Source organism: Aethalodelphis obliquidens, unplaced genomic scaffold (genome assembly GCF_003676395.1).
Source record: "Aethalodelphis obliquidens isolate GAN/ISIS:26980383/991018 unplaced genomic scaffold, ASM367639v1 scaffold5, whole genome shotgun sequence".
In the NCBI taxonomy this organism is placed as follows: Eukaryota; Metazoa; Chordata; class Mammalia; order Artiodactyla; family Delphinidae; genus Aethalodelphis; species Aethalodelphis obliquidens.
Window position 1 is genome coordinate 11,669,227 of NW_020837949.1, and position 131,964 is coordinate 11,801,190.

At 46.4% G+C, this 131,964-nt stretch overlaps 4 protein-coding genes across 5 annotated transcripts in view; 3 read left to right on the top strand and 1 right to left on the bottom strand.

Moving 5' to 3' along the window:
• Window positions 1–57,249: 57,249 nt before the first annotated feature.
• On the top strand, window positions 57,250–78,059 carry KEL (Kell metallo-endopeptidase (Kell blood group)). Of its 2 annotated transcripts, none has more exons than XR_003431772.1 (18): window positions 57,250–57,771; window positions 57,992–58,136; window positions 58,430–58,606; window positions 60,434–60,558; window positions 60,859–61,005; window positions 63,881–63,940; window positions 64,034–64,222; window positions 64,455–64,603; window positions 66,227–66,356; window positions 73,534–73,644; window positions 74,744–74,842; window positions 75,086–75,163; window positions 75,604–75,704; window positions 75,866–75,976; window positions 76,110–76,177; window positions 76,403–76,572; window positions 76,703–77,021; window positions 77,745–77,772. XR_003431772.1 is itself a non-coding variant. In XM_027101291.1 (18 exons), exons 1-18 carry the CDS (start codon window positions 57,724–57,726, stop codon window positions 77,904–77,906), a joined length of 2,166 nt encoding a protein of 721 aa, XP_026957092.1. In that variant the 5' UTR covers window positions 57,250–57,723; the 3' UTR covers window positions 77,907–78,059. The 2 variants fall into 2 exon arrangements, 1 of the variants encoding a protein (XP_026957092.1); XM_027101291.1 differs by having other exon boundaries at window positions 76,926–77,021; window positions 77,745–78,059.
• Window positions 78,060–78,580: 521 nt separating this feature from the next.
• On the bottom strand, window positions 78,581–79,441 carry SOFU1 (sperm-oocyte fusion factor 1). Its single transcript, XM_027102757.1, has 2 exons — window positions 79,300–79,441; window positions 78,581–78,759 (listed from the first exon to the last, which is right to left on the bottom strand). The coding sequence occupies exons 1-2, from the start codon at window positions 79,439–79,441 to the stop codon at window positions 78,581–78,583; spliced, it is 321 nt and encodes a 106-aa protein (XP_026958558.1).
• A 4,117-nt stretch (window positions 79,442–83,558) lies between these two features.
• On the top strand, window positions 83,559–110,616 carry TRPV5 (transient receptor potential cation channel subfamily V member 5). Its single transcript, XM_027101676.1, has 15 exons — window positions 83,559–83,709; window positions 85,696–85,793; window positions 85,934–86,056; window positions 86,527–86,664; window positions 86,953–87,051; window positions 87,202–87,377; window positions 87,762–87,908; window positions 89,804–90,016; window positions 101,519–101,605; window positions 101,712–101,788; window positions 102,037–102,202; window positions 102,406–102,472; window positions 104,203–104,471; window positions 108,903–109,009; window positions 109,783–110,616. The coding sequence occupies exons 1-15, from the start codon at window positions 83,582–83,584 to the stop codon at window positions 110,081–110,083; spliced, it is 2,196 nt and encodes a 731-aa protein (XP_026957477.1). The 5' UTR covers window positions 83,559–83,581; the 3' UTR covers window positions 110,084–110,616.
• A 13,912-nt stretch (window positions 110,617–124,528) lies between these two features.
• LOC113617998 (transient receptor potential cation channel subfamily V member 6-like) overlaps window positions 124,529–131,964 on the top strand; it is a 14,332-nt gene continuing 6,896 nt past the window's right edge. The window contains exon 1 of the mRNA XM_027101682.1: window positions 124,529–124,791. Within this exon, the coding sequence (XP_026957483.1) occupies window positions 124,664–124,791 (128 nt within the window). The 5' untranslated portion in view covers window positions 124,529–124,663. The remainder of the gene's footprint in view (window positions 124,792–131,964) is intronic.

Below are 131,964 nucleotides of genomic sequence, written 5' to 3' on the forward strand. Positions count from 1 at the left end.
GGCTAGCACTCCGCTTCTCCCACAGAACCTTAGATGCGTGGCCCAGAGGGAGGGCCCTCTGAGGTTGGGTTTCCGGGAAGCCGCCTGGTCAGGAGGTTGCCAGCAGCCCTGCGGGGTAAGGCAGAGGCGATAGAAGGCTGGTGAGGAGGAAGTGGAACAGGATGGGTACTGTGGGTAATGGGCTGTGGGCGGATGAGCGGAGGCATTCCTTGGAAATCTGGGAATGGTTTAGGAAGTCATGGAAGGAGGGTATGAGTGGGAATAGCTCTGGTGGCTGATTTCTTATACCAGATTGAATGTGGACTGGGCTGGGATTAGCAAAATAGGACAAAGAATACGTGCAAACTTCCTCTGACTTCGGGAGCTAGCTCCGCCTACAGGGTGTCTAGAGAGGCCCTGGTCCTCGTTTGCAGTGGGGACAGTGACAGTGTGGGGACCACCCCAGACCCAAGCCTGTGAAGAAAGGAGGTGGTGGGAGGGGCAAGCATCCCCCTACAGGGTGTGTGGCCTGGAGGCCCGAGTCTCCTCTTATTGCCTGGAAGCTTGGTCTTCAAGTAAGCTTTTTTTTTTTTTAAAAAAAATAACTACCACGGGACACATTCCCATTTGTGGGCCTCTCCAAAAAGGTGGGCAGATACGTTGGATCCTGCAGTAAAGGCCAGCTGGGAAAACATTTTTTTCATCCTGAGAACTTTCTTTCCTCTAAGTCTCTAGGGACTAATTACGTACCCTCCTTGCAAATTTTGTGAAAAACTGAAAAACGAAATGAGAGGCAATTATCTCCTCCTGATATGCAAACACTTTCCTTCAGCTTTTTCCTTCTCAATCAGCACATAAATCCACTCAGATTTTCCTCCTGAGAGACTCTCTTCTGTAACTCTCATCTCTGCACGTTTCCGCCTAAAAATTTAAAAATAACCAACAGCCTACAGCAGTCTCTTGCCTGTTTTTCACAGTGTTCCTGTAGGAGTGGGGTCTCTGGCCGGATTTGGAGAAGGTATCACATCAGTGACTGCCCTGTCATAGGCAGCATCTCACAGGCGTGGCATTCTTTAAAAACTTGCCTGTGGTCCCTTGCTACTCAAAGTGTGATCTCTGGAACCACATTGGCATCTCCTGGGAGCTTTTTGGAAATGCAGAATCTGGGCCTCCATCCCAGACCTGCTGAATCCGAATCTGCATTTTTAATAGGACCCCAGGGTGATTCACAATGCGCCGTAATATTTGAGAAGTGCTGATCTAGACAGTTAGCTGGTGGGATTTCCAGTCAGGGAATTGTATAAAAAGCCCTTGTCCCAATCTCAACAATGTGAAGGGCACTGGAAGAGGGGATTTGAGGGTGTACCTGCTATTATCGGAGCCATCCTTTCTTAATGACTTTTATCCCAGGTGCTATTTCTGGAGACCGTAACCAGGACTTAGATCCCCAAGATTTTCATCCCAGTTTGACTTTAGACTTCTTGAGTGACTTTAGCCTAATGGTCCAGCTTCCTACTTGCTGTTAGAATCCTGCGTGGACGTGACCTGGAGGTACTTTGGTTCCACACACTTGTCTGGATGTGACAGGGACCCTCGGTGTACACAGTGTCAAGTGAAGCAACTGCATAGACGTAACCTGGAGAGTCATTTGAACTTACTTTTCCAGCTTGCTGGAAGGAATATGGGGATCCCAGTTCTAAGAGTGTCTGTACGAAAGTCTCCCTAGGTTTAGAGTCATGATGTAAGTAAACCACTGCCTCATGGAATTGCAGGGGAGTGCGTAGGTCATCCAGGCCCACCTCCTCTGAGCTCAGGCATCCCCACGGCAGCACACGCAGAGGCCCTGCTGGAACCCAGTCTAGAGATGGAGCCCTCGCAGCTGTGAGGCGGTCCCTCTCTTTGCTGCTGTGTGCTGATGTTAAGGATGAAGCCCTTATATCCAGCCTCACTGTGACTCCCTCTTAACATTCACCCACTGTGCAATTTTGGTTCACACAGTCAGACCAGCAGATAAGTGAAGGCAGCTAGATATTCCCCTATAAAATATTTAGATTTACTAGTGAAATGTCGCCACTGAACACTTTCTAGACCTCTCACTATCCACATTGCTTCCTCTTGTGCCTGCTGTTATGTGGGTCTTAACAACTAGTGCTGGTTTAGACAACTAACCGGGATAGAGGGGCAGTGGGGTAACTTCTTCCTGCGCTTTGGTTACTATACATCTATTACTGTCAACTAAGATGGCCTTCGTGTTTCCGTTTACAGCACCCACTCATATTCCAGATTCATCTACAAACCTCGTTGCTAAAAACAGCATTTACTGAACATCTCTGCTGTTGGTACAGGAGATGCAAAGGTAGAGAAGGCATGATGCCTAACTTGAAGAGCTGAGAATTTAGTGTGGGAAGACTAAACTCTGTGTTAGTTACTAGGATATGCAAAGCACTCTGGGAATACAGGGAGGGAGCTGGTTACACTGAGTCTTCTCAAACGTGGTGTCATTTGATTCAAGCTTTGAAGTATAGAGCAACTTCACAGGCCGAGAATGGGAAAGGTGAATTCCAGAGAGAGACAACGTAATATATAAAGTAACGTAGAAATAAAAGTGGCACATTGTGTAGGCAGTGCAAGCCCTGGGAGGTGGAATTAATGAATGCTCTCTGGAGAGTGGTCATGGGTATCTTCACTAATCAAATCCAGGTCCCTTGGGGGCTTGCAAGTGTCCTCTGAAAGATGCTCCACTCACTGGAATCACAAGATGACAGATTTTATAGTGGGTACAGAGGGTATTGATGTGGAAACCTTTGCATGGTGGGCAACTCTGCTGTATTCACAAAGGTATTATTTACGGTCAGTGCTGGAATTTCATTGCCTTAAATTTTGAAAATGACCTAAATAAGTTCATAGAGAGCTTAAGAATAGTTCTTTTAAAGGGCAATTCCGTGAGGTTTCCTTCCATAGCATTTGATGCTTGTCTAACTCAAGGGAAGGAGAATGACAAAGATGCTGGGTTGAATGCAGAACAGGATCTAAGGGAAAAACCCGAGGCGGAATACTACACTGATGGCCTGCAGCCCTGCTGAAAATTGATTGTTAAATTTTCAGGAATTAAACATAGTCATTATCAAAAATTAAATAATAGGCACTTACAATCAAATAGATTGTTAAAAACAAAGGTAATCAAAACGCAAACTCCTAATTATTTTACTGCATTTTACTTTGGTCTATTCCACTGAAGTTGTGTCACTTGTGTCAGTATGGTAGAAATACTGTATATAGTAGAGTGGGAAGCTGCCACGTAGCACAGGGAGATCAGCTCGATGCTTTGTGACTACCTAGAGGGGTGGGATAGAGAGGGTGGGAGGGAGGCTCAAGAAACAGGAGATATGGGGATATATGTATACATATAGCTGATTCACTTTGTCGTACAGCAGAAACTAACACAACATTGTAAAGCTATTATACTCCAATAAATAATTTTTTTAAAAATCAAAAAGAAAGAAAGAAAGAAATATATAATGGTGAGAATATATATAATGGTGAGAATCTCTTCCCATCTCCAAGCTCAGTGATGTGATGTTGGTAGCTTGAAACTAGACATGATGAGAGTGAAACTGACACCATGGAAACTGGTGAATGCTGCAAGTCAGCAAATGCTACAACTGGGGAGCCAGTGATTAAATATTTATCGGCAGACTACTGGGTCACTATCACTTTTCTTCTGTATTCATCAGGCATGGTTGCAAGGACCCTATTTACATCAGGAAATTTAAAGCTGAAAGATTTGGTGAAACTAGATTGATATGGACATGGTTCTCCATAGGCAACACTCAAATTTTCCAACTTGGGCTTAGAAAGTTTTGCACTTCACCTAACTCCTAAAATCCCATATATGCAGGACGTTCATGGTACCACTGGTCATTCTAGGACCCAGGCCTGACTTTTCTATGAAAATGATTTGATTCCTTTATCTTCCTTCATCAGAACTTCCATACCCTTGATTTCTTGCTCCCTAGTCCTCTCAGCTGATAGGAATAAACCTACTCTTATTTCCCGCTGGGATTTCCACGTGTGACAATGGGCTCTTGTGCTAGCTATTCAGAACCTTGTATTTCTAATGGTTGCTTACTGGGAGGACAGTATCTCTGGGGTTGGAATGTCAGACAAATTAAGGGAAGATGGGGGAGGTGTCAGGAAATCCTGCCACTGATTCTACCTATATTTAAATTAGCTCTGGGTGGGGAGGGATAGATTGGGAGTTTGGAATTGACATGTACACACTGCTATATTTAACATAGATAACCAACAAGGACCTACAGTATAGCACAGGGAACTCTGCTCCACGTTCTGTAATAACCTCAATGGGAAAAGAATTTGAAAAAGAATAGATATATGTATAACTGAGTCACTATGCGCTACACCTGAAACTAATACAACATTGTTAATCAACTGTACTCCGATATAAAATTTAAAAAAAAATCATTGTCATATGAAGAGACAGAAAAGAATCTAGACATTGAGCTTACACTTTCACAAGGTTCAAAATGGCTCATAGACCTAAATATAAAATGCAAAAATAAAGATTCCTAGAATGAATATATATATATATATATATATATATAAAACTAGCTCTGCATGTTATAAACAGTGTCATCCTACCTGCTGGTAATTATGTTCCAGTGTAAGCTACTTCTTTGGAGTGAGAAGGGTGTTGCCTTCAGTTAAATGACCTTACATCAAGTGACTTTATGTAGACTAACTGACTTTATATAGACTAAGGATCAGATCAATTGTTCCCATTTCCTTGCATTAACATTGCAAGTAGACTGAATAAAAATGTTTCTTGCATATGTAAGTGTTACTTGCTGTCTTTCAAGTGTTTGTGAATACTATTGTGATAACTGAAATGTAAATTTTTAAAAGTGACACTGAATCGGTAGTTACTTTCTAACAGTATGTGTTCCTTTCAAGGGAGGAATGTAAACGTACAGTGACTGTTATGAAGGAGTTACTAGAATTATTGCCATTACAAGCCTATAAATTTGATGGGAACTTGATGGGTACACATTTAATAAGGGGCTGGAGGAGTCTATATTGAGTGACTTCAGATCCTGGAGATTCCAACTTTTAATTTATCCAACTTTGATCTGGACAGGAGAATTTCCGAGGATGGAGAGGTGGAAAAGAAGTTTGAAAAACCAGATTCTGTTGTCAGTTCTGCCATTGGTTTGACCAACTAGTTTTTTTCTCTCAATTTTGTCTCCTTTATCCATTACTGGGTCAGAAAACACTGCTCAGCTGCAGCCCAAGAATCAGTATTTCTCTTCTGGGCTCTTGGGACACTGTGTTAGAATCAATTGTACTTTTCCTTTCTCTCACAGATGGAGAACTCTTTGAGGTTAGAATCCACATTTCTTTGATTTTTAATGGCTAGTTAAAAATAGGGCAAGGGTGGTTGATGAAGAGGGCATTCTTATTATCAGTTCAACAGACATTAGACAGTCATTTGTTAAAATTCAAAGCCCCTGTCCATTTTAATTTTATTTATTTTTAATTATTTTATTTATTTATTTGGCTGCATTGGGTGTTTGTTGCTGTGCGTGGGCTTTCTCTAGTTGTGGTGAGCGGGGGCTACTGTTCGTTGTGGTGTGCGGGCTTCTCATTGTGCCGGCTTCTCGTTGCGGAGCACGGGCTCTAGGCGCGCAGGCTCAGTAGTTGTGGCACGTGGGTTCAGTAGTTGTGGCTCACGGACTCTAGAGCGCAGGCTCAGTAGTTGTGGCGCACGGGCTTAGTTGCTCCGCGGCATGTGGGATCTTCCCGAAACCAGGGCTCGAACCCGTGTCCCCTGCATTGGCAGGCGGATTCTTAACCACTGCGCCTCTAGGGAAGTCCTTCATAAGTTTTTAAATTAAATTCTGTACATTGTATATAGGACAGTTGAGACTGAGGTTAATGGTATTTATTCCTCAGTATGGACAAACCTTTTTTGCGGGGGAGGTCCACTGTAAGTTTGAGGGGTTCAGTCAATCTGATGAGGAAGCTGATTTGGATTGGGGGTATTTTGTTGCCTTTAGTGAACCCCATGCTTCAGGTTTCTTTAGTGGTGGGCCGCTGTCTTGACCTTAGGATTTCTAGACTGGGTATATGCATTATTTGGATTTAACACAAGACAGTAGTTGCCTTAATACTTTGTGAAGTATTTAAAAATCCTCAAGTGTTATCACAACTCTTCCTGACTCTGTTGACCAGATAGCTGTGTTTGTGTGGGGAATAGTTTCCCTGTCCCCTGGTCATTGTTCTCAGACAGTTGTTGCTGAGACAGTCTTGTCTTGGTGAAACAATATTTTTACTACCCTTTCTCCCAAATTTATTTTCTGTTGTTCCCAAGGCCACAGATGTGCTAAGGCTGCTAACAGAAAAGAGATAACATCCATCAAAGCTGCCGCAGGAACTGCCTAACACACGCTGGCAGGCACTGGGAGAGCCTGCTTGGGAGTGGATCTAGAGGGAGGTGAATCAGAGGGTGGTTGGAATGCAAAGCTAAATCAGGGAGAGTCTGTTGATGTGGAGACAGTCTGCCATCATGCAGGATTAACACCTTGGCAAGGGTCCTGGGAAGTGGGTCTCCTGTAAGCTATTTGCTGACTCGTGGAATTTTGAAAAAAGTACCAGCCTTCATTAAATTAAGTAGAGATGCCAAAAATTGCCTTGCGAGACTCTGAAGGAAGGGATCAGAGGTTTAGAAAAGTGGAAATGCTATTACGGGGCTGTTATATAAGACTGAAAAATCCACAGTTGACCATGTTCTTTGGGAGGGAGGCCTGGAGGACCCTTTGCTTATTAGCAAGATGATAAAAATGCATGGCTAAGGAGGACATCAGCTGAGGCTGTTGTTAGGAGATGCTGTTACAGAACTGGGCATCCTAGTGGCCAAGGTATACAGGTAACCAGAGTAGCAGAGGCCATGTGGCAGCACTTAACTGTCAGATGCAGAGTGTGCATACTTGCCCTGTTAGTCAGCAAGGTCGAAATGGCACACAGGTGGAGCCTGAAACGCATGGACCTTTGCGTATAGCAGATAGAACATGGTGTTCATGGGGCAAGAGATAAGGGTAACAAGAGTACTGCTTAGCGTACGTAATTGAAAGAAATCAAGAATGAATGAGAAGAAGGCTCAGACCAGCAACCCCAGAGAAGTCACGATCCCTTTGCCCAGTCTTCAGATTGGAACCGGCTCTCAGACCCAGCGTCATCAGATGTAAGAACCTGAGGCACCAGAAGTAGGGCCCTGTGATGCCACGACAAGTATTTGGACTGGCCAGAAAGTTCGTTCGGGGTTTTCTGAGCTGTCTTCTGGAAAAACCCGAACAAACTTTTTGGCCAGCCCAGTATATCCAGTGGGATTTCCCAGACTTGCTCCAAAAGCCTGCAACCATTTACTTGAGTAACCATCACTGGAGAAAGGGGGATACTCGTATATTTTAAGAGCTATGGGATGTAGTATGTGGGTTGAAGCTTGTACTCAGGATCTAAAACACCATCCATGCCCCCCTTATTAGGGGAACTTGTGGGATCCAGGTAACTAATGTGGTGTGGAACCAGATCCATCTCACGGCGGTTCCGCTGGATCCACGTATTTTTAACTTTCTCTCTGCTTTTTCTCCTCTCTTTTCTTCTGCATTTCCCCTCTTTCCCTCTCCTCCTTTCCTCTCCTCTTCCACTTTTCCAGGTTCCTCTCACCACCCCTGCCCCCTGTCTCTTACACACACACATACACACACAGTACGCATGAACACTCATTCTGCATCCGGCACTGTGCTAGACACCGAGACCTCAGAGATGAAATCCAGTCTCTTCCGTCAGATCGCTCGCAGTGCAGAAAGGGAGAGAGGTGGGCTGGTGGGCAGCACATTGTAATAGGGTCCCCCAGAGAGTTGTGCGCAGGGGCTGTGGCGGTACAGAGGGGGAACCTCCGACTCAGCCAGGAGGGGACGAATAAAGGGATGCTTCTCAGAGCAATCATGTCTGACTTCATTCTTTTTTTTTTTTTTTGCGGTACGCGGGCCTCTCACTGTTGTGGCCTCTCCCGTTGCGGAGCACAGGCTCCGGACGCGCAGGCACAGCGGCCATGGCTCACGGGCCCAGCCGCTCCGCGGCATGTGGGATCCTCCCGGACCGGGGCACGAACCCGCGCCCCCTGCATCGGCAGGCGGACTCTCAACCACTGCGCCACCAGGGAAGCCCTGACTTCATTCTTGAAAGAAAAGTGAGCGTTTTCAGGCAGAAAATGAGGAATCCTCTGTGTACTTATGCTCATGTTCCAATGGCACCTGACTTATTTCAAGTTTAATCTCTTGGCATGTATTTCTAGTTCTGTAAATAGACATTTCATGGAAGATGCTGTTGGTTTTCAACCAGCCATGAGAACACTGAGAAAGGCATCTTTAAGCAGGGACTTCCCCCTCAGGAGTTTGGATTCTAGAAAAGAACTGGCTTCTACCAGATTATTTTATTTCACTCTCACAGATGACCTACCTTCTTGAAGCCTCGAGAATATTCCATGATTTGAGCAGAAAACTACTGTGGTTAGAGAAGCTAGAAATGTGGAAGAGTAGCTTCCCAGTAGCTCGGATTCTTTCTCCTGAATTCAATCTTGCCTTTGGAAGATGATTAATGGAAAAACATGGAATTTATAACCAAACGTAGGCTCAAGTCTTTGCTCTACCAGCTCTGAGTTGCATGATTCTAGGGCAGTTATCCAACCTCTCTATTATGGGGTCAGGCTCTTAGAGAAAATTAAAAATACAATATATGAAGGAAGAGGTCCATACCAGATCCTCAATGTCAGAGGTGGAACGGCTGTCTGAGATCAGCTCCACTTTCCTTTTACATAAGTCATTGTCCAAATTTACATGGCTGGTCAGCGTCCACGATAGAAATTAAACCTGGGTCTTCTGAGCTGCAAGACACAAGGTAGACTGGGAGCAAACGTTGCAGGGGAGAGATAGTCCCTACTTAGTAGGCAAGTTCATGGTAACAAACATTGTAAATTGATGAGGTTGCTAAGGCAACCAGTAGAAAACAGCCAAGATTCATGTTCAAATCCTGAAAAGAATTTTCCAGAGAACAGATGTGTAGCTACAGTATGAAAGAAAGAAAAACAAATGGATGAATGGCGATAGGTGAAGGGATCTACTGATGAATCTGTAGACAGGAGTACAGACTCAAAGCAAGATGGCTCCTCTCTCAGATCACGGGCCAGACGTGATGGGAGCAGGAGGTTGGGGTCCATGGTGCAGAGATGATGTCTGCTTGACAAGCCTGGGGACAGCTGTTCTGTCCCTAAGTGTGGCAAAATCTGTTTCTTTTAGATAAGCAGGAGGCTCAAGGGCCAAGCCATGTTAAAAGAAAAGGGAACCAGGCCAAAAACTTTGCTGCAGTGATTTGGGGGCCTCTGAAGGAAGGGAGATGGTGGTGATGGTGAGCAGTGCTTCTAGAATGTTGTGTGTGTGTGTGTGAGAGAGAGAGAGAGAGAGACAGAGTGTAAGCTCTCTGGATAGACTTCATTGAATTATGGAATGAATTATCCAAATAAGCATTTTGAAAGAAGTTGGGGTATAGGAGTAATGGGTTAGAAGTTTAGAGACATTAAAAAAAAATTAGAAAAAGGTTGACTCTGTTTAATGGCATGATAAATTGACCAATCTCATTTATATGTAGATTACAATTACAGTTCTTTGTCTTGAATCAAAATTATGAGTGGGTGTAAATTTGAATAGGAAATTACAGGGTCAAGGAAGACCTGATAGTGACTAGATATCAACGTCACTTAAGACCATGAAATGTGTAGAGGGAAAGAGACAGTAGGGGACTTGATGACCCAGTAAAGAGGGAAGTACTTAATATTAGAAAGGATGATTCCATTTAGAACAGAATGAGACTAGACTCGAGGGAGCAAAAGCGGGGCTTGGAGTGAGAAGCCGAGGCTGGGGCTGGTGCAGCTGGGAAGAATTTATGCAGACAATATTCAGCTCAGACAACTAGCTCAGTCGGCTGACAAAAGAAGAGAAAATCCAGGGATCCCATAGGAAAGGTTGAAGAATGTCTCTAAATACCACAGATAGAGCAAAACTGCTTAAGAGTGAAAGTTTTAACAATAAATACCACCGTTACTGAGAACTACCTCCAGACCCCATGCTGGTGATATTGCATACGTTATTTCTTTTTTTTTTTTTTTTTTTTTTTTTTGTGGTACGCAGGCCGCTCACTGTTGTGGCCTCTCCCGTTGCGGAGCACAGGCTCCGGACGCGCAGGCTCAGCGGCCATGGCTCACGGGCCCAGCCGCTCTGCGGCACGTGGGATCCTCCCGGACCGGGGCACGAACCCGCGCCCCCTGCATCGGCAGGCGGACTCTCAACCACTGCGCCACCAGGGAAGCCCGCATACGTTATTTCTAATCCTCACAACAACCTTGCTAAAAAAAAAAGTTATTATTACCATTTTACAAATAAAGAGTATGAAACCCACAGAGGTTAAGAAACACAGCTTGTGACAGAAGTTGTGTTTGAACTCAGGTCCAATGCCAAGGCACCGCCACAGTGCTTCCCACCCATCATTATTGCGAGGTGCTCGCAAATGTGTGTGTGCACCAAGCATTGCCAACACGCCGAACAAATAATATGGCTGTTTAATAACTGGAGTGGATGCTCTGATAAATGCCCACCCGCTGAAAAACATTGCTGATTTTGCCTTTTTGTATTGTACGACTTTTCTCGACTAGGGACATTAAAATGATTCACTTTATAACTTTTAGTGTCAAGTAGGGGATTTTCATGATTTTTTTTTTTTTTTTTACCATTTCAAAGGGAGTCCTTTTGCATAAGGACTGCATCTGCCTTTCCCAAGCCTGTCATGTCCTGCTTCACGTTAACCCAGGTTGTATGTAATTTGCATGCCAATAACATACACAGAGCAAGCACCCTTGTCAGTGTGCAAAAAGGCGTTGTATTCTTAATACAGATGTGTGACTATGAGGTACATGAGAAACACATTATGGAATGAATGAGAAAGAAAGGCAAATGAGCTCAGTCTGGGATTCTTAACTAGAATCTGATAGTGACCGGAGGTGATATGAGATGTCTTTGGCTTGAGATAGTGTCTGCTTGACTCTGGGTATCTTCATTACATTTATCTCATTTTTCCCAAGTTAATTAACGTTAACAACTTACTGTTGTTACTTCCTACCCTCCAAAGAACGAACCAGAAACTTCAGAGATCAAGATACTAAGAATCGCAGGTGTGTACCTTCTCAGAAATGTGTATACACCCCCACCTAGTGGCATCTCTGAATAATGCATCGGCGGTACTGATCTCTCAGATCTCCCAGGCGATGATCTGCAAAGTGGGTTGGTTCCAGGGATGATGTCATAGGGAAAAGCGAGAACCCGTTTCTGGAGTGGGGAAGGGAGGAAAAAAAAAAAAAAAAGGAAAATTTTAGGAACAATGTTTTGAAAACTTGAAAATAAAATACTAGATATTTCTGACATAAATTGGATTTTCAGAAATTGAGGGAGACTCATGAGCAGAGAGACTCACTACCTGAGAAGAACGGTTTATTTCCATGAACAGGAAAACACAATGTAACGAGTGTTCTTTCTTTCTTTTTTTTTTTTTTTGCGGTACGCGGGCCTCTCACTGTTGTGGCCTCTCCCATTGCGGAGCACAGGCTCCGGACGCGCAGGCTCAGCGGCCATGGCTCACGGGCCCAGCCGCTTCGCGGCACGCGGGATCCTCCCGGACCGGGGCACGAACCCGCGCCCCCCTGCATCGGCAGGCGGACCCCCAACCACCGCGCCAACAGGGAGGCCCCTGTAATGAGTTTTTAAGAGCTGGATTGAACTATGGTCTTAACAAAGTAGAGTAACTGAAGGAGGTCCAATACTGTATTGATTCCCTCCAGATGAGCCGAGGAACTGGGGACACATGTTGGTGAAATGGTTACAACTGTAAAACCCAGGGGGCTGTGTCTGGGAAAACCAGATTCTCATATACATATTTAACTGGGTCGATTGGAAACATGTGGGGATTGTGGGGAGTAGACATTAGACGGTTTTTACTGAATATGTTGCCCCATGCTAAGGATGAGGAAAACGGAGTTACAGGGATTCTGAATTACTTGCCCACCCTCTCCTAAGTACTCAAAGGCCAAGGTGGAATTCAAATCCAGGTCTATAATTCCAGATCCTGTTCTCTCCACCACATCGGTCTTGCGTTTCTTTGAACCATATGCGTTTAAAATATAATTTTAATGTTTACTTTAAATTGTACTTCTTTGTTGAATTATTGATAAGCTCAAATGGTACAAAGTTCAAAAAGTCTAGAAGTGTAAGAGCAAGTGAAAATCAAATGAAAACAAAAAGGGCAAGTGAAAGCAATCTCTCTCCTACCCCAGCCTTCATTTCTCCCTCCTAAGGCATTCCTCTCTTGCCAGAATCTTGTATATCTTTCCAGAGTATTTTATCCATATGTATAATTAAGAAATGGTAACATCGAAATGACGGAGTCTTCAACATTATAACAAATTTTATGATTAATGCAGAAAGTCACAAGAGGTTAATTAACTTAAGCCTCAAAATTAAAATTCCCTTGCCTGCTCCAATAGACTTTAAAATTCAATCAAAATTAAGTATAGAGAATTTTAAAAAGAAAATGTTAATTCACCATTCATTCGCTTGAATAGTTTTGAGTGACGACTAACGTAAGTCCTTAAAATGATGGTTTAATTTCTCTCTAAAGCTTATATGCATTCCCAAAACGCTCTTGCAGATCTTCCAAATACCCAGAGTCTGTCTCCCTTCCCTTTCTTTTATTAAAAATATTCTTCTTATTCCCAAATCCTTTTCTTGGTTATTAGATTGACCTTTAGCCAATCAAGTTGATTTTGGCGAGTGACACTCTCATCAAAGAGTCTGAAAATGCCAGTTTGGACTTTATTTCTGGATATGTTATGAGTAAGCTAGTTGGTCATTTCTCTAACCAGATGTCTTAATGTTTTCAAAATGCTTTAAAACTCTTTTCCCACATGTTGTTTTGTCAGGATGGGTCCAGTTTTCACATGCAGAGTGAATCAGATCAACTGCACTCCGTTTTACAGTACATTTTTGCAGGCTCTCCCATTTTTAGCCAAGTCACAGCTGAGCTTCCCTTGCAGCTAATTAGTACTTGTTCTCAAATTGGGCAGTTCTAACCCAAGCTAGGAGATGAGATGCAATTTACTTCCCCTCTCCTCTCCTAAAATTAACTAAATGTGAGCATTGCTTTGCTTTTCCCTTTGCACCAGAGTTTGGTTCCATCATAAAGAATCTGGCAGAACTCACAGTGTTCCAACCAATCTTGCTGTTCTGATTTGAACAAGAGTGGAATACTTCCTTTCTAAATCTCAGCTCTTTGGTTGCCAAGCAACCATTAATTTATGGTAACCAGCTAATATTTAAAATGATACATGATGATTAAATAGAACAGTATGCTTTTTCATATTCCTGAACGGAGGCAGCACTGGCCGGATGGGAATGAGTATGGTTGGTCTTGCAGAATCAAAACCAAACCATAAGGAATGCTGCTTGAGATTAAAAGGTAATCCTCCTGTCGCTTGCCTCAGCCCTGTAGGTGCGGTCCTAGAGAACACAGCGTATGTGGGGATTATGCAATCCGATGTAACAAAATTGGAGGAGCCCCTGGTACTGGAAGACCCTTGTCCCTCAAGAGGAATGACATGAACTGTGACTAAAATATAGGGCTCCTCCATATATATAGGTGAATAAAATAACACCTCACAGGATCAGAAGTCCAAGACATCTCTTAGGGTAAATGCCTATGGGAGAGAAAGAGGAGGAATCCTGGGATTGGAAAGGCCCTGCCAGCACTTCCACTAACTTGGTTAGGCTGAGTCTTTTAATCCATGCTTTTTAATGTAAGGACGTTTCACAGTGTGTGTAGCTGATGTATTAAATAAGCTAAATTTAATGGAATAGGAAAAGGGAATGGCTTTCTTTTTTTCCAACCTTTGCTTCCAGCAAGTTCCGTCAGATTTCCCCTCCCTTCTTCCGTGTGACATTTAGCGTAGGTCCTGCAATTTTCCAGTCACTTCACTTCTAAAAAGAGCTTCATATTGTTCATAAAGACCCATTATCCAGTGTTAAACCGTGCATCCCAGTCTATGTTAGAACCTCAGTGTTTCATCTGATGTAAACAGTTTCTTCTCCCCTGGTTGTGTCTGACCTGTGCCTTGGAGCCCTGCAGGTGGAAAGCAGGAATGGTTTGCTCTTTCTCTCCTCCTTGCTGGTCTACTTCAATTCTCCATCTCTGCTCTGAGCCTTCTGGTGTCGAGACAGGAAAGAGGAAGTTAGGGGGAAAGGAACTGAAGTCTTTTTACTTGTCTGGAGCTGTTTATTCTTTGCTGAGTTACTATTGCCCTTTGTGGGGCAGGGGTCCAAATGGTATCTTTCTCACTGGGCACGTGTGTGGATTCTTTAGGTATCCTGAAAGGACATCTGCATTTCACATTACTTAATGATCCTCTCTGCTTCCTGCACTGCTTGTTCAACTTACAGCTTCTCTGTGCCAGAGTCTCCTCATGCAAGGAGGTAGCCCTCTTAGACCAGGCACCTTGAAGATATCTCCCACCTTCCATAGGATCTACTTGGCCCCTTTTGCCATATCGATGATAGGAGTGAAGGCTTGCTATCATTGTCATATTTGATGAGGCAAGAGTTCTCCCTGATCTCTCAGACTCTGAGGATAGTTGTTCGTTTCTTTTGAAAAACTGTCACCATGCTGCTCTTTGGTGGCACCAGGGCGGGCCCATGGGGTTTTGCATCCAACCAGGCAGTGGGATACATAACAGATCATGCCTGCATCTCTAATCTCTGTGGGGTTTTGTCCTGGAGACTGCCTTTACTTGCCTAGGGCATGTGGGACAGGGTGACTATAGAACTCTACCCTTATGAATTTCTTCCCTCTAGTAACTTCAGTCTTGTCTTTATAGCTTGGATGGATGGTGAAATGAAAGTCAATGGACTGTCATTCCATTTTTCTTTTTGGTCATTCCATTTTTAATAAGTCTTGCCGAATGATATTTGGCATTTCTCCTTTAGATTTTGTGATACTTAACATCTATTTCCAGAGCTTTGGCCTTTGAAACTCTGTGATAATGAAATGTCCATTCAATATGTTATTATGAGGACGATCAGAAAATGAGCAACCTTTCCACAAAAGAAACAAAACTGCAGGACAGTATGATAGCTGCCCACCTTGGAGTCCACTGATTTCGCTCAGATGCCTTTGGTTTACATAGGTTGAAAGGCAGATGGGAAGTTTAGAGTTGGGACAAGGTCTGGGATCAGGAGAATGAAGATATTGAGAGGAAAGCTATGGTAAGGCAGCAGGACGTGTGGCTGGTAGACAGACAGAGGCTACAAAGTTTGGGAAATACTTTATTCCCCATCTCCTGTATTCCCCAGATGCAGGAGAGAAGATGGGGAATAAAGTATTCTTCTACCCTTGCTCTTATCCTTCAAACATGCTCAAGGCTATACACTCTGTGTTAGACTGGGTCCTCCAAGAAGTAGACACCTCACAGGATCAGAAGTCCAAGACATCTCTTAGGGTAAATGCCTATGGGAGAGAAAGAGGAGGAATCCTGGGATTGGAAAGCCAAGAAGAGCCATGAGATTGTCATGCAGGTATGAGTATGTAAAGGAGAGAGAGGGCGGGTGAGAAGATCGGGTGAAAGAGTCTAACACTGCAGCACATTCCCAGCAAAGTTCACCAAGGACTTGAGTTGTTCTAGAGCCTAAGTGGCCATCTGAGCTGTCCTGAATATCCCAGGAACAGACCTGCCTTGGTGTCCCTATCATCCACAGTCATCAGCTGGGAGCAGCAGCCCATGGGAAGCGTGGCCCCAGTGAAGACAAGGGAAGGGTTTCAGAGCACGGTGGCCCATCAGTTACACTCTCGCACTTTGAGACGTGAGAGGTGCATTTGCACGGTCACCTCACACCCTGAACAAAGAATGAATGAGCACCCCAATATTCATTGCAGCACTATTTACAATAACCAGGACATGAAAACAACCTAAATGTCCATCAACGGAGGAATGGATAAAGAAGATGTGGTGCATATATACAATGGAATATTACTCAGCCATAAAAAGGAATGAAATTGGGTCAGTTGTAGAGACATGGATGGACCTAGAGACTCATTCAGAATGAAGTAAGTCAGAAAGAGAATAATATCGTATATTAACGCGTATATGTGGAATCTGAAAAAATTGGTGTAGACGACCTTATTTACAAAGCAGAAATAGAGACACAGATGTAGGGAACAAACGTATGGATACATGGGGGAAGGGGGGGTGACGGTGGGATGAATTGGGAGATTGGGATTGACATACATACACTATTGATACTACGTATAAAATAGATAACTAATGAGAACTTACTGTATAGCACAGGGAACTCTACTCAGTGCTCTGTGGTGACCTAAATGGGAAGGAAATCCAAAAAAGAGGGGATATATGTATACATATAGCTGATTCACTTCGCTGTACAGTAGAAACTAATACAACATTGTAAAGCAACTATACTCCAATAAAGGTTAAAAAAAAAAAGAATGAATGAGTAAATGAATATACTTTCCTTTTTCTGGCTTAACCAGTAAGTTACTATTCAATCTATTCTTTCCTTCTTGGCCAAGTTTCCTGAAATAGAAGTACACACCCACTGTTATTCCTCTCATACTTTTCATTCATTTCTTCACCCACAGCAAGATGGATCCTGCACTCCACTGCACTGAAACTGCTCCAGCCAAGGCAGTCATTGACTTCCAAACTGCCCTGTTTCAAGAGTTGTGTGAGTTTGGAGCTCAGAAATAAATTCAGTCAGGGATGATAGCTGTGGATACAGGAATGTGGGAACAACCAAAAATCTAAGGGAGGAAAGGAGGAGATAAAAATATGAAAGTTTTACAAAAGCAAGGGAAGAAAAGAAGGAGGCAGAGAAGTTAAGGAAAAGGGGGGAATTTTAAAATAACTTTCAGGATATTGAAAAATCTTTTCAGATAGGCAGCCCAGGAAAATGTAGGAACTTCTTGGGGAAAACATTCAAATCTGCCATCTTCTGACTGATTTCAGATTTGTCAGAAGAGGTCAACAAAGACGGTAATATCAGTCTTCACCCTCCTTAGAGGCAAAGTGGTTGGCTAGGAAAGGATGTTTGCCTCTTCACTTAGAGCTTATACAGGTCTTGCATTTAACAGACTACTGTCTTTCTCTGGCCCTCTTCCCAGAGTTTCACAGACGCCTGTGCTCCTGGTGAAAGGATGGATCAGAGGTTACATGTCTCATGAAATGACAGGCCTTCAATTTAAATGTATATACTTCCCCTGTAAGTCAGAGTAAATTAATTAAAGCTTCTGGCATGTTAGCCAATGCAATTAGACAAGAGAAAAAATGCAGGTATAAAATATTAAGGAGAAGACAGAGTTAACCTTAATTTCAAATAATTTGATTGGCTATCTGGAAAACTCAAGAAACTAAAAAACAGTAAGATGACTCAGTGATGTGGCTGGGTACACAATTGATATTCAGAAACAAAATCCTTCACATCCACCAAAAAAAAAAAAAAATCCAATTAGAAGACAAGATAAAGGAAAAGGAACTCATTTACAAAAGCAACAATAACAAAGAAATATAACTATTATATAAATTTTATAATTTTTCAAGGTCTACATAAAGAAACTTCAAAATGCTCCTGAGAGACATAAGAAGACTTGAACAAATGGAAAGGTGAACTTAACAATGCAAAAATATCAATTCTCCCCTAAGTTCATCTGTAAGAATTATAAAATTCCAATTAAAAATGACAGCAGTTTTTTAGGGCGTCCCTCATGGCACAGTGGTTAAGAATCCGCCTGCCAATACAGGGGACACGGGTTTGAGCCCTGGTCTGGGAAGATCCCACATGCCATGGAGCAGCTAAGCCTGTGCGCCACAACTACTGAGCCTGCGCTCTAGAGCCCACGTGCCGCAACTGCTGAAGTCTGCGCACCTAGAGCCCATGCTCTGCAACGAGAGAAGCCACCGCAACGAGAAGCCCGCACACTGCAATGAAGAGTAGCCCCCGCTCGCCATAACTAGAGAGAGCCTGCATGCAGCAATGAAGACCCAACGCAGCCAAAAATAAATAAATTTTTAAAAAATGACAGCAGTTTTTAAGCTGGACAGCTGATTAAAATTTTTATGCGGTTATATAAGCAAGGAAAAAATAGCCAAAAATATTCAGAAAGAGGAGAATAATGAGGAGGAACTCCACCTGTAAAGCAGAGTATGTAATTATAATTAAAACACTCAACTACCATCATTTGAAAAAGGTGGATTATTCAATATATGGTGACACAACTAGGTGGCCATCTAGGAAAAAAAAAATTAGTGAAATCCATTCCTGCATATGTTACACCAGGTTGAATTTCAAATGGGTCAAAGGTTTAAATGCAAAAAAATAAACCATAAACTGAGCATAAGAAATAAAAGAATGTTTATAGGAATGGACAAGACTTTTCTAAGTGTGACATAAAATGAAGTAAAAAAACAAAAGATTGACAAATCTGACTTATTAAGAATTTTAAAAAATATGGTTAGTACCACTCAAAGTAAATAGACAATGACAAACCAAGAAGTATATCTGCAACTCATATCATAGAAGGTTAATTTGCCTAATATATAAAGAACTCCTACGAATCAATAAGAAAAAAACAGTAATCTAGTAGAAAAAATAGGCACAAGATAAGAACATGCAAGAAAAACCTCATCTTTACTCATAAAGGTGCAATGCAAATTAAAACTACATTGAGGTACCGTTTCCACGTATTAAATGGGCAAATATCAAAGTTTTATAACACACTGTGGGAATATAGGTAATGTAGAATGAAATAACCTGCATACAGGACAATTTTGTAATATCTGTCAAAGTTAAAAATCTATGCTTGACCTAGCAATTCCTCTTCTAGGAATCGTCATTCACATATTCTGGCATGAGGACATGACGTCTGTATTTGATTATTAAATGCCTCATTCGTTGTAAAAGCAATGATTGAAAACAAATATTGACCAGTAGGGAAACAGTAAAATAAACAACGGCACATCCATATGGTGGAATAATCCGGAGCCACTGAAAAAGGAAAAGAGGGATTCCTCATGTATGGATATGTAATAATCTGCAAGATATGTAGCCAGGCACAGGGCATGTGTTTAATATACTGCCATTTGCACAAAAAAGAAAAATGTGTTTGTATGTATTTGCATATATGTGCTTAAAATACTTCTATACATGTGCACTAGAACATTGATAACATTGGCTGCCTGTGAGGGAGAGGGAGTCAAGGGGTTGGGGACAGATGGGGAGAAAAATGTTTCAAAATATTTTTTGAATTTTGAACCATGTGAATATATTCTACTTTGATGCTTTAATATTTAAATATGGTTATATCTTCCTTTGATATTCTGGCACTTAAAAAATGCTGTGTTTGGGATATTCTAGAGTCCTAGTTCTCTATATGCTAATTTATATGTATAGTAAGATCTTATTCATCCAAAATTTAACTGTAGCATCACTTCTGGCTGCGATCAGGAAATAGCAAAAATAAGCCATCGAGCAGGCAAAATAGTTGTCCAAGTCCACGTACAAAATAAAGTTTAGGCACGTCCCTCACCAGAAATCTGTTAGGATTCCTTCATTCTATTTATTTAACTTATTTCTTGGAGACAGTTCTATCAAGCTTGATCACATGATTTACTCATGCAAAGTAGATAGGAAGGGGCAGGGTCTACTGAACACACCAAGAGTGTGTCAGCTCACATTCTGAGACGCATGTTGGGAGGAAAAAACTCTACAAAGCCAATCCCAGGATTTAAGACAGCAACATATGGGTTCATTCTGTACAGGAGCAAACCTCAGAGATCCTATCTGTATGACTGTGACCTTCTAATGGTGGTCATGAGGGACCGAATCACATTCAGGTATGCTCAGTAGGATGTGTTGAGACTGGTTTTCATACCTGATGTTTAAATGAAATAGAAAAGCTTTCAATGATAAAGAGTTTAAAACTTAGGCTCTCTGGAAAATAAAATGATAATTTTCAGACCGGTGGTGTTTTGGAGTATATTGTTTAAAATGCCTAACTGAAGATGTCATCAGAATGGCAGAATAACCGGTCAGAGATTCCTTTTTCTAATGAACACAAGAGAATTCCAACACAAAGTCTCAACAAATGAAAACATGGATATCTAAAATTCACAGTGGATAGGCAAAAATGAGTCAAGAACAGTATTCCAGCACAATAAAACAGTTGCATAATGCATGAGAGCCCAGAAGAAATTCTAACTTCTCTGTAATGGAATGACTTCAAAAATCATGAACAAAATGTAAAGAATGGAAATTTGTTAGCAAAGAAATGAGAGGAGTTGTAGCAGTTGTGAAACCAGGGCAGGTTAGAATAAAAGAAGCAGTAACATAATGATTAACTATCATAGGATAATTAAGAATGTTACTTTGACCCAGCTATCCATTTTTAGGAATTGTTCTTCTAGATATACTTAGACATGGGTGCAGAGATATATACACAAGGATTTGTGTACCCTTGTTGGAAACATATGTTTCCTTTGCTTTGAACTAATGAAACTAGAAGGAACTTAACCACTAACTGAAAAGGGACAGGTTAAATAAATTATGTTTTATCTACACAATAAAATTCTGTGTAGTCATTAAACAGGGAATACTGTATGTACTGATGTATAAAATTGAGCACTTTAAAATGAAAAGGCAAGTTGCAGAATATTATGTAAAGCATTATTATGTTAAAAATATTTTCTCTGTGTGTGTGTGTGTATCCTTGTACTTGTGTGTTAGGATATGAATGGGAAAAAGGCTTAGAAAGATACGTACCACACTGTTATAGCAGTTGATTGGAGATTTGGGAGGGATGGGAACAGGCCAGAAACTTACATTTTATGTTGCACATGGCAATCTTATTTGATTTTTTAAAATTATTTTTTAAGTGTTTAGAAAGAAGAATGTTGTTAACTCTTAAAAGTCCGACTGATGGAATAGATGAAGAAATTAAACCCAAACTGTAATTGGATTAAGATGAAGTAACACACAGTGACTGAGCTTGAGAATGGTATATAATGATTTCTCTTGCGTTTAAAAGGAATTCCTGAATAGGTGGTTTTAAATCAGTAAAAGTTGTTATCATGAATAGGGATTGTTTTGTCTGCCTACAACTCCTCCCTCGTTTTTCTGAGGCAGCACCTCTTTCTCGTGGGAAATACTCCTTTCCCCTTTGCAAACATTTGGCTTAAAGAATATTCAATTTTCTTTCCAACTCCATGCTCCCCACCACAAAATATAGGCCAGAAGGCAGATATCAAACCCCAACTGAACCAATCATATAACCACCACCTCACCCCAATTATAATTGATCATGCAGGTATCTACCTGACTCAGGAAAACCAATCACAGCTCTTTCTCATCATTTTTCAAACTGGACTTGGAGGAGAAGAGTCATTCCTGCTTTGACGGTGGGAATTAAGGGACATGCATCCTTGGAACAGTAACTACCCCTGTGGAGGAGGCCAGGCTGCAGTAGATCATGGAGCCAATATTAGAAAGAAGCTATGAAGAGAGATGGAGAGGAAAGTAATCCAGCTATAACAACTGCCCTGCATTCCTTCTTGCCGTCATGTGGGGAAAAAATTCTCCTTTTTGACTAAGTTGGTTCAAGTTGGGTTTCTGTCTTTCACAACCAAAAACATACTGGCTAATAGAAAAAAAAAAGATGAACAAACTAATACATTTATTTGCTTCCACCTTCATTTCAATGACAGTGTAAACATACGTGAATCTAAAAAGGAGCTGATTGGGCTTCCCTGGTGGCGCAGTGGTTGAGAGTCCGCCTGCCGATGCGGGGGACACGGGTTCGTGCCCCGGTCCGGGAAGATCCCACATGCCGCGGAGCGGCTGGGGCCGTGAGCATGGCCGCTGAGCCTGCGCGTCTGGAGCCTGTGCTCTGCAACGGGAGAGGCCACAACAGTGCGAGGCCCGCGTACAGCAAAAAAAAAAAATAATAAATAAAATAAATAAAAAGGAGCTGATTAATATTCAAAAGATTACAGATTAGGATAAGTATAACTTTTAGAATCTAAATCATAAAATCCTGGCATAGGGCAGTATTTATAAATTCTTAAAGAATATCTATTCCTCCAAGGCCATTTTTCTAGTTGAGTGATCAATCATTTGAGGAAAAAAAGGTAGAATGAATATTCACAGGTTCAAAGACTAGAGAGAGATTTTCTGTCCACGTCTCATCTCTAAATAAATTTAGAAGTTATTTTCAGCAGCTTACTGTGTGAGAAAACCGTGTTGAAAGATTTAATTGAAAACTCTGACAACTGCTAGGTGAATATTATGATCAGGATAATGCTGGACTCAAAAGAATATATGAGATCAAAAAACGGAATGAACGAAACACACGTTTAGACACGGCGAAATTAGTGCAAAGCTTCATGTCAGAGAACAGAGTCCAAAGTTCCTGTTTCCGGTGTTTAATATGAATAGAGATAAGAATGTTTTTGTTACTTAACCTTGTAGAATTGAGTTAAATAAAACTATCTTCAACCCATTTTAGAAAATAGTACATATAAATGCCGTCTATGTATAAAAAGGCATAATTGTTAAAGCAAAACAGAATAACAAGTAGGGAACGGAGAAGAACAATTCGGTAGAGTGGATTTCAAACTTAACTGCTATTTCTCGAAAAGATAAAATTCACTTCTCAAGAAAAATCTCATTCTATATTTAAAAACAAAGCCAATTTATAAAGTTTAAAAATAGAAGATGAACTAAGACATCACTACTAACTTGTGGGGAGAGTATAAATGGCATTTCGATATACTAGAAGACAATGGATACATTATTAATCATAATAGTCACTGTATAACATAATGAAAATGCACAACAAAAAAAGAACACTTAATTTTACATTCAGTCAAGGTAGCATTAAAACATATGAATGAAAACTTGTTTCTTTTTTAATTTAATTGATTAATTAATTTTTGGCTTCATTGGGTCTTTATTGCTGCACACAGGCTTTCTTTAGTTGTGGCGAGCGGAGTCTACTGTTCGTTGTGGTGCGCGGGCTTCTAGTTGTGGCGAGCGGGGTCTACTGTTCGTTGTGGTGTGCGGGCTTCTCATTGCGGTGGCTTCTCTTGTTGCGGAGCACGGGCTCTAGGCATGCAGGCTTCAGTAGTTGTGGCATGTGGCCTCAGTAGTTGTGGCACATGGGCTTAGTTACTCCGCGGCATATGGGATCTTCTGGGACCAGGAGATCCTGGACCAGGGATCAAACCTGTGCCCCTGCCTTGGCAGGCAGATTCTTAACCACTGCGCCACCAGGAAAGTCCCTGAAAACTTGTTTAAAATGGAGGAAAGTATGGCAGCCGTCAGAACTCTCCTTGCAGCCCTACAAGTCCATGGACTAATTGAGGAGAGCTCCAGCTGCTGGGCTGTGAAATCCATCCCTGTGGGAGGCTATGCCACCCACAGGCTGCTCCCATGGGATCTAAGGCATACCCATCCCTGGAGACAAGGGATTTCTCTGACTGACACTTCAGCTTGAGGACTCCCCAGTGATTTCCCAAGCCTCCTTAGTCTCTGTGGCACCCACCCTATCTCCTTCTTCCCTTCACTCCAGGTCAGACTTGCATTGTGCTCGATGACTCTCCCAGCCTTCTCTGGCTCCCTCCCCATATTCTCTCCCAGGCATTTCCCTAATAAACATTTGCCTAGTTAATCTGCTTCTCTGCTAACCCAGACTAACCCAGAGAGGGTGACAAAATAATGCATTTGTGGTGAGAGTGTACAGTATCAGGACGAGAGTGACCTCAGCAAGTTCAGGTAGCAGGCATGCTAGAACCTTCACATGTTAGTTGTGGCAAGAGAAGGAAGCGAGGATTAGATTTAACAGTCTAGTGGCTTTCCAAGGTGGGTAGATCCCAGGGGCAAACATGGATTTTGGGGAGGCAGAGTTCAGTACTTTGAGAAGGTCCCAAATAGGGCCTCAAATGCAGGACGTGTCAGCACCAGGCAGTAACCAGGGACACATAAGTGTGGTTGGCTCGTCTGTTCATGGAGAGCTGAGGGTTCAGGGAACAGAATCAAGCTTCCCAGGGAACAGCAATGGTTGAGGTGGAGCTGAGATCCAGTCCTAGTGGAGATTACAACCAGAAATGGATACAGAAGTTCTTTGGCACCAGTCATTGTAGAGGTCACAGTAGGAAAGTGTTGACCCAGGAGGCTCCTCCAGCCGCCACAGATCAGCTGTTAAGGAGCACTCATCACACTCATCAAACTCTCGTACTCATAGTACAAAGACCTGTATGTGGTTCTTGTTGGTTAGTATCACCTCAAAGAGTGGTGATTCTTAGGGGTGGGAAAGGCAGGGATGGACAACACCAACATGATAAAATAATAAATGAAAATATTGAAGACTTGGATGATCCAATTATTCAGGCAACTTAAATGCTTATGAAATTAGGTGAGAAAAATGCAAACTATACTTGTATATACTGTCACCCCCCAAAATCATAAACAAGTCATAGAGGTGTTTTTATTTTTTTATTATTTATTTATTTATTTTTAAACATCTGTATCGGAGTATAATTGCTTTACAATGTTGTGTTAGTTTCTGCTTTATAACAAAGTGAATCAGCTATACATATATATATGTTCCCATATCTCTTCCCTCTTACGTCTCCCTCCCACCCTCCCGATGCCACCCCTCTAGGTGGTCACAAAGCACTGAGCTGATCTCCCTGTGCTATGCGGCTGCTTCCCACTAGCTATCTATTTTACATTTGGTAGTGTATATATGTCCATGCCACTCTCTCACTTCGTCCCAGCCCACCCCTCCCCTTCCCACTGTCCTCAAGTCCATTCTCTACGTCTGCATCTTTATTCCTGTCCTGCCCCTATGTTCTTCAGAACTTTTTTTTTTTAGGTTCCATATATATGTGTTAGCATACGGTATTTGTTTTTCTCTTTCTGACTTACTTCACTCTGTATGACAGACTCTATATAGAGGTGTTTTTAAAATACCAGCCACCAACCTTCTAACAGCAGGAATTCTGCTAACACATTCTGTAACTATAACCCATTTGAAGAAGAAATGAATAATAAAAATATTAACAAGTTGTTTAATTTCTTGGTATATGAAAAATACTTTTTAAAAAATTGGCTTAGGAAAGAAATTAAGAATGCGATAAAAAACTATTTTAAAGTAATAATAAACATAGTTCTGCATATCAAAATGTTTTGGGATGTGGCCAGAACAGTGTTTAGAAGAAAATGTACTCATTTAAATGTCTTTAATAAGAAATTAAAAAAAAAAGATATTAATGAAAAAACTGCTACATTGCAAAATTCTAGAATAGAACAAAGTATTCATTTAAAGCAAAATAGGAAAATAATGTAAAAGTGTAAATGAATAATATGAAAAATAACTGGTATAAATCATTCATAAAATTAAGAGCTGGTTGTTTGAAGAGGAGAAGAAAATTAATAGACCTCCGATAAATGTAATTAAAAAGACATAGAATAATTCTGGTGCATAAAGGGATCTGGATAGATATCCATATATCTCCCGTTGCATCTCTTGGATTATCCGCAACATCTGCCAATTAAAAACATCAAAGTACACACACATACACACGCACACACAGATGCAAAATCCCGACGTTCCCCCAGTTGATCTTCTTTGCTGGCTTCTTCTCTTTCTGGCCATCAAATATTAGAGAGGCCCGTGCTCTGACCTCTTAGATTGATGCCTAGGTGATGTCCTCTGGTCTCTTGGCTTTAAAGATAGCCTTTTTTTTTTTTTTTAGAGTCTACAATGAACATTTTACTTGTTTTATAACATATCCAACTATCCATCCTTCTACCTATGCAACAATCCATTTTCTTTTTGGATGCGTTTCAGAGCAAATTGTAGACATTTGCATAGTTACCCCCTATATTCTTCAGCAAACTTATCATTATAAAGATAGTCTTTTTAAATTCAAACTTGCAGTTTGTTATCTCTATCCTTGAACTTTCCGTTGATCTCTAGATGTTTATATTTAGTTTCCTACTCAACATCTCGACTTCAATGCCTAATAAGATTTCTACATGCACCCACTCACAGCTTGTTTCTCCCTCAGTGTTCTTTCCCTTAGGAAATGACACCATGATTCATCAAGCTATTCAGGTATCAAACTTAGGCATTATGCTTGATACGTCTCTCTCTCTCATCTCATCACACATGGAATCCGTCAACTCGTCTTGTTGGCACTATCTTAGAATACATCTAGATTTCAGCTGCTTCTTACCACCTTCATTGCTATCACTTTAACCCGTATCTTCATCATCTCTTAATCTGGATTTTGCAATGATTCTAACAGCCTCCTGCTTCTTCTGTTCAACACCACCTCCCCCAGGAGACTGGGTGATTCTTTAAAAACTTTCTAGCGTCTTCCCATCACACATAAAGGAAAGTTCAAAGTCTTCCCTCCAGTTGTACAGCTGACTCCTTGACTCCTCTGCTCGAATGCCAGATCACATTATCAAAAATGGAACTTCATCACCACCACTCTCCATCTCTCTCCGCCCCCGTTCCTGTTTTATTTTTCCTCACAGTTACAGCTACCTAAAACAGCTATAGCAGTTATAACTACCTAACACTGCAGCATTTATTTGTGTATCGTTCATGGTCTGCCAGTCTCTCCCTCTGGGTACCAGAACACTGCACATACCCTTGCCCTGCCCCACCTTTATTACTTTTTTTTTTTTTAATCTAGAAACAGCAATTTCCCAAAACAGGCAGAAAGGTGGAGTGGAAATCCAGAAGGCAGTGCATGTTCTGAGGCTGTGAGAAGCCCATGTGTCATGGTCAGAGGCAGGTGCAATGAGCACAGTAGTTTCATCGTGCGCTAATGATTAGCGTTTTAATGCAAAATTGAGAAGCTATGACCTCAGTTGAAAACAGGTGTCCTAATGAATACCTGCTAGAAATATAGACAAGGCCTGGAAGTGCTACATGCGATCCATAAATATGAGAATTGGAGTTGAAGGTCCCTGGACTTGGATTTTCTTTCTAGTTGCTGGGTGGTGCTGAGAATGGATACTTTATTCCTCCAAGTGCATCTTAAGGTATCAGCAAAGCATGCTAGCTTTAATCCACCTTTCAGGGAAGAAGCTTATATCAAAGAAAGAATTAAAGAGTTATGACTTCAAACTACTCCAGGGACAGTGTATGGAAGTGCTGGGAGAGAAGTTCGGGGATCATCTTGACAGTCTGTGAGCCCTCAAGGAGATTGGCTGCACTTTTAAGTGGATGTCAGGAAGCACGGGAGCAGTAGCCTGGACAGAGGTCACCCACAGACATCCACAGTCAAGTAGGCTCTGGATCATCTCTTTTCAGGAGAACCACAAAGTGTGGTTCTGACCTTATCAAGAATGGTTGGCCATTCCAGGCTCAGTTAACTCACTAGTCTTTTAAATATAGATTGTAAAAATCCAGTAACACTCTTACATTTCAAACATAGCATTGGCACCAAAAGCTAAACTGCTGTACTAAAATCAAGTTACATCCGCCAGTTCTATATTTATGGACCACAGGCTTTAGAAAATGTAGAGGACAATCTGGAAAGCAAAGTAAGAAAATTTCATTTCAGAATAGCATTTGGTTGGGAGACTCCGGTCCCCAAGAAAGAATTGTCCTGGAGACCCCTTACCAAGATAGTCACGCAAGTAGATCTAGAGCATGGTTGGAGGCAAAATACACATTTTATTATTGTCATATGATAAATCTGAAAACCTTTTTTGGTCAGTTAAGAAGGAAAAACCACCTGGGACTAGACTTACAAGAATCTGGTGTTAGGAATGCAAATGATGGGATGAAGATATTTTTCTCTCTCCACTTTTAACTCCATCTCCTGAATATAAGCTCTATTTCCACATAGGCTTCCTGCAGCTCTACAGCTAAATACCTTCTCCTTTACACTAGGCGGACCTGGATGGTAGTAGAAGGAAGAGAACTTCTAACAAACATGAGTCTTGGGTTTCTTAAAACTGGACCAAAATAGGTGCTATGCCCACTCTTGGACCAATCTGTGGCCAGAAGGATGCCTGGCACTGTTTGATTATGACTGAACTAATTACCTTGATGGGGCATTGGAGAGAGAGAGAGAGAGAGAGAGAGAGAGAGAGAGAGAGAGAGAGAGTGTGTGTGTGTGTGTGTGTGTGTGTGTGTGTGTGTGTGTGAGTGAAATCATTCTGATTGCCTTAGGTCAAACAGTATGGTGGTGGAGTCAATTTCACCTAAACTGCATTTACCCTGGGATACGAGTAGAATAGGTATTGGGGAGTTCATTGGGGTTATTACTGGATCCTAGATTTCAAAAGAGTTTTGTCTTTTTTGTGCTTTTTTGGTTTTCAAATTGGCTGTAATGAACATGTATTTTGTAATAAAAAAGAAATAAAAAATAAAATTAGAAATAAAGAGAATCTATAGCAATGGAGAAAATGTTGAAAGTTTAGTCACAGTGAATACAATTGAAAAGGTCAGTGAAATGAATGACTTGTTAATAAAAATACAATATATCAATATTGAATCAAGAAATAAGGAATAAGAAGAACTGAAGGGGACAATGAGAAAGTTATCAAAGAGGCACCCTTCCTTCCTTCACCTCCCCTGTTCACCAGAATTTGAAAATTTTCAAAAAGTAAATAATCCCTTTTGGCAAAACATGGTATTAAAACTGTGGTGGACATTTGCCATGTTTGTGCCTGACAAGTATGTTTTGAACACCTTCCTATCTTGGGGGAGTTTCCCATAGTATAAATCCCTCTTTTCCAGGGTAGAACTTGGACCATGCTCTCTCAGACTCTCCTGCAGTCAGGCACAGGCTATGATCTTGACTTTGCCAATCAGAGACACCTGCACCAGATATCGGTTGTAAAGTGAATAATAGGAGAAAGTACGGAGTGAGGATCAACTTTGGGCAAATGTAGTGTCAGAGCTTCTGCTGTCTGTTCCCCAGAATCACTCATGGGGGCCACAGGGTCTGGGCAGCAGGAGGGGTACTTTGGCCAGAGCATGATGTGATTCTAGTGTTTTTGCTGCATAGACTCTGATTCTATCTCTCTGCCTATCTCAGATATCCAAATATCTTTGAATCGATTCCCTTTCTGACTACACTGTCTAAAACAGATTCTGTTGCTTGTAATAAAGAAGCAAACTGTTTATTCTATGGGACAATTTTGGACCTATCTTACAACTTGACAATCATTTTAATGTTAAATTTTATATTTTAAGATACCCGAAGATTCACAATCAGTTGTGTGAAATAATATTGAGAAATCCATGTACCCTTTACTCAGTTTCCCCCAGTGGTAATGTCTTGCAAAACTATAGTACAATTTCACAGTCAAGATATTGACATTGGTATGACATTGATACAGTCAACATACAGAACACATCCATCACCACAAGCATCCTTCATGTTCCCCTTTTATAGCTATGCCCACTTCCATTCTACCCCTACCCTCCTTAACCCCTGGCAACCACTAATTTTTTCTTTTCTATAATTTTGGCATGTAAAGTATGTTACATAACTGGAATAATATAGTATATAATCTTTTGGGATTGACTCTTTTTCACTCAGCATAATCCTTTGGAGATCTATCCAGAATGCTGTATGTATTGATAGTTTGTTACTTTTTATTGCTGAGTAGCATTCCATGGTATAGATTACTATAGTTTGTTTCATTATCCACCAATTGAAGGACATCGGAGTTGTTTCCAGTTTGTCTGTTATGAATAAAGCAGCTACAAATATTTGTGTACAGGTTTTGTGTGAGCGTAAGCTTTTATTTCTTTGGAATACATGCCCAGGAGTGCAAGTGGTGTGTCATATAGTAGTTGCATATTTAGTTTTTTAAGAAATTGCCAATTGTTATCTAGAATAGCTATACTATTTTACATTCCCACGAGCAATGTATGAATGATTCAATTTCTCTGCATACTCACTAGATTTAGATTGTCACTCTATGTTTTAGCCATTCTGATATGTAGTAGTGATAGCTCATTTAAGTTTTAATTTGCATTTCTCAAATGACTGATGATGTTGAACATTTTTCAGTGTGTTTATTTGTCATATTTGTATCCTCTTTGGAGAAATACCCCTCCATGTCTACTGCCCATTTTCTAATTGGCTTGTTTATTTTTATAATGTTGAGTTTTGAGAGGTTTTTAAATACGTATGTGTATATATATATATACACACACATATGTATTTTTTTAGATGCTAGTCTTTTGCTAGATATGTGGTTTGCAAATATTTTTTCCCAGTCTGTAGGCTGTCTTTTTTTAAATGTTTTTTTAATATAAATTTATTTATTTATGGCTGCATTGGGTCTTCGTTGCTTTGCGTGGGCTTTCTCTAGTTGTGGCAAGTGGGAGCTACTCTTCGTTGAGGTGCCTGGGCTTCTCACTGCAATGGCTTCTCTTGTTTTGGAGCACGGGCTCTAGGCGTGCGGGCTTCAGTAGTTGCAGCGCGTGGGCTCAGTAGTTGTGGCTCGTGGGCTCTAGAGCGCAGGCTCAGTAGTTGTGGCGCACGGGCTTAGTTGCTCCGCGGCATGTGGGATCTTCCCGGGCCAGGGCTCGAACCCATGTCCTCTGAATTGGCAGGCGGATTCTTAACCACTGCACCACCAGGGAAGTCCCTGTAAGCTGTCTTTCCATCGACTTAACAAGGTTTGTTGAACAGCAAAAATTTTAAATTTTGATGAAGTCAAATTCATTAATTCTTCCTTTTATGGACTGTGCTTTTGATCCGAAGGGCTGAGAACCAGGAGTGCCAGTATCTAAGGGCAGGAGAAGATCGATGTCCCAGCTCGAGCAAAGACAGCAAATTGGCCCTTCCTCCACCTTTGTGTTCTATTTGGGCGTACAGCAGATTAGATGATACCCGCACACTTTGGTGAGGGTAATCTTTATTTCCCTCCAGCTTCATTAAAATATAATTAACATATAACATTGTGTAAGTTTAAGGTGTACAATGTGATGATTTGATATACATATAAAAAAGTGAAATGAGTACCACATAAGGTTAATCAACACAACCCTCACCTCTTGTAACTATTTTGTTTTGTAGTAAGAACGTTTAAATCTGCTCTCAGCAACCTTCAAGTATGTAATATCACATTGTTGGCTATAGTCACTGTGCTGTATATTAGATGCCCCACATTTATTCCTATTATAACTGGAAATGTTTACCCTTTGACCAACATCTCCCCATTTCTCCCACCCCTCGTCACTGGCAACCGCCATTCTGATCTCTGTTTCTATTAGTTCAGCTTTTTGTTTAGAATCCACATATAAGTGAAATCATACAGTATTTGTATTTCTTTGACTTACTGCACTTAGCATAATACCATCAAGGTCTGTCCATATTCTCACGAATGGCAGGATTTCCCTATTTTTCATAGCAGTATAGTATTCCATATACATTATACCACATTAATATATATTATATATATAACATATAATTTTATATGTGTGTATATACATATACGTGTGTGTGTATGTACATATATATATATATATATCACAGTTTCTTTATCCATTCATCCATTGATGGACATTTATGTTGTTTCCATATCTCGGCTATTGTGAATAGCGCTGCAAAAGGACATTGGGGTGCAGGTATCTCTTTGAGATCCTGATTAACATTTCCTTTGGGTATACACCCAGAAATGGGATTGATAGTTCTATTTTTAATTTTTTGAGGAACCTCCATACTGTTTTCCATAGTAGCTGTACCAATTTGCATTCCCACTAACAGTGTACAAGGGGTCCCTTTTCTTTACATCCTTGCCTCTTGTCCTTTTGGTAACAGCCATTCTAATGGGTGTGAGGTGATATCTCACTGTGGTTTTCATTTTCATTTCCCCAATGCTTACTGATGTAGAGCATCTTCTCATGTACCTGTTGTCCTTTTGTATGAATTCTTTGGGAAAATGTCTATTCCATTCCTCTGCCCATTTTTTAATCAAATTATATATTTCCTTGGTATTAAGCCATATGAGTTCCTTATATATTTGGCATATTAACCCCTATCTGATATATGGCTTGAAAACATTTCACCCATTCTGTAGGTTGTCTTTCCTTTTTTTAAAATAATTAATTAATTAATTAATTTGTTTTTGGCTGCATTGGGTTTTCATTACTGTGCGTGGGCTTTCTCTAGTTGCGACGAGTGGGGACTACTCTTCGTTGTGGTGCACGAGCTTCTCATTGCAGTGGCTTCTTTTGTTGCAGAGCACGGGCTCTAGGCGCCTGGGCTTCAGTAGCTATAGCACGCGGGCTCAGTAGTTGTGGCTCGTGGGCTCTAGAGCACAGGCTCAGTAGCTGTGGCGCATGGGCTTAGTTGCTCCGGGGCATGTGGGATCTTCCCGGACCAGGGCTCGAACCTGTGTCCCCTCATTGGCAGGTGGATTCTTAACCACTGCGCTACCAGGGAAGTCCCTGTTTTTCCATTTTATTGTTTCTGTTGCTGTGCAGAAGCATTTTTGGTTGATATAGTCCCACTTGTTTATTTTTTATTTTGTTGCCTGTGTTTTTGGTGAAATACCCACAAAATCATTGCCGAGACCAATGTTAAGAAGCTTCTAACCTATATTTTCTTCTGGGAGTTTCACTGTTTCAGGTCATACATTTAAATTTTTAATCCATTTTGAGTTGATTTTTGTGTGTGGTGTGAGATAAGGGTCTAAGTTCATTCTTTTGCATGTGGATATCCCATTTGTTGAAGAGACTATCCTTTCCCCATTATGAATTCTAGGCTCCGTTGTCAACGACCAGTTGACTATATATGCGTGGGTTTATTTCTGTGTTCTCTGTTCTGGCCCATTGGTCTTTATGTCTGTCTCTATGCCAGTATCATACTGGGTTTTTTTTGTTTTTTTTTTAAGATTTTATTTTGTGAGAGCAGTTTTAGTTTTAGGTTCACAGCAAAATGGAAAGGAAAGTACAGAGATTTCCCATTTGTTCCCTGCCCACCACTAGCATAGCCTCCTCCATCCTCAACATCCCCCAGCAGAGGGATATGTTACCACTGATGAGTCTACATTGACATATAATCACCCAAAGTCTGTAGTTTCCAAGGGTTCACTCGTTGTACATTATATGTGTTTGGACAAATGTATAATGACATATATTCGCCAGGGTAGTTTCCCTGTCCCCAAATTCCTCTTTGCTCCACCTCTTAATCCCACCCTCCTCTCCTGAAATCCCTGGCGACCACTGATCTTTTTACCATCTCCATAGTTTTGCCTTTTCCAGAATGTCATATACCTGGAATCATACAGAATGTAGCCTTTTCAGATAGACTTCTCTCACTTAGTAGTATGCATTTAAGGTTTCTCTGTCTTTTTGTGACTTGATAGCTCATTTCTTTTCAGCAGTGAATAATGGTCCATTGACTGGATGTGCCACAGTTTATCTGTTCTCCTGCTGAAGAACATCTTGGTTGCTTCAATGCTTTGGCAATTATGAATAAAGCTGTTATAAATATATGTGTGCAGGTTTTTGTGTGGACATAAGTTTTCAACTCCTTTGAGTAAATACCAAAGAGCACAATTGCTGGATCATGTAGTAAGAGTACGTTTAGTTTTATAAGAAACTGACAAACTGTCTCCCAGAGGGGCTGCACCATTTTGCATTCCCACCAGCAATGAGTGAGAGTTCCTGCTGCTTCACATCCTCACGAGCATTTGGTGTGGTCAGTGTTCTGGGTTTTGGCAATTCTAATAGGTGTGTATTGGTATCTCAGTGTTGTTTTAATTTGCATTTCCCTAATGACATATGATGTGAAGTATCTTTTCAAATGCTTCTTTCCCATTTGTCTATCTTCTATGGGGAAGTATCTTTTAAGATCTTTGAAACATATTTTAATCAGGTTGTTTGTTTTCTTACTGTTGAGTTGTAAGAGTTCCTTGTGTATTTTGGATAACAGTTCTTTGTTGGATGTGTCTTGCAAATATTTGCTCTCAGTGTTTAGCCTGTCTTTTCATCCCATTGACATCATCTTGTACAGAAAAGAAGTTTTAAATTTTAATGAAGTCAAGTTTATCAATTGTTTCTCTCATGTATCATGCCTTTGATGTTTTACCTAAAAAGTCATTGTAAGGTCATAGCCTAGGTCATCTAGGTTTTCTCCTATGTTATCTTCTAGGAGTTTGCTAGTTTTTATTTGATTTTATTTCATTTTAATTTATTTTATTTTATATTATTATTTTTTAATAGATCTTTATTGGAGTATAATTGCTTCACAATACTGTGTTAGTTTCTGTTGCACAACAAAGCGAATCAGCCATATGCATACACACGTCCCCATATCCCCTCCCTCTTGAGCCTCGCTCCCACCCTCCCCATCGCACCCCTCTAGGTCATCGCAAAGCACCAAACCGATCTCCCTGTGCTATGCTGCTGCTTCCCACCAGCCAACTATTTTACATTCGGTGGTGTATATATGTTGATGCTACTCTCACTTCGCCCTAGCTTTGCCCTCCCACCCCATATCGTCAAGTCCATTCTCTATGCCTACCTCTTTATTCCTGCCCAGCAACTAGGTTCATCAGTACCATTTTTTTTTTTTTTTAGATTCCATATATATGTGTTAGCATACGGTATTTGTTTTTCTCTTTCTGACTTACTTCACTCTGTATGACAGACTCTAGGTCCATCCACCTCACTACAAATAATTCAATTTCATTTCTTTCTATGGCTGAGTAATATTCCATTGTATATATGTGCCACATCTTTATTCATTCATCTGTCGATGGACATTTAGGTTGCTTCCATGTCCTGGCTATTGTAAATAGAGCTGCAATGAACATTGTGGTACATGCCTCTTTTTGAATTATGGTTTACTCAGGGTACGTGCCCAGTAGTGGGATTGCTGGGTCATAAGGTAGTTCTATTTTTATTTTTTTAAGGAACCTCCATACTGTTTTCCATAGTGGTTGTATCAATTTACATTCCCACCAACAGTGTAGGAGGATTCCCTTTTCACCACACCCTTTCCAGAAATTATTGTTTCTACCTTTTTTGATAATGGCCATTCTGACTGGTGTGAGGTGATACCTCATTGCAGTTTTGATTTGCATTTCTCTAATAATTAGTGATGTTGAGCATCTTTTCATGTGCCTCTTGGCCATCTGTATGTCTTCCTTGGTGAAATGTCTATTTAGGTCTTTCACCCATGTTTTACCTGGATTGTTTGTTTTTTTGATATTGAGCTCCATGAGCCGTTTGTAAATTTTGGAGATTAATCCTTTGTCAGTTGCTTCATTTGCAAATATGTTCTCCCATTCTGAGGGTTGTCTTTTCATCTTGTTTATGGTTTCCTTTGCTATGCAAGAGCTTTTAAGTTTCATTAGGTCCCATTTGTTTATTTTTGTTTTTATTTCCATTTCTCTGGGAGCTGGGTCAGAAAGGATCTTGCTGTGATTTATGTCGAAGAGTGTTCTTCCTATGTTTTCCTCTAAGAGTTTGATAGTGTCTGGCCTTACATTTAGGTCTCTAATCCATTTTGAGTTTATTTTTGTGTATGGTGATAGGGAGTGTTCTAATTTCATTCTTTTACATGTAGCTGTCCAGTTTTTCCAGCATCACTTATTGAAGAGGCTGTCTTTTCTCTATTGTATGTTCTTGCCTCCTTTGTTGTAAATTAGGTGCCCATATGTATGTGGGTTTATCTCTGGGCATTCTATCCTGTACCATTGATCTATATTTCTTGTTTTGTGCCAGTACTATACTGTCTTGATTACTGTAGCTTTGTGGTATAGTTTGAAGTCAGGGAGCCTGATTCCTCCAACTCCATTTTTCTTTCTCAAGATTGCTTTGGCTATTTGGGGTCGTTTGTGTTTTCATACAAATTGTAAGATTTTTTGTTCTAATTCTGTGAAGAATGCCATTGGTAGTTTGATAGGGATTGCATTGAATTTGTAGATTGCTTTGGGTAGTATAGTCATTTTCACAATATTCATTCTTCCAATCCAAGAACATGGTATATTTCTCCTTTTTATGTCATCTTTGATTTCTTTCATCAGTGTTTTATAGTTTTCTGAGTACAAGTCTTTCACCTCCTTAGGCAGGTTTATTCCTAGGTATTTTATTCTTTTTGTTGCAATGGTAAATGTGAGTGTTTCCTTAATCTCTCTTTCTGATTTTTCATTGTTGGTGTTTAGGAATGCCAGAGATTTCTGTGCATTAATGTTGTATCCTGCAGCCTTACCAAATTCATTGATTAGTTCTAGTAGTTTACTGGTGGCATCTTTAGGATTTTCTATGTATAGTATTATGTTATTGGAAAATAGTGACAGTTTTACTTCTTCTTTTCCAATTTGTATTCCTTTTTATTTCTTTTTCTTCTCTGCTGTGGCTAGGACTTCCAAAACTTTGTTGAATAAGAGTGGCAAGAGTGGACATCCTTGTCTTGTTCCTGATTCTAGTGGAAATGCTTTCAGTTTTTCACCACTGAGTATGATGCTTGCTGTGTGTTTGTCATATGTGGCCTTTATTATGTTCAGGTAGGTTCCCTGTATTCCTGTTTTCTGGAGAGTTTTTATCATAAATCGGTGTTGAATTTTGTCAAAAACTTTTTCTGCATCTATTGAGATGATCATATGGTTTTTATTCCCTAATTTGTTAATGTGGTATATCACATTGATTGATTTGCATATATTGAAGAATTCTTGCATCTCTGGGATAAATCCCATTTGATCATGGTGTATGATCCTTTTAATGTGCTGTTGGATTCTGTTTGCTAGTATTTTGTTGAGGATTTTTGCATCTATGTTATTGGTCTATAATTGGTCTATAATTTTCTTTTTTTGTGATATCTTTTTCTGGTTTTGATATCAGGGTCATGGTGGCTTTGTAGAATGAATTTGGGAGTTTTTCTCCCTCTGCAATTTTTTGGAAGAGTTTGAGAAGTATCGGTGTTAGCTCTTCTCTAAATGTTTGGTAGAATTCACCTGTGAAGCCATCTGGTCCTGGACTTTTGTTTGTTGGAAGATTTTTCATTACGGTTTCAATTTCATTACTTGTGATAGATCTGTTTATCTTTTCTAATTCTTCCTGGTTCAGTCTTGGAAAATTGTACCTTTCCAAGAATTTGTCAATTTCTTCGTGGTTGTTAATTTTATTGGCATATAGTTGTTTGTAGTAGTCTCTTATAAGCCTTGTAATTCTGCAGTGTCCATTGTGATTTCTCCTCTTTCATTTCTAATTTTATTGATTTGCATCCTCTCCCTTTTTTCTTCATGAGTCTGGCTATGGGTTTGTCAATTTTGTTTATCTTCTCAAAGAACCAGCTTTTAGTTTTATTGATCTTTGCTATTGTTTTCTTTGTTTCTATTTCATTTATTTCTGCTCTGATCTTTATGATTTCTTTCTTTCTACTGACTTTAGGTTTTCTTTGTTCTTTTTTCTCTAGTTGTTTTAAGTGTAGGGTTAGATTGTTTATTTGAAATTGTTCTTGTTTCTTGAGGTGAGACTGAATTGCTATAAACTTCCCTCTTAGAACTGCTTTTGCTGCATCCCGTAGGTTTTGGGTCATTGTGTTTTCGTTGTCATTTGTTTCTATGTATTTTCTTATTTCTTCTTTGGTTTCTTCAGTGATCTCTTGGTTATTTAGTAGCACAATGTTTAGCCTCCATGTATTTGTGTTGTTTACAGTTTTTTTCCTGTAATTGATTTCCAGTCTCATAGCATTGTGGTCAGAAAAGATGCTTGATACGATTTCAATTTTCTTAAATTTTCTGAGGCTTGATTTGTCACCCAAGATGTGATCTATCCAGGAGAATGTTCCATGTGCACTTGAGAAGAAAGTGTATTCTTCCACTTTTGGGTGGAATGTTCTATAAATATCAATTAGATCTATCTGGTCTATTGTGTCATTTAAAGCTTGTGTTTCCTTATTTATTTTCTGTTTGGATGATCTGTCCATTGGTGTAAGTGGGGTGCTAAAGTCCCCTACTATTATTGTGTTACTCTTGATTTCTCCTTTCATGGTTGTTAGCGTTTGCCTTATGTATTGAGGTATTCCTATGTTGGGTGCGTGAACATTTATAATTGTTATATCTTCTTCTTGGATCGATCCCTTGATAATTATGTAGTGTCCTTCTTTGTCTCTTGTAATTGTCTTTATTTTTAAGTCTATTTTGTCTGGTAATAGAATGCTACTCCAGTTTTCTTTTGGCTTCCACTGGCATGGAATATCTTTTTCCATCCCCTCACTTTCAGTCTGTATGTGTCCCTAGGTCTGAAGTTGGTCTCTTGACAGCATATATATGGGTCTTGTTTTTGTATCCATTCAGCCAGTCTATGTCTTTTGTTTGGGGCATTTAATCCATTTACATTCAAGGTTATTATTGATCTGTATGTTCCTGTTACCATTTTCTTAATTGTTTTGGGTTTGTGTTTGTGTGTCTTTTTCTTCTCTTGTGTTTCCCCCTTAGAGAAGTTTCTTTAGCCTTTGTTGTAAAGCTGGTTTGGTGCTGCTGAATTCTCTTAGCTTTTGTTTGTCTGAAAAGCTTTTGACTTCTCCATCAAATCTGAATGAGATCCTTGCTGGGTAGAGTAATCTTGGTTGTAGGTTTTTCTCTTTTATCACTTTAAGCATATCCTGACACTTCCTTCTGGCCTGCAGAGTTTCCACTGAAAAGTCAGCTGATAACCTTATGGGGATTCCTTTGTATGTTATTTTTTGTTTTTCCCTTGCTGCTCTTAATATTTTTTCTTTGAATTTAATTTTTGTTAGTTTGATTAATATGTGTCTTGGTGTGTTTTTCCTAGGGTTTATCCTGTATGGGACTCTCTGTGCTTCCTGGACTTGAGTGACTATTTGCTTTCCCACATTAGGGAAGTTTTCCACTATAATCTCTTCAGATATTTTCTCAGACCCTTTCTTTTTCTCTTCTTCTTCTGGGACCCCTATAATTCAAATATTGGTGTGTATACTGTTGCCCCAGAGGTCTCTGAGATTGTCTTCAATTCTTTTCATTCTTTTTTCTTTATTCTGTTTCTCGGCAGTTATTTCCACCATTTTGTCTTCCAGCTCACTTATTCATTCTTCTGCCTCAGTTATTCTGTTATTGATTCCTTCTAGTGTATTTTTCATTTCAGTTATTGTGTTGTTCATCTCTGTTTGTTTGTTCTTCTAGATCTTTGTTAAACATTTCTTGTATTTTCTCAGTCCATGTTTTTCCATTCTATTTCTGAGATTCTGGATCATCTTTACTATCATTACTCTGAATTTTTTTTCAGGTAGATTGCCTATTTCCTCTTCATATATTTAGTCTTGTAGGTTTTACCTTGCTCCTTCATCTGTAACATATTTTTTTGCAGTCTCATTTTTTTTTTTTTTTTTTACGAGTGGTATTGTTTTCCTGTTTTACTGGTTGTTTGGCATGACGCTTCCAACACTGGAGTTTATAGGCTATTGGGTAGAGCTGGGTCTTGGTGCTGAGATGAGGAATTCTGTGAGACCTCACTCCGATGAATATTCCCTGGGGTCTGAGGTTCTCTGTTAGTCCAGTAGTTCAGATTTGGAGCTCCCACCTCAGGAGTGAACCCTAGGCTCACAACTCAAGATCCCGCAAGCCGCGTGGGGTGGCAGAAAAAGAAAAAGGTAAAAAATAAAATTAGACTACGAAACTAACAGATATGTTAGAAAGAATGTAAAAATAAAAATATAGATGAATCAACAACTGGAAGGTACATCAGTACCACAGTAGTAAAAAAGAGGAGGGAAAAGGAAAAAAAATAAAAATAGTGGCAGGGGGAAGGCCTTGGCTGTGGAGAGTTGGGCCTAAGCAAGGGCAAGGTTTGGGTGGTGGGCGGGGCCAATGCTCAGGACCCAGTAGGATGGAAAAGGCCCTGGGGGCTGTGGAGGGTGGGGCTTAGGCTCAAGGAACAGAAGGGGCCCAGGCATGCCCCCCACCCCGGGTCTCAGAGGGCAGGGGCCCTCACCTCGGAGCCTAGCAGGCTTCCTGGGCTCAAAGGGGTGGGGCAAAGCCCTCTCCTCCTCTCCTGCTCCTCCAGTCTTGGGTCTGGGAGGCCCCCTCTCTGCCTCTCCTGATCTCCCCGGCCTCCCTACTATGCCTCCAAGACCAGTGCAGCCAGAGCCGGGTGGGGAAGGGGAGGCATTGGAGGGCAGGGAACTGGCGTGGGAGTTCAGCAGGCTCCCGTGCCCGAGTGGGAGGGGCAATCACCCTCTCTGTTCCTCTCCCACTCCTCCCAGAGGGCCCCTCCCGCCTGCCTCTCCTGATCTCCCCGGCCTCAGGGGCCCCGATCTTGTCTGGCCTCCTCTTCTCCTCCCGCCTCGGTCCCCCTGCATCCTACTGGTTCACTCTGGGGTTCCTCCCATTTCCTTGGGGGTCAGAGTCTCCCACCAGCGGCCGGCAGGCGCCCTAGTTGTGGGGAGATACTAACTCCACATCTTCCCACACTGCCATCTTAGTTTTATAGTTTTAAGTTCTATATTTGGGTCTGTGATCAATTTGGGGTTAGCTTTTGTGAAGAGTATAAGGTCTACATCTAGTTTTTTTTTTTTTTGCCTCTGGATATACACTAGTTCCAACACGATTTGTTGAAAAGACTCTCTACTATACAGCACAGGGAACTCTGCTTAATATTCTATAATAACCTAAATGGGAAAAGAATTTGAAAAAGAACAGATACTTGTATACGTATAACTGAATCACTTTGCTGTACACCTGAAACTAACACAACACTGTTAATCAACTATATTCCAATATAAAATAAAAATTAAAAAAAAGAAAAGAGTCTCTTGCTACATTCTGTTGCCTTTGCTCCTTTGTCAAACATCAATTGACTATATTTATGTGAGTCTATTTCTGGGCTGTTTTCTATTCCATTGATTTGTCTATTCTTTCCCCAATATCACATAGTCTTAATTATTGTATCAGTATAGTAAATCTTGAAATTGAATTGTGTCAATCCTCTAACTTTGTTCTTTTCCTTCAATATCGTGTTGGTGAGTCTTTTGCTTCTCCATATAAATTTAAAATCAGTTTGTCAATCCACAAAATAACTTGCTGGAATTTCAATTGAAATTGCACTGAATCTATGGATCAGTTGGAAAGAAATGACATCTTGACAATATTGAGATTTCCTATCCATGAACAATAAATATTTTTCCATTTATTTAGTTTGATTTTGTTCACAAATTTTTGTAGTTTCCCTCATATAGATCTTATACATATTTTGTTCTATTTATACCTAGGTATTTATTGGGGGGGTACTGATGTAAGTGTTATTGTGTTTTTAATTCCAAATTCCACTTGTCCATTGATAGAGTTTGATGCTGGTTTGATTACTGTAGCTTTGTAATATATTTTGAAATCAGGAAGTATGATGCCTCTAGCTTAGTTGTTCTTTCTCAAGATTACTATGGTATTCTGGGTCTTTTGTAGTTCCATATGAAATTTAGGATTGTTTGTTCTATTTCTGTAAAAAATGTCATTGGAATTTTGATAGAGATTGTATCTAATCTGTAGGTTGCAGACTATCATGAGAATAGCCATGTTCATTCCAGGGATGCTGTTTCTAGATGAAGAAAAACATCTAATTCTCAAGGTGCTCTTGAGATTTGTATAAGAGAAGATAGAGTTTTCTTCCCAGCTTTGAGTCACCATTGATTATCTGGACCTTGAAGCAGCAGTGCATGTGCCCAGAGTCTTACAAAGACAAATACTCTTAAAATCACTTGTTTGTTTGCAGATCAGTTACCTGACCTCTTCTGCCATGCTCTGTATCATAAGAATCTAAGTTTCCCAAGGCCCCCTCCTCTGTGAATTCTAGGAAAATTCAGCCAAGAGGAAGAGGGTGGAAGTGGAGATAAAGCCAGGGTATTTATCCTTCTCTGTCTGCTTCAGCTGGCCCTTCAGTGCCACCTGTATCTCCTCTGTGGCTACAGCTCCCCCTGGACAGCTCTGTCTCCTATGGTCCAAGCTTGCTGAGCAGATCCAATATGGCTCCATCTTTGCTGGGTGGCCCCAACTCCAGGTCTCTGGTAACATTCTATCCTTTGTTCCCCCCAGCCTTCAGGATTGTAGTAGCTTCTTGATGGTAATTTTGGGGTGGTCTCATTGTCCCCCCACCCGTTCTTCCATCATCTGTGTATCCAATTACATGTATCATATTTCCTCTGTCTGAAATATCTACAGTGGTTTCTGTTTTCCTGGGAGGACTCCAACTCTTAAAGGCTCTCATAAAAATAATGCCACGTTGAACAGTTTGAACAAGGACACCTAGGTCTCTGGGTGAAACAGAAAGCAGTATAGAAATAACATAAGAGATATAAAATCTACTTCCTCTTTTCACATTATGTTAGTTGTTAAGTATAGGGTTGCCCTGTGACACAACCATATGGAAAACCATTCACATTCTAGTCCATGTAATTGGCAGTCCTTAGAGTTGTGCAGTTCACAACATGGTCATCTGTACCTAACAAACTTCGGTGGGTAGATATTGCCCAAAGCTCATTTTTATTGGTTAGTGACATCTAGTTATTTGTAGGACTGGAGTCAACTCTAAGACATAGAAAGAAAGAAAAACAACAACCCACAGTAGCCTAAATAAAACAGTAATTTTCTCACATATAAAAGTCTGTAGGGATGTAGTTCAGGGCTGGTGTAGATGCTCATCTCCACAAAGTCCCTAGCCACCTAGACACTGGATTCCTTCTAGCTCACCAATCTGCCATCTCTCAAGTGTGAACCTCATTCTTATTATCCGTGAGACATATGCCTTCCAGACAGCAGAATGGAAGAAAGGGCCAAAAAAAGTAGGGGGAGGGGGCACAGGTAGGCAATGGGAAAATGCCAGATATCCCCTAAGGGAGATTTCAAATAGGTACCACATGGCACTCCTACTTAGATACCTTTGGCCAGAACTTTCAGAAGTGAGGGTTGGGTGGACCTAGGTTTTTCCTTCTCTGGTCTCTGCTTATCTTTATGGGGGAAACAGAGAAACAGTTCCCATAAGTTGATGCTGATGCTCTGGCCTTAAGTCTAGAGCGACTTCTAAGGCCCCCAGAGAAGGAGGAAATAGAGACTAAATCAGAAACCTAGACTCACAGGCTTTGAGTACTAGATTTTACAGATATGGGACATTAGGTAAAAATCACATAACTAGTTAATGAGAAATGTTGGACTGAAAGCTGGGTCTTCTGATTCCTAGTTCAGTGATCTTTTCATGATATGTCATCTCTTGGGGAAGACTGTTCTTTCTTTTCCCTGTGGCATATTACATAGCTGCAAATTCTTGGCAGTTCCTCTCCTCAGGTGGTGGAGTTTATTTTTCTATTCCTTGAGTCTGGTCTGGCTTTGAGACTTGCATTGATCAAGAGAATATGGCAGAAGTGATGTTGTATGAATTTCAAGCCTAGGCCTCCAGAGATTTTCAGCTTCCACTCTTGCTTTCTTGGAATCCAGTTGCCATTGGAATGAGCCTGAGCTAGCCTCTGGAGGGGCCCCATGAATGAGATGCCCTGGCTAACAATCCCAGCCAACCACCAAACAGGGAGGGAGGCCATCCTGGACTAGGCAGCCCTGAGCTGCCATTTGAAACCAAACATATATAAACGAGTGCAGCTGACTCTCCAACTACCTAATTTGCCAAGCCATAGAATGGAGAGCCAATCCGTTTTTTTTTAAGGCACCAGATTTGGGGGTGGTTTATTATAGAGCAATACTGGTATACTTCCTAACAGGTCAGTCATATTTTTTGTGTTTTTTAAGGGTTTCACAAAGGGAGACCACACAATGTGTTCCATTCTCTTTTTTTCTGTTCTTCCAAATGGGGAAATTACTGTTCACCAATCCTTTATGCAAAACAGAATACTTACTGAACGTTAAACAGGACCAATCCATGCTAAATGTTTTATAACATTAGTATTTTTAAGATAGACTTATTTGAAATAATGCAAAGTATAATTCTCTCAATTTTCACATGATGAGAAAAGTCAAGTTCCTTATCCTTGGTCATGCAGTTAATGCAGTTGGTTTAATAACGGAACTAGACTCAGCAAGGCACGAGCAAAATTGTCTTTATTCTTTCTTACAACTATTCCCACAAAACCTGCTCCAGCAGCTTATTCATCACCACTGGGTGAAATCTTGGGGAAGTCCAGTAGCTTTCCAGTTACTTTAGGTAATAACAGAATCTCCAATCATTTCTAGGTAATAACGAGGGCGGTCTGATCTACCACCAAAACTCTGAATTTTTGTTGCTTTCAAAATTTTTTCCCTTCCCCAGTTTGCACTTGTCTCAGGCTTGACGGCTGCAATAGGAAATGCAGGTCATGGTCAGCATCTCTCCTTCTCCACCGATCTCCTTTCTAACTTGCAACTGCAGTTTTGGTTCCTTCCAGGTTGATGCTTGGGAACGGAGGAGAAGTAAGAGATGGAAAAGGATTCACTTTTAATCTGATTCGGAGCCCTCTAGATGAGGCTGATATCCAAAGTTGTCTGTCTTATGGATTCTGTTATGGGCTCTTCAGAGTTATTCTCACTAGAAACATCTGCCTCAGGACCTCCAAATGGAATTACGCTTCTCCTGGCTTGCCCTTCATAAATTTGCCTTCATTTTTTCTTCCATAGGCATGTGTCCAGCCCCTTCCTTCTGGGTGGCCTCTCTTCCGGTAGGAAGCCCTGCAGCATGAACATTTCACGTCAGCTCCTGGCCAGCTCCTTTCCATGGGATCCACAGAGCACAGATGGTGTACTGAACGCGCGCATCTGTAGCGGTGCATCTTGTGTCTACGGCAGCGTGCTTTGCTGTGCAGGTACCCAGCCACACTCTCTTATCTTTATAATTTTCAGGCATAAGTCATTTGCTACTTCCTGGTATCTCAAGTTCGCCAAATCATTCTCTTGAACCTCCTTATTAGGCTCAAAGTGAGTGGTAAACACGATTCATGGTTAGGTGAGGGAAAGGAAAACCCACACTCTCCCCAAACTCTTTTTAAAGAAGACATTCTCCAGTGCCCTCAACCTCTCAGCAAATTCTTAGCCTTGTCTGATATTCCATCGAGATCTGAGACAAACTAAAAGTAGAAAAACCAGGTTCAGAATCATTTATTCTTTACTGCACAGATGAACTGATACTATTGTATTGCTTTTGGAAACTCTGAAACAATATAAACAAACACATGCAAGTGATGATAGCTATCATTTGTTCTTGGCCTACAATTTGCAAGGCAGTGTACAAAACACGGCTTCCTTTACTAAGTCCTTATGCTAGTCTGTCATAGAAGGTATAATGATTTTGTTTTATAGAAATTAGCGGTACGGGTTCATTAAGAGATTTTCCCCAACATCACATGACTGTATTTGGTAGAACCCAGATTCAAATTAACTCCAGCCTGTCTAGAGCTAAAATGTCTGCTTTATGCTAGATCACATCATTTCTATTGGAAAATATACTGAATATATTTACTGAGGCTATCAGATGAAGAATGGTAGAACCAAGACTGAAAAAGGTGGGTGGAGGAGGTTGGACCACAGGAAAGATGTGGCCCATTGAGATGTCAACCCCACTGATTGCCCTGCTGCTGGGAAGGAAAAAGGGAGAGAAGACCAAAACACTCTGTCTTAATAGTTCCAGGAAAAGGTAGACCTTTGAAAATAAAGGATACAGAAAATTACAATCCAGGAAACGATATTTCTGAGATGATGCTCTATGTGTGTGTATGTGCATGTGTTTAAATAGAAGTAAGCGAATGAATTGAATTTTAGGGGGAAAAAAGGAAAAGAAAGAGTAAATGGAATAGCATCCCAGGTGGAGATATGACTGTGATTCTCAATTCCAATGCAGAGTAAACTTCCCCTGTTGGGTAACAATACAATTAATCAACAGCTAATGAATGATATGGGTAGCAGATGCTCGAACTTAAGAATCAGGGCATCAGGAAAAAAGGTGTGGTATATATGTACACAATTGGGTATTGCTCAGCCATAAAAAAAGAATGAAATCTTGCCATTTGTGACAATATGGGTGGACCTACAGCGTATTATGCTGAGTGAAATAAATTCGATAGAGAAAGACAAATACTGTATGATGTCACCTATATGTGGGATCTAAAAAAAAAACGAATGAACAAACATTATGAAACTGAAACAGAGTTATAGATACAGAGAATAAACAGGTGGTTGCCTGAGGGGAGGGGGATGGGAGGAGGAAAAAGATAGGTGAGGGAGATTAAAACGTACAAACTTCCAGTTGCAAAATAAATGAGTCATGCATATGAAATGTACAGTGTGGGGATATAGTCAATAACTATGTAATGTCTTTGCACAGTGACAGATGGGAACTACACTTATCGTGGTGATCATTTTGAAATGTATAGAAATATTGAATCACTATGTTGTAGAACAGGAACTAACATAGTGTTGTAGGTCAATTATGCTTCAAAAACAAAGTCATTTAAAAAGAGATTGCAGGAGGAGCTTCAAGATGGCAGAAGAGTAAGACACGGAGATCACCTTCCTCCCCACAGATACATCAGAAATACATCTACATGTGGAACAGCTCCTACAGAACACTTACTGAACGCTGGCAGAAGACCTCAGACCTCCCAAAGGGCAAGAAACTCCCCACATACCTGGGTAGGGCAAAAGAAAAAAGAATAAACAGAGACAAAAGAATAGAGACGGGACCTGCACCAGTGGGAGGGAGCTGTGAAGGAGGAAAGGTTTCCACACACTAGAAGCCCCTTCATGGGCAGAGATGGGGGGTGGCGGAGGGGGAAGCTTTGGAGCCACGGAGGAGAGCACAGCCACAGGGGTGTGGAGGGCAAAGTGGAGACATTCCCGCACAGAGGATCGGTGCTGACCAGCACTCACCAGCCTGAGAGGCTTGTCTGCTCACCCGCCGGGGCAGGCAGTTGCTGGGAGCTGAGACTTGGGCTTCGGTCTTAATCTTAAATGTAAATGGATTAAATGCTCCAACCAAAAGACATAGACTGGCTGAATAGATACAAAAACAAGACCCATATATATGCTATCTACAAGAGATCTACTTCAGACCTAGGGACACATACAGACTGAAAGTGAGGGGAAGGAAAAAGAAATTGCATGCAAATGGAAACCAAAAGAAAGCTGGAGTAGCAATTCTCATCAGACAAAAAAGACTTCAAAATAAAAACTATTACAAGAGACAAAGAAGGACACTACATAATGATCAAGGGATCAATACAAGAAGAATGTATAACAATTTAGATAATTATGCACCCAACATAGGAGCACCTCAGTATAAAAGGCAAATGCTAACAACCATAAAACGGGAGATTAACAGGAACATGATAACAGTGGGGGACTTTAACACCCCACTTTCACAAATGGATAGATTATCCAAAATGAAAATAAATAAGGAAACACAAGCTTTAAATGATACATTAAACAAGATGGACTTAATTGATATTTATAGGACATTCCATCCACAAACAACAGAATACACTTTCTTCTCAAGTGCTCATGGAACATATCTTGGGTAACAAATCAAGCCTTGGTAAATTTGAGAAAATTGAAATCATATCAAGTATCTTTTCTGACTACAACGCTATGACACTAGATATCAATTACAGGAAAATATCTGTAAAAAATACAAACACATGGAAGGTAAACAATACATTACTTAATAACCACGAGATCACTGAAGAAATCCAAGAAGGAATTAAAAAATACATAGAAACAAATGACAGTGAAAACACGACAACCGAAAACCTATGGGATGTGGCAAAAGCAGTTCTAAGCAGGAAGTTTAAAGCAATACAATCCTACCTTAAGAAGCAAGAAACATCTCAAATAAACAAGCTAACCTTACAGCTAAAACAATTAGAGAAGGAAGAACAAAAAACCCCCAAAGTTAGCAGAAGGAAAGAAATCATAAAGATCAGATCAGAAGTAAATGAAAATGAAATGAAGGAAACGATAGCAAAGGTCAATAAAACTAAGAGCTTGTTCTTTGAGATGATAAACAAAATTGATAAACCATTAGCCAGACTCATCAAGAAAAAAAGGGAGAAAACTCAAATCAATAGAATTAGAAATGAAAAAAGGAGAAGTAACAACTGGCACTGCAGAAATACAGAGAATCATGAGAGATTACTACAAGCAACTCTGTGCCAATAAAATGGACAACCTGGAAGAAATGGACAAATTCTTAGGAAAGCACAACCTTCCAAGACTAAACCAGGAAGAAATAGAAAATATGAACAGACCAATCACAAGCACTGAACTTAAAACTGTGATTAAAAATCTTCCAACAAACAAAATCCCAGGACCAGCTGGCTTCACAGGTGAATTCTACCAAACATTTAGAGAAGAGATAACACCTATCCTTCTCAAACTCTTCCAGAATATAGCAGAGGGAGGAACACTCCCAAACTCATTCTACAAGGCCACCATCTCCCTCATACCAAAACCAGACAAAGATGTCACAAAAAAACAAAACTACAGACCAATATCTGTGATGAATTTAGATGCAAAAATCCTCAACATAATACTAGCAAACAAAATCCAACAGCAAATTAAAAGAATCATACACCATGATCAAGTGGGGTTTATCCCAGGAATGCAAGGTTTCTTCAGTATATGCAAATCAATCAATGTGATGCACCATATTAACAAATTGAAGGAGAAAAACCATATGATCCTCTCAATAGATGCAGAGAAAGCTTTTGACAAAATTCAGCACCAGTTTATGATAAAAAACCCTCCAGAAAGTAGGCATAGAGGGAACTTACCTCAACATAATAAAGGCCATATATGACAAACCCACAGCCAACATCATCCTCAATGGTGAAAAACTGAAACCATTTCCACTAAGATCAGGAAGAAGACAAGGTTGCCCACTCTCACCACTCTTATTCAACATAGTTTTGGAAGTTTTAGCCACAGCAATCAGAGAAGAAAAAGAAATAAAAGGAATCCAAATCGGAAAAGCAGAAGTAAAGCTGTCACTGTTTGCAGATGACATGATACTATACATAGAGAATCCTAAAGATGCTACCAGAAAACTACTAGAGCTAATCAATGAATTTGGTAAAGTAGCAGGATACAAAATTAATGCACAGAAATCTCTTGCATTCCTATACACAAATAATGAAAAATCTGGAAGTGAAATTAAGAAAACACTCCCATTTACCATTGCAGCAAAAAGAATAAAATACCTAGGAATAAACCTACCTAAGGAGACAAAAGACCTGTATGCAGAAAATTATAAGACACTGATGAAAGAAATCAAAGATGATACAAATAGATGGAGAGATATACCATGTTCTTGGATTGGAAGAATCAACATTGTGAAAATGACTCTACTACCCAAAGCAATCTACAGATTCAATGCAATCCCTATCAAACTACCAATGGCATTTTTCACAGAACTAGAACAAAAAATTTCACAATTTGTATGAAAACACAAAAGACCCCTAATAGCCAAAGCAATCTTGAGAAAGAAAAACAGAGCTGGAGGAATCAGGCTCCTGTACTTCAGACTATACTACAAAGCTACAGTAATGAAGACAGTATGGTACTGGCACGAAACCAGAAATATAAATCAATGGAACAGGATAGAAAGCCCAGAGATAAACCCATGCACATATGGTCACCTTATCTTTGATAAAGGAGGCAAGAATATATACAGTGGAGAAAACACAGCCTCTTCAATAAGTGGTGCTGGGAATACTGGACAGCTACATGTAAAAGAAAGAAATTAGAACACTCCCTAACACCATACACAAAAATAAACTCAAAATGGATTAAAGACCTAAATGTAAGGCCAGACACTATCAAACTCTTAGAGAAAGACATAGGCAAAATACTGTATGACATAAATCACAGCAAGATCCTTTTTGACCCACTTCCTAGAGAAATGGAAATAAAAAAAAAAAAACAAATGGGACCTAATGAAACTTAAAAGCTTTTGCACAGCAAAGGAAACCATAAACAAGACCAAAAGACAACCCTCAGAATGGGAGAAAATATTTGCAAATAAAGCAACTGACAAGGGATTAATCTTCAAAATGTACAAGCAGCTCAGGCAGCTCAATAACAAAAAACAAACAACCCAATCCAAAAATGGGCAGAAGACCTAAATAGACATTTCTCCAAAGGAGATATACAGACTGCCAACAAACACATGAAAGGATGCTCAACATCACTAATCATTAGAGAAATGCAAATCAATACTACACGATATCATCTCACAGCGGTCAGAATGGCCATCATCAAAAAATCTACAAACAGTAAATGCTGGAGAGGGTGTGGAGAAAAGGGAACCCTCGTACACTGTTGGTGGGAATGTAAATTGATACAGCCACTATGGAGAACAGTATGGAGGTTCCTTAAAAAACTAAAAATAGAACTACATACGACCCAGCAATCCCACTACTGGGCATATACCCTGAGAAAACCATAATTGAAAAAAGTCATGTACCACAATGTTCATTGCAGCTCTACTTACAATAGCCAGGATATGGAAGCAAGCTAATTGTCTATCAACAGATGAATGGATAAGGAAGATGTGGCACATATGTACAATGGAATATTACTCAGCCATAAAAAGAAACGAAATTGAGTTGTTTGCAGTGAGGTGGATAGACCTAGAGTCTGTCATACAGTGTGAAGTAAGTCAGAGGAAAACAAATACCGTATGCTAACACATATATATGGAATCTAAAAAATAAAAGGTCATGAAGAACCTATGGGCAAGACGGGAATAAAGACGCAGACCTACTAGACAATGGACTTGAGGACATGGGGAGGGGGAAGGGTAAGCTGGGACAAAGTGAGAGAGTGGCATAGACATATATTCACTACCAAATGTAAAATAGATAGCTAGTAGGAGGCAGTCGCTTAGCACAGGGAGATGAGCTTTGTGCTTTGTGACCACCTAGAGGGGTGGGATAGGGAGGGTGGGAGGGAGACGCAAGAGGGAAGAGATATGAGAATATATGTATATGTATAGCTAATTCACTTTGTTATAAAGCAGAAACTAACACACCATTGTAAAGCAATTATACTCCAATAAAGATGTTAAGAAAAAAAAAAGAGATTGGGTTTGTGGTTACCGGAGGCGGGGGGTGGGGGCGTGGGGGAGGGAAAATTGGAGGAAGGCAGTCAAAAGGTGCAAACTTCCAGTTATAAGATAACTAGGGATGTGATGTACAACACGATAAATGTGATTAACACGGTTGTATATTACATAAAATGCAGTATTTGAAAGTTGTTGGGAGAATCAATCCTAACAGTTCTCATCACGAGGAAAAATTTTGTTTCCTTATTTCTTTAATTTTGTATCTATATGAGATACAAAATTAAAGAAATAAGATACTGAACTTACTGTGATAATCGTTTCATGATGTATTTCAGTCAAATCATTACGCCGTACACCCTAAACTTGTATAGTGTTGTATGTCAGTTATATCTCAATAAAACTGGAAGAAAAACGAAAACAAAACTGAATCCGGGCATCAGGCCAGGCAAAGGTGATTCTTTGGACATCAAAGAGAACACACACAGCTAGCTGATCGCTATCTATGCAGATTTCCCCAGGCTCTGAAGTTAGATATTCTTTTGTGTTGTCCCAGCCTATCAATAAGTAATGTTGTGGTTGGACCAGCTCTTGTGGTTCTTATTATGATGTAATAATGTTTAGCATCTTTATTGCTAAAGATGGCCTTTAACAATAGCCATCAGGAAGCTCTGAAAAACATAACGTTTTATTACTTACAAGACCTGGAAATTGCACGCACACCCAGGGCCACACAGCAAGGTCGAGGCTAGAGAGAGAGAACGCAAGGCCCTGGGGTTCTGCTTTTATTGGGGTTGAGGGTGAGGACCTAGGGTTTTGTGGCTCGCTCTTTGTTGGTGAATTTAAAACATAAGAGCAGGAATTTAAAGCACGGGAAGAGGAAAAAAACAAGTAGCCCAAATGGTGGGTTACTGAAATCAACCAGGATCTCTAATACAAAGCAGCCTCAGTGGGGGAGGCAGCCTGGCCCTTTATCTATGGCTGGCGATATTTGGCTTTGAAGTGGACGCCTCTTTGAAATGGACACCTAGGCAATCTAAGCTTAAGTCAGGCACCTGCATTACAAAAAAAGAAAAAAAACGAAAAACCACCTGTCAGGGCTTACCTACGGATACTCTTTTCTGGAGCCTAGTTTCCTTGCCAACCCCTGGCGGCTTCATTCTATCTCTGGTTCTTGAACTCAACACATCTTAACAACGACTTAGCCTTGATTTTGGAGTTTTTCTATTCATGGTTTCCAAAAGACTTCCACCACCTGTAATCCCCATGTATGGTCCACCTGGGGTATTATCCAGCCAGTGTTGGAGATTGAGAATAAACTCTGTGGGGTGGAGCTGGATTACAGGACCTTTCCTGATTCTGCAGGGAATTGAAGTTCCAAGGCATGAGTGTAAGCCAGAATCCTCACAGTGTGTACAAGCTTAAATCTGCGTGAAGCAGCTCAGGCGTCAGCTGTGAAGGATGTGTGCTAGGCCTAAAAGAGGGGCCAGAGCCGAGAGTCAGCAGGAGAACCAGGAAGAAATTAAGTGGTCAAGTTCAATATTAAATTGGTAAGAGTTTTGGAAAAAATTTTTTCTGCAAAACTAGGGTGGTGTTATGACATTTGCATGAGTGGACAGGCTGGTGTAAGGGTTCATAGATGAGGGGATGCCACATTGCCACATGTCCTGAGATGCCCTGCGGCGCCTGAGGGCAGATGAAACAAAGGCCACCATTTGTGTGACGTAAAGATCTGTGGGATTTCCTCACATAGAAGGCTGAACCATTGGGGTTCCTGCCATTTCTTTTCTGTATAGATTTTTGCTGATGTCACCTAGGGTGCTAATATTTCTGCTACTACACAGGTGAACCAAACCCCTCACACTAGCTGGAGAGTATGTAAGGTTTTCAGTGACATAGGTGCGATGGTTTGGATTCATTATTTAGCAAATAATCACTACTCTTCCCCTCCTATGAGGAAAGTATTCTTCTCCTGGTCCATTGATGTTGGCTTCGGCCGTGTGATTAACTTTGACCGATGGAACACTGGTAAACATGGTTAAAAACTGAGTCTTAATTACTTGCATGGTTTGGCTTCAGTCTTGCGCTCTGGTGATTCTTTATGGGAAAACATGACTTGCTTAGCTTCTGCCCCTTCAGCCTGGGCCCTGGAAGAAACACACATGCGACAGACCTGCAGGAACCTAATGCCTAGATCCAGGCCCACCCAGATGCAGCCCAAAGCACAAACGAACACAGCTTACATCAGTGGAACAGCTGGCGACACACAGATCTTTGATCGTGAGAATAAATGCTTGTTTTTGCAACCACTGAGTTTTGAGTGATACGTTACGAGGCGTTATTATGTCATTATTTGACGAAGACAGTAGACTTGGCAAGAGTTTATGCAAATTCTTTTTGAGGACACATACATTGAATTGATACCTGTGTCCATTAGAGTCTCTTGCTTCCAGAGTATTGCCCTGGACACCTGTTGGATTGGGAAGAAGAGAGTGGTGGCTTGAAAAAAAATACTAAGAAAAGTAAAGGACAAGTATCCTCCTTTGGAGACGTGTTGATGTACACATTTGAAACTTCAGTCTTTGGGGCATTACTTTCAAGTTTTTGCCGTATTCAATACCAACCGAACTATTGCTGTTAAATATATTTTTGGTTGATTTACTAATTTATTTGAACAGGGATTGTGTATTTTAGTCTTATATCTATAAAAGAAAAAGTATATATGCAAATTAAAATATTAAGAGCATTCCATCACTTGCAGCTGAAACTGTTTCCAAAGTCATAAATTATTCTTTCTCAAGCGTGATCCCCACCTGTCAATAGGGCTTCTTTTGAAAGAGCAGTTAGAATGCCCCCAGACTGACCCAGGAATCTCTTTCTTCCTCATCTTGTCAATCCCCAGCATTGCCTGTGACACCAAGGCCTCCTCTGGCTCATTCCGAACCAGGTTTATTGCCCTTAGGAGGTAGCTTCTTAGTTGTTCCCACCAAAATCAAGTGATCTTAGATGTATACACCTGAGAGTACCACCATATGTAGATAAATGGCCCGTTCTTGAGTTTGATACCTTAACCAGCTGTAGATGGTAGCTGATTGTGGACAGACAACAAAGGCCACATCTTCAAAAGGGGAAATTAGATGTTTGAGTGTTTGGAGAATAACAGCCCCCAAGGCAGTCACAGAACAAGGTCAAGCCATGAAAGATAGTTTAAAGAGTTTAGACAAAGGAAGACTAACTAGGAAGAGACTTCCAGAAACTGAATCTTAATGACCAAGAGGTCCAATCGGTAAGGCTGCGGTTCCATTCCAGCTCTGATCGATACTGACTTTATAACTTTGGGTAGGTTTACTGCACTTCCATGTAGCTCAGTTTTCTCCTCTGTAAACTGGGGAAAATAGATCTTATCTCCTTCATAGAATTACTGTGAAGACTGAATGGAAAAATATAGGTAAACGAAGCGTTTATTGTAGTCCCTGCACCACAGGAAGTAGTCAGTAAACATGTTGTTGTAAATATTGCTCTTATTATTTGGACATCATTATGGTATCAGACAGAAGGTCCTGGGATTAGAATGGACTGGACAGAACAGTGAGAGCAACCAGGAGGCAGTGTCTGCGAAGATAAGTGTGTGTCTGCTCCCTGAGCCTGGGGTTGATTGTGAGCTGAGGCTGCCTCGGGGCTGCATGGAGGTGCTTGGTGGGACTGGGAATGGCTGCGGTGGTGGAGATGACGCTGCAGACCAGGACGGGGGAGATAAGGGGCCTCCTACTCCAGAGGCAGCAGCCGGAACAGAGGTTACTCTGCCTTTAGGTGGCAGCAGGGTAGGGAGGCGTGGCCTGGCGGCTGTACCTCCACGGTTGGCTCAGAGCCTAAGCCCAGGCCGGGGGGCTGTTTACAGCTAATGTCCCACAGTGCACTTGTGCCTCAACCTGCCCGTATCCAATCTGAATTGGCCCTGTTATCATTTTCCTAGAGAAACTTCAGCCCAGAGGACTTAGTTGGTGGAAAAGGAGTGGGGAAGGGGAGTGGGTGTGAAGGAAGCTAGAAGTCCATGGGGAGAGGGCTGGACTTTTGGAGAAGGGAATAGAGAAGGTACGATGGATTTGTATCCAAACAGACCGGAAACCTCTAAAATCCTGAATCATCATTTTGCTCTCAGCCCTTAACCAACTGGCATCACTCTTCTCCTGGACATCCAGAAATAAACTCGGAAGCTCATTTGTGGCGGATATACACTGTTACACACCACCCCCCTTCCATCGGTTTCCATGATTTTATTTTCCTCTATAAGTGTTTTCTTTCCATATATTCCCCTCCCTCTGCCCTCACCCTGGGCCAGGCAGCACTTCACCACTCCTGTACCACCGAACCAGCACCGTTTCTCTTGTCTTTTATCTAATCAATCCAGAACCCCAGGACCACACCAGCCTTTTGCAGATATTATTTTCATTATGTCACACTCTTCCTCACATCCTTCAGTCCCTTTTTATTCTAACGTGTGAAGTTGCGCCGTTTCTTCACCGACTGTCGTGATGCTTTACTATATGCCGCCCGTCAGCATAGGAACTTTATTCCTCTTCTCCAGCCGCAGAGCCGTCCTTACCCCATCCTGGCAAGTGCACCATAGCACAGTGCTGATGGGGAAATACTGTCGAGGTATCGTTAGTGTGACTATCCTAGTAAGCTCCATTTTGCCTGAGATGGGGAAACAAGGGACAGAGGTGAAATACTTTCTTTCAGAAATGTGCTAAGACCCCAGGTGAGGACTCAGTATGATGTGGGAAAGAGAATTTCTGGCTTAGAATGCAATTCATTCCTACAAGTGTTTATGAAACATCTTAGGTAGGTGTGAAGGAAAAAGGGACATTGTCCCTGCTACCAGAGAGTTTGCAGTCAACAGGGAGATGAAGATACAAGCCATCTGAGTAATAGAACTAGAGGATCAGTCATGCCTCTGTCGACTGAAAAAAAATGCATAACCTACAAGTTGAGAATTATGTTTTATTTAATGGACTTAGTGAGGACTTAAGCCCGGGTTACAGCCTCTCAGCTCTCAGGGACTGTTCCAAAGAGGTAAGGGAGGAGCCAGGATATATAGGAGTTTTACTGCTAATTAAAGAAAACCCAGACATCTCAAGTTAATGAGTTTAGTGCCTTTCTATGTACGGAAGATGCAAGAGTCTGGACTTATAGAAATTATTCCTTTCATATGCACTTTACTATCTAGGGCCAGGATCCTGGTTTTCCCCATCCTGAGTCCTCTCAGCGTGCACCATTGGGGCGGCTACAGTAGCTAATGGCTTTATGGCTGTAACATCCTTTGTTTACTAAGATGACAGGCAACGTTCTTTGTCCACACTTTATTCTTTGTAGAAGGTATGAGACCGTGTGAGATATTCAAAGGCAAATTCCATCCTCATTTTCCAAACGACAAAACTTACCTGCCTGAGAGTTTAAGTGGCTTGTTCATTGTCACAGGGCTAGTCATTAGCAGATCTCCTGGTTTGTTGGGCTTTTTCATGGACTGCTCTGCCTGCAACCAGCAGGGCTCTGACACACCAGGGAAGACATCAGGCATGCCTGGGAGCAGGGGGAATGGGCGTGGAGCAGGGAGACCTCCCAGGGAAGGTGGCATTTGACCTGAGAATTGAAGGACTCAAGAGGGTTCAATCATAGAAGAAAGGAGAGAAGAAAGAATATTTCAGAAATAAAGCAGCTCTGTGAGCAGAGGCACAGAGCAGGGCCAGAAGACTGCCTGGGGAGTGAAGTCTCCCTCCCTCCGTCTCCTCTGAGAGGCTGAGATAAAGGAGGAGGAGAGGCTGAGGTGTCTCCTGACTGATAAACAGGCTCCACCCAGAGGCCAATAGCTTGTGAGTGGGCACAGGGGCGCCAGGTGGCAGAAGCGCCCTTTCTCCAGGAAAAAGGAACTGGGGTGGGGTAGGAGGGAGGCCGTTTCCTGAATCCCCGTCCTCAGACTCAGCACCTAGAGCAGGACCAGGAAGGATTCTGGGAGCCAGAGAAAAGGCCAGACCGACGGCAAGTCCCCTGGAGAAAGCCATTCCCTTTTGCAGTCAGATGCCTCGGGTGGGAGGTGCGGCTGGATGGTGTGTGAGTGCCCGGCCTGCCCCTGGAGAGGAGGGATGTGAGGCTTGGAGGACAGGACCGGTGAAGGAGAGGGAGGTGACGGGCAAGGGAGGGAGGGAGGTTAGGGATACCTTTAGGGGAGAGGTTCCTTCTGAAGCACTTCTGGGAGCACTGCCCTGGCATGCAGATACACAAGTGTGTGTGTGTGTGTGTGTGTGTGTGTGCGTGCGTGCGCGTGCGTGCGTGTATGGGGGAGTAGGTGGGCAGGGGGAGGTGTCAAAATGGCCTGATATAACTCTCTTTAATGTCCCCCCTTCCTGAACCAGCTTCTCTGTCCTCCCTCCTCCTCATTCAGTTCAGGAGGGTGGAGACGAGTTGGGGAGAGCCATGGGGTCTGAGCCAGCGAGCGGAGCGGGGACCCGCAGGAGACGGGAGGTAAGTGACCTCTGTGACCTGTGTGGGGCAGATTTATGACAACCCTGCCGGCTCCCAGGGGTCCAAAGAGGGCTGGGTTTGGGATAATGAGGGGTGTTATCTCCATACAAAGGGGCCCTAGCACTAACTGTCCCTTCTTTCTCCTCTCCCCTCCCTTTCCCCACCCCTCCCAATATCCTCTCTCCATCTTGTGGTTTTCACCTCCTGGCTTTCTGCGCAGAGATCTCCAGAAGAGGGGCTGCCCGCTGTACACGGCAGACAGTGGGCGATGGCCAGGCGAGCGCTAATGACAGTCCTCCTTTTCAGTCTAATCCTCGCTGGTTCTCTGCTGCTTTGGGGCTACATTTTCCAGGGCTGCGGTCCTGGTAAGCGAGATCCTAGGTCTCCCACGACCCACTCAGCCCTCCCTCATTCTTGGACCCCATCCATCCATCCATCATCCTGAGGCTCCGTGTCCATTAACTGACACTCATCCCGACCCTCTGGGGCCCCGGGTTCCCGACCTCTTCCCCCTTGAATCACGCTCCTGGCCGCCAGTCAGACCATTTCCTCCTCACCAGGGCCTCTGTCCCTTTCCCTCACCAGACATTCCTTTGCTTAGCCCCTTGGGGGAGCCCTCATCGCTTTCTCTTTCCCAGCTCTGAGCTTTTCCCCACAGCCCACTGTGAGACGCCTGTGTGTCGGGACCTCCTGAGTCTTTACCTGGCCTCTGGAAACACCAGTGTGGCCCCCTGCACTGATTTCTTTAGCTTTGCCTGTGGAAACACCAACAGGACCACTAGTTCTTTTCAGGCTCTTGCAAAGGAGAACAAGCGCCGACTTCAGAGAATACTGGGTAAGGAAATCAGGGTGGAAGATTCTCTTGCCATGGGTGCCACTGAGCCTAGAATGATCACAACTGTTCCAAGCCTGTGTGCCTGTGGAACACCTGGCTTGCGCCATCCATTGGCTCCTCCATTGGCTCTCAGGGAACTGCTAGGTTTGCTTCTCCATCACCGTACATTTCACCGCAGGTACCACCTCTCTTCCATCTCTTCTTGTCCCTCCTTTCATTTTTTCTTTACCTAATCCCTATCCTCTCTCCTTTCCCATTTATCCACGATTGCTCCATTCTCTCCAAGTTCTCCCTTTCACCAAGTTCCATCTTCTGTGTTACCTCCCTTAAATTTTCAATTTCTACCCGATGCTAGGTGTCTTCCCGCACTGGCATCTCCTCAACGCCTGTTGCACTTTAATCTTTCTCTCCATCACTCTCATTGTCCAGCCCTCAGACCCTTCTTGTCTCCTAACGCGCCCTTGTCAGTGTTATCCTCTCCCTCCCATCGCTTCCCAGACCCCCCTCTTTTCACCATTATCTCCTGTTCTCCCTGAAACCTTGGACCATGGTGTGCAAGTTGAACTGGAAGAAGCTGAACTGGGATGATGGAGATGACTGATTGGAGATGATGGTGGGAGGAAAGAAGTGGCGTAGTGGGTGAGAAGTGATGGAGGGGTCCTTATTGGGTTGTGTGTAAGGGAATGAATATAGGTGGGCACAAAAGAGATGCTGGAGGGAGAGGAGGACCAAGTTAAAAAGGCTGGAGGTAAGAAGATTCCTGTAGATGGTGGCTGTGTTGAAAAGAACTGAGAGGAAAACTGAGGGAGGAACCAAGGCCACATAGGAAGTAGGAAGTTGGTCCCAGGAAGTTGGTGGATGGTGGCGAGGATTTGGGAGTAAGCATGTAACAAAAGGAATGCATTTCCTGCATATGGGAACCCAGAGAACCTGTTGACGGTATCAATTGGAATCTGGAAGAAATAAATGTATCCCTTTGCCCTCCTTCTTTTGATGGGAAAAAAAGTGGAGGTGGGTATTCCCTGCATGGTAGAGGGGCACGCTTTCACTTACGGTATGGAGATGAAAAGAAAAAATACACTTCGGACAAATTCTGCTGCCCATAATAGAATGAAAGGATGCCAGGGGGACTGAGGGAGAGGTGTTAGATGTTAGAAGGTGGAGGATTCAAATGGGTTTGTGTTTGGGTTATTGTCCTGTGTGTGTTTGTTTGTTTCCTGGGATCAAAGAGAGGGGAGAGTCCAGACTAGGGGAGCCTGCCCCTATTTTTTCTCTTTGCTAAACATTTCCTCATGCACTTTCCTCTCTCCGATCCCTTAGAAGTCCTCTGATTTCCCCAATATTTCTAATTCGTTCATTCATCTCCCTCCTGCCTCTCATTTCTACTTTCTCCTTTTTCCATACTCTACTTATTCCATTTCTTTTTTTCCTCCCGTCTTTTCGTCTTTATTTCCTTTCTCACCTTTCTTCCTTTTTTTTTTTTTTGGCCGCGCTGCTCAGCTTGTGGGAGGTGGGATCTTAGTTCCCCAACCAGGGATGGAACCCGGGCCCTCGGCAGTGAGAGTGTGGAATCCTAACCACTGGCCCGCCAGGGAATTCCCTCACCTCTCCTTTATCCTCCTCGTTGTCTTGTCCGTGCTCCCGTTCCCAGCTCTTTTTCTTCCATCAAGTTGATCCAGCTCATCCCATCTTCCCAGTTTTCCTCATCCCTCTCTTTCTCCCCTTCCCTCCTTATCCCTGGAAGTCTTCCCTTTCCTATAACCTTTCTGTCTCCCACCTTCCTGGCTGGTGCCCCACTCCTTTAATTCTCCCACACTTCCTTTCTAGAAGCCCCAGGTTCCTGGCGCCTGGACTCTGGGGAGGAGAAAGCCTTCCAGTTCTACAGCTCCTGCATGGACACAGGTGCCATTGAGGGTGCAGGGGCTGGTCCCCTCAGACAAGTTATTGAGGAGGTGAGACCCGGGGCATCAACGTTTCTGGATGCATAACACGCAAGACCAACATATGCTCAAGGCTGCCGTTTTTTCCCCCCTAGAGGATGGGTCTCTTTCCTAGGGATTTGGGAGGGAGATGGAAATGGCAATGGCCTGTGGATGTATTAGGACCTTGGGTGAGGGTAGGGAAAGAGGGATAGAGGTGGAGCCCTAAAGGGGTTAAGGGACTCAGAGTAGAGGTCAGGAAGTAGCAATGGTGGTGGTGGGGTTGGTCTCGGAGACTGTCCCTGTGCTGAGCCCTCTCTCTCTCCTTCCCAGCTTGGAGGCTGGCCAATCTCCGGTGATTGGACTCCCTTAGACTTTAACCGAACTCTGAGCCTTCTGATGAGTCAGTATGGTCACTTCCCATTCTTCAGAGCCTATTTGCGACCTCTTCCCACCCCTCCGTACGCGCCGGTCATCCAGGTGAGGGAGGCACTGGCAAAAAATGTAGTAAAACCTGGGCCTGACTCACGTTTCCTCGGAGAGGAAAGATGTGCGATCCAGGGAAGAGACTTATCTTTAGGGAAATTATTGATGTGAGAACCAGGGACTTCAGGTGAGATTAGGGAAAGGAGCAGCAGGGCAGTTCTGGGAAGACAGTAGTCTTGGTCTTCCTTGTAGCGTCTCGGAATCACCCCCAGGGTCTCTCAACTAGTTCCCCTGTCTCTCGTATTGCCCTCCTACGATTTAGCTTTCATTTTCCCCGGAGGGACCTTTCTAAACCAAGAGCTAATTATGCTGTTGTCTCTGTTTAAATGCCTTAAATGGCTCACTAGGTCAGCAGGATCTGGTTCTTAATCCTTAGCCAAGCCTTGCAAGTATGACCCTTACAAACTCCTGCAGCCTTATCTCCTCCTTATACCCCAAGCCATGCTCCCTCGCTTACAGCTCCAAGGACATTCTTTGGTTCCTTGCATACATGGCTTCCTTTGCCTGCAACGCTACGCCTCAGTTCGCACGCTCAGCCTGGAAAACTCATACATATCTTTCAACTTTTGGTCTTGATTACTATCCCTTCCGGGAAATCTTCACTGAAACCCTGGCTGAGATGTAGGTGAACCCCTCTGTTCTCCCATTTCCTGTCATCTCAGCATTTAGCGCTGTGTTGAAGACTGAGCCTCTCGAGAACAGGCCCACGGTTTATTCAGCTCAGGTCTTTGGGACCTAGCACAGGGCCAGGCATCTAGAGGCCCACACCAGGTGTTTGCTGAGCGGGTAAAAAAAATTAAAGCCTTGAACGCATCGGTATTGTGGTAGGCCACGTGACCCTATATATTGGCCCCTACTCTGAAAAATGCCACGAAATTATATGAGGATGAATATACAAGAACTGACAGTGCACATGAGGCATTCTCAAGTTCAGTTCTAAAGGGTGTGCTGAGGAGTTTAACTGGTGTGGCCTTTGGAAATTGGTTAAGACCTGAAATGGTTAAGGAGAAGCTCAAAGGAGGGAGAGTGTGGGCTGAGTCCTGAAGCCTGGTTGATTCGTACAGCTGACGGTGAAGCTAAAGGGCCTTATAAGGGCTGCGGGGAAGTCCTGAGCTAAGGGAGGAGCCTGGAATGGTGTGACACCTCTGTGGGGTCAGCAAGGAGGCTGGTCTGTTGAACAGAGGATTTGCGGGTAGGGGTGGGGTGCAGTGGAAGGTAAAAGTAACGCTGAAGACATGAAGTTGAGACTGATTATTCCTGGCCTACGACACTGGACTGAGGTGATAACTTTTGACATAATAGAAAAAAATGAGTTACAGAGGCCTTTCAAATATGATGGTTGTACATAGAACCCAAGTACAGTCAGCGGTTTTCAAGGTCAACCTAGAGGTGCTAGGCAGCTAGATGAGCCACGTTGATTCTGAACTAAGATGATTGTGGCAGAAATGGAAGGTGAGGCCCGGCATGAGGATGTAGGCAGCTACCTACATCCTCATCCTAGTGGTGATGGATGGTCCATGGTGATTCGACTGGTGACTGACTGAATATCAATAAGAGAAATGGAGAAACTAGACAATGACCCCACAGTGTTGGTTTGGTGTGGATGGGAGGAGGGTGGTTCCCATCACCTTGAGACTGAATGGTCTCTGAGGGGAAATACAGGTAGAGAGAGTGAACTACAGAGGGAGCGCCCCGATGAGGTGGTGCTGGAGAAGAGTAAGAACGGTCAGGAGGTGGGAGTCACACCAGCTCAGCTGAGCCGCAAAGGACAGGGGAGAGACCAGTTCAGGAGGGAGGGGTTATCTTTGATTCCAGAGACTTCTGAGCTTAGAAACTAAGGAATGAAAAGACACCATTGGAACCTTCTAGACATAGCATCAAAATGGTCATGGAGATGGACTCCGATTTTATGGAGTTAGGAGGAAGGTAAGGAGGTTGAAGCAAAGGCATAGATGACTTTTAGTTCTTTAAAGTTTGGACAGAAAATGTGACAAAGGAGTCAAGTGAAAGCTTTATTCAAGAGAGCAGAAAAGTATATAGCTCCAGGTGGGAGTAGGATATTGAAGTCGGAGAAGTAAAACAAAAAACGTGGGAGCAAAGATCTTCGGGATAGAAACAAGGACACACCGACGTCAGAAGTAGGGTGAAGTACGTGAGGGTAGTGGGCTACTTGCCTGGGGTGCAGAATTTAAGAGGGTACCCAAACTCACTAATCAAGATAAATAGTATTTCAATAAATATTTTTTAAAATGTCAAAATCAATGCAAAAATCCATGATGAACAAAATATCAAATCTTTGTTCATCGTGGATTTTCTTTTTTGAAAAAACAGTGGATCAAAACCATTGCGGACTTTTGGGGAAACATCTACAATTCAAAAAAAATGATCAAAAATACATTGTGGATTTTTGGGAAAAATACATGATGAGCAAAGTTTTGCTATTTTATTCTGTGGGGATTTTTAGCATTCATTTAGATTTTTAAAATTTCAATTAAGATATTATCGATCTTGATTACTGAGTTTTCAGTACCTCTCAAATTTTGCACTTGAGACGGGTATCTCACTCCCTTTACCCTAGACCTGGCCCTGGCACAGACAATGATTCCCTACAGGACATGGGTTATTATGCTTCTCTCTTGCTGAGCTCCCCCAAACTGGTTGAAGTACCTTCTTTGCACATTTGCACGTCTGTACTCTTCCCCCATGTCCCTCGCCCCCCAGTCTCTGGCTTTCTTTGCTCTCTGGCTCCTCCTCTGTGCCCCCTTTAGTCCATCTCCTGGGGCCATCTTCCTGGTAAATGCCCATCTCCCCACACCTGTCCTCTCCTTCCTCCACATTCCCCACTTCTCTCAGTCTCTCTTGTGTCCAGATAGACCAGCCAGAGTTTGATGTTCCCCTCAAGCAAAAGCAGGAGATGAACTATGCCCAGGTAAGATGGCACTGGGGACCAAGGTCCTGACCTCTTGTGCTAGAGAAAGGCAGGGGCCGACGGTGGCTGTGACTGAGGTTGCCTCTCCCCCAGATCCTGCGGGAATACCTGACTTACCTGAATCGCCTGGGAACCTTGCTGGGAGGAGACCCAAACAAGGTGGGAGAACACGCCTCCTTTTCCATCTCCATTAACTCACAGCTGTACCAGTTTCTGAGGCCCCCGGAGCAGCAGCAGGCACAGGGAAAGCTCTTCCAGATGGTCACGATTGACCAACTGCAGGTACCTTGAACCAGGGACTGGATGAAGATGGGCCTGAGGGTCTCGCTCCCAAACTTTCTTGACCTTCTTGTCTTCTTTCTCCTTATTTCCTTAATTCCATTCCATCCCTAACTTTCCTGGCTCCATCCTTTCCCTCAACCCCCCGCCTCCCCACTCCCTTTCCTACCTGAGGGAGGGGATGCCCCCTCTCCTCCTTTCCTGTCCCCCCAAGCCTCCGTATCCCTCCTTTAAGGAAATGGCCCCTGCCATCGATTGGTTGTCCTGCTTGCAAGCGACATTCGCACCAATGTCCCTGAGCCCCTCTCATCCCGTCGCAGTCCATGACCTGGAGTATTTGAAAAACATGTCGCAACTGGTTGAAAAGCAGCTGTCGAAGCACAGGTTTGCCCCACGTGGGAGGGTGATGGAAAGAGGGTCCGAGGACCGGAGGTCTCAGGGACAAAGAAGACTGGAGAATGCAGGCTAGTAAGGGCCTCGCAGAAAGATGGGAGGGATCTGGGGCCATATGGGGGCAGAGAGGGGGTGGGATGGACGGCCCAGGAGGACATGGTGGAAACAGGAAGAGGGGCTCGGGGGGCATGGGGTAGGGAAACACACACGAAATGAGGGATCCAGGTATCTGACAAGACATGGGGTTTGCTGGGAGTAGCACCCAGCCTGTGAAGTAACTCTAAGCTGTGGGAGATGCTCGAAGGCCAGTTGCTGGGGACAGCTGGGCATTTATGTCTTGTCAGCAGCTGAGGGGTGTGGGTGGGAGGAGAAGGTACGTGGGATGAGTAGATGGAGGAGGTGAAGGCTGGGAAGAACCTGGGGGAGAGGCTGTTTCTCATCTGTGGTGAGAGGATTCTGGGGCCCTTGTGGGAACGATCAGGGCGTCGAGGAAGGTGGGAGGAGGGAGGATGAGGCTCTGCGTTGGGCTCACTGCTGTCCCTGATACTGTATGGCCACCACTTGGAGGCAGTGGCTTCCTTCCGGGGCCTTGGGCTCAAAGCCCATCTTCATAGTAACTCAGTGGCAGCAACGACTAGAAATTCTTTCAGGGAGAAGCAAACAGCCGTTCACGCAGGTGCGATTTGTATCCTATGTAAGGATACAAATCAAACCCGGTGAGAGAGTTGCCAGCCGGGCAGAGAAAGGTCCTGCATCCCAGCTTTGTTGCTCTTAGAAGATGCATCTTAAGATGAGCTGAGGTTTCTTGGTTGTGGAAGTAGCTGAATCTGTTTGGTTGAATCTAAGTCCAGCCTTCATCTAGCCCAGATCCTCCCCCACCCTCGCCCCCCGCCGCTGTGACTTGAGAGGTCCTCCTCTTCATCTGGTTCTTTCTTCTATCATTCTCCACCCCAGCCCAACCCACATCAAGAAAAGCTCTTCTTAAAACAGACAAAAGTTTTGAACAGTGGTTGCCAGGGGCTGAAGGGTGGGGAAATAGGGAGAGGTTGGTGAAAGGGTACCAACCTTCAGTTGTAAGGTGAAGAAAGTCTCAGGATCTAATGTACAACATGGTGACTATAGATGATAACATTTAATTTTGCGTCGCTGTATTCTACTTTGTAGAGATTGTGGTTTTTTACAAGTGAAAGGTTTGGGGCAACCCCGTGTCAAGCAAGTCTGTGGGCACCATTTTTCCAATAGCATTTGCTCACTTCATGTCTCTGGGTCATATCTGGGTGATTCTCGCAACATTTCACCCTTTTTCAGTATTATTTTAATTGTTAAAGTGATCTGTGATCAGTGAACTTTGATGATACTTTAATCGTTTTGGAATTTTTTAGCAATAAAATATTTTTAAACTAGGGTTAAAAAAAAAAGATAGAAAGAAAAGCCCTTCTTTTTTTTATTTTTTGAAAAGCCCTTCTTGACGTGTTCACATGTGAAGCAGTTATTCTCTATTAATACAGAGAAGGGCTTCCCCGAGAGTATCAAGGTGACCTTTCCAAGGGGAAGCTTTTCTGGTGTTTTCCCCAGAGCCCGGGGGTATACTGTGGGTCTCTTTTCTCTCCGCAGGGACTTTCTGCAGAGTCACATGATCTTGGGTCTGGTGGGGACCCTTTCTCCAGCCCTGGACAGTAAATTCCAAGAGGCACGTAGATTGCTGAGCCAGAAACTGGGGGAGCTGACAGGGCGACCACCCACGGTGAGGAGGGGCAGGGCGGAATCCTCCCGGATGGGGGGCTAAAGGAGCATCTGTCCTTTGGGGGGATGAACGTGGGCATAGCCCCCTCAGGGAGGGGCATGAAGATAGATGCCCCAGGGTCTGGGCTCTCGTGGAGGCACTCAAGGCTGACACTGAGAGCTGAGGCACCAGGGACCAGACCCTTAGGCACACGTCTGGCTACCTCGAGGGCCTTTTGCTGATTGTTAAAGTCTAGATATAAAGCTCTAAAGTGATCAGGGCCTGCTTTTCTTTTGTCATGACCCCTAGACTATTTGCCTGGTTATCCTGAGCGCTGTGATTTGAGGGGCCGGACATACAGCCTAGGGTTCACTGGAGTAAGAGGCAGGGACCTTCCCTTTGTCTCGGTGACTCCAGCGTTCCATGTCCAAAGGTGCTTCACGAGGAGCTCATCTCTGACATCCCGAGGGTTCTGTCGGCCACACCGTGGGCTTCGTGGTGCAGATCCCAACATATCAGAGGAGGGAGCTGTACCAAACGTGCTCTACTAACCAAAGTCTACTCTGTCCATACTCAGTTACTGAGAACTTTGAAATCCTAGGTCGACACATCCAATCCCAAGAGGAGGCGTCTAGAACATAAGATGTCCTCCATCCTCAGGCAAGGCCTCAGGGTAGTCTTGAAAATCACTGGGTTTCTTTTCTTAGTAATTTGTGGACCATTTCTCTGCCTTGGAGAAACTCATGGCTTTGGCAACCTGAAATATCTGTGGAATTCAGAGAAGGGAATTGTAAACGCAGGGACTGGAATGTAGTTATTGCCTATTGAGACTTTCAAACGTGCTGGATAGTTTTCTAAGCCCTTTAGATACATGAGCTGATTTGATCCTCACGACAATTCCATGAGATGGGCAGACCGTTCTGGCCCTGTTTTATTGATGGGTAAATTGAGACCCAAAGGTTAAGGGGCTTGCTCGGGGTAATATACCTAGTAAGTTGTGAGAACTGGGATTCGAACTCTGGAAGTCTGGCTCCAGAGTCTGTGTGCTTAATCATTGTTTAAAAAAAAAAAAGAAAGAAAGAAAACCCAAAAAACTTTCTAGAATTTTCACTCAGGTAGGCTAGTCCCCAAGAACCTGTGGCTCAGCCTTTCCCTTGACTCAGATGAGACAGAGCCCCAACCCCTCTTAGTTAGGGTTGCTACAAAATCCCTGGCACCAGACAGCCTCCTGGAAATCCCAGAACCATGGCCTGATGGTGCTTCTTGAAAGGTGTAAGGATGCCAACGTTGAAATTCACACTTAAGAAACTTAGAAGGCTTATGAATTGCTAAAGTCACCACCCTTTATACACATATATATCCTTTATATACATATTATAAACAGCCTTATATATCTAATAGGATATATAATTGTCCTTGGGCTTAAAAGCTGAATCAAACCCTACCAACAAATAGTTCTGTGACTTGGTGAAGCCCTTTCACCTGTCTGGAACAGTACCAGGTATGACACATATTAATAATAAAAGCTGACATACATGGAGTAGTTACTCTGTGTCAGGCATTGCTTATTTTATTTACTATTCCCGGAACCACTCTGAGGTCCTCAGAAAGGACATGTAAGGTTCCCAAGACCATACAGCTCCTAAGTGGAGGAACACACTCCAAAACAGGTCTGTCTGACCCGGGAGGCCATATTTTTAACCACAAACTGTGCAGGATTGAGAAATAGTGGGTGGTAACAAAAAATGCCTTGGCAAATTCTTTCTATAAAGGTCAAGATAGTAAATATTTTTGGCTTTGTGGTCTATGTGATCTGTGTTGCAACCACTCAACTCTGTCCTTGTAACACAAAAGCAGTCATACGCTAAGTAAATGAATGGGCGTCACTGGGTTCTGAGAAAACTCTGGTTTAGATACTCTTGGAATTCCTAAGAGGGAGAGATGAGGGTGGGTTTAAATGATCAGTGGGATATCTGAACGGGAGGTAGGACGGAAGCAGTGTCTAGGGAGAAGAACGGGTTTTCCGGCGGAGACAGGGATATCGTTTCATTGCAACAAGGCACGGGGCAGGCTGGCTAAGGCTTGGTACAGTGTGACGGATCCTCCTGGTGGCTTTGGCTGAGCAAACGTGATGGGACTTGCAGGCAAGGCTGTCCTGCTGCTGCTGGAGCCTGGCCTGGGGGGTTTGAGAATCAGCCTGGGAGCCAGCACACCTGGAACAGAGAAAGCAAATAGGATAAGAGTAGGGAGGAAATCAGAGAGGGGAGGAGGGGATTATCCGGGACCTGGTAGGTCACCGTAAGGACCTGGGTTTCTCTCTGCATGTAACAGGGGCCTATAGAGGGATTTATCTGTTTTATGTTTTAAAAGATCATATTCTGAAGGTAAGCAGCAGTGTTTCCTGACGGATGTGTGGTGTGAGAGTGAAAGTGGAGTCAAAGATACCACCAAGGTTTTGGCCTTGATTTGATCAAAATTTGTATTTCTATCCGATGGTTGTTAATTACAGATGTCTAACCATATTCTTCTGAATGAATTCTAATGCCCTTATTCAGAAGGACTGTTAGGTCTCATTATCTGACCATATTTTGTTTGTGACTTTTGAATATATCGTCAATGAACCTGGCTGTTAAGCCAGGTCTTCCTCTTATTAAACGAGAAGCTGAGTTTGGGGAATTAAAAGCAGAACCTCACATTGTTGCCCATTAAATGTGAACTGTTTACACTCAGCCCAACATCCCAATTTATTCAGGTAATTTTAGCCTTTGTTTCAATGATCTGTTATTTCTGCCTTAGGTCATTCATGGTTTTATTTATTGCATCTTCATCTAGATTACTGGTAAAATTCTGCAGAGGGAAGAGTATTGGGTCAGGTTATTGAAGACCTAGCGTAGAGTCGTCAGTTCATTTATGCACCAAATGTTAATTGAGCCCCTATTATACGCCAGACACTTCTCTAGGCCCTTGGGAATCTTCATGACCAAAATAGACAAAAATCCCTCAAACACTTATATTCTAATGGAGGCAGAATGACAGTAAGCCGAATAAAACATATTGGATGGTATTAAGTGTCATGAAAAAATAAAACAGGAAAGGGAGAGAGGCATACTAGGTGAGGACGTGCTACAATGTCCAGTGGGGTGGTCGGGGAAGCTCGTACTAACTTGGAGTCAGTAATCACTGATGTTCCCTTGTGGACCAGTCAGTCAGAATCCACTCAAGTCACACTGTCATTTAACGTGGATTTCTCCATCGATTTCACAAAGATGTAAGTTTTGGTTTTACCAACTGCTATCTTGAAATCAAAATCATGCCAACAGAGTGGGGTAGAACTTTAGAATTTACAGAGCACGTTCCACGTAGTGTTTCCCCTGCTCTCCCAAGTAGCTTTGTGAGGAAAGCGGAACAGGAAGGCAGAACAGGCATTAGGCTCATTTTTATAGCTGGCGTAACTGAAGTATGAGGGTTTAAGTTAATAATCCACAGTTAGTAAATACTGAATTCTCTGTACAGAGGGAGCACTGCGGTGGTCCTTGAGGCTGAATCTGGCCCATAGGTGTGTGTTGTTGGCCTTTGAAGCTTTTTATAAACTGTTAGGTGATGGCACAGCAAGACTCAGAGTTCCAGCCTTTTTTGTTGTTGTCAGTGTGAAGCTCTGGCAACACGGAGCTAGCCGTCTCCAGGGGCGACAAATGACTGGGACCGAGTGATGCAGCCAGCAGGGCTGCGTCCCTCTCTCCGGTTTGCCGTACCCCTTCTTGTCCCGGGGTTCTGACGTTGGACTGCTGCTCTCACTTAGGTTACCTCATGGCCCCTGTTTGAGTTTGTGACTCCAGATCTGCTGTTTATCCTAATTTAATGATCCTTTAAAAGTGATGACATTTCAAAAGGATTTTGATATGATTCGTCCTCAGTGGTGCTATGCTGGCCCTCAGGAGTTACACATTATTTTCCAAGTGTCCAAAAATAGTCGGTTTAATGATTCATTCTAGAATTTTGTTTAGAAATTAACATTAAGGATTCCTGACTCACCTGTAATCTCTAAAATCTACCTTCCCCTTACTGAAAATTGTGCAAAAATTTGCTTCTCTCCAGACTCTTGGAATTTTTCCTGATTTTTATCAAGTCTATCATTACTCATGGTTCTAAGCTTGTATCTGCAACTTTTTTTCTTTCTTTTTTAAAAGATTTTTTTCTTCAAGTATAGTTAACTTAGCGTGTTGTGTTAACTTCTGCTGTGCAGCAAAGCGATTCAGTTATACATATATATCCATTCTTTTTCATATCCTTTTCCATTATGGTTTATCACAGGGTTTGTTGTTTTTTTTTTTTAATTAATTAATTTATTTATTTATTTTTGGCTGTGTTGGGTCTTCGTTTCTGTGCGAGAGCTTTCTCTAGTTGCGGCGAGCGGGGACCACTCTTCATCGCGGTGCGCGGGCCTCTCACTATCGCGGCCTCTCCCGTTGCGGAGCACAGCCTCCAGAAGCGCAGGCTCAGTAGTTGTGGCTCACGGGCCCAGTTGCTCCGCGGCATGTGGGATCCTCCCAGACCAGGGCTCGAACCCGTGTCCCCTGCATTGGCAGGCAGATTCTCAACCACTGCGCCACCAGGGAAGCCCCTATCACAGGGTTTTGAATATAGTTCCCTGCGCTCTACAGTAGGACCTTGTTGTTTATCCATCCTGTATATGATAGTTTGCATCTGCTAATCCCACACTCCCACTCCATCCCTCCCACATTCCCACTCCCGCAACATTTTTCTGTTCCTTAAAATTCATCTTTTGAGCCTCATTATCCTGGGTTTGAAGTATCTCTTCTATCCTTTATATTTTAGCAATGATGTTTTTTCTTTTTCTCTGTTTTCAATCAGTGTGGTATACTCCATCACTCCACGTCTTGAGAGACAGCTCAGATACTCATAACCCCCAGCAGATGAATATACAACCTGCCAACCTCCACCCCCGAGACTTACGTTCATTTATAGATTCTGGAAGTTGTTTTCCCGCACATAGAACATATGACTCAGCACAAGTGTGACCAAAAGGATCCCAGAGTGGCACAGGGTGAGCAGTGGGTGGTCCGAGGTGGTGTCCACACTCCCCAGGAACCAGGTCAGGGCCTGCCGTGGCCTGGGCTATGGGCAACAGCATGGAACAGGCAAAGGATTTGGAGAGAAGGGCAGGCACCAGCCAAAGGGATCAGGAAACAACTCAAGAACCAGGAGGTATAGAAAGGGCAGGCAGGTCCACACTACCAAGCTCAAGGCTGATGTGTTTGCTCCTGTCCTGGGTGCAGCCCTCCACCCCCGGCAGCAGTCTGATGAAAGGCAGCCTCAGAGCCGAACGTGTCATTGGGGGCCTGCAGCACCTGCACTGGACCCCGGCATTGCTATCAGACCGAGGTTGCCTTTCTATTTGTATTTCACATTTGTGAGTTTCAGAGCTCCAAGTAATACACTCTGGAAAGTGTCTGAGTCCCTTCTCCTCAACAGGAGAAGGTTCTTAAAAGGTCTCATGGTGAGGGGACAGACAAGAACGCACAGATGTGGGCAACCGGGTCTGGAGCAACCTCCAAAATGATGAACATTCTAATAGGCCCAGGAGTGTCTTCGATGACAGAAGTGCTGGCCTTCCTTTCTCTTTCCTCATTTGTTGGAAGCCCCATAAACTCTCTCCAGCCTTAGGACCGGAATGCGTGGTGGCAGCCTAACTGCCTGACCTGCCAGGACGTCTGGGGGAATAAATAAGTTACAGGAATGAAGTCTTATGACTTCAGCCCACTCAGCCCAAATTAGCATGTTAGCCGGTTTTTCCTAAGTCGCAGCTCAGCTTTCCCTTAGGCCAGCTTCCTGAATTTGTTTCTCACCTGCCCTGCGTCATCTCTGGGCCTACGCTTGGTCGTCTCTTCAAAGCCATCCACCCCAACATCTCTCTTTTATGTTTCTTAGTCTTCCCATCCTGCTGTTAACACATTATTTGACCAGGGGATTTTTGCAGAAACTAACGCTTGTGGCAGTCATATGTCTCTGGTCAAACGTGTTAAAAAACACCCCAGTTGCCAAGGCCCTCTTTGAGTTTTTATTTTTTTATTTTCTAATAAATTTATTTATTTATTTTTGGCCACGTGGGGTCTTTGTTGCTGCACGCGGGCTTTCTCTAGTTGCGGTGAGCGGGGGCTACTCTTCGTTGTGGTGTGCGGGCTTCTCGTCGCTGGGGCTTCTCTTGTTGCGGAGCACGGGCTCTAGGTGCGCGGGCTTCAGTAGTTGCGGCACGTGGACTCGGTAGTTGTGGCTCGCGGGCTCTAGAGCACAGGCTCAGTAGTTGTGGTGCACAGGCTTAGTTGCTCCGTGGCATGTGGGATCTTCCCGGACCAGGGCTCGAACCTGTGTCCCCTGCATTGGCAGGCGGACTCTCAACCACTGCGCCACCAGGGAAGTCCCCTCTTTTGATTTTTTGTCTAACCGTTTCTCTGCCTTTGAAGTTGAAGACGTCCATCCTCTCATCCTATATCCTTTTCCCTGATTTGGCAGAAAGTGTCTTAGTGCTCTGAATTCGTATATTTAGTCTTTTCTTTTTTCCTCTTCTCCCACCAAACAATATGGTATCTAAAACCCAATTTTACTCTGATAACTTCCTTCTTTATAAGACAAGGTCTTACCATATGATCCTCAATAACCATTTGGAGAGTGGGGTAGGAAGGCAGGAGGCAGGGAGACTCTTCCTTCTTCAATTTCTCTTTTAAGTAAAGAAGCTTGGGAGGATGGGAGTCTCCGCCGGGCTCTGTGCGTGGTGGGTGGGGACAGGGTGGCAGGCGTGGTGGGCGGGGACAGGGTGGCAGGCAGACCTGCTAAAGTGAGAGGGTTGGCTCTAGTCCTGTCCTTCCCAGGAGCCTTTCAATCATCCAGAAGGATGCCTCCCAGTGGCCTGGCTTTCAAATTCAATAGGCAATAAACAAGGATAGTTTGCCCAACCCAGGCTCATGAGACTAATCCTGGAGGAGATGTGAGCCCCTCTTTGCTAAGCAGCATGACCCCATGTGTGTCACCAAAAGGGGTTATAGAGTAAAGGGAGACAAACCCAGAAAGTCCAGCAAAGAGAGCATGCTCTGGGGGTGAAGGTCTAGGTGAGACTGGCCTGGGAAAGTGGATGAGGAAGACGCCTTGGCGGGAGCCATTCATTCCAGCTTTGTCTCTGTAGCCCGCCCACCCTCGCTGGATGACGTGTGTGGAGAAGACGGCAGCCTTCTTCAAGCCTACGCTGGCAGCCTTGTTTGTCCGTGAGGCCTTCGGCCCCAGCACCCGAAGTGCTGTACGTGAGGGCCCTTCCCCAGCCCACGTCCTTCCGCCCCTTCCCCGCCAACCCATCCTCTCCTAGTTCTAGCGACTTTGCTCTTCTCGATGGAACCAGCCAGTTAGAGAGAGAACCCAGAGAGGGACACGCTGCATCCCTAGGGTCTGCACAGTTTAGCTCTGAGACACAAAGTCCGCACAACACACACTGACCTGGACAGGTCACCCAGCTTTCCTGCTCATGTGTTTCTTCAACCATAAAATGAGAAAATTGAACTGCATGACCTCTAAGCCTACCCCTTGTTTACCTGTGATTTTTTTTTAACAACACGTGAAATGACATCAGAATGGAATGCTATCATCTTCAGAAGCGCTAATAAGTAACTACTGAACACTTTTCAGTGCCTACCATGTGCCTGATACTCTTATAAGCACTTTGCACCAACTACTTTAATTCCTACTATTATTATAATTTTAAAGCAGAGAGAACTGAAGCACAGAGGGGTTAAGAAACTTGCCCAAGATCACACAGCTACCAAATAGCAGAGTTAGGATTTGAACTCAGGCTCCCAGCGTCGTCATCCATTTTCCTCCATCAAGAAAGGAAATGCACACGGTGGTAGATGGCCGAGAAGGCAGTCAGTACACAGTCAGGGTGTGAAGCTGGGCAGGCTTCAGCTCGTTGCGAAGCTGAGGAACCCTGGAAGTTGGAGAGAGGAAATGCAGGCTGTAAGAAACAGGGTATGAGGACGAGGGCCCTCGAGAGCAGAGAAGGGGATGGTGGTCCACCTCCTCCCGCCACTTTCTGAGAGGATTGCCCGGCCGAGAGAAAGGACAGTGTCACGGAAAGGAGCTGTCTACCCCGTCAAGGGTCAGGAGTGACCAGTTCCCACCTTCCCCTTCTGTGCTTGGTACCTCCTCCACATCCCCACAGCTCTCCGTACCCTGAGTTTTTGGTCACCTAGTAGGTAGCACTTTGCACTTTCTCGGTCTGAGACCGTCCTCCTTCTGGCAGCCCCTCAGGGTCGAGGCCTCTTCCTAGAGGCCCAGTGGGCAGGGCCCAGCACTGAGGCTGAGTTTGATCCTGTTTCTTTCTCCCTGCCCCGTCCTGCCCACAGGCCATGGAATTATTCACTGCGATCAAGGATGCCCTCATCGCTCGCTTCCAGATGCTTCCTTGGATGGATGAAGAGACCCGGGCAAAGGTCCAGGACAAGGTAAGGCCAGGAGAAGGAGACAGTGTGGGAACGTGTAGTAGGTGTGAACTGAGTGTTGGATCAAGAGATCACAGGGCCTGGAGGAGCGTGCTCAAGGCCAAGGGCACAAGTATAAACACCAATATGCCGCACACACATCCTGGGGGCAGTACCAGAGGAAGGGACAGGGCAGTGAGCAGGAGAGATTCCTTCTGATAAGACTTGGGACAGCTAGGTTCCTTCCACCTTTGTGTCTCTTCCCAGGTCACCCAGCTGCAGGTGAAGATGGGGGCCCCGGAATGGGCCTTGAAGCCAGACCCAAACAGACAAGAATACAACGATGTGGGTTCCTGCCCTCGCCATTTACTCTTTAACCCTCAACTTCTTCACCCACCCCGATCCACCAGAGTGGCAGACAGTCATTTCCCCTAGTTGATCCTGAGAAACCCTTCCCTGCCCTGGTGCTGCTGGGGCCTGATGGGCGGATAGCCACACTCTGGATCTTGCCAACAGAAGAGTAGAACCTTTGCAGGTCACGTTGAGCGTGTGTGCACACTCGCACCCATGCATTTGTGTGACTTGCCTGAGTATTTGTGTGCTGGTACGTGTGAAGCCCGTTTGTACCACGCAGGCACTGGTGTCATGGCGCTGGTTTTCCACGATTCCGGGGAGGTCCGCGCATCGGGGCTTATCTGTCTGGGTTCAGATGTCCGCGTCAGGGTATGTCAGTGTACATCTACATTTGTCTCCGTGTATTCGAGTTGCCTCCTGCCTCCTCCCAGATACGACTTGGACCCAGCTTCCTGCAGTCCTTCCTGAGCTGTGTCCGATCCCGCCGAGCTAGAATCATCCGGAGTTTCCTGCAGCCTTTCCCCAACCACAGGTACGAGGGCGAGGGAGACACAGACACCGCATCCCAAAGATAGCCGTCCAAAATGAGCAGGAAAGAAAGCCAGAGGCTCAGGGGAACAGGAACAGTGACAGTATGCGGGAACGACGGCACGTAAATGATAGAGCTGGTATTCATATGTACTCTTTCCACAGGTGGCAGGTGCTCCCCTGGGGCGTAAATGCCTACTATTCAATACCTGACCATGTGGTGGTCTTCCCAGCCGGACTCCTCCAACCCCCGTTTTTCCACCCTGGCTACCCCAGGTATGGGCCATTCTAAGTTTCCCAAGAGCAATGGACCCATGTTATGATGAATGATGGATGCGACTTATGGTTGGAGAATTGGGGCCAAAAACTTGGAAGGATTCTGAGGGTAAGACAAGCCCTTGCCCCCTAGAGCTGTGAACTTTGGCGCCGCCGGCAGCGTTATGGCCCATGAGCTGCTGCACATCTTCTACCAGCTCCGTGAGTAACAGCGGGCCATTGGGAGATGGGGCCATCGGGAACCCAGGTTGAAGGCCCCAAAGGCATCCTAGAGGGGGAGAAGGGAAGCTGTGCGAGGGCTCCGGGGTGGGGTCAGTTCTGAAGCCTTTGCAGTGCTCCTGGGAGCCAGCCCAGTTTGTGGTACCCCCGTGTCTTCACCCCTGCATCACGCCTCACCGTTTCATTCCCTTGCCCCATTTTCAACAGTATTCCCTGGGGGCTGCCCAGCCTGTGACACCCATGCCCTACAGGGGGCGCTAGTGTGCCTGGAGCGCCACTATGCTGCCTTTCCATTACCCAACGGGACCTTCTTCAATGGCTCCCGCACATTCCTGGAGGATGCTGCAGACACGGGGGGACTGGCCATTGCACTGCAGGTAACTCACATCCCAAGGGCTGCGATCTATTTTTACCAGCAGAATAGAGAGCCTGTCCCCAGTTTTTCCTTCCACCATCCCTCAGGCAAACATAGCAAAACGTTCTGCCCTTCACATCCCCACTGAACAGGTGGCAACTTGAGGACCCCCTCCGACTCCATAGAGCCCTCTTTTCTAGATCCATAGATCTCACGGCAAGTACCTTTTCTCCTGGCTCAGAGCAGTGTGTCAGTGCAGAACTTGGAAAGAAGGACCGTGAACTGGTTTTGGATATTGCGTGTAGGGCATCAGATTTCCAGATGGCCACGGGTCTAGAGCCTAAGGGCGACTCTCCATCCCACTCCCATATCCAGGCATACAACAAGAGGCTATTATGGTACCGTGGGGAGACCACCCTGCCCAACCTGAACCTCAGCCCCTGGCAACTCTTCTTCCGAAGCTATGCCCAGGTAGGCAGCCGACACCTCCCACCAGGGCTTAGTCCATGTCAGATAAATGCCCTATCGTTAACACTCAGATATTGTTAAGCATCTTCCCCCCAATGCCACCAAGCCTCTGCTGCACAAATCCCCAATGTCATCCTTTCACACGTGTCCCCTTGGGACCATCCCTTCATCCTGCTATAAATTCTTCTACCAAATTCAGCAGTGCCTTCAGAAAACGGAAAACGACTGTATTCCCAAATCCCTCCTTGAGATGAGCCCAACTTTTATCTTCTCTCATTTCTTCTGGAAACACAGATCCCTTCAAAAAGAGCCTTAACAGACTACCTATAGACCACGTTCCTCCTCGGAGACCTCGCCACGCAGTGGGGTCCCCCCGTGACATAACCCCCGCACAGTGTTCTTACAGCAGATCCCTCAGCAGATAGTGCCCCCAATTCCTCAGGATACTTAGAGACCCGCACAGTGTTCTTACAGCAGACCCACCTCTAGGGCACTTGCAAATGGTATGATTGCACAGACCAGCCCTCCCCAGATACCCACTGCCCGATTAAATGACCCACAAATGGCAAATACCTTCCTTCCTCCATGTGGCCCTCAGAGCATTGCTATCCCTGCTTTTATCTTTGCTGTCCCTAGTTACCACCTGGTCACCAGGTCTGCCGTGTCCTGCTGACCCTGATACCCTGCTTTTCTCCTTACCCTGTATGGACCTCTCTTTCTCCCCAGGTGATGTGTAGGGACCCCAGCACCCAGGATCCTCAGGACACTCACAGCCCTCCTACCCTTCGAATCCACGGGCCCCTAAGCAACAGCCCAGCCTTCGCCAGACACTTCCACTGTCCCCACGGCACCCTCATGCACCCCTCCAGCCGCTGCCAGCTCTGGTAACCCAGCTGGCTCCCAAAGAGACCTCAGTACAGGTGTATCAGCATCTCCCTGCCCCATCCCTGGAATCAGGACAATACCTCCTCTCCCCTTCTGTTCCAAAAATAAAAGCCGGCCCTTGGCTTCTGCCTGTCTCTTAAGAACACTTTCCTGCTATGTCCGATGTCTAGAAGTCAGAAAAAATCAGAGGAGAAACCGCCAAGCAGAGTTCCAAGGACGTGAGACAAGGAAAGAACCAGTGAATGAGCTAAAGGTCGGTGGAAACCGGTTAGAGACAAGATTAAGCTGCCCCCACTTGTTTCCAGGATTTGATTGTTATTACTCTCATTGTTGCTGCCTCCCTACCCCTAATCTGTTGTCCTGAGCAAAGCCAGGAGAGGCTGGGGGAGAGAGAAGGGCAGGGGTCCGGTGTCTCCGCTCTTGGAGATGGCCCTCAGAGGGTGGGGAGGAAGGTGGGCAGGGGCCATGGGCCGCTGAGAGGCCAGCACGGGGTCTCTCTGATGCTGCGTCCCGAGGGGGAGGGTCATGGGCAAGAGCCAGGAAGCCGCACGTACGTCACCCTCGGGAGAAGCGCTCCGGACCCCCACGGGGAGGCGGTCAGTAAGCTACCGTGAAGCGGAGGCAGATGTCCAGGTCCTCATCCAGGAATCAGGCCACCGCCTCCGCCTCCAGGTCCCTCATAGGAAAACCACGGTGCCAGCCAGGTTCAAGCAGAAGGCGAGGTCGAACAGGTGGCCACGGCTTGCCACCGCCTCTGACATCTGCTCGTCCTCTTGCTGGGTCATGTCGACTGCCTGCCACAGCTCGCCCACCGAGGAGGCCACAAAGTGCTCTGCAAACTGTTCTCCATCTTGGTCTGAAACAGGGGACGGGGGACAGCGTGAAAGGACTGTTTCTGATGCCCCCCCTGCCCCCCGCCCCTGGCCCGCCTTGGAAAGAGGAAGGCATTGGGGAACCTGGGAGCCCAACCGCCCACACCCTTGTTCTTGACCACAGAGGCGATGCTCCATCTGGGGGGTCTCTTCTGGTCTGTGTGCGGCCATGGCCCCAGCTCAAGGGCACACACTCCCCTCTGCCAATTCACACTGCCTCCTCCAAGGTGTTACCTCGTCTGGGGAGTGAGGGACCAACGTGGAGGAGGGTGAACTTCCAAGACCCTCTTCCCGTATTCACAGGGTCCCACGCACATCCGCTGGCCCCGGCACACCCTGAGTACGGCCCTGGTGAGGAACTGCGGCTCTAGGCCCTTTACAGGACACTCACACTGCAGTAGTAGGGCCTGGGGTGACCGCCCGTAACCCAAACCTATCTCAGCTTTCCCTCTGGCCTGACCAGTGATCTGACTCCAAAGAGATCTGGTCCCCGGCTTCAGGCATCGTCCCCCTACTTCACCTACCTGTAGAGGGTGTTTTCTCTTTCTGACTCCTCTCGTCCAGGCCTGGGCTCCCTTTCTGAGGCGTCACCCCCTTGACCCACAGCAGCAGCAGGATGGATGCCAGGAATGCTGCCCTGCAGAGCTGGGAGCCCAGGGAAGTCATGGGCCTTCCCTAGTCCCCAGTGCCCGGCAGGACCCTCTCCTCCCTCCCCTGTCCGTTGTCCCGGCGCTGACCCCTTCCCAGCACCGTTTTCTCCCCTTCCCTTCCATAGGACCTCTGATGTCATGAGCTCTGTGACATCACAGTCGTGGGCCTGACCCTCATCCCGTCCTCTTGGAGAGTTCCGTTGGCAGGCAAGAGCGTGGAGAGTGGCTAGCAGGGGGCAACTGAGGCTTCCAGGATGACCACGGTGGGCCATTCTGTGCAGAGCCACAGCAATGACTTAAGAGTTTGTGAAGTCCTTTCATGTCCATTATATCATTAGATCCACATAGTAACCAGGACTCAAAGTCACGGTATTGCCATACCCATTATATAGATGAGGAAACTGAGGTTCACAAAAGAAATGATTCGCCCACTGAAGATCACACAGATAATAAGGTGCAGAGCAGGGCTCTTGGCCGATTCTTTAGATTCTAAATATCACACCTTCCCACTCCTCTGTACAGCCTTTCTCAAAGGAAAGCGACTTGCATAAACTGAGACCCAGACCGGATGTCGAAATGGGGATCTTCAAGTCCTGGGCTGTGCATGAAACTCAGCTCCGTCAGAAATGAAGGAGGGCGTGGGTGGAGGAGGGGATGGGTACCTGCTCTGGGTGTGAGAGAGACAGAGAGCAGAGTGCCTTGGACCCAAGTGGAAACCTTTCTCTCACTCATCGTCCTCTCCCGGACTTCCCTCTATCCTAGCCATTGCCCTCTTGTACTGGTAGACTGAACACCGTCTTCCCTCATTCCACATCCTCCTGTACTCAGACACAGAGGAAAAGTTGTTAGAGACCCAGTGTCTAAACTCCATCTCTAAAGGGTGGGAGGAGTTACAGTCTTCAGAGAAAAATCAGTGTGGCAGACAGAGGCAAGGATCCCAAGTAACGGATCTCAAGAGACCTGCTTTCACGTCCCAGTGCCTGCCCCTGCCCATGACCCTGGTGAGCACAGACCTGTTGGTAATGGACTGTGGCTTACATCTGCTTCCTGGAGCAGAGAGATGGGGAGGCAGGATGAAGCCCCACCCTGAAAAACCAGAGACAGATACTGGCCATGAGCGACAGGAGGGGGTGCCAGGACAGGTGGGAGGGGGGTCTTAGACACGCTGGAACTATCACCACCAGCTCACACCGCTCCTGGCGTCCACGTACCCTGCACCTGAAGGAACCGCCACGTGCAGGGGTGAGGATGTGCGCAGAAACACGTACCCTTCCTGAAAGAGGGGATCGCAGAAATGGAAGGGCCCGTGGAGCTTCCCTCCCACGGATGCTGCCCACACCGTCAGACGGGCTTATCGGGAGACTGTCCCAGACAGCCGACACGGCCTGCTGTTTACTTCCTGGTGATCCAAGCCAGGTGACAGGGTGATTGGGGAGCGGTACAGGAGGTCACTTGATGATGGGAGAGGCAGGATTCAAGTAAGCAGGTGACCCTGTTCACCTGTCCCTTGCACTCATTGACCTGCAGGTTCAGGAAATGATGCTTGAATGGAAAAAAATCACTAACAACCTCCTGGCTATTTGGGGGAGGAGCCTCTTGGTTCAAGGCTAAATGAGAAGCCATCTCCGGCTCTGTGAGTTTGCCTGGGGAGGGTAGTTGGGCGTCGGGGTGTCTTACGAGGGCGGCTGGAGAGGAAAGAACCGGGTGGCACCACTACCACTGCCCCCATTCCCTCACCACCCGCCTGCCTGATGCCCTGTGCTGAGGAGATAAATCCTTGTAGGAAACCAGGGACCCCCCTTCCCATTTTTTTCTTATTACAAAAGTATGTTAAAAAATTCTGAAAAACGAAAAAAGGCAAATAATTCCACCATCCAATGACAATTCCTCTTCATGTTTTAAAGGATGGTATTCAAATTCTTCCCCTACGTGGCTGTGGGCAGGTGGGGTGGGAGGGTATGACCTAAACATTGAATTCTGGGTTTATATGTTTTCCTCCTTCTCATCCCATCAGAAAAAGAGATCTGGCTCCCTTGGCACGAAGGGTCTCTGGGATAAGACAGGGAAGTCGGGGCCCTGGACCAGCTCTTACACACTCGTGCTAGACCCCGAGGCATCATCTCTACCTGAGGGAGAGAGCTTGTAGGACTCCTTGCCTGCAGAAAGCTGCCGGAGAATGAGGACGGATGAGAGGAGAGAAGGGAGAAGAGGGTGACGATGCAGGACGTGACAAAGGGTATGGGGGGACGGGGAGGGAAGCCAGAGGACAGAAGAGGAGAGAACTCCTTAAAGATGAGGAAGGCCATTTCTGAATCTCAATCCTACCAGGTAGGACAGGAGGAACGGCTTGGTCCCCTTCAGGCAGCTTGTTCCTGCCCCTCTCGTTGGAGAGGACAGTGCAGGCAAAGGAGCGCAAGTGGGAGGGGGAGACCCAGAGGTGGAGGCCCACGCATGGAGGGGGCCCCCCTTTCCTCCTCCGGGACCCGAGGACCATGCCCTTGGTGGCCAGCCCTGCACACCTGCTCTGTGCGGCTCTGACCAGGCCCTCCCGCCTCCACTCCCTCCAGGACTAGCATTAGGGCTTGAGTGTTTCCCGGGCAGGTGTTCCTTTCCTCTGCCGGCCTCTTATCAGCACATCTACACCCCCAGCTCACCCTTATCGCTCCCTCCATCTCCTTAGACTGCAAGTCCCAAGGCTTCAGAGGTCATTGCAATCCCACACTACTCCAACCCCCAGCAAAGCAGAAAATGTCCCACAAGGTGACCCCTCCCCCTTCCCAGCCGGCATCTCCCCCCTTCCTGAGGGAGAGCGTGCTTCCTCGTCTCGGGCACCTCATTTCTTATTTTCCTTTCAATTTTCATCCCTCTCCAAAGGTAATTTTGTCCATCCTTCAGTCTCTAGAGACGCGCTCGCTTTCTTACAGCAAAAGGAAGGAGAGGTCCCTGTTCCTGAAGACCTCCGAGGTGGAGGGTCCCCAGCCTGTCTCCACCCAAGCCTCTCATCTTGATAGGCAGAAGGCTCCCAAGAGGCCACGAGGTCTGACGGGTGATTTGGACCTAAGGTTCCACCTTGCACGCCAGCTCCAGCTTTGCCACCAGCCGTGGGTATCACACGCACATCTCCCTGCTCTGTCTTCTCACTTAGGAAACAGAGAACCTTCAGCCTGTTCCCAGGTACCTCGCAGATCTACTGAATGACTGCAATTCAATAACGTGGATATACCTCTTGGGAAACAACAGGAAGAAAAGTGGAAACTGTCGTACCATAAAATAATTGAACACTGTCTTGTCTTTATACGCATACTCCTCCTGTTGACTTACTCCCGGAGAGAGTCCCAAGATTTCCTCCAAGTTCCTGCTGTTCCGCCTCTGCGGGGATGCAGGGCTCTCTGGGGTCTCCTCTGACTGGAAGGGAGGAGCTGGGAGGGAAGAGGGGTCACTGGGCTGAGCCAGGAAACCTCCTTTGAGGCAGGGCTGCGGGGCTGCAGGGTAGAGGGCAGAGGTGACCACAGCTCAGACAAGCAGGTCTGGGGGCTTTTGAGCTCATCTATGGAAGAAGAATCAACTGTCCTTGAGCTGTTATGATTGTGCTTTACAGACACTTCCATGAGAGCACGTAAGTGTTACCCGATTTTCCAGATTAGAAGGTTAGAAGACTGAGGCTCACCTAACTGCTTTGCAAGGACTCAGAGCCAGCATCCAAACCTGGACCTGCCTGATTGTGGGGCTGGAGGGCTTTGCTTCTGTACTCTCTTGCACCCAAGGTAATTGCTCACCTGGCTCGTGGGACCCACCTTTAGGCTCCCAGTCCAGATTCCTGGGCCACACCCCTCTCCTGTCCCGGTCTCAGCCGCCCTAGCCCACTGATAGGAACAAAGTCCTTCCCCCTCCCCTCCCAGCTCTGGGGCAGGCTCTGTGCCCCAGGGCTCTCTCTAGAAAGAGCTCCTCCCCTCCAGGTAAAGCCTCTCTCTCTCCCGGCAGGGCCCCCAGTCCCCTCAGTGCACGTGCACACGTCCCCACAGCCCACAGCGCACACAGGGCACCCTGGAGATACCCCCGCTCTCCACCCAGCCCCTGCCTGCTCGCCTCCACTCCAGCTGCTGCTGAGTCCTTGAACCGCGTCCCCGTAACTTGCCGGTGCCCGAGAGGAGAAAACATGGGGCCCCCTCCACCCAAGGCCAGGGGACTCTGGATCCAACTCCAGAAACTTCTGACCTCCTGGCTGGCGGGACAGCAAGACTGGGACCAGCATCTGGACGAGGCCTACATGCTGCAACAGAAGAGGTAGGCTGCCCCTCCTCTCCCTGAGCCTCAAACCCTCTGCCCACTTGGGTCTGTCTCCCCGCCAGGGCACTCCAGAGTTCAGTGCCAGGCACCGGGATGGGCCCAGCGCACCTGTCACCAAAGCCCGGCTCCTCTGTCAGTGCCGGCGGGGTGTGTGGCACTGGGCCACAGGCAAGAGGGGGCGGAATGATGCCAGGGCTCTCGCCTGGTGGAGAAGGGGAGCGGGGGACCTAGAGGGACCAGGCAGGAGAAACCAGGAGGTAGGCAGGTGGGTGCGGACTGGTGGGGAGCAGGCTGCTGGGGAAGCGCTGAGATCCTGTGGGTTTTAGGACACTTGTTGGTTGAAGAGAGAGTGCGGAATTACTGCTAACGGGAAGGAGAGGCGATGACATGCGAACAGGGGAGGAGAGCTCTGGTCTGTGTAACACCTGGAGCTGGCCAGCTACCGGGGAAACCCAGGTGACACTGGGGAGGCCCAGAGGGGACTCATAAAGTCCATCCATCTTTTACTGAGTCTCCTGGGTGCAGGGCTGTGCTAGGTCCCGTGGAGACAGATCGAATAAGGCCTGGGCCTGTTCCTAGAGCAGTTCAGGCAGGACTGGTGCCCCGAGGGCCAGAGCATTTCATGGCCAGCCCTGAGGTCCAGATTCTGGACGACCGGCCGGGGCAGGGACCCATCTTGAAGGCAGGCCTCTGCCACGGGGTGTTCGGGGGACTCGTCTCTCGTCGGAGAGTCACTGTTAGCAGATCTGGGGGCAGCCAGGGCTGGACTCACGGGCAGTGGCTCCTCCAGGCCAGAGGCCTGAGCACCAAGGCTGTGAGCAGAGCTCTCAGCACAGGGGTGGACTCTGCAGTCCTGGCCCTGGTCGCTCTGAGCTGGACGCGCTCACACAGAGGGTCTAGGTGAGATGGTGGAGGGAGCTGGCCCTCACTCTGCCGGATCCCCCTGGAGAGCGCTTCCCCGAGGGGCAGAGCTGAGCTCTACCTTGAAATCAAAACTTCTCCTTCCAATAAAAACCTTCTTTCCCCTGGCTCCTGGGACCATTGGAAGAGAGGAACTGGGGGCTGGGGGACATCATAGGAACCACCGGTCAGTCTGTTTTCCTGCCCTTCACCTCTCCCCGCCCGACCCTCTACCTACCATCCTGTGTTCACCTTCAGAGCCAACACGTACTGGCCCAGCAGGAATCACCTTCAGCTTTATCTCTTGTTTGGCTCACCCAGGTGGGGGAGAAACAGAGATTAACCGACAGAGGTACCGCAGGATGGATATCTCCACAGGCTCCTCCCACCCACCCCGAGATGCACATGCTCAGAGAAGCTCACAGCTGCGCCCTTCCTCGGTTACAAGCAGCGTGTTTAGATGCTTGAGTCTAAGGGTAACCATAGGAGGGATAGATCCTTCAGAGCCCACCTCAAAACTCTCCCTCCCCGCAGCAGGAGTGTGCATCCAAACAGCCCCCAGGAGAGTCAGAGCTTCGGCAGCTCCCAAGCCTCCTAGCTCTAAGAGCTGGCCTGTCTCTCAGCCCCCTTCTGGTCTCTCAAACTCCCCTTGGCTAAAGAGAGCTGCTCCAGCAGGCCTGGGAGCAGGGATGAAATCGGGCAGAAATTCCCTTTCCCCCACCTGCTCTAGATCCCCAAGTTCCCAAAACGTTTACTCAGCTTAGACGGACTTGGCCAGGCCCACCAGGACCACTCCTTCCGTGGCCCGAGCCCTCCTCCCTCAGGCATGCCACCCCTCTTTCAGCTGAGCCACGAGGCCCCCCACGTGGGAAGAAGTGGCACGATGTGACCACACGGGGACCCTGAGACAGGCTCTTGCCCCAGGCTGACCCTCAGCTAGAGTCCAGGAAGCAACGCTGCAATGGGTCACTGCACATGTTGTGGGACCCGTGTCTGTCCTAGGCACACACTGTCTCTGTTCCTCTCTGCCCTTGACCTCTCTGCCATTCTGTCTCTTCCTGACTCTTGTTCTTCTTCTCCCAGGATTCGAGAGTCTCCTCTGCTTCGGGCAGCCAAGGACAACGACCTGTGTGTCCTGAAGGAACTTCTGCTGGACCGAACCTGTGACTTTCGGCAACGAGGTGGGATGAGAGTTTGATGTGATGGCGATGGGGCAGAAGCCCCTGCCCCTCCCCTACCCAGGGCTCTGAGGGCTCCTGCAAAGGGGCCTTGGAGCGTGTCTCTGGGAAGTGTTTGATGCTCGTGTTTCCCTCCACTCTAGGAGCCCTGGGGGAGACGGCGCTGCACGTGGCGGCCCTCTATGACAACCTAGAGGCCGCCATGGTGCTGATGGAGGCCGTCCCGGAGCTGGTCAAGGAGCCCACCATCTGTGAGCCGTTTGTAGGTGAGGAGCCCGAATGGGTTTTCAAGGTGGACACAGGTAGGAGAAAGTCTGAAGTCATCTCTTAAAATGAGCCTCAGAGAGTAGGTCGGGGAAGGAGTGATGGAGGTTCAGGAAGGTCTCCCTTGAGTTGGAAGGAAGGCAAAGGTCCTGGTCTTGGCTTTGGGTATCCGTGACCTTCTTGAGCCATTTATTATTTCCCTTCCTCTCCTTTCATGTTCCCTGAAGGACAGAACTCTCCTTCTTTCATAGCAGCACCGTGATTACCTTTACTTGCCACCCCCAGTAGTCGAGGTGGGGACAGCTAAGTGAACTGCTGGAGGGATGACTTGCTCTCAGTCTCACACCACTCTGCTGAGTCGCGGGCAGAAATCCATGCAAGGATCTGTCAGGGATCTCCTGTAAGCCAGGTGGATGCTGTGTCTCTGAGAGAACCAGGAACAGACCCCGTGACTGAGGGCTCTCTTGTCCAGGTCAGACGGCACTGCACATAGCCATCATGAACCAGAACGTGAACTTGGTGAAAGCCCTGCTCGCCCACGGGGCCAGCGTCTCTGCAAGGGCGGCAGGCTCAGCCTTCTGCCTCAGTCCCCACAACCTCCTCTACTTTGGTGAGAGCCAGGGCCAGGGCTGGGAGGGTGGGGAGGGGGCCAAGAGCAAAGGGAGGGCAGGCTGCGGGGGCTCCATGCCGGGGGAAGCTGGGAGGGGTCCGCCCTCCTCAGGCTGAAGGCCAGAGCCAGCCCCCCGACGCAGGGCCCCCTGCACCGTCCCCGCCTCTGGTTCTGCTGACAAGCGTCCCCAGGCCCAGAGCTGAGACGTGGGGAGGGAGAGGCAGTCCCCTGGAGAGACTGCCCATCCCAGCCTGCACCCTCAAGCCACGGGGCCCTCTGCACCCCCAGGGGAGCACCCTTTGTCCTTTGCGGCCTGCATGGGCAGCGAGGAGACCGTGAGGCTGCTCATTGAGCACGGCGCTGACATCCGGGCCCAGGACTCCCTGGGTGAGAGCCGGGCTGGAGGGGGAGCTGGGTTGCAGAGGAGGGGCCGGGACAGTCCTCAGGTCCACCGGGCGCGGGTTGGGGGTGGGGGTCATGGGGAGCATCAGGGACTCTAGTCCCGGTGGCCATGTGACAGCCCGTGTCCTCCCCCAGGAAACACAGTGTTGCACATCCTCGTCCTGCAGCCCAGCAAAACCTTTGCCTGCCAGATGTACAGCCTGCTGCTGTCCTACGACGGGCGCGGGGACCACCTGCAGTCCCTGGACCTCGTGCCCAATCACCAGGGCCTCACCCCCTTCAAGCTGGCTGGAGTGGAGGGCAACACCACGGTGAGGGACCCGCCCCCAATCCCCCCGTGTCCTTCTCATGACCCGTTTTCCAAAACTCTCCAGAAGGGTGGTGGTCCCTCACCTCCCAGCACCGTCATAAAATCCTCAGCCTCAGAAGTTCCTGAGTCAGGAGGATTCGAGAATCTTACTTGAGAGGATCTGCTGCGGGAACCCAGAGTTCTCCTCCCCTCGCCTGTTCTCTTCTTTCAGATCTTCCTAGGGTTTGTGGGAAGGAAAGGGAGCCCAAAAATTAAAAGGTTCATGTCAACAGAGCCTTGTCAGTTCTCACCTGTCCATCAGTCCCAAGGAGTAAGCGACCATGCTGTTGCCCTTGACGTGCTCCTTATACGCTGACCCCCCCACCTCACCCCTCTGTCCACACAGATGTTCCAGCACCTGATGCAGAAGCGGAAGCACATCCAGTGGATGTGCGGGCCGCTGACCTCCACTCTCTACGACCTCACGGAGATCGACTCCTGGGGAGAGGACGTGTCATTTCTAGAGCTTGTGGTCTCCTCCAAGAAGCGAGAGGTATGGAGCTGTCGGGTGTCGGTGCAGAGCCTGTACGTTTGCTGAGATCCTGGGCTCCAGACACTTCCCTGCCCTGTAATAGATGGAGATGAGGACGGACTCCTGGGACCTTTGGGGGGAAATGCCAATCGACACCCCTTTCCTAACTCCACTCTCCCTCTGCTTAGCTCTGGTTCCTTCCACTTACCTTTCTCTTACTAACGTCGCATATGAGGAACTCTCCAAATGGAAATTGCTTCCTACCATTCATTCATTCATTCATCCTTTCGGCATATTGAGCTTCTTGCTGTGTCCCAGCCACTGTACCAGGAATTAAGAATACAGAAATAAATAAAACACAGTTCCTTTCAATCAACTTTGTCAGTTGCCCATCCCCGTCCTCAGTCATTGTAATAGGGTACCACATAGAGCATCATAAGGGTCTGTACTATGCACAGTGGCAGCAGAACGGAGGTTGGTTTATCTTGGCTTGGACAGACCAGAGAAGATGTCACAGAGGATGTGCTTGAGCTGGGGCTTCATGGAGGAGTTGGGAATCACCAGGAAGATGGAGAAAAAGAGAGCTTTCCAGAGAGGGAAAAACACGTAGGTCATGCAGACAGTACTGGATTGAGTGACAGGAGGGAAAGGAAAGTCTGTTGAGGACTCATGTGGGGGAGAAAATCGTTTGTGTTTTCTGGAACCTCCACGATGGTGGCAAAATGTAGTTCCCCTTGTGTATCTGCCGCCTGACAGCTTCCTAGGAACCCTTCTAGAGCCCAACTCAGGGGATCACTGGTACTACTGAGCAGAGGAAAAGGTGAGTGGCTGGTTGGTATGAACTTCCTCAGGGCAGGATTTCTTAGGAATTGGAACCCCAGTCCGTCTGGTGGGTTGTGTCACCACAAATCCTCGGTCTCTGATTCCAGCTGGTTCTCAATGTTCTGCTACAGGTTTTATTCTTGTCTTGGTCAGCTATTCTATTCCCTCAAAATTCCTTTCTAGCCCCTTCTGTATCCCTCACTGCCTTCACCTTCAATTCTATGAGGAGACCCAGATTCGTTCATTATGATGCAAATAGAGGCTCTCTGGCTGGAGCTTCTTCAGCTTCCTGCCTTGTCCTGCCCAACAGATCTGGAAACTGCCCACTGTCTCTCTCCTTCCCTCTAGGCTCCATGGAAAAGGTATTCTTCCTGCTAGTGAATACTCCCGCCAGCTACGCTCTGACTTTGCCTTCTCCTACTTTCTCAGATGTGTCGCGCTGTCCATCATCCTCTCTCAGAGCATCTGTAACATCTCGCTGCCTACTTACGTCCGAGCACTAGCCCACCTGGCTGAGATTATGGCCACTCCCCACTCTTTGTGTCCTCTCTTGCTCCTCTCGGGTCCACAATACTTGTAGAGCAAATCTGACCGCCTCCTCGTTTGAACCTTGCAATTGCTTTCCGTTGCATTCAGAAAACAAAGTCCAGCTCCTTACTTTGGCATTCACGAGGTACCGTGATCTGGCCCTTAGCTGCTTCACCCGTGATAACCCCTGCCCACCCCTCCAACAGGTTCTGCCATGTCCCCAGCCACACCTCATCTGTCAATGTCTTCTCGCACCTTCCTGCCTTGGCACCTGCCGCTCCTTTATGGAATGACCTTGCCTGACTGTCCCTTCACTCAACCATTTACGGCTCATCCTTCAGAGCCTCTGTGGTGCTCTAGGTCCTGGTGTTTACTTCTGTCATGGTTTATCTCCAGCACTACCATGAGGCCTAGCATACAGTAGAAGCTGACTGGTTGTCCGTAAAAGAAATGACAGACGAACTGAATGCGTGGTCATGACCCTGCCCATCTGGGACCCAGTGGGAAACCCAGCGCTGCTTCTCGCTACGGTGGTCACCCCCAGCTGCACTCTTCTTCCATGGCAGGCTCGCCAGATCCTGGAACAGACCCCAGTGAAACAGCTGGTGAGCTTCAAGTGGAGGAAGTATGGGCGGCCATACTTCTGCATCGTGGGGGCCCTGTACGTGCTCTATATGATCTGTTTCACCATGTGCTGCATCCATCGCCCTCTCAAGCCCCGTAGTGGCAACCGCACAAACTCCCGAGACATCACCATCCTCCAGCAGAGGCTGCTCCAGGTGACTCTTCTCAAGAGGGGATGAAGGGAGCTGGTAGCGTGGGGTGATGGCGCTGGAAACCAGGAGCAGCTACCTGGGAAAGATACCACTCACCCGGCTGTGGTAGGGGCAGGTTCCTGATCACCCAGGCAGAAATGAGGAGGGAGAGAAGGGGACCAGAGTGGGGGCTCGATGAGTCAGAGTGGGCTTGTCCAGGGAGCGATGGCTTTCTTGTGAACTTTGAAAGACTGCTTGGGACTAAAAGCGTCATACTTTTGTAAAATGCCTTGTCCTTTACAAAGAGGACCAGACGTTTGTAAATGTGACCTTCAGCAGAAACCGTGCTGTTGTAAAGGGAAGAAAACTGTGCTCCAGGTCCATGTCTGAGTCTGTTTCTGGTCTGTTAGGGCAACACAGGCATCTTTCTGGCCTGCATTCTCTTCTGACCACCGTCAGTAGGAGCACACTGGCAACGATGTTATCAGCTGTCTGGCCACCTGTCAGGTGTGCTGCAGAAGGATGCCTGGACTGGGTAGCAGGTGGAAGTACATAGTCTCTAAGGTCCCCTCTGCTCTTGTGGGCTTGCCATTCTGTGGGTCACCCTCAGAGACCTGGGGTGAGGATGACTGAGTAGAGGTGTGGAGTAGATGTCAGGCTCTGCTGTTGGAGAGCAAACCCCTTGGCATGACAGAAAGAGCGGACTCTTGTGCATACTTCTGGGCATATACATTCAGCACTGGGTTCGTTTAACAGGTAACCGAAATTCTTGTCCTAGTGACTGAAAATAGCTGAAAGAGAGTGAAGGCATGTGGGAAGAAAGCAAAAGACAGAGGAGGAAGAATTTTGCCAGGCGAGTAAGAGCTTGATGAGAGGAGACTTATGCCCAATGCAGGATGGGCCAGCCACCGGTATAGCTCAACCTGGACTTGGAAGAGGGGTAGTGTGGGATAGTTAAGGAGCAAAGAACCTGAGTCAAGTTAGACCAAAGAGAGTGGATGCACAGAGAGAGAACAGGGCGAAGAGCCTCACTGAATCCTCCAGTAGGTCGAGACACTCCATGCTTCTGCAATTTCCTCTCGGTAGGTATACAGTGTGCTGTCGTATCCAGAGCCTCTGTCTCTCATAAAGCAGGGTTCGCTGCCTGGAGAAGACAGGCCCGAGTCGGGTGGGGCTGCCTTGTTAGAGGCGGGCAGAGGCGTGCTCAGGGGAGGTTGTGTTCCATGCATCTCAAACTAGACGTGAAGGTTGTCCCTGGTGTGGAGACCACACAACAGGAAATAAGGACATTTAGGAGGTGGCCAGCTGAGACAGGCGAGTGACTAGCAACGGAGGGGATGGGTAAACATGGGGGTGGCTGGACTTTTCCAGCCTTCTTGGTTCTATTTCCTCAGATGCATTCTTTTCCACCCTTCCTTTGTTTCAAACTTACTTGGGGGATTTTCTGGATCTAGAATGTAGATAGCCTTCTAGCCTAAGGGCTGGGTGACGCTGAGCAACTGATTACCACTGAGTCTTCTTCCTGTGTGTCTCTTTCTCTTTGGGGCAGGACTAATTATGTACAGACCTGTTCCTTTGACCCAGATAGTCTAAATTATTATTAGGACATCCCTCCCCTTGCCTCAGGACTAAGTGAAGCATAATTACAGCTAAGTGCACGAACTTTCCTTCTGTTTGCTCTCCTGTTCCTTCCTTGTCCCCTTTGGCATTTTTACCCTTTTGCCTTCCACTTCGATTAAAGCCACTTTGGCCCAAAGAGAAGACTCCTGACTTTCAAATATTCTTTTCTTGCTGGGGGAGTGGACTTAAGAATGCTGCCCTAAGAGGTTTGAATAGCAAAGAACATCAGTGAAGGTCTGTGTCTTTTGACGTTACCCCTTGAGCCTTGGTCCTGAGTTGATGGAACCCCTGAGCTTCTCTTATTCAGTCGGAAGTCAGTCGGGATGAGATCGGGGGCTCCCAAACACATCACCGCGACTTGAAAGATTCTGCTTTCGTGACGTACCACGTTTGTTAAATAATGGGAAATTCTTTTTTTCTACATTTTTATTACTTGAAAGTCTTAGAAAAATGAATATGTACCAATCCAGGGTCTTGGCTTGATGAATGCAATTGTCGCCACATTAATTAGCCCATGAAGCTTTTTCTTAGTTAAATGAATACTTTTATATCCCATTATATTAATAAATCTGGACATATGGAACTCTCGGTCACCGTAGGATTTCCTCTTTGGGTCTCGTGAGATCTAGAAAAGTCGCCGGGCTCCATGAGAGTAGCCCAGAACACCATCTCAAGACAGTTGAAATGAAAGAAAATACTCCTTTATTTACATGAGGTGGCACGAGGTACACGAAAGCAGACATATATGAGGGTAAAGTCAGTTTATCTCTGTGCAGTTTTGGAGATAATCTCAGCGTCTTCATTCTAAGATGCCTCATTGTTCAGCCATAAGAGTTATGCTTTTCAGGGTTTCCCAAGAACTGTATAATTACTTAGAGTTCATTTTCTGTCTCCATTCAGTGTCTACTCCGTTTAGGCAGGACACCGTGCACTGTGGTCCTGGCTCTCTTAGGTTTCCAGGTGAGCAGGAAGTTCAAAGTCTGGGATTAAGCAGTAGGTTTGAGTCCTAACTCTGAAACCAAATAGCTGTGTGACCTTGGGCAGATCCTATCTCTTGCTAGATCAGTAGTTTTTAACCAAGGCTACACATTAGAAACATGGGAGGCTGGTAAAAGTACGGGTTGCTAAGCTGCCCCACACCTGACAGATTAGAAAGACTGAAGCTGAGGTCCAGGCAATGGTACTTTGAAGAAATTCTTTGAGTGATTCTCATTCTTAGCTCGGACTGAGAGCTTCTACTCAGCTTTCCAGTGTGAAGTCGATCCCTCTGAGCATTTAGAGCCCTGATTTGCTGCTCAGCAAGAGGGCGTTGATCTCCCATCATCAGATTTCCTTTTGTGTCTTGAAGATTTCCTTTATCTCTCCGCTGCCCTTTTCCCAAAATCGCTTTGCTAATTCATTCACTACACAAGTAATCACCAAGAGCCTAGTGGGGCCTGAACATGCTGTAGGTGTTGGAAATTCAACCTGGTCTGAGCAAAACGCAAGTAACCTCTGCCCTTTTGGAGCTTACAGACTGGTTGACATTAATTAAATGAATAGATAATTGCAACCTGTGATGGTTACAATGCACATGCTTTTTTCCTATGATGAGAAAACAGACAGGGTGCTGAGAGAGCTTATAACAGGGGCCTGGGCACTCTGGGAGGTCAGAGAAGGCTCCCCTGAGGAAGGTAACTGAGCTGAGATGTGGGTATGAATTAAAGGTGGAAAGTGAGTTCTAGGCAGAGAGGATGCATATACAAAGGCCCTGAGGCAGGAAGACCCTTGCCAGTGTCTAGGAACTGACGGAAGATTGGCTAGGGTAGAGGGAGCTGGGGCAGGGGCCTCCAGATGAGACGGTCCTGGCAGATCTTTCCCCAAACTTTCCCAAATCATACAGGACCTTGCAGGCCCTACTGAGGATTTTACTCTTTACCCTAAAGGTAGTGAAAGGCTCAGAAAGATTTTAAACAGGGGAGATGCTTGATAACACTTTTGTTTCAGAAGAATGTCTCTGTAGAGTGGAAGACAGGTTTGAGGGGGCCAGGGAAGATGTGGGGAGACCAGTTAAGAGACTATTACAGTTCAGCAAGCAAAGATAATGGTAGATTGGGCTCAGGATGTGATGGGGGGACGGAGAGAAGGGGTTGGCATCAGGGGACTTAACAAAGGTAAGATCATCACTACTGCACAGTGGATGGGATGTAGCTAGGGAGAGGACGTGGCAGGAGTGACTCATGGGTTCCATTTATTTTAAATCCTCCTCTACCTGTCACGGTCAGTGGGTTTGCTTTTTCTACACATCACAATTCCTCATACGCTCTCGACAGTCCAGGGCACTACAGCTATTTGAAAACCCAGTTGATCTCCAACTCTCTACTGCTTTACTCAGGGGTCCTAAGCAACTCACTCTGGAACAAGCACGGCAAAGTAAAGACAAGACAGAGGTGAGGAGAAGCAGGGAGCCTGGTAGATAAAAATAACATCTACTGGGTGTTCGTTTTGCACACTTGATGTGCACTTCCCAGTGCCTCTGAGATCTTATTAAAATGCAGATTCTAAGAATAAGGCTGGCGTGGGCCCTGAGATTCTGCATTTCTGACTCACGGCTGGGTGATGCTGACATTGTGATTCTGTGGACCACATTTCAGATGACAAAGCATTACACCATTTGATCCTCATAGATACCTTAGTAAGTAAATACAATTATTATTACCATTTTAAAGATGGGGACTCTGAGGTCAAGAGAGGTTTAGTACTTCGGTAAAGACACTCAGCTAGTAAGGGCAGCGCTGAGGTAGGGGTTCTGGTCTGCGTAACCTCAGAACCTTTAATACGAAGCCAGGCATTTCTCCCTCCAGAGCGATGTGCTCAGTTCCAGGCTTCTTCTTTGGAGGATTCACTGCGTGAGGAACTCATGTCTCCAGGCTTTGAGAGCTAGCCAGGGCCTGGCACACTCACCTGTACCTGGGCACACCTGATAGTTCCCTGCCAAGATAAGGAATGCTGACGAGCAGGGGTGGGGATCCGGATCTGGGATTGTCTCCAACCTCTAGCTCCTGAGCTACTGTCTGGGCTCTAGTTCTGACACTAGGCCACGGTTTTGATGTGATTAACTTTTTGGTGGATAGGATGCGTCCTGCTTCTGTGGGAATGGGTAAAGACTCCTCAGGAACGAGCAGACCTTTCCCAAGTTCATCTTCCTGAGACAACACAAGGGCTAGGACATGGAATAAGCCCTTGGGAAGTAGACTTAGATGGAAACCAGGAGGTCTTGCTCTCTTTTGGGCCCAGTGGTTCTCAAGTGGGGGTATGTAGCCAGAAGCATTTACATCTAAAAAAGGAGATGCTGGGTCCCTGCTCCAAACGAATTGAATTACAGTCCTCAGGGTTGGCATGGACACGTGTGTTGTAACAAAGCTTCCAGCTGATTCTGATGGGTGGCCTGGTTAGGAGCCCCTGCACAGTTTAGAGGATGAGAGTAACTCTTCATTAGGAACCAGCAGGTCTCTTTCTGGGAGCTTAATTCCTCTGTAAGAATCTTGGGGAAAAAAGAGGGTCCAGGATGGGGTTTGACAATTGTTTCCGGTGCGTTCCCCCTTCCTCGTGGTTACACTTGCTTCCCACCCTTCCCCACAGTGGTACCCAGGCTCAGCTAGGCCCACCCCTCTCTGGACATTTCCTTCAAGACAGTGAGCTGAGTCAGCTGGTAAGTGAAAACACTCTCTTTTGGCCAATTCTCAGCAAAGTAGGACCTGTCATCCTCCGCAGGGGATCTGGCTGTGGACAGCTCTTAAAATCCTGAGCCATGTAAAGAGGTAAAGGATTCCAGTCATTGTTGAATGACATTTATTTATTTATTTTTGCGGTACTCGGGCCTCTCACCGCTGTGGCCTCTCCCGTTGCGGAGCACAGGCTCCTGACGCGCAGGCTCAGCGGCCACGGCTCACGGGCCCAGCCGCTCTGCGGCATCTTCCCAGACCGGGGCACGAACCGGCGTCCCCTGCATCGGCAGGCAGACTCTCAACCACTGCGCCACCAGGGAAGCCCTGACATTTATTTTTTAAAGGGGCTGAGGGGAGTATTTTCTCAATGCATTATTAGCTGAGCCTGCTTAGGCAACCTTGAGCTAGGAATCTGGAAATTCCAGACAAGCCCACTTCATTGTCATCCTTTCCGCCATTTGCCTCCTGGCTCCCACCTCCTGATTCCCTTTTACCTCCCTTCTGCAACTCTTAGATCATGCTCAGCGTGCACCTGTCTGTTCACCTGCTCCCTCGTCTCCTTCCTTCTTTCCTTTCTTATGAATGCAGCATCTGCTGTGTGTGCATTGTGGACAAAAAAAGAAGTTAGAGGTCCCTGCTCTCAGGAAGCTCTAAGATTCCTGGTGAGACATGGAATGTCCAGACGACTGCAGTGTGCTGGGGAAGGGCTGTAACCAGAGACCGGCACCGTGATCCTGCAGGGGAGACACCTGACCTGGCCTTGGAGGGGCAGGAAAGGAGACCCAGGAGGAATGCTGTGACCTGGGTCTTGAGGTTGAGGGTGAACCAGAAAAATGTGGTGGAGGCAGGCATTCTAAGAAAAGGTCACAGTCCACACGACGACCTGACTTAACAACAATAATTCAACGTGGCCAGAGCTCACACAGAGCACGGGGACCTAGGGCAGGAGCCAGACCAGCAAGGGTTCTGTATGTCATGCCCAGTAGTCTGAGTCTTATTTTTTATTCTTATCTCACAATGCACACTTCTAAGTAAAAGAACACATGTGCAACCAGCAAAGGTTCTGTACATCACGCTTGGTAGTCTGAGTCTTATCTTTTATTCCTGTCTCACTATGAGCACTTCGGAGTAAAAGAATACACGCCCCTGATTTAAAAATCAAACGGCAGGGCAGGTATAATGAGTATCAAGAGTGCGCTGGCCTGGCTCGCCGGCCTCACCCGTGCCTTGCTTCCTCAAGGCAACCAGTGTTTACATCTTTTAAGTTCTCCACCCCTGTTGTCACCTCTGCACTGCTGAATAATGCACTTCTATCTCTATTCATTAATTACATTTAGACATCAGCTATCGAATTTCTACTCTGATAAGGATTTAGAGAATACCCATCACTCCCATCTCCCCCTCATGTTTATTCCAAAGACATGGTGGAACTAGGAAAGGCATTAAACAGAGAAGCCATGGGGTGATATTTGCATTTGAGAAAGGTTAGTCCAAAAGCAAGGTGAGGGGGGATTGGATGCAGGGCGCTATGAGTTTGCATTAAGGCAGTGGTGCGATGGATTGAGGGCCAGGGCAGCATTTGAAAGAACTGGGAGGCTAAATGAATGGGACCTTGAAAATGAGTGTCTCTGTTCATTCACTTTGTTAAATATACCCTTGATCACGAAACCTTTTCATAAGAACCACAAATCTAGAAAGCTGCAGATCAGTCTCTCCCTGTAGACGGGAAATCTTGAATACAATCCCCAAAGAATAAACTTCTAAAAAATTCAAAGAAAAACTCATTACCGCTTTGAGTTTAGGGTTTAATTCTAGAGGGGCAAGGGTGGTTGATGAAGAGGGCATTCTTATTATCAGTTCAACAGACATTAGAAAGTCATTTGTTAAAATTCAATACCCCTGTCCATTTTAATTTTATTAATTTTATTTTTTTACTATTTTATTTATTTATTTGGCTGCATTGGGTCTTTGTTTCTGTGCACGGGCTTTCTCTAGTTGCGGCGAGCGGGGGCTACTCTTTGTTGCGGTGCATGGGCTTCTCATCACCGTGGCTTCTCGTTGCAGAGCACGGGCTCTAGGCGTGCGGGCTTCCGTAGTTGTAGCACTCTGGTTCAGTAGTTGTGGCTCGCAGGCTTTAGAGTGCAGGCTCAGTAGTTGTGGCGCACGGGCTTAGTTGCTCTGCGGCATGTGGGATCTTCCCGGACCAGGGCTCGAACCCATGTCCCCTGCATTGGCAGGCGGATTCTTAACCACTGCACCACCAGGGAAGCCTGCCCCTGTCCATTTTTAAAACACTAAACTCTTTCTCAACTTTGAAAAGAGTATCTATTCCAAATGAGAGCCAACCTTACATATGAGTGTGAACCGCTAGAATTCCCCTTGAAATCAAAGAAAAGAAAAATGTTTTAAAAGCCCACTACTATCATTATTTTTTCAGCTTTAATGAGGTGTAATTGACAAAAGAAATTGTAAGATGTTTAAAGCGTTCATCGCAGTGATTTGATACACGTATAAATTGTGGAGGGATTCCTATCTAGTTAATTAACACATCCATCACCTCACATATATACCTTTTTTGTTTTTGGTGAGAATAAGTTCTGCTCTCTTAGCAAATTTCAATTGTATAATACCGTGTAATTAACGATAGTCACCTTGTTTTACCATTAGCTCCTCAGACCTTAGTCGTCTTATAGGTGAAATTTTGTACCCTTTTACCAATCTCTCCTTATTTTGTCCATACCCCCATGCCCTGGCAACCACTTTTCTACCCTCTTTTTCTAGAGTTTGCCTTTTTTTTTTTTTGTTTTGATTCCACATGGAAGTGATACCATGAGGTATTTGTCTTAATCTGTTGGGCTTATTTCACTTAGCATAATACCCTCAAGCTCCATCCGTATTGTTCCAAATGACAGGATTTCCTCTTTTCTCATGGCTGAATAATATTCCGTTTTATATATATGTGTGTGTATATATATGTATATCACATCTTCTTTATCCATAATCCATTGACGAACACTTAGGTTGTTCCCATATCTTTGCTACTGTGACTAATGTTACAACTTACATGGGAATGCAGGTGTCTCTTCCAGATTCTGTTTTCATTTCCTTTGGCTGTATACCCAGAAGTGGAATTGCTGGATCATGTGGTAGTCCCATTTTTAATTTTTTGCGGAACCTCTATTCTGTTTTCTGTAGTGGGTGCACCAATTTACATTCCCACCAGTAGTGTACAGTGATTCCTTTTTCTCTACATCCTTGCCAACACTTATTTCTTGTCTTTTTGATTATAGCCATCCTAATAGGTCTGAGATGATATCTCACTGTGGTTTTGATTTGCGTTTCCCTGATGATTAGTGACATTAAGTACCTTTTCCGTACCTGTCAGCCATTTGTATGTCTTCTTTGGAAAAATGTCTATATTCAGGTCCTCTGCCCATTTTTGAATCGGATTGTTTGGGGGTTTTTGCTGCTGAATTGTATGAACTACCATTATTTTCATTGCAACTTTTGCACATGTATATTACCTTTTGTTTTCCAGAGAGCAATTAAAAAAAAATAAAACCATACTAAAGGGTCTGTGTCTTGGAGAGCAGCAAGGAAGGGGGCTCGCAAGAGACTGTGGCGCTCGGCATTCTGCTTTTAAATAGAGGACCTTTGGGGACAGAGTGGCAGAGGCAGCTAGCTACTTTAGGGCAGTCAGATCCCAGGTGGAGCAGAGGCAAAAACCTGGGGTCTCTGGACACCTCTGTTACTCACTGGTGAACTTGAGCAGGGCAACTCCTACTCGCAAAGGAACACGTTGAACAAACAAAGGGGTGCTGGTGAGGGGCAGCCCCAGAAGGAGATTACGGTAACCAAAACTGTCCCCAATATTCTCCATTAGGATTTTGCCTTTTCGTCTCCTGAGGGAGAAAGCTGATGCCACTCTCTCGCTTTCCTCTAGGGGGCACTGTGGTTCCCACAACTCTCCTGGCCAACTAGTGCAGTCCTTTTCTTCTTAGTTGAAACAAGGAAAAAGGTTGGTAGCAGTTTTCCAGACGTATGCAACCAAGGTCCAAAGCTTTTTTAAAGTTTAAAAATTTTGTACAGACACATATATGGCACAGATGCCGTTATTTTATTTCTATATTTAATGTTATTTTGTTCCTATAGTTAATGAACTTATTATTTATACTACTACCTGATTCTCAAAAGGAGTTGGCCTGTTTTACAATGAAAGACGGATGCTCTAGGAACATTAAGATCACCAGACCCATGATCTGAATTTTAGGATGGAGGAGACGGGATGCAAAGATAGTTGTTTGAGCTGGGGATAAAAAAAAAAGAGAGAGAGAGAGAGAGAGAACACTGAGCTTCCTTGGAAGCAAGGCAAAAGGGAAACGTCCCACTATATGATAAAATAAAATGTGCCAGTTTCTCAAGAGAGATAAACGTCAGAGAAGTTTACAGAACATCAGTTCTTTAAACAACAACAACAAAGGAATTGATATCTAGTCACAGGTTGTTAGATCATATTGTTTACTAGATACGTAGTCACCCACTCCTTTTCTGGTCTTCCCTGGTCCCGTATGATTTACCTGAAACATTTCCACCACCTGTTGGTAAGTCTGGTCCTGTTCTTCCCTAAAGACTATATCCTTGGCTTCTTCTGAGCTGACACACACCCTCTGAGAGGCCACAGGATGCTTCGTGGGTGCCTTCTTTATACCATAGATCACCTCCCGCTACATAGCATCTCTTCCTGTTTCAAAAGCTATACCTCTCACTGGACCAGGGTGTACACTGCTGAAGTAGCCTGCAGAAGGATGCCGAGAGGTTCCAGTTTATCGGCAGGACAGAGATGATTAGCATTTCTCATGCTTAATGAGGGATCACGTCCTTCCCAGCTTAGATCATCCTCAGGGACTCTCAACTCCTGTCTTCGGTGCACAATTCAGAGATGTGACCGTGGAGAATAGAGTTCCCAAAAGTCTAAGGGGTACTCGAATGGGTTGAAATTGTTTGTATAGTTTCACGTGAGAATTACGTATATATGAGCACAGTTTTCTGGAAAGAGGATCTGTGGTCTTTATGATATTCTCAGATGGGCTCATAACTTCAAAAAAGTTAAGGAGCATTATTGTAGAATTCTATTGCTGTTTCTGGGTAATATTGCAAGCCTTTTCCTGTGAAGTAACATGTGCAGAGGAGGGTGGTTTTTATTCCATCTTGACCTTAGGACTGTACCTTCTACTCCTACTGTCCCGGATAAGGCAGGGCCCTTCCTCAGAACTGAAATCCATATATTGTCTTTAACCCTTTGCTATATTGCCCAATCATAATAAGACCACAATGAATATATCTATGGCGCTCTGTGGTTTATAAAATACATCCAAATACATCTCATTTGGTCTTCACGATAACCCTGGGAGGTAAGCATTATAGTTTCCCTTTTACAGATGAGAAACCCCAAGCTCAGGGAGTTTAGTGACTGATTCAAGGTTTCACTGGAGCTAACAGGTGCTGGGTCCATACGGGAACCTGAATTCTGTGATGTGTTTATATTCTGCTTGCTGGGAACCGCAACGAGATTGGAAAAGCTGGCCTTTCAGCATAGCTGAAATCAGCCAAACCACTAACACCTCTTCCTGTCGGTTTGGCCTTCCTAACCTGATGCTGTGAAATGTGACCTCAGCCCCTCAGGACACACATCATCATAAATAACTGCTCACAACATACACATAAGAGGTGACTTCCTAGGCGGTTCCTCAAGTTGTTAGCATATGGAACATATGCCTATGAAGCCTTGGTTACTTGATGCCCTGGTCACAGACTGAGCCGCAATGGCAGGGCGGGTGTTGATGGTGTTGGTAAGGGGAGCTTTTCTTCACCTTGGGTAGAGTTGAACTGCGTTAGACCACTTACTCAAAAGGACTTGACTCTCAGACCATCAGAAAGCACTTCTTTTTTTTTTTTTTTTTTTTTTTTTTTTGCGGTACGCGGGCCTCTCACTGTTGTGGCCTCTCCCGTTGCGGAGCACAGGCTCCGGACGCGCAGGCTCAGCGGCCATGGCTCACGGGCCCAGCCGCTCCGCGGCATGTGGGATCCTCCCGGACCGGGGCATGAACTCACGTCCCCTGCATCGGCAGGCGGACTCTCAACCACTGCGCCACCAGGGAAGCCCCAGAAAGCACTTCTTATCCTGAATTTCTCACCACAGGAGGCCTATGTGACTCAGCAGGATAAAATCCGGCTGGTGGGGGAGCTGATGACGGTCTTCGGGGCTGTGATCATCCTGTTCCTAGAGGTGAGGTGCAGCTGTGCTCAGGCGGAGGCCACCCACCTGAGGCCTCAGACTGAACTGAAGTCTATATCGATCATTGTTTCGTTTTGTTTTCCTGGCCTTTTCCCAGATCCCGGATATCTTCAGGGTTGGTTTCTCTCGCTATTTTGGACAGACTGTCCTCGGGGGGCCGTTCCATGTCATCACGTGAGTGTCCTTCCTTCCAGCCCCCTGCCTTCCCTTGCCAGAAATGTCCCAGGTCTCCCAGTCCCTCTCTGGGACCCTCACTTCCAGGGATTTTTCTCTAGCGGGCTTGTGTGTGTGATGGTGTATGTGTTTAGGTATGAAGACTGAGCCTGAGTGTTTGGGTCCCATGTAAGTCAGTGCCATGCTGAAGGGGACCTAGCGTATTTCCAGCCCTCCTCTCACTTCCCCCCTCTCTGCTCTCCCCCCAGCATCACCTATGCCTCGCTGGTGCTGGTGACCATGGTGATGCGGCTTTCCAACACCAACGGGGAGGTGGTGCCTATGTCGTTCGCCCTGGTGCTGGGCTGGTGCAGTGTTATGTACTTTGCTCGAGGATTCCAGATGCTGGGTCCCTTCACCATCATGATCCAGAAGGTCAGTGCTTTCCCCAGAGTTTCCTCTGGCTTCAGACATTGGACGTTTCCCAGACAGAGGGAGGGAGTGGGAGCAAAAAGGAAAATGCTGCTCGGAGTGGACGTGGTGGAACTCCGGTGACTTCCAGTCTATCAGCAGTAGCTGCAGAGAGGCAGGTGGAGAAAGGATCCCTCCACCCTCCCTCCCCTCTCTGTTTTCTGTAGATGATTTTCGGAGACCTGTTGCGTTTCTGCTGGCTGATGGCTGTGGTTATTGTGGGATTTGCCTCAGGTAAGAGCATCACTCTCTCCTCCATCAGATCATCGGATTCAGTTCTCCAGAAAGTTCTCTCTTACTCTTGCTCTCAGTTATTTCTCCTTTGCAATCCCTTTTGCTTTTTTCCCCCTGGTGGAAGGTGAATCAAAAAACACACTTGCACTCTTTGGATCTGGGTCACTCAGGTTGGCCTAGAGAGCAGACTCATGGGCTCTGAATTTCTGGGCCAGTAGCATTCATGTTGACTAACTGCCCTGCAAGATCTTTAAAGGAGAGATAGAAAAAGGGCTTTGGAGAGAGAAGAATATTAAACAAGAAAGACTGGCCAGTCGTGAAAGGTGCCGTAGGCAAAAAGTCTGGTATTTAACTCTACTATGTTTACACTTCAGAAGAAGAAACGAAAAGCATTCACTAACATGTACGGTGCCCTTTTTTCCCCTATGTGTGGTCAGAGTTGAAAGAAAAGAAAGGAATTTGAAAAAGGAGGCACAGAAAAAGGGTTTGTAGATTGTGAAGAATGAGAAAGGAAAGCAGAAGAGCTGTGAAGAGAGGCTGGGAGAAGAATGCCCAGTGGGGACCCAGTCACGGACCAAGACACAGGGGGAGGGTGCCAGAGAGAGGAGGAGAGGAAACATCCGGAACAGAGCAGACGGAGCAGAGGGAGGGAGAGCACAAACGAATGAGTGGAAGACAGTTCTTAGGGAAAGGAAGGAAGAGGAAGGAAGAACAAAAGGCAGCAAGGCTCACGCAGTCCTCCATGTCTGCAGCTGAACCTCCAGAAGGCAGGTGGATGCACCTGAGGACACGTGAAGACCTACAACCCTAAGGACAATGACTTTCAGTACAGAGGACGCCATGCCTGTCCTAGGCATTCCCCTGCTTCATGGGGGTTCCCACGAAACAGTACACTGAAAAACTACACCAAGATCTGAACTCTGAGAGGGTCAAACTTTGATAGGCTCCCTGTTTGGAGGGTTCCTCATGCACCCTTCCTCCCCACCCTCTACTCCACCTGCAGCTACACTTATGCACAATGAGCAACTATAACAGAGTCGTTTTCTGTAGATCTCCTAAACCATCTCTTCTTCGTTGTTGCAAAGCCATGCTTTGTCATAGACCCTAGTTCTGCTCTTGGGGTCACCTTATTTATAGTTCCATTCCCCACACAGAGATGGGTCTTTTAGAGGTTCTAACGCTGTAGTGCGTTTCCAGGATGCCCAGTGCCATCCAGTAAGCTACACGCTGAGCAGGGAAACCTTTTTTATGATGGTCCAAGCTCACCCAGGGAATCTCAGAGTAATGGGTGGTTATCTAGAGGATACGGAGATTGTTTTTAAAGGTGCTTTTCTTTTAGCCCTTTCATGTGCTCAGTTCTTTAAAATTGTTGGCGATTCCATGCATTCTTGTAACAACTTGCCTTTTAAATATTTGGTTCTAAAATGTAAAACCCAGTTAGGTGACATATACTATACTGATAGATCGATCAAGAGATAGATATTTGCTAAATTCTGAGTATAACTGGTATGATAAACTTGGTCATAGGACATCTGAGGGTTAGCCAGGTCCACAGGGAAAATGGGACTTATATGTGTAATTCTACATTTATGTGCCTGTGTGCATATATGTGCTTGTGTGTAAATGTATGGAGATATATACTGGAGGTAGAATGAATGCTGACCAGGCCTGTGCTTATTGTGATAACTCCCCATTTCCTGATCTCCATGCCCTCTTCGTGGGCGGAGCAGCGTTCTTTATCATTTTCCAGACAGAGGACCCATCCAACCTGGGGCAATTCTATGACTATCCCATGGCGCTGTTCAGCACCTTCGAGCTTTTCCTCACCATCATCGACGGGCCTGCCAACTACGACGTGAACTTGCCCTACATGTTCAGCATCGTCTACTTTACCTTTGCCATCATCGCCACACTGCTCATGCTCAACCTGTTCATTGCCATGATGGGCGACACACACTGGCGGGTGGCCCATGAACAGGACGAGCTCTGGAGGGCCCAGGTGAGTTCATTAGGGTTAGTCTTTTTTTTTTTTTTTAATTTTATTGGAGTATAGTTGATTTACAATGTTGTATCAGCTTCAGGTGTACAGCATATCGAATCAGTTATACTTGTATATCCACTCTTTTTTAGATTCTTTTCCCATATAGGCCATTACAGAGTATCGAGTAGAGTTCCCTGTGCTATACAGTAGGTCCTTATTAGTTATCTATTTTATATATAGTAGTGTATTTATGTCAATCCCATACTTACAATTTATCCCTCCCCCCCTTGTCCCCTGGTAACCATAAGTTTGTTTTCTACATCTGTAACTCTATTTCTGTTTTGTAGATAAGTTCATTTGTACCCTTTTTTAGATTCCACATATAAGTGGTATCATATGATATTTGTCTTTCTGTGTCTGACTTACTTCACTCAGTATGACAATCTCTAGGTCCATCCATGTTGCTGCAAATGCCATTATTTTGTTCTTTTTATGGCTGAGTAATATTCCATTGTATATATGTACCACATCTTCTTTATCCATTCCTCTGTTGATGGACATTGAGGTTGCTTCCATGTCCTGGCTATTGTTATTGGTGTTAGTCTTTCTAAGGGGCAGGGGATGGAGAGAAAACTCAAAGTGGAATATGCCACGGTAGATGACTCTTAGGAGAGTCACGGAACAACCCCGTGGGGCTGTCACCTCAACAGAGATACTTTTGGATAGATGGAGGGGACTTTTAGCCAAAAGTCTTTTTCTATCTAAAAGAGTGTAGGATGGTAGGATAGGGTCAGGATCAACACCCAAGAGCACAGAGGAAGGGTAGATTCAGGAGCCAACCTTGAATCCAGTGGGAACCAGAAACTGTTTTGTTCTTATATGTTCTAGTTTTTAACTTGGACCTTATCTTCTGTTTGCTTCTATAACTGTTTCTCCATAATCTTTTCCTTATATCATCATAGGCTAATAAACTCTTAGAGTTGGAAGTGCCTTTAGTGGTCCCCTAGTTGAGCTCCTACCCAGCAAATACTCATTTATTGGTCAGAGGATCATTCAGTATCTTCTTTAATGCCGATGAGAATCTTATTATCATGTGGATTTGGGTAGAGGTTGGAAGGAGAGAGCTTTTTTATATTTCAAAAGTTTTTGTTATTAGAAAATTCCATATTGCATTGAGCTGAAACCTATCTTTCTGTTATTCCACTCTTTGGCCCAAGTTTTTTCTTCTTGTATAATGCAGAATACACTCTCCCATAGGAGCACCATTCAGATATTTGAAGACAGTCATCATGTATCCCCTCAGACTTTCCATTCATTAGCAGTAATTATTTAGAGCCTGTTTTGTGTTGGAAAATGTCTAGGATCTGGGGACGCAGGCATGATGATGTAGTCTGTGCCCTCATGGAGCTCACCATCTGGCTGGGCAGACAAACATTAAATGAATGACTTCACAGAAAACTGTACAATTAGAATAGCAAACGTGTCATAGAGACGTGAAGATGCTAAAAACAGGAGGCAACAGAGGAGTTTGACTGGAAAGTTAGGAAATGCTTTCCTGATGGAGTGACATTTAAGATGAGCCCCTAAACATGGGTAATAATTAGTCAATTAAGAAGAATGAGGGGAAGGGATGGAGGTTAGGATTTGCATCCATTGGGACTCTTGGCTACAGGGACAGAAAACCAAACTCAAATAGACTTAAAAAAAATTGGGCAGTGGGAAGAGGGTGTGTTGAGCCTCATAACTGGAAAGTTTAAGGAATTAAATCAGCTTTAGACATGGCTGGCCAGAGTCTGGATCTCCATTTTATACTTCAGTTTCTGTTCTCTCTTTTGTCCTCTTTTAAGTCAGTCTCTTGCATCATGTTGGTGAGATAGCTTAGAGAAGCTCTAAACTTACAAAGGAATGAGCAGGTGCACTGTGTTCCAAATTCCAAGGGCCCATTCTTATTGTATTCTGTGTGCCTACAGATAAAAGCTGTATCTGTAGCTTTTAAAAGAGCATCTCCTCCCCCTGCCGCCCGAACCCATCTCATTGCAACAAGTTTGATCATAGGCGCAGGTGGTGGTGGTGGTGGTGGTGGTGGAGTTTGGGGGAGAACAGACTAATTAACCAGGGCTGTGTGAAGTCCAGTCTACTCTAACTGATGGACTCAGAGTAGAGAAGGAGTGATTCTCTAAATGAAAACTGGGTTCTCTTACCAGAAGGTGGCGGGGGGTGCTGAATGATGGCACAAGAAGAACAATAAATATCCTTTTCAAGATAAAGAAAAAGCGCTGTGCAGGGAAAGGGAATAGAATGATTGAAAATCCTGAGGTTGGGGACTTGCCTGGTGGCACAGTGGTTAGGAATCGTCCTGCCAATGCAGGGGACGCGGGTTCGAGCCCTGGTCCGAGAAGATCCCACATGCCGCGGAGCAACTAAGCCCGTGCGCCACAACTACTGAGCCTGTGCTTTAGAACCCGCGAGCCACAACTACTGAGCCCGCGTGCCCAGAGCCCGTGCTCCACAACAAGAGAAGCCCACGCACCGCAACAAAGGGTAGCCCCCGCTCGCCGCAACTAGAGAAAGCCCGCGCGCAGCAACGAAGACCCAATGCAGCCAAAAATAAATAAATTAATTAAATAAATTCCTATATTAAAAATAAAGAAGTCATATCTTTAAAAAAGAAAAGAAAAGAGAAAATCCTGAGGTTGGAGGGAACTCAGCGCAGCTAAGAAACAGAGAGAAGGCCAAGAGAAGTGTGGAGTACCGAGAAAGATGGGGCGGAAGAAGACAAAGTGGAGAATTGAGCTGCTTTAAGGATTCCTAGTTCTTTCAATTAATCAAGTTTCCTGAGCCCAGTCCATCCTGACTGACCCTCTGTTCAGACCTCCTATATCCTGGGCCTTTCAAAGCTAGAATGGTCCTGATATGATTGGAGGAATGCAGCATGAAGAGGGGTCATGCCTGTCCTTGCTTTGGACGCTGTACTATAAATAGCACCTAAAATGGCGGCAGGTCTTTTGGAAAATATGCAATGGGTTCTTACTAGGCTTATGGTCAACTAGAACCCCCGCATCTTTGTTACATGACTGACTTAGCTAAGTTCCTTTATCGTTTTTCCTGTACTTAACACAGACATTTTAGTCTTTTTTAAAAAAATTTTTATTGGAGTATAGTTGATTTACAATGTTGTCAGCTTCAGATGTACAGCAAAGTGAATCAGCTATACATATACATATATCCGTCCTTTTTCTTTTTAGATTCTTTTCCCATATAGGCCATTCCAGAGCATTGAGTAGAGTTCCCTGTGCTATACGGCAGGTTCTTATTAGTCATCTATTTTTATACACAGTAGTGTGTATATGTCAATCCCAATCTCCCTCCCTGCTTTATCCGCTTATCCCCACAAGTTTGTTTTCTACATCCATGACTCTACTTCTGTTATGTAAATAAGTTCATTTGTACCCCTTTTTTTAGATTCCACTTATGAGCGATATCATGTGATATTTGTCTTTCTCTGTCTGACTTACTTCACTCAGTATGACAATCTCTTGGTCCATCCATGTTGCTGCAAATGGCATTATTTTGTTCTTTTTTATGCCTGAGTAATATTCCATTGTATATATGTACCACATCTTCTTTATCCATTCCTCTGTTGACGGGCATTTAGGTTGCTTCCATGTCCTGGCTTTTGTAAATAGTGCTGCAATGAACATCGGGGTGCATGTGTCTTTTCGAATGATACTTTAGTCTTATACATAAATGTAGGACCTTACATTTGATTTACTTAAATTTCATGTTAGTGGTCTTTGACCAGCATTCCAGTCTGGTGAGATCATTTTTATATTGCTTTGTCATCTTGTATATTACGTATCCCTCCCAGTTTTGTGTCTCAGACATATTTGATAAGCTTGTCTTCTATGTTTCACCTAGGTAATTAATGAGGGCTGGGCAAAGGACAGAACATGTGACATGCCACTAGAATTTTCCCTGCCCAGTTTGGAGTCATTCACGTACCCTTTTCCTTCTTAGCATGTGGGTATTTATTGAATTTGCTGCAAATTCCCTGAACATCAGCAGCAGCATTTCATCCCCAAGATCATAGAGATTCTGTTTAATCATATTATTTAAATCAAGATAATTGGTTTATGGCTTTCATATGAAAAAGGAAATGAGATTAGTTTGGAGTGACTGATTTTCCAAGAATCTGAATAGTAAAGCAGGGGTCACTGTTTTATTCAAAGCACTCATAAAATATACTCTGCTTTTATAGCGGGTGATGAGTAAGGCAGGTAGCGTGGTACCTCCCACAGGCTAGGGGATGGGTAGGTGGCTGTCACCTCCACTGATCTCTGGTGTCCTCATCCCACAGGTTCCTTTTGGTTCCCTCTGTCAGTAGCCTCAGGGTTCTCTGAAGCTCATGGCTCTTTCTGAGTTCTTCCTCTATCTCTTGGTTCCTCCTAGGTCGTGGCCACCACGGTGATGCTGGAGAGGAAGATGCCTCGCACCCTGTGGCCTCGCTCCGGCATCTGTGGGTACAAGTACGGGCTGGGGGACCGCTGGTTCCTGCGGTGAGTGACAATGTAGACATGTGAACTGTCAACCAGTGTGAGGCCGTGGGAACAAGGGTGACCGGTTCCACATTTATGACCCTCCTCTCCATTCTTGAGATCCCAAATTGGACCCAAAGGAGGTGTCATCACTCCGTAAAGCGAGACTGCGTTAGCCTGTTTGGGGGAGGCGGGTGGAGCTGAAGTGGAGGGGTGCAAAGAATGCTGGGAGCTGATACCAGGCTATGAGTACATAAGGGCAGTAATGTGAATGGCTAAGAATATGAGTCCGTGCTCGAATGTGGGCATGGGTTACCCAACTTGGTCTAGTCTTGCTTCCACCTGACGCCCACTTCTAGTACCTTCTTGAAGCTTCCAGTCTAGCCTTGAAACTAACCTGCTCCTTCGTACTCTACCTTCATCTCCTGACCTGGCTCTCCTCTCTCATTTATTTCCTGAATGGCATCTTCTCATCCTGACGACACGCTTATCTTTTAATTGGCTCTTTCTCTTTCATACTCACCCACATTCCCCCCACCATCACATGCCCGCACAAGCCCTACTACCCTCCAGATCCTGAATGCACAGCCTTTCGGGTCTCTCTCCTAGTTATCCTCCATCTCCCTCTGCTTCCCTTCATTTGATCCTAGAGGGTCTTCTGGCTTCAACGCTGCTAACTTCCTCCCCCTTTCCTCTCACTCCTGTTTCCCGGCTGTGCCCCGCTCACTTCTGCTTCTCCCCATGGCCCATCTCTCCCCAGCTCAGCTGAGTCCTCTCCCCTTTCCCCTCCTCAGAGTGGAGACCAACCAAGACCAGAATGCTTTGCGAGTACGTCGCTATGTGGAAGCCTTCAAGGGCTCAGACAAGGAGGAAGAACATGAGCATCTTTCTGAGAAACAGCCCTCTGTGGTTGAAAGTGGGATTCTCGCCAGGGCCTCCCTGGCCCTCCCGACTCCCTCCCTGTCCCGGACCACATCTCGAAGCAGCAGCAGTCACCGAGGCTGGGAGATCATTCGTCGCAACACCCTGGGACACTTGAATCTGGGACTGGACCTTGGGGAGGGGGATGGAGAGGAAAGTGTCTATCACATATGATTAGGACCCCTGTTACTCTCCTCCCGACTCCAGGTAGGCCTGGGGTGGGGGGCGGGCAGAGAGAGAGACACTGCCTATGCAAGCATCTGACTGACCTTCATGCCCATTAATCCTGGGAGGGTGGACAGAATAATTCTTAAAGGCCATCCATGCCTTGCCCTTCACATCAGCATCTAGGGATGAGCAAAGGGCCCCACGTATCTTCTGTCTTCTTGGAAGTCCCACATCTTGGGAAAAGGGGGTATCTTTTCAAGCAGAGTTAGACTTGGCAACTGAAGACATGAGGTAGGGGCGCTAGGCCAATGACTGGGTCATCTTCCTTTCCACCCCATGAGGCCCTAGATTGTAAGCTGTGAATCCTCCCTGGTTCCACAGGGCTTCATGTGGGAAGAGCCAGGCATGGCATTGAGGTTGTAGCCTCTCGCCTCTTCTCGTACCCCGTAGGACTCTCTCCCCACCTACCAACCAAACCCCAACGAGAAAACTGCAAGAAAAAAGGCTCTTTATCCTTCCTTTATTTTAAAAAAATGCACTGTGATATACATAACATAAAATTTACTATTTTAACTATTTTTAGGTGTACCATTCAGTGGCATTAAGTACATTCACATTGTTGGGCAACCATCACCACTGTTCATCCAGGGAGTTTTTTAAACTGAAACTCTTGTACCCATTAAACATTAACACCCCATTATCCCCTCCCCATGGTGCCTGATAACCAATATTCTACTTTCTGTCTATGAAGTTAACTACTCTATTTACCTTATATATAAGTGGAATCCTCCAATATTCGTCCTACTGTACCTGGCTTATTTGATGTAGCATAATGTTTTCAAGATTCATCCATGCTGTAGCGTGAGTCAGAATTTCATTCCTTTTAAAGGTCAAATAACATTTCATTGTATGTATATTCCACGTTGTGTTTGTCCATTCATCCACTGATGGACGATTGGGTTGCTTCCACCTTTGGCTGTTGTAATGCTGCTATGAACATTGGTATACAATTATCTGTTCAAGTTCCTGCTTTCAGTTTCTTTGGGTATATGACTAGAAGCAGATGGCTAGATCTTATGGCAAGTCTACGTTTAATTTTTTTGAGGAGCTGCCATACTGTTTCCCACAGCAGTTGTACTGTTGTATGTTTCCTCAGGCAAGGCACAGGGTTCCGGTTTCTCCACATCTTCACCAACACGTTACTTTCTGTTTCTTTGATAATAACCATCCTTTTGGTTAGGAAGTGGTATCTCATTGTGGTTTTAATTTGCATTTCCCTGGCGACTAACAACATTGAACATCTTTTCATGTGCCTATTGGCCATTTGCGTATCTTCTTTCTTGGAGAAATGTCTATTGTCCTTTGCCCATTTTTGAATTGTTTTGGGGGTTTTTTGGTTGTTATTTTTGGGTTGTCTTATCCTTGCTTTTTGAGACTTGGAGTCTGAAGTGTTTGTATCTCATTTGCATCCTGGTATGTTTTTAAATATGTGAGGTAAATTATTCCTTTCCATGCTTGGATGGCCCCATCATTTGTTTTACGAGACCATCCCTGGCCTGTGCCTCTGGTTGTCTGTCAGCAGCTGTTCATCCTTGCCTCTGGAGGTAACAGGCTCCCAACCATGTTTCCTGCAACAGCCATCCTCCACCCCCATCTCGTTTGTCCCTGTGCTGACCTGTGGGGTAGACAGCAATAATAGAGCCTGGGCCAACGCATTCCAGGAAGGAAATTGGAAACTAGGTGTCCAGGGTATCCATTACAGCCTCGCTTTGGCCTCCAGCCCTTCTTGTCCCAGCCCTGTCATCACCCTGACCACAATGCCGTAACAACTCTTAAGAGGACTGCGGTCTGGAACAGCAAAAAGGTAAGTGGGATTTGCAACACCACAGACAGGTTCATCCAGACACTCATGCAAGGCACAAATGAGTGCAGAACGGTGAGGGATCACACACACACAGGCACACACACGCATGCACACACACGCACGCACACACTCAACACACGCGCACACACACGCGCACACTCACATACACGCGCGCACACACGCGCACACATACACACGCGCACACATACACGCGCACACACACACACATACGCACACACACAGGTTGTATGGTTTCTAAGCGTGCTCAGCATGACTCCTCTGATCTTCTTTCACAGTGGAAATTCTCCTTCTCCTGTATAAAGCTAAACTCCCATCTGTGCTCCAGACGCAGTTTTCTTTCTGCTCTTCAGGCAGCTCTGTCTGTCACTGTGTCCTGTAACTCCTCTCATTCTCCTGTCTTCAGCCTCTCTCTCGCTCCCCTAGCGATGCTAGTCAGCAAATAACCATGCTCTGCTCTTTCCCACCTGCAAAGACATTGTAATCGCCCTCCCTCAACTCCCGTTTCTCGTTTCAGGTCCTGCCCTATCTTTTTACTCCCTCTTCGGGGCCAAACTTCTTAAGAGAAGAGTCTGTTGTCTGCTGACCTCACACTGAGTCCTCACCGCATTGTGATCTGACCTTGCCTCTCCGGCTAGCGATCTCGTCAAGGTAATCTACCTGTAGCTAACCCCACTGAGCAATCCGAGTCCTGCGCAAACTCTGTAGCGTTCAGATGTTAGTGGACCACTCACCCCTTCCCAGCACATGCCTAGTGCCACGTACGCCTCCTACTTTGCCTGCTTCTCTCCTATCCAGCCCTTAAATATTTTTGGTCCACAAGGCTCTCTGTTTTCCTCACCACCTGGGAAGTTCCAGCTGCCTCCGTAGATGGTATTGACACACACACGTTCATGATTCCTGACTTCATACCTTCACTTTAGATCTGTCTCCTGAGCTCCAGGCATGAACAGCTTGGATGCCCATCTATTAGACAACTCTACCTGGATAGTCTACAGACACCTGGAACTCAGCATGTCCCAAACTGAGCAGCTTTTCTTCCTCACCAAACCCACTCCTCCACCAGTGTTTCCAACCAAACAAGTGGGCAAGATTGCCTGAGCTCAAATCTTAGCTGTCCTCAACACACCTGTCTCAACCCTCATATGCAGTTAATCTCAAGTCTCATAGATTCTATAAAACATCTCCCTTGAAAAAGAATAACTTTTGAGCGGATGATACACCACATGGTACAAAATTCAAAGAGCACACAAGATACACAGAGAAAAAAGCATTCCTACCTCTGTTCCAGCCCCTCATGTACCCTCGCCAGGGACTCTCACAAACAAAAGTTTGTTATCTATTCTTCTAAAAATACTCTATGCATATCTGAGCATACCTATGTATATATTCCTCTAAAAACACATATAATATAGTACAATGTATTAGAAAAACACTTCTTGCTTCTTTTCATTTAATATGCTTTGAAGACTGTTTCATCTGTCTCTACCTCTCCAGACCCTATCGCTGTTCTTCCAGAACGAGCACCCATCATGTCCCACCTTAAGTCCAGGAGTGGGTTCCTCTCTGTGCTGTCTGCATGCAGTCTTGGTTTTCTCCAATCTATCAGTCACACTAGAGCCACATTGATCTTTGTAAGATGCAACTCCTGCCTCAACCTGTGATTGACTGGAAGCCCTTCCATGAGCTGACATCCGGCAACCTCTCCTGGCCTTCTGTTTCACCAAGATGAATTTTTCATTCCTCCTCCATTTTCCTTCCTTTTGGCCTTCACAGTTTCTGGACCTTTCTACCTCTCTGCACCATCCTCCCTTCCATCTTTGTAACTTCCATTGATCCTATTAGTCTCAGCTTAACAATCGTATATCGTGTTTGTGTGTGTTTTGGGGGGTGGGGGGCCCTGACCCATAGGCTAGGTTGGAGTCTGCCTCTTCTGTTTCCAGGCCACCCATAATTTCTTCTTCTTATACACCCTGCACTTTATTGTACTTACTTGTTTAAATGTCTGTTTTCCTTAACAGACTGTAAGCTCCACAAAGGAGAATGTGATGCCCATCTTATTCATCTTTGTGTTCCCAGTGCTTGGCGTGATTCCTGGTACAATGCAGTGGGTAATAAATATTCATTAACCGAATCTATGAATGATTGACCTGTTTTTATTCTAATTCTCCTACTGGACATAGTTCAGATTGTTTTCCATTTGTCAAAGGTGGTTAGAAAAAATTACCAGCCTTTGTGTAGGGTTGTAATAATTACAGACATAATAGGGGTGGAAACACATTGCAAAGGATAAAAAACAATGCAAACATCAGTAATCGTTGGGAAATTTTCTCAGCTTGTATATACTTCTGTGTGTGCAAGAGACAGAAAGAGAGACAGAGAAAAAGAGAAAGCGAGTAGGGGGAAAGGAGAGCTTGTGGAATATTATGAAGAAGGAAAAAAAGAGGGAAGGATCCCAGCAGCAGAGCTCACGAAACCGGCCGGCACGTGGTACCCGCTGAAAGATGCACTCAAGGCAACCTACAAGATTCTACATCTGCCCACAGGAGCCCAAGTGAGAAATGAAAGAAAGACACCCAGGCATCGCTGTGCGGCACGACAGATGCGGTAAGTGAACTGGGCGCTGAAGTGTTAAGCTGATAGATGTTTTTGTCCCAGTGACTACAGGGTGGCTGCCACGCTCATTGGATGGGGCTGCAGAGACTGGGACACGCAAACAGAGTAACAGAAATACTGCGGTTCCTGCGCCTGGAAGTCTTCAGGTACCCCCAACGCTTACCATTCTCCCCTGTCTCCCCCTTCCCTGGTTTCTTCAGAATAGAGAAGCAGAACATTCTGGTTCCCATGCACCTCACCAGCCAGAGGCAAGGAGCTGATGAGAGGTTGTGTTCTTACAGGTATCTCTGGACTTTAAAAATGGGTCACCTCCCAGCTACTTGCAAAGTGTTTGACGGACAAGGTTCTGAGTTCTGGTGACAGTGGTGGTACAGCCTCTGGAGAAGAGCTCTGCCTGCAGCCAAGGGAAGGAAGGGCAGGGCCAGTGTTGTCCCCCCCCCCCCCCCCCCCCACCCCCCCCCAACCCCCCTCCCCCGGTGCTGGCTGGAGAAAGGCCAGCTGAGGTCTGGGGCGCTGCAGCTGAGGGAGGGAGAGAGGCTAAGTGGAGGCCGGGAGCCTCTGTGGGCCCCGAGAGCACAGACGGGGCGGCACATGGGGGCTGGCAAGGCCCCTCCAGCAGCCGAGATCACTCGATGAAAACAGAGAAAGTGCCCTGACTTTGACGTAGGAGCCAGGATCACTGACTTCTCTGGGTTGGGCCCACCTGTTTCTTAAGGCTAATGAGGAAAAAATGAGAAATATGCCAGGAGAGAAACTACTCTGACACACAGAGTGGTGTCACACCGACAGGGAGGTTGGATCAAAGGGCCCCTCTCTCCGCCCTGGGAGGGCAGCCAGGCGGGAGCCACCTGGGTGGGACTGGACACACCTGTTTCCCATCGCCTGCATTGCTTCTTTGTCGGTCGTGGCATTGAGGAGGTGGCAGTTACGGCCACGGGGCCAGAGCGGGGACTGTGCCAGGCCAGGCTGCGACCAGGGGGTCCCCACTCACCTGTGCGGTAGCAGGCATCTGTGGGAGGGGTCCGCTGTGTGAGCACAGGTGCCAGTGGTTTGCTTTGCTTCCTCCGGCGGGTTGCTTGCCGGACTCCTTCCCGATAAAGCTGTGGGGTCGACTGAGGGGGGCTGGCATGAGTTTCCCGCGGACACCATCACTGCCACCCTCCCCGCTGCCACCACCTCCGAATTCATTGGCCAGGGGCTGCCTTGGGTGCTGGGCTAACGTGAGGGCCACTCCGCTGCCCTCTGCCAACTTCTTCATCCCCAGGAGCAGCTCCACTGGACAGCCAGGGCCCTTCGGGGGTGATGGGTACAGGTCAAAACCCAGCGTCCACTTCCTGCTCTGCGACGGGATTAGCTGATGACTTCTGACTTGTCTACCTGCTGTGATCGTGATCATCAAACGGCAGCACACACAGGAAAGCACGCGAGCTGCCAGCATTTCAGTGATGGAAAGACGTGTCATTGCAATACCTTTGCCTTCTCCTACTTTTCCTCTTTCAGGCCTTCGCCACTCATCTCTCTCCGGGCCAGGCCTTCAGATTCAGAGATAAGAAGGTAAGGGAGACAGACAGATAGATCAGACTCTGGCTCCATGAAGGTCACTGACCTCTGACCCAGGCCTTGGAGACTGTCTCCTGCCCCTGGGTCAGAGCATGTTACCCCACATGGCTGGCTAGTCTCTCCTCCCAGGGGTCCTCAGGCCCCAGCCCGCCCCAGCCTCACGGGTCTAGAGGAAACATCTGCCAATTCTTCCTCCTTTTTCCGGAAGCCTCCACTTCTCATCTCCTCTCTCCCTCTGCGAGTAACCTGGTAGGCAAGAAGGGGACGGCTCTCAGGCTCCATGGCTTCGGGCTTCCGTCAGTGATCACACCCCACCCCACCCCGGAGTCCCAGGCCAGCCAGGAGTGGGGGCTCAGGACCAGCAGCTGGGATGGAGAGAGTGACTGCAGGCACGGGGCCTCTGCTGCACGCAGGCCGCACCCTCCCTCCATCCCAACTGCTGGTCCCTGCCCCCCTTCCACAGGCCCATTCCCCTTTCAGGGGCAGAAGCCATTCTCTCTGTGTGTGGCTGGGGATTGAGGTACACCGCCCCCGTACACGTGATCCCCTGCCACCTTCCCTAGTTCCTCTGTCACCTCTGGGCCCCTCCCTTAGCCTTTGGGGCCTAGGAAAGGACAGGCACCCACCAAATATTGGGTTGGCCAAAGAGTTCGTTTGGGTGTCCTGTAAGGTGTTATGGAAGAACCCAAACGAACTTTTTGGCCAGACCAGTAGCTTGCAATTTCCTCGGTACAGATCACTCTCTATAAAACACAGTTCAACGTATGCTCTGTGCCAGGTTCTCAGACGGGGAGAGAGAAGAACACGGTGTGATTTGGCTTCTTCCTCTGAGGCTCTGCAAGTAAGAGGCGGAAGACAGCCAGGTCAAGGGACAGCGTTAATTTGGTGCAGCATAGAGGCTATTACTGTGCGTTTGCCACGGGCCAGGCGCCTGCCACACCTGCCTCATCTGAGTCCCGTAACAGGCCCGCACGTTAGCTACAGACAGTTACTAAAGCCCAGAGAGGGTGAGTTCCTTGCCGAAGGTCAGGTGTGTACGACTGCTCATTTCGTAGATGGGAAACTGAGGCTCAGAGCGGGGGACCTTAACTGTGCAAGATCGCTCAGCTAGTAATTAGCAGAGTTTGAATCCAGAGGTATCAGGTACCACGAGATTCAGGGCCCAGAGACAAGACGGCTCTGACATCTGAAAGTTACTTCCTGGATGTGTTCAATTTCAAACACTCCCGCCCAAGCAAAGATGGCAAAGCAAATGACTCTCAGTCATTCATAAGACGCTGTTCGGTATAGAGAATGTTTAATGTTCTTTATCTTCTTTAATCCTAACAAGAGCCCTACAGAATAAATCCTGCAGCAGGATTATTATCTGCGTTTTACAGGCAAGCAGGCTGATTCTCAGAGAGGTTCTGTGATTGAGGTCACAGAGCTCACCACGGCAGAGCAGGACACCAACCCATGGCTTCTGGGCTCCTGGAGAGACCTAGCCCCATGATGGTTCCCTCGCCCATCTGTGTGGACAGATGGAAAATCTAGACCTGGTGGGTAGAGGGCTACCCTCTGCACCAAGTCTGCAGCAAGAAGAACTGCAGGGACATCTTAGCTCGATATTACAGGCACTCAGGTACCTCTGACAGTAAACATTTTAGTCCATCCATCTGCCACCTTCGATGAGGGGCACAACCTTGGCCGCAGAATCACACACCGGCACCTCCAACGTACGCTCCAGCGGACAGCCGAGGGTTCTGAGGTTTCCTGCATTCTGGTCCAGGCACAAAGATTTTAGGCCTAGCCCCAACTGCATACCGGTTTCTGGACTTCCCTGTAGCTTGGGGACACATCAAAGTCAGCTCTTGGAGTTGGGAGTCAGCATGTCCTGGAGAAGGGGGAGGGGTCAGGGAAGGGAGCCAGTGGCCTGAGAACTGCCCCTAGGGCAGAGCCTGTGGATGCTGGACTGATCCCTCCTGGCCTCTGAGCCAATCTTATCAGGAGCTCACTGCATACCCCGCCAGGGCCCCCATGCAGGTCCCAGCGCACCTGTGCAGAAGCAGAGCCCGCGGCCACACCCCAGGTGCACGGGGGTCTTACACCCGGGAGGGCACTGGGTCCCGGAAGCCTAGGCAGTGGGGCAGGGGAGTGAGAGAAGCTGCAGAATGGCTAAGGTCGCTTTCTCTGTTTCCTTGTGCTTGCCGTTGCGGTGGCTGACCGGGGACCTGCCTACGTGGGGCCGGAACTGATCAGGAGCCAGCTATCTGGAGAACGTAGCGTTTGGCTTCTGTCCCTCCGTTGTTCCCAGCCCAGACGCCACCTCACGGCCCCCTGGTCTGGCCTCTCGCCCCTCGTCTCAGCCTCCCATCAACGCCGTCCCCCTCAGGTATCTGCCTTAGAATCTGCCCAGCCCCTCGAGCCCCAGCCTGGCACTGCCCCGCAGTCCAAGGGGAGACCCACCCCCTCTGCCGGCTGCCTCCCCATCGAGGGCTGAGGAGAAGGCAGAGAGCTCCCCTCAGGCCAGGTCTGCCTCTTGGGGGGGGGTCTTCAGGCAGTGGCCCCCAGCGCACCCCCCACCCCTGGGCCGCTCTGACCCCGCTCCCCGACGCTCAGACCCAGCGCGCCTGCCTGCTCCCACCGTCCCTCCCCACCTTCAGCTACTGCCACTGCTTGTATAACAGGTCTGGCACTTCGCTTGGTTTTTATGACAGACGTGGTGGAGTGTTTGGGTGAGCGCCTGGGCTAAATAAATAGAATCTGAGTATTCTTATCATCACCCCGTTTGCTGTTTCACTGAGATTGTTTGTGGGGGGAGAGAAAGAGACTAAAAAGTACAGGTGGGGACAGACTGGGGGGAGATTGCCAATAAAACCTGCCACTGCAGGGCTGCTAGAAAGGCTGTGGTTTGCACACCTGCTTTTGGAAAGGGGTTTTCCTTTGGGCTTGGGGTTTTTAGTTGTTGTTGTTTTGTCTTGTTTTTGAATTTTTGTTGGAGTAGAGCTGATTTACACTGTTGTGTTAGTTTCTGCTGTACAGCAAAGTGAGTCAGTTATACATATATCCACTCTTGTTTAGATTCTTTTCCCATATAGGTCATTACAGAGTGTTGAGTGGACTTCCCTGTGCTATACAGTAGGTCCTTATTAGTTATCTATTTCGTGTATAGTACTGTGTATATGTCAGTGCCAATCTCCCATGGGCTTGGATTTTTAATAGCAGTGATCCGATTCGAGATAATGGCTAGATCCTGTCTCTTGAACACCAAACCGTGGGTGTTTCCCTGAGGCTTAGTGGCCTCAAGACCCCCTCCCCACACGCCCCAAGCCCAGTGTCCAGGGACATTGCCCAGAGCGGAGTGGAGTCGAGGGGAGAGCCAGCCACACTTGCCTGGTCCTCAGCTCTGGCTGGCTGTCCGGAGCCCTGGGGGTCCCCATAGCGGGGGAGCTTCACCCTCTCCCCGCTCAGGACCTGCCACGTCTAAGGCTAGAGGATGATTAGAAGCCATGTGTGCCCGTGTTCTCCCTCCCTCCCCTCTCTCCTCTCTGCTGGGTGGAGCATCTGCCCTTGTGATTCAGAGTCAGACAGATCTCACCTGAGGGATAAGAGCCCTTTCTGATAAGGGGTCCCTTCGGACCTCCATCCTCTCTGCATGTGGAAGCTGAGGGGGGCCGCCTGGGGGAGCAGAGAGTGTTGAAAGGAACAGGAAATCTTAAAACTTAAGCGTCCTTATTTTTGCAGATCAGGACACTAAAAGGTGATGGGGCCGAGGTCCCACCGTGATTTCTGGCGAAGATGGAGCTGGAACGCAGCTGTTCTGATTACGCATCAGTTGCTCCCTCTATGCCTCTTCCAGAAGCCAGGCTCCCTTGGGCACATTTGGAAATTCCTTTGGGAGCTGTGCACGCTTCAGCAACTGCATTCCTGGTTGACTTCCGTGTCTGCAAGCAGAGTGCCTCTGATCAGGTAAGGTGGGTAAACGCCCATCGAGGGAGACGGCAGAGCAGAGGGGTCTGGCTGTGGAAGGGAGAGGCCTTGGGGTCTGACCAGGAAGAGAGGGAGGAAAAAGGCTCTAGGAAGCCTGGCCAGCAGGACCAGAGGCTCTGCCCTGGGAAGGCTCTGGACACCCTTCTGCGCCCTGCCGTGTCTCCAGAGGGGCTACGCTGGGACTACGAGTCCTGACCCCAGCCTGCAGAGACCTGGAGAGAGAGTTAGGGTCGGGTCAGAGCTCCGCGGGGCTCCCTCTAAAACGTCAAGCCTCTCACCAACCAGGGGAGCCAGTACCTGCTTCTCCCCAAACCAGCACCCACCCCCTTCCCTGTCACCTCCTGGATGGCTGATTTAGGAAACAAGATGTTCATAATCATTGAGGGGTGGGAGGAGGTTGGAAACCAAGTGAGAGCTCTCAAGGCTGATCAGTCTTTCTGCAGAGGTGGGGAGGGAGGGGGAGAACTGACCGGCGGTGGAGAGAAATAGACCGGGGGGAGCGGGGGATGCTCACATCGATATGGCCATCTGTGCCCTTTTGGCACCTTGTGCAACGGGGTAGAGGTCTAGGAGGGCCAATGCCTGTGAATTTTAAAATCTACAGACAATTACAAGGATGCTAGGAAACAGACACATGCAAACACAACCAACCCTTCTAAAACATTGCTGTGACATATTGATTCAGTTGACATAAAACATGCCCCGCGGAAACATGTGTCAGGTAACGTGCACGTACGTATCTGGGGAGGCAGGAGTAGCTGCAAGGCCTTCCCCAGCTCTCTTCAAGAAAGCGGAGAGTCAGCAGCTGCTACACAACGTCCCCCATGGTGCGAGCGGCTCAAGGATGAGGATGGAGAGGTTGTAAGAAAGGGGGGCAAAGGGATGGAGCTACAGTTAGCAATTGGAATGAAAAGAGGGGATCGGGGACGAAGGTCACGTAGCGGGGAAAAGTGCACGAGGCCTCTGCCACAATTCAGACCTCCGGACTGTGCAGGCCCAGGTGACTGTGTGTACACGTGCAACCCCACGTGACTCATGTTTCTTCAGAATCACAGGATGTTTGAGTTGAAAAGGACCTTGGAGGGTTTTTAGCACAAACTACCATCCAGGTGGCCAGAAATCCAGCTCTAGAGCCCGGCTTACCTGGCTCCCGGGAATTTAGACACGGAAGCAGAACACCATCCTGGCTGAGCCCCTGGGCGGAGCTTGTGACGTGCGTGTGTGACGTGCGTGTGTGCGTGCGTGTGTGTGTGTGTGTGTGTTCACCCGCCGACCTGTCATCTGCTGCCGTGCAGGCTTTCTGAGCTGGCACACAAGGGCTTGTGAACCCAGTGACTGGACCAAACTCCAGGCTGAGTGAGAGGTGGCTTTAACCTCATTGCCCCAGCCTGGCTCCATCCTTGCAGCCTCTTGGCCTGCCCAGACAGCGCTGCACTTGACAACCCAGCTAAGGAGAGACCCCGCAAGAGGACGCAGGGAGCAGGGATGGGGGGACACAGTAAGCCGGACAGGGAAACAAACACAGGGGTGGAGGTCAAGAGAAAGAAACCCAGGGTTCCACAGAGAGCACTCAGAGTCATGGCCACAGACACACACACCCCATAGCACACACACCCCACACTCCATCACAGACACCAAGGGAACAGATACAATTGCAGAGAGACAGAAGCAGTGAGAGGAAAAACAGAGGGAAACACAGAAAGACGTGGAACAAACCCAGAGGGACAAAACCAGAAAAAAATTATATGTAAACAATTTTGGGCCCTAAATCCGTTGTTCTCAAGGGAGAGTACTTTGCTCCCTGGGGGACCTCAGGCAATGCCTAAAGCCACTTTTGATGGTCACAGCTGAGCGGAGGGGCAGGGGTGCTGCTGTCACCTGGTGAGCGGCGGCTAAACATCCTGCGATGTGCAGGACCGCCCCACGCTACAGAATTACTTGTTCCAAAGTATCAGTCTGGAGACTTCCCCGGCGGTCCAGTGGGTAAGACTCCACGCTCCCAATGCAGGGGGCCCGGGTTCGATCCCTGGTCGGGGAACTAGATCCCGCGTGCCGCCAGTAAGACCTGGCACAGCCAAATAAACGAACAGATAAATAGATATTAAATAGATATTAAATAGATATTAGATAGATATTAGATAGATATTAGATAGATATTAGATATTAGATAGATATTAAATAGATATTAGATAGATATTAGATAGATATTAAATAGATATTAAATAGATATTAAATAGATATTAGATATTAAATAGATATTAAATAGATATTAAATAGATATTAAATAGATATTAGATATTAAATAGATATTAAATAGATATTAAATAGATATTAAAAACAAACAAGCTGGATCAGCTGCGCCCAGGTGGAGGAACCATGCCCCCAAGAGAGAACTCAGCATCCGGCAGCTCCGATGCTCCCAGTCGGGGCTGGGCTGCAGCCCTCCACACCCATTTTGAGTCTGTTTTCGATTTCCCATCTGCCCTGGTGACCCTGCAAAGGTGGAGAGAGGTGAGAGAGGAAAGGAAAGCTGGCAGTGGCCGCCGGGTCCTCCTGGAGGTCCCCTCCCTGCCATGAGGAATACCTCAGGGCCTTATCCTGAATGGGGGTCTTTGCCTGGAGCCTAGCAGGACAGAGAAGGTGGGTGGGTCGGCAGGCAGACACACGCCGGCTTAATGGGCACAAAGGTCCTGGGTTCAAGGTTTGGGTTCCAGCGTCTTCCCCCCACCCAGCCTGAACCCACTGACCCCTGGGTGGGTGCGGAAAGCAGCTAATCTATGGCACTGTTTGCTCAGGCTCCGTGGCCTGGGCTTGGGCCCAACAGCAGGAACGGAAGTGCTGCTGTCTCTTCAGATTTGAGGGTGGCCCTCCTCCCCCCGCCCACAGAGACACCCCACCCCTGCACCTAAGCTTCCCTTCCCCCGTCCACACAGTGCACGGGCGCACACACAGGCACAGACCACACACACGCGCGCGCACACTCCTTGCTGTACCCTCCAGCTCTCTGAATCAGAGACGGGTAGGAAAAAACACGCTCTGAAGCCTGCGAGTGACCCACACATACCTGTCACTCTCCAGGCCCAGGCCATCGGGTCCCTGGCTTGCGCGTGGGCTGGGCAGAAGCCAGGGCCTCCGTTCCTTTCCAGGGGGAAGAGGGATCTTCTTAGGCCTCCCAGCTTGCTCTCATCAGAGTCCTGTGCTGTGGGACCAGGATGGGCTGTGCATCCTGTCATCACTCTTCAGTATGACCGTGCAGGTCCCTTCTTTCCGGAACGCTCTTTGCCAGTTGGAATGAGGGAATGCGGTAGGGCAGAAAGATGGGGGTTTAGGCATCAGGGGAGGGGCTGAATCTGGCCTTTGCTCCAATTGGCTCTATGACGTTGGGTGACGGCTCTATGACCTTTACCACCGCGAGCTTCATTGTTTTTCTTCCATTGGAAAAATGCTGATAATAATACCTGCCTCACAGGTTCGACGTGAGTTGACGTGGGAAGACTTAGTTAAGGGTCCGGCAGGCAGTGCTGGGTGAATAAACGCTGTCTCCACTGCAGGTTGCCAGAGAAAACATTTGCAATATTTGGGGCGTATTTATACTAAAAAGTTCTTTGTTGTTTATCTGAAATTCAAATTGAATCGAGTGTCCTGTATGTTACTTGGCAGCCCACCCCTTATATGTTGTGTTGGGGACAGTCTCTAGAATTCCGGAGTAGGGGTCCGCGAACTCTGTCCAGGAGGCCACATCCTGCCCACAGCGTCATTTTTTTGCCCTAATTCGTGAGCTCAGAATGGATTTTACGTCCTTTAAGGGCTATAAAAACAAAGAGGAATGTGTGTCAGATTCCGTATGCCTGTATGCAGCTTGCAAGACCTAGAATATTCACTGTCTGGCCCTTTACAGGACAAGTTGGTGAGGGGAGTGAGAGTTTTCAGTATTTATGTCCCTATGCTGGGCCAGGCGAGAGATTAAGCAAAGCTACGTCTCCAGGACGGGAGGCCCAAAGACCCTGTGAGGAAGGTGTGTTCACTGGGGACCGCGGGCCTCTCAAACCCAGTGCCCTGCCTGATTCCCTCATCCTCCGTCACTGACTCAAGTCTCTCAGGCTAGACTGACCTGTCCAGGCCTATCTATAAAAGGTCACCGGGTGTCCCAAAGTCCAAGGAGGCCCCTCCGTTCTCTCAGCAGGCCTCCCCTCCCTGCACTGGCTGGGGGCAGTGGGAGTGACCCAGGTGGAGAGGGAGTTTAGCCAGGCCCCTCACAGCAGGCAGACCTGGTGGCCTGTCTCTTTAAATCTCAGGTAATTTGGGAGGAGTGAGGGAGTGTCTGCAGGGCTTCTGCTACTCCCAGGAGGAGCTCCTGCCGGAGAAGCCCCAGTGGCGGGAGACCCAGCTCTGTAACTCGGAGGCCTCTGTATCCGGCTGGTGCACCTGGGAGGCCCTAGACAGGACCTCTAGGGGAGAAGGCGGGCCGGCCCTAGGGGCTGCTGATGTGGCCCCAGGGCTGAGTCCAGGCGGGCTCTGGCCTTGGCCCCAGGCCCCCGAAGGAGCCGGCCCTACACTCCATGGGGTTGCCGCTGCCCAGGGAGAAGGGGCACATTCTCTGCCTGTGGAGAAAGTTCCGTAGGTGGTTCCAGAGACAGGAGTCATGGGCTCAGAGGCGAGACGAGCAGAACCTGCTCCAGCAGAAGAGGTAAGCCTCAAAGGGATCCTCCTACACCCCCAGACTTGCCCCTCCCCCCATCCCTCTTCTCCTCCCCATCCCTCTTTCCCCCCCCCACCCCCGGCCCCAAGCCCTTTTTGGCACCTCTGTCTGGGCAGACTTCCTCCAGGCCTGACTCCTTGGGAGCATTTGGTCTCAGGGGTCTTGGCCTGTGGGGCTAGCTCCCCAGGACGCCAGGTGGAAGGGGAGGGGGCTGGCAGGGGTGACACAGGTGTTTGCTAGGTGTTGACACAGGTGTTTACGATCCAATCAATTAGGGAAGCCTCTCGTGAGTACTTCCCGGAAGGCCAGGCACCTTGCTGGGCCTGGGAAGGATTATGGCATCATAGACCTGCAGCCTGGAGGTGCTTTATCTCTCTACCCCCTGCCCCTAGAACAGTCTCTCGGACAGAAACACATAGCACGTATATGTACACATGTGGGAATGAATGAATGAATGAATGAATGAATGAATGGAGCAGAGAGGGAACTGCAGGTACTAGTAACCACAAAAGAAGACAGAATTTGCTAATCATCATTCCTCTGCATTTAGTGCGTCAGCCGTTGACCCAGGCCCTTCTCTGGGTCAGACTCTTGGGGCAGGTAGAGGGGGGTTGGTATGGAGACAGCAAAGCTGGGACCCAGCCCTGAAATTTATTACCCTCTGCTGGGGGAGAGGGGCATGGGTAACGGGCCAAATTCCAGATGTGCTCAGAGCTCACTGTCAAATGCAGGTTGAGGAATTTGAGAGGCTCTAGAGTTGGAGCCCGAAGGAAATCTCACTTGTCACTTCCAGCCCCTGGAAACTGCCCTAAACTCATCTGACGGTCCTCCCCACTCCATGGCAGCCTAGAGTTGGGAACTGGAGAGGAGGGGCAGCGAGAAAGCTTGAGGCCGTGCCAGTGTGTGGTTTCTTCTGCAGAGTCTCTGTGCTCTCCCCACCCGGGGGCTGGCAGGCTAGAAGGAAGTCCTCCTCTTGGGACTTCCCTGGGCTCCTGAGAAGACAGATATTATGTCTATTTAAAGGGGAAGGTCCAAAGTGTTTGTGTCTGGGAGTCTTTCTCCACCTCCAAGTGCAGGGGTCTGCCTGAGCCTGATGGGGAGGCTGGGGGCTATCTGGAGGCCCTGCGGTTTTCTTTCTTTTGCTCAAGGATTCAGGGTTGGAGATGTGCCCCTTTTTTGAGTTTTGGCTTCCCAGCTCTCACACCAGCTGCCCACCTCTCTCCCCCCAGGCCTGGGAGAGTGGGGGCTGAGCACATGTTTGGCGGATGATATCTTGAGGCAACAGAATGGTATTGTTGTCGGAGACCGGGCCATCACCGGTTCCATTCATCCCTTTCCCACTCTCGGGACCTCGGGGCCTGGGGGAGCCCGGCGGGAGCCCACAAAGGCCTGGGGGCTTGGAAGTGGTGGCAGAGGCTCCCTGTGTGCCTATGTGGGGCAAAGACAGAGTGAAGGACCCGGGCGGAGCCCGCGGCTGCTTTCCTTGTCTTTTCTGCCCCTGTTCCTTAGGGACTTCTGGTGGGCTTTCCTCTGGCAGGCCTGGGCTAGGAAGGCCTGATGTCACCACTGGGAGGGATTCTCCCCCTTTCCTGATCTCCCGTCTGATTCCACAGTTTTTTGACCCCCCCCCCTTCCCGGACACCAGGATCCTGGTATATTGATTCCCCTCTGGGTGGATACTGCCCAGAAGGACCTGAAAGTGCCAGGAAGGGGAGTGTCGAAGGCTGTACCATCAGCCAGCCTAAGGGAAGATTTGTGGGCAGCTAGACACACGTGAGCTGCCCATGTGAGTGAGGACAGCGCGGCCAGGTGAGAAGGGCCTGTTACCATCCCCCAACCCCCTGGGAATGAGGCAGACCCAGAGTGAGCAGAGGGGGGCTCTGGGTGGGGTTGGGGGTGGAGCATGGTCCAGCGAGAAGGGAGCCATTCAGGTCTCTCCAGGAATATGGGGAACCCAGCATCCCTCTTTCTCTGGTAGACTCTTGGGTCTTCGTCGCCGCTCCCTCTGCTTAAATGGACATCGTTGGGACCCAGGTGGAACCGTCACTTTCTCTCATTCCCTCTGCATCATCTCTCTCAGCTTTGCATCGTCGTATCTCCTGAGACGCAATGTACTAGACACGGAGTGTAAAACTCTCAGCTAGGTTTGCAGAAATGAACATGACACATTCTCTGCCCTCAAGAAGCTCACGTTCTCATGGGCAAAACGCACCAGTAGGTATCGACTTGGGTTAACATTGAGCTTAGCGAGTGTTCTAAGAAGGCTGTGAACAAGCATCATGGGACCCTTGAGGAGGACAGTGCAGGCTCTGATTTTGGTTGGTGTGGGGTGTGCTGAGCAGCTTCCAGGGTCTGTCTACCTAACCTGACCCTCCCCCGACCCCCTCGCTGGCATGGTCAGCCTCCCACTAGTTGGCAAAAGGCAGGGAACGCTGGGGGTTCTTTTCTGTTTAGATAGATCCCTGTATTATCTGTGAACTGGCGTGTCTGTCAGAAGTAAGTGCTGGGACGCTGCAGCACGTTAGGACTCTCTGCCTCAGCAGGGAGCGTGCACCTACCACATGCAGGACGCGGTTTTGGCAACTAGAAAGGCGGCCAAATCTGGAATTAGCCACTTTCCCGAGCTTCGGCTTCTTCATCCCGTCGCCCAGAACCTGAGCTGGAGGGAGGTCGCCCCAAGTGGCCAGGGCACGCCTCCTCCCCACTCAGGGCTGCTCTTTGCTTCACCTGTGGTCACTGCACCAGCTGCTCCCCCAACTCACCCGCACCGCCAGCAGAATTGGGAAGAGCCATAAAACTAGAAGAACCACATAATTGAGTGGTGAGAGCCTGAGACTAGGTTGCCGGCCAAGCGTTCTGCCTTAAACTCTGTTTGATCTTCTGGCAAGGATTTGGCATGGCTGCCTCGGTTTCCTTTGCGTAAAAATGAGAGAATGATTCAGCCTGTGTCACGGGGCTGTAAAGAGCAAACGGGATAGTAAGTGAGATGCTGCTTTGGAAGCTAAAAAGCACATTTAACGCATGGCACTGTTGTGATTAAAAAGGACATAAAGGGGCTTCCCTGGTGGCGCAGTGGTTGAGAGTCCACCTGCCGATGCAGGGGACGTGGGTTCGTGCCCCGGTCCGGGAGGATCCCACATGCCGCAGAGCGGCTGGGCCCGTGAGCCATGGCCGCTGAGCCTGCGCGTCCGGAGCCTGTGCTCCGCAGCGGGAGAGGCCACAACGGTGAGAGGCTCGCGTACCGCAAAAAAAAAAAAGACATAAGGAAAGTCAAAAGGCAAGTCCCAGTGACGGCAGGAGTTAGAGGGGTTGTGAGCTTCCGCCCATCAGAGCTGGATCCACCCAGGGAACCAGAGTCAGGGCTTCTAGATGGTGTGACCCTCCCCTGCCCAGCTGGCACGCTTCTCCAGGAGGGGCTGGTGGAGAAACCAGTGGGACCCACACATGTGGCTCCTGTGCCCCCCGTACCTGCTCTGACCCCTCTTCGGATCCTGATTAACACAGAGAATAGGGACAGAGAAATGGCCATCGGGAGTCCCAGCGCTGCCTCTGACTTGTTTGGACAAATCACCTCGGGACTTCAGGCTTCTTTCTCCATCGATTACATGAACAGATTAGACTAGGTTTCTAAGGACTTTCTAGCTCGAAAATGCAGATTTGAATTCTTCTCTAGACACTCTTGATCCTGCCTTGTTTCCCAGCAACCAAATACAAAACTTCATTCGTGCCTACGGCACCCACGTGTGCAGGTCCACATGTGAGTGCACACACAGACGTGTACATATCCACAAGAATGGAGGCAGAGAGGACGGGCTGAGGGGACAGAGAGAAAAGGCGAGTGGCAGATCCTTGGGGCCCAGAGGGAGCCCTGAGGGAAGATCAATGATTTATTTACTCTATAGAAAGTGTGCTAGGTTTTATGCCAGAAATCCTATAGTAGCATTTCTACCAGTCCATTACTGAACCATACCGTTCAATTTTATAACTGTCAAGCAAAATAAGACATTCTAAATTCCAGAAACACCTTTCATATCATTATAATTTCAGATCTGCTCTCTAATTTCTTTTATTAAGTCTTTTATTAAATACTTAATCAGTGGGTGCTTGAAAGGCTTCACCTTTTGTTTCTTAGTTTTTAATGATTTATAAGAAAACACACAGAGGGAATTTCTTACTCTATTTAATGTGAAAAATACTTTCCTAAAAAGGTTATGAATAATTATACCTCAAGGTCAGGGTTTCGCTACCTTGGCACTTTTGACGTGTTGGGCAGATGATTTTCTGTTACGGGAGCTTGCCTTGTGTAAGAATCTTAGCAGCATCCCCGCCCTCTGCCCGCTAGATGCCAGTAGCACCCCTCCCTGCAGTCATGACAACCAAAGATGTCTCCAGACATTGCCCAGTTCCTTGGGAGGCGGCAGGGGACCACCGCTGGTTAAGGACCACTGCTCTAAATCACTGTTTGTAAGTAAGAGATTCTGGTAGTAGTGTTAAGCATTCTACTAAATAAAGTGAAACTCTCCCCTGGGAGGGAGGGAGTATAATTTAACCGTTAAAATCAGAAGACATTTTGGCAATATCGTCTCTTCTTCCTGCCGTAGGGAGGTGTCTGGTGAAGATGTGTAGATTTTGCTCCAGATCTAAACGTCTGTGCTGGGTTGCTTTGGAAGAAGCTAATTTCCCAGGGACAAGAATCTTTGGATGCGTCCGCTCTTGTGCCTTTCTTATGGGGCACAAGGGTAGGCAGGTGGTTGGAGTGGGGCGGGATCTGCCTTATTGCCAAGAATGCGAGCAAGGGCTTTCTCGGCTGCCCCCTTGTGGCCCTGTGATGCTATTGCAAATCATGCCTCTGCCTGCTTCCCTGGGAACCATTCAGACACCACTGCCCTCCGTTTTTGCTGGATTCTGGAGTTTGCCACCCAAAGGAGGCCGGGTCTCCATAAACCTCGTTGGGGTTCCCAGATAAAATACAAGACAGAGTTGAATTTGAATTTCAGATAAACAACAAATAAGTTGTTAGTATATGTGTGGCCCACATATTGCATGAGACATACTTACATTAAAAACTTATTTTCTGTGTATCTAAAATTCAGCTCTAACCGAGCATCCTCGTGTTTTTACTTGGTAAATCTGGCAAGCCCCATTCGAACAATATCTCCCTGCCCTTCCCAGGCCAGTAGGGCAGTCAGCAGAGGCCAGAAACAGAACGCGTATGGACTGGAGGTTTGGGAGAGACATTTATGGGCATCAGAGGTGTGTCAGGACCAAGGGGGACATCTTTGGGGCTGCCACTGACTAGCCTCCTCCCTCACGTCTTAGGAAGCAGGGAGGAGACTCTGCACTTGGGTCAGAAGCCCCCTTGGACTTATTCCTAGCTTTGCCATTAACCTTCAGTCAAAATGGGGCACGAAACTAGAAGCTAATTGGAGGGGGGCAGAGAAAGTTTACAAAGATGAGAAAGTGGCTGATCTCTGACCTCAAGGGCCCCTAGTGTAGAGGAAGAGACAGATGCTAATCACAGAACACAGTGAAAATGCTAAAATGAAAGTAAGGCCAGAGGAGAGGGTGGAAAATTTCCTGCTGTGTTGTGTGTGTGTGTGTGTGTGGGGGGGCTTTGGGCAAATTGTTGGGAAAGGTAGTGGTGATGGTAGTGCTGATGGGGGTGGGGGGGTGGAAGGTGTAACAAACTTGTTTTGCAGCTGTGTGCGCATACCAAGCATACTATTTTTTACTTAGATTATACGTTTGCCTAAGGTTGGCTTAGGGGGCGGCCTGATGGAGATAATAAGGAAGGACAGTAAAGCCAAACCACCTTCTGGCATTGCTACAATTCACTCCTTCTACAGATAGTGGCAATGAGTGTCTGCCGTACGCTGGGCATATTCCCAGGCACGGCGAGCACAGAACAGAGTGATTAGGGCGGGGTGGGGGATTAGAGTCCAGGTGGAAGGAGAGTTGAGTTATAGCACAGGAATGGGGAGGATGGTGTGCCCTGGGGTGGCGAGGCTGAAATGCCGGGTGGAGGGCCAATGAGAGGAAGAGAGCATGGAAAAGGAGTTGCACAAAGGCTCTAGAGGATTTCTGAGATTCTTCTCCTGGGTGTTTAAGGAGCCATCAGACTTCTGTGAACTGTGGCTGCATCTGCCGTTTAGAGAGAGTATCTTGGTGGCATCCCAAAGAATGGATTGGGGAAAACAGGGGTGCAGGGAAAGAGGATATTTTGCTAATCCTGGCCTAGAGAATGAGGACGTGCATCAGCCGGAATGAGAGGGCAGGGACTGAACGGAGAGGGATGTTGAATTGGCAGGTGGCTGCCTGCGTGGCCTGACGCGGGGAGCTGGGGCCAGCATTCAGGGAGGTGGACGTGTCGTGCTCTTTCCTCCTCTCCTGAGCACCCGCTCACCCCCAGCTCGTGGAGTCGATTTCCTGCTACTATGGGTTCTTCGGTGTATGAGCTCCTGTTCACATAACTGGCCATCTGTGGGTAAATAACATTATTTCATTCACTCCCGTAGAAAGACCAAGTAGTTCTGGGCCAGGAGAGAAAATTAAATAAAAGGGACCCCGTGTGTCTTAGTTGGGCTAAGTTTTGATATTACAAAAGGTTTTTTAGTTCGTTGTAGGTGTAAGACTGGAAAGTCAAAGAAGATGATTCTTTGCCTAAAACAAGTGAGAAGCAGATAGAAAGTAGGGAGAGACTGTAATGTGATGTCGGGGCCAAAAGGAAAAAAAGGACCCACGGTTGCTTGCCGACGCGAGGGACGCGGGTTCGTGCCCCGGTCCGGGAGGATCCCACATGCCGCGGAGCGGCTGGGCCCATGAGCCATGGCCGCTGCGCCTGCGCGTCCGGAGCCTGTGCTCCGCAACGGGAGAGGCCGCAACAGTGAGAGGCCCGCATACCGCAGAAAAAAAAAAAAGAAAAAAAAAAAGCGAGCATCACACAACAGGAGGAAAATCTGCCAGCTTCTACGTGTCAGCCTCCTCCGCAAATATGAGGAAGGAATTCCTTGTACCCTTAGTCCATGAAAACAAAGCTTATCTTGGAGAGTAATCGCAAGGCTTTGAGTGAAGCTCAAACAGGGTCCCTCCAGAGGTCAATAGGTCAGGAGGTGAATGAGCATTTTAACTGAAACTCCTCCCTCTATAAGCCAGGTGCACAGA

Coding starts and splice junctions, on each gene's coding strand:
- KEL (XM_027101291.1), top strand. CDS start 57,724: ATGGGGTCTGAGCCAGCGAGCGGAGCGGGGACCCGCAGGAGACGGGAG. Junction 61,006..63,880: donor CGTACGCGCCGGTCATCCAG/GTGAGGGAGGCA, acceptor TCTTGTGTCCAG/ATAGACCAGCCAGAGTTTGA. Junction 74,843..75,085: donor GGGCAAAGGTCCAGGACAAG/GTAAGGCCAGGA, acceptor GTCTCTTCCCAG/GTCACCCAGCTGCAGGTGAA.
- SOFU1 (XM_027102757.1), bottom strand. CDS start 79,441: ATGACTTCCCTGGGCTCCCAGCTCTGCAGGGCAGCATTCCTGGCATCC. Junction 78,760..79,299: donor AGAGAAAACACCCTCTACAG/GTAGGTGAAGTA, acceptor CCCCTGTTTCAG/ACCAAGATGGAGAACAGTTT.
- TRPV5 (XM_027101676.1), top strand. CDS start 83,582: ATGGGGCCCCCTCCACCCAAGGCCAGGGGACTCTGGATCCAACTCCAG. Junction 87,052..87,201: donor CCGGGCCCAGGACTCCCTGG/GTGAGAGCCGGG, acceptor GTCCTCCCCCAG/GAAACACAGTGTTGCACATC. Junction 104,472..108,902: donor ACGAGCTCTGGAGGGCCCAG/GTGAGTTCATTA, acceptor GGTTCCTCCTAG/GTCGTGGCCACCACGGTGAT.